Genomic DNA, 121,896 nt, shown 5'->3' on the forward strand with positions numbered 1-121,896 from the left:
ATAGTCCATGATTCAGCTCCTTAGGAAGGTTGACTGCTCCATAGACCAAAAGTTTTATTTGGACCTGTAAGTTGCAGTCTTCAAAGACACTTTGCCTTAACCTTACATCGGCTCCACAAGCTCTATTCAGCTGGTGGTTGCTCTCTGAATTGATGTCTGCTTTTGAGGAAAGAATGCTCCCATATGGGGAAATGGTCTACATTTTCAAGGGCAATATTGTCAACTTTTGCAGAGGGCTAGAAAAATAGGACCTCGAGGGATATCCAGTGACTTACTTCAGTCCCCATAAATGTTCCATACACAGTCATGTCTACTTATGCCTATTGACCAATCAAATTCATTATCTGACTTGCCTGGGTCCTGAATCAATCTGACCACAGAGTTCATTCTCCACCTCTCCACTCCCCCGCCCAACCCAACGACTTTATGCTTTACAATGCAATGCACAGATGGACACCCTCAAGATTGATGTCGTCGTTTGAGATGTCACTGGCCTACACTGACCTCCTGGGTTACCAACCCAATCAAATACGGTTTTGATCAACTCAATTCGATGAGGTTCATATTCATTTACTATTCAGCTTGTATTAACTAATTGGTTTGCCTACAAGCTTTGTATTTAATATATTTTCTCAAATTGTTTAAATGCACTAATATTGTTTAACTGACTGGAGAGAAATTAGGCCTCATGTGCCCAAGTCTGGTCATTCCCTCTCTGAGTTTTTTTAAGCAACTTCTGGCTATTCCCTTCTATCTGCTCCAGGTCTCCCTCAGACAACTATGATCTCCCAGCTGCCTACTTTCTTTTGTTACCTTCTCCAATTCTGAGTCACGTCTCTTATCTCACAGTACATACTCAGCTCTTGGGGTTTCCTGTACCTTCTTTTGGGCCTGTTCCATCCTCTAGCTTTCATCGGTTCATTCTCTCTCTCCCACTCTCTCCTCAGTCCTCCCCACTGTCCTTTTTGGACTACTCTCATTATCTCTCACTGTGTTCTCAGCTCCCTCTATCTCCTCATCTCTTATGGACATCTCCTTTCTCTCAGCTCCATGCCTTTGCCCGTCATTTTCTTCTGTTCTTTTGGCTTCTTTTTTTTAAAAACCAGTCTGAAATCTTCTTTCTTGCTTTCTATAATTTTAAGGAACTGCCATTGTCTCGGTGCCTCATGTTCTCGGTAGGTGAGGCCTGTCTCCCACTCTTGGGTTCCTTTATCTCTGCTTCATCCTCTGAGTAATGACGACTTTCACCATCTCAGTAGACACACTATACAATGGTAATTGACTCCTTGACTAATTGTCAATCCATAACAAAGTGCCTACTAAAATCAAGCCAACAGACCCTCAAAACCCGCATATCCCTCTCAATCCCAACACATTTCAAATCATAGTCAGCGACTTCAAACAGACTTATTTGAAAAAAAATGCCCAATTACCATCAGTATATAACCTGTAGCAGCATAGGTCCCAAAACGCTAGGCCACTGTTATACTAAAATAAGGAATGCCTACCGCTCCATGCCCAGAGCACATTTAGATAAATCAGATCACCTGGCTGTCTTTCTCCTACCTGCATACATGAGAAGCTAAGGAGCAAAACTCCAGAGATTAGGACAACAAAGAGGTGGTCACGTTCATCTGTGGATCTGAATGAATACACCAAGACTGTCATGGATTTGTTTAAAGCAGCTGTTGACGAGTGTGTCCTCATAAAATCATTCAGAGTCGTCCCAAATCAGAAGCGCTGGATGAGCCATGAGATCCAGAATCTGCTGAGAGCCACATCAGAGGCATTCAGGTCTGGTGACCAAAAAAGTTACAAGTAGTTCAGGTACGATCTCTGGAAAGCCATTTCATAGGCAAAGTGGTAATTCTGGACTAAACCCATATTAACGTGGATGCTCAACAGTTACGGCAGGGCTCGAAAACTATCACCTCTTATAAAGTTAAATCAAGTGACATAGGCGACAGCAGGTCTTCGCATCCAGATGAGCTCAATGCCTATGCTCGCTTTGTTCATGAAAATATGGAGACACCATCACAATCTCCCACAGCACCTGATGATCCTTTGATTTCAGCCTCTCAGGCCAATGTGCTAGCAGCTTTCGGATGGGTGAACCCACGAAAAACATCTGGCCCAGACAGGGTACCTGGACAAGTACTAAACACCAGTGCTGATCAACTGACTGGAGAATTCACTGAGATCTTTAACCTCTCACCTGCTTCAAGCAGGCTTTAACTACACCAGTGCCCAAGAAGAATGTGTTGACCTGTCTCAAAGACTATCGTCTAGTGGCACTTCCATCCACAGTGATGAAGTGTTTTGAGGGGATGGTGAAGAAACATGTCAACTCCTGCCTGAGAAGCATCTTAGATCTGGTCCATTTTGTCTACCAGAGCAACAGATCCACAGCAGATGACTCCTCATCTGCTCTTCACTCAACCCTAGAACATCTGGACAGCAAAGATGCATACATCAGGATGCTCTCGACTACAGCTCAGCATTCAATACCATCATGCCCTCAAAACTAATCAATAAGCTCCTAGACATTGGCCTCAATACCTCCTCGTGCAATTAGATCCTTGATTTTCTCAATTGCAGACCTCAGAGAACTTGGATTGGCAGCAACATCTCCTTTTACGATCTCCATCAGCACAGGTGCACCACAAGGCTGTTTGCTTGGCCCCTGCTCTACTAACTTTACACTTATGACTGTGTAGCTAATGTTACGTACCCCGTAACTGGGTTGCCAAACCAGCAGAAATGGATCACTCAGTTGGAGTCTGGAGTACTAGAACTAAGAAAGTTTTATTAAAGAAACAAGCAACACAGTAATCGAAAGGATAATAAATGCAACAATTCAACAATGATAACCACACGTGCACAGAATTAAGATAACAGCATCAATCAAGCTCTATCGTTGTCTAGGGGTAAATGACCAATTTCAAAATGACTCAAAGTTCAGTCCAGTTTGTAGTTCAGTTCGCAGTAATCGTTGCCATGGCGATGGACAAGGTGGGGGAAGAGAGACAGAATAGGAACAACTGATCATTCAGCACAGCTTCACTCACAGACCAGCGAGATTGCTCACAAGCAGCATTTGGGCAGGTCCTTGGTGATGTCACCTGAGGTCACCGACTGTGACCCCTCCTCCAGATGCGGTCGATCCTCTGCAGTGAACCCGGCACCCAGGCAAGGGCGGACACACACCGGGTTCCCACTGATCGTACCTTTCCACCCTTGTCGTTGTCCGGTACTTCTCACCCACTCGTGAGAAGCGCACCGCTTTCAGGGTCTCGTTACCTCGGGTGGCGTGTGTGTCTGTCTTAGCGAACCTGTCCCTTTTTATCCCCCTGCTGGGGTATCGCCTGTCCATCACTTCAAACAGTTCAGGGTTCAAAGGGGGGGAGCCGCTCCAGACAGCTCTTCCTCCCACATCCCTTCATTACACATCTCCAGACGCTGCTCCATTGTTCCTTATCTCTCCTTCCCCTGAGGGCAGGTGGCAGACCAACTGCTGATGCCACTGATGCTAGCCCAGGCCAGCAAACATCTTAATTTTATGTGTATTCTCGTAACACTAAACACAGCTCTAATGCCATATTCAAGTTTGCTGATGACATCGCTGCAGCAGGCTGAATCAAAGGTGGTGATGAATCAACATATCGGAGGGAGAATGAAAATCTGGCTGAGTGTTGCCACAACAACACCTCTTACTCAATGTCAGCAAGACCAAGGAGCTGATTATTGACTTCAGGGGAAGGAAACCAGAGGCCCATGTGCCAGTCCTCATTGGAAGATCAGAGGCAGAGAAGGCCAGCAACTTTAAATTCCTCGGTGTTATTATTTTGCAGGACCTGTCCTGGGCCCAGCACACAAGTACAATTACAAAGAAAGCACGGTAGCACCTCTACTTCCTTAGGAGTTTGCAAAGATTCACCATGACATCTAAACTTTGACAAGCTTCTATAGATGTGCAGTGGAGAGTATATTGACTGCCTGCACCACCATCTAGTATGAAAACAATGATGCCCTTGAATGGAAAATCTACAAAAAATAGCGGATATGGCCCAGCCTGTCACAAGTAAAGTTCTCCCAGCCATTGAGCTTATCTACATGAAACACTGTCACAGGAAAGCAGCATCCATCATCAGGGACCCCCACCACCCAGAACATACTCTCTTCTCTCATTTGCCATCAGGAAGAAGGCACAGGGGCTGTGGGACTCATACCATCAGGTTCAGGAACAGTTATTAACCCTCAACCATCAGGCTCTTGAACCAAAGAGGATAACGTCACACAACTTCACTTGCCCCATCATTGAAATGTTCCCACAACCAATGGACTCACTTTCAGGAACCCTTCATCTCATATTCTTGATATTTGTAACTTAATTATTTATTATTATAATTTCTTTTTATGTTTGCACAGTCTGTTGCCCTTTGCTTTTTACTGGTTGAACACCCAAGTTTGTGCGGTCTTTTATTAATTCTAGTATGGTTATTATTCTATAGGTTTATTGAGTATGCCGCAAGAAAATGAATCTGAGGGTTGTATATGGTGACATATATGTACTTTGATAATAAATTTACCTTGAACTTTTGAACTAGAACCTTACTGAGACCTTCAGCTTTTCACACATGCCCTTTGCTTGATTTGAAGATTGAGAGGATTTAGAAGGAGTGGATTGGGACAATTTATTTTATGGGAAGGATGTAACAGAGTAATGGAGGTCATTTAAAGGTGAAATTTTGAGGGTACAGGATCTTTATGTTCCTGTTAGGTTGAAAGGAAAAGTTAAAAGTTTGAGAGAGCCATGGTTTTCAAGAGATATTGGAAACTTGGTTCAGAAAAAGAGAGGGATCTTCAATAAATATAGAAAGCCTGGAGTTAATGAGGTACTCGAGGAATATAAAGAATGTAAAAAGAATCTTAAGAAAGAAATTAGAAAAGCTAAAAGAAAATACGAGGCTGCTTTGGCAAGTAAGGTGAAAATAAATCCAAAGGGTTTCTACAGTTATGTTAGTGGCAAAAGGATAGTGAGGAATAAAATTAGTCCCTTGGAGAATCAGAGTGGACGGCTATGTGCGGAGCCAAAAGAGATGGGGGAGATTTTGAACAATTTCTTTTCTTCGGTATTCTCTAAGGAGAAGGATATTGAATTGTGTAAGGTAAAGGAAACAAGAAGGGTAGTTATGGAAAGTATGACAATTAAAGAAGAGGAAGTACTGGAGCTTTTAAGGAATATAAAAGTGGATAAGCCTTTGGGTCCAGACAAGATATTCCCTAGGACCTTAAGGGAAGCTAGTGTAGAAATAGTAGGGGCTCTGACAGAAATATTTCAAATGTCATTAGAAACGGGGATGGTGCCGGAGGATTGGCATATTGCTCATGTGGTTCCATTGTTTAAAAAGGGTTCTAAGAGTAAACCTAGCAATTATCGGCCTGTGAGTTTGACGTCAGTGGTGGGTAAACTGATGGAAAATATTCTTAGAGATGGTATATATAATTATCTGGATAGACAGGGTCTGATTAGGAACAGTCAATATGGATTTGTGTGTGGAAGGTCATGTTTGACAAATCTTATTGAATTTTTTGATGAGGTTACTAAGAAAGTTGACGAGGGTAAAGCGATGGATGTTGTCTATATGAACTTCAGTAAGGCCTTTGACAAGGTTCCACACAGAAGGTTAGTTAGGAAGGTTCAATCATTAGGCATTAATAAGGAAGTAGTAAAATGGATTCAGCAGTGGCTAGATGGGAGAGGCCAGAGAGTAGTGGTGGATAACTGTGTGTCAGATTGGAGGACGGTGTGTAGCGGTGTGCCTCAGGGATATGTACTGGGTCCAATGTTGTTTGTCATATATATTAATGATCTGGATGATGGGGTGGTAAATTGGATTAGTAAGTATGCAGATGATACTAAGATAAGTGGAGTTGTGGATAATGAAGTAGGTTTTCAAAACTTGCAGATAGATTTATGCCAGTTAGAAGAGTAGGCTGAAAGATGGCAGATGGAGCTTAATGCTGATAAATGTGAGGTGCTATATTTTGGTAGGACTAATAGGACATACATGGTAAATGGTACGGCATTGAAGAATGCTGTAGAACAGAGGGATCTAGGAATAATGGTGCATAGTTACCTGAAGGTGGAATCTCATGTGGATAGGGTGGTGAAGAAAGCTTTTGTTATGCTGGCCTTTATTAAACAGAGCATTGAGTATAGGAGTTGGAATGTAATGTTGAAATTGTATAAGGCATTGGTAAGGCCAAATTTGGAGTATTGTGTACAGTTCTAGTCACCGAATTATAGGAAAGATGTCAATAAAATTGAGAGAGTACAGAGGAGGTTTACTAAAATGTTGCCTGGGTTTCATCTCCTAAGTTACAGAGAAAGGTTAAACAAGTTAGGTCTTTATTCTTTGGAGCATAGAAGGTTGAGGGGGCACTTGATAGAGGTGTTTAAAGTTATGAGGGGGATTGACAGAGTTGACGTGGATAGGCTTTTTCCATTGACAGTGGGGAAGATTCAAACAAGAGGACATGAGTTGAGAGTTAAAGGACAAAAGTTTAGGGGTAACATGAGGGGGAACCTCTTTACTCAGAGAGTGGTAGCTATGTGGAACGAGCTTCCAGCAGAAGTGGTTGAGGCAGGTTTGATGTTGACATTTAAAGTTAAATTGGGTAGATATACGGACAGGAAAGGAATGGAGGGTTATGGGCTGAGTGCAGGTCAGTGGGACTAGATGAGAGTAAGAGTTCAGCACAGACTAGAAGGGCCAAGGTGGCCTGTTTCCGTGCTGTAATTGTTATATGGTTAAACCAAAATATAATGAATTCAAGCAAAAAGGACAGTAATTATGGCAGAAATCTGTCATCATATGGATTGGAGTTGGGGGGGTGGGGAAGTGGAAGTATGGAACGGGGCAGATTATTGTATCAGATAATCCATCATACAGCAAAGTTAACATACTGAAGAGATATGTTCTTTAAAGAGCAGAGGGAGTAATGTCCCTTAAACATGATTGATGTATAGTTACTTTGTGGTTGTAGTACAGTGTAGTCTGATAAGGTTCAAGTTCAAGCTTAATTATCACTCAACCATAAATGAATATAGCCAACGAAACAGCATTCCGCCAGGGCCCAAGGTGCAAAACACATTACCAACAGCGCACTGCACATATCACAAATAGTACCTATGGTTATTATTTCAGAAAAAAATACAGTCACAAAAAAAATTCGTCGTAGTCCCTGAGTGGCACGACTGTAGAATTGATGGTAAGTTGTCCTGGTCCTGCTTTTTCTTCCACTGAGCGAACACTGGAGGGCAACACAGACGGGCGAGGCCAGCCCCCAACCCAAGTACAGATTCCATCACGCCCCACAGAGGACCTCCCAACCTGCCTCAGCACCAGTGATCTCTGTCTTGGAGGCAGACATCAAGTTGTCTTTCAAGACGGCGAACCCGCTCAAGACGTCTGGCCCCAATATCTTCCCATATTCCCGTAGATGTGCTGACAAGTTAACTTTCTAATGCAACACAAGCCAAGGCCCTTCCTGAAGAAGGGACTTGGCCCAAAATGTCGACTGTTTATTCATTTCCATAGATGTTGCCCGACCTGCTGAGTTCCTCCAGTATTCTGTGTATCTTGTGTTGGATTTCGAGCATCTGCAGACTTGCTAGTTAATTTTCTATTACATATTATCCTATATGTATGTAAGCAGCTGAAATAATCAAAGGTGGAGATGCTGAGCATGCAAGACACAATAACTTGTAGGGCTAGAGGGGAAGTAGAAGGGAAGTGGGACTGATAGGTTCGCTCTGCTTCCACCTGCATTGTAACGAATCAGTAAATTAGTTAGTTGGGGGTTGATATTATTCCGCTGCATGTGGGGCAGTGGGTGCACACTCACAAGCTTGAAGTCTAAGATGAGTCTAATCTACATGGTTAGCCTCCTGCTCAGACAATAAGAACAGTGGTGTACAATTCTTTCATGTGGAAAATCCATATTGACATGCAAAGTAATTTCACTGGCCACTCAAGTGAATTGTGCTTTAGTTCAATCACATCCAGTCAGACACTGGTACTTTTCTAAAAAGGCAAATGCAAGAATTTAGTAATTACTTAGTTGCTGTTCAAACTGCCAAAAATAAACGGCAGCAATCTAATACAGAAACCTTAACTAAAATGTGTGGAATTATGTTGTGTGATTTTATGTATTTGCTTAAAGTTTTTTTCCAGCCTTTACAAGTCCTGGTGACACAACAGTACTTGACATCAACTTCATAATGGCATCCCATCGCCAGTGCAAACATTCACTGCTTTACAATTAAAATTTAGATTATTAAAACAATAAAATGTCAACATCCTCCTCCTCAAAATGCCTGCACATTATTTTCATCTCTTACCCAAAAACGCCTGCAGGCCATTTCCACATTCTTGTCACTATTAGCTCACACGTCATGGTTTTTAGAAATAGTCCATTGATCTTACAACAGGTTAAGAGGGCATTTAGTGCCCATTGAGTATGCACAGGCCAACTACACGCATTGAGACAGCAGAACACCAGTGGACTTACAGGTCCAAAGGACAACACAAAACACAGCACAGTACAGGAACAAGTCCTTCAGCCCATAATGATGTCAAATTATACTAATCCCATTTGCCGCAATGCAATCTATATACTTCCATCCTTGAGAATTCATGTGCCAATCATAAAAAGAGTGTCTTAAAGGCTATTATCCCATCTGCTTCCACCACCGCCATTCATGGAAGTGCACTCCAGGAACTCACCACTCTGTGTAAAAAACATTTGCCTTGAACATCTCCTTTAAACTTTCCCTTTCTCACCTTAAACCGATGTCCTCTTGTGTTTGACCTTTTAACCCTGGGCAAAAGCTTCTGACCTCCTACCCTACCTAACTTCTCATAATTGTGTACACCTCTATCAGGTTACCCCTCAGCCTCCGACACTCCAGGGAAAACAATCCTGATCTGTCCAACTTCTCCAGATAGCTAATACTCTCTAATCCAAGCAGCAGCATCCTGGTAAAACTGTTCTGCACCCTGTCCATAGCCTCCACACCCCTCCTGTAATGGGGCAAGCAGAACAGTACACAATACTCAAAGTGAGGCCTGACCAGTTTTACATGATTTCCTCACTTTCCTGACCAATGAAGCAGACCACACACCTTCTCTACCACTCTATCTACTTTCAGGGAGGTAGAGACTTGGACCCAAGATTCCTCTGTACATCAAATGCTGAAATGGCCCTTCCACTCACTGTCTACTTCCCTTTACATTTGATCTCCCAAAGTACAACACCTCATACTTATCCAGATCTTACTACATCTCTCTCCTTAGAAAACCCTCTTCTGCAAACTTACGAACAACCCAACTCAAATTTAGTCCAACTCAATTATTTATGTTACAAACAACAGAGGCCCGAACAATGATCCCTGCAGAGGACCACTGGTCATAGACCTCCAACCAGAATAACAGCTTTCTACCACTACCACCTGTCTTCTTATGTCACCATACCACATCTTAAATTTCTGCATCAGTCTACCATGAGGGACCAAGTCAAAAACCTTATTAATATCCAGGCAGACAACATCCATTGCCCTACCCTCACCAACCACCTCTGTCACCTCCTCAAAAAACCTAAAATCAAGTTAATAATCATTAAAAAAAGATGGCGCCGGTAACTGGCGACTTCGTGCGTTCTCTCCCGAGCAAACTGCCCTCTCCACTATCCTATATCCAAGAAACCCTTCTAAACTTCCAACTTAGCAAGATAAAGATCAACAACACCCCGGCGAAGCTACTGACCGAGCTGGAGATCACCGCGTCAGAACTGCTTCTTAAACTCCGGACCGCACCTAGACCCGACCAACGAGACGCACAACGTTCCCGGACGCCCGCGGTCTGCTACCGTGCTGGAGCGCTTGGAGACACAGCCCATTCCAACCAGCACCTCTTCGGAGCAGATGACCACACAGAAGTGACAGCGGAGACCTCAAGATGCCCCAGATGCTTCCCCGGAGAGACCACCGTAAAGCCCCGTTGGTGGCCATACACAGCCTCTGGAAGTGAGGCCTCTGCTGCCGACCTCGGAAATCGAGCCTGAGGCTCGGCTGGAGCGGAGGCCTCCGCAACCATGACTTGGTTTACCGACTTGTTTCAGCAAGGGGCCTGGCCATCCGGGATTAGGTGTAGGCTTCGAGGCCCGACCCAATCGACAGCCTGGGCCCCCAGCAGCTGGAAGTGGCAACGGAGCCTCCCCAGTTACTCGGCCCAACCCAGAGCGCACAACGACGCGATCTGGAAAGATGCACTACTTACCGAGGAAGCGTGGGAAAATAGCTGGGCTGCTGGTCAGATTGAAGCTGAGGGGCTTCAGGGTCCCTATGCCCACCATCCTGATAGCTAATGGGCAAGCCATAGAAAACAAGGTGGATGATCTTAAAGGGAGACTCACCTACTGCAGGTAGATGCAAAACTGCTGTGTATTCTGTTTCACCGAGACCTGGCTCTCTCCTGCCACCCCCGACTGTGTCATCTGACCGGAGGGATTTTCGATCCATCGGATGGACAGCACGGCGTCTTCGGGCAAGACGAGGGGAAGTGATATCTGCTTACTGATCAACACTGGGTGGTGCTCGGACACAGTGGCACTGACAAGTTCCTGCAGCCCGGACCTGGAACACCTGTCGGTGGTGTGTCGTCCCTACTATCTGCCACGGGAATTCACGTCGGTCATATTGACAGCGGTCTACATTCCCCCCATGGCGGACGTGGAGTGTGCTCTGAGCATACTGTATGCCAACATCAGTGAACTTGAGACCAGGTATCCGGAGGCTTTGCTCATTACAGGGACTTTAACCAGGCCAACCTCAGAAAGGCGCTGCCAAAGTTATGCCAACATGTCTCCTGCCCCACTAGAGGCCCGAATATACTTGCCCACTGCTACACAGCAGTCAAGGATGCCTACCGTTCCGTCCCACGACTTCACTTCGGAAAATCGGACCATCAGGCCGTACTCCTCCTCCCGGCTTACAAACAGAAACTGAAGCGGGAGGTCACGGTGTCAAAAGTAGTATCGCGTTGGACGGAGGAAACAGATGAGGTCCTCCGTGCCTGCTTTGAATCGGTGGACTGGTTAGTATTCAAGGACTCGGCAGCTAACCTCGATAAGTATGCCTCAGCTGTCACGCACTTTATTTGGAAATGCATGGAGGACTGTGTGTCTCGCAAGACGATCCGGGTATTCCCTAACCAGAAACCTTGGATGAATTATGAGGTCAAGTCCATTTTAAAGGCTAGAGCTGCCTTTTAGGTCCAGGGATACCAGTCGCTACACGGAATCCAGGCGTGAACTCCGGAAAGCCAGTGAGGGCGCCAAGAGGCAATATCGAGCCAAATTGGAAGCCCAGGCTAACCAAAGGGATGCCAGTAGACTATTGCAGAATCTAAATGAGATCACTGGGCGCAAAGAAAAGGCTGGGAATATCAATAACTGTGGCATTTCTCTTCCTGACGAACATAACGTATTCTACGCAAGATTCGAACAGAAGAGGAGCGTCCCGCTCCCTCCGGATGAACCAGACCTGGTGGCATCGAGATTCATCGTCACCAAGGAGGACGTCAGAAGGGCCTTCCTGAAGATAAATCCAAGGAAGGCGACGGGCCCAGATGGCGTCCCGGGACGGGTTCTCCAGGCCTGTGCAAGCGAGCTAGCTGGAGTATTTGCTGACATCTTCAACTGCTCCTAGCTTCAGTCTAAGATCCCCTCGTGTTTTAAGAAGGCAACGATAATCCCAGTGCCGAAGAAGAGCAAGGTGGCATGCCTGAATGACTATCGACCTGTGGCTCTGACATCAATTGCTATGAAGTGCTTCGAGAGATTGGTTATGGCACACATCAACCACAGCCTACCGGTCAACCTCGACGCTTTGCAATTCACCTACCAGAGCAACAGGTCAATGGCAGATACCATCTCTCTGGCCCTACATTCCTCCTTAGAACACCTGGAGAATAAAGACGCATACGTAAGGCTCCTTTTCATTGACTACAGGTCTGCCTTTAATACCATCATTCCAAATAAATTGATTCCTAAGCTCCGGAACCTGGGCCTCAGCACTCAGATCTGCAGCTGGATCTTCAACTTCCTCACAGACAGGACCCAGGCTGTAAAATTAGGGGACAAGCTCTCCTCTACAATCACTCTGAGCACTGGTACCCCACAAGGCTGTGTACTCAGCCCGCTGCTGTACTCACTGTACATCCATGATTGTGTAGCCAAGTTTCCATCAAACTCAATATATAAGTTTGCTGATGACACAACAATTGTAGGCCATATCTCGGGTAATGATGAGTTTGAGTACAGAGAGGAAATTAAGAACCTGGTGGCATGGTGCGAAGACAATAACCTATCCCTCAATGTCAGCAAGACGAAGGAATTGGTTGTTGACTTCAAAAGGAGTAGCAGACCGCACGACCCAACTTACATCGGTGGTGCGCAAGTGGAAGAGGTCAAAAGCTTTAAGTTCCTCGGGGTCAATATCACAAATGAACTGACTTGGTCCAACCAAGCAGAGTTCACTGCCAAGAAGGCCCACCAGCGCCTTTACTTCCCGAGAAAACTAAAGAAATTTGGCCTGTCCCCTAAAACCCTCACTAATTTTTATAGATGCACCGTAGAAAGCATTCTTCTAGGGTGAATCACAACCTGGTATGGAAGTTGTCCTGTCCAAGACCGAAAGAAGCTGCAGAAGATCGTGAACACAGCGCAGCGCATCACACAAACCAATCTTCTGTCCGTGGACTCACTTTACACCGCATGCTGTCGGAGCAGTGCTGCCAGGATAATCAAGGACACGACCCACCCAGCCAACACACTTTTCATCCCTCTTCCCTCCGGGAGAAGGTTCAGGAGCTTGAAGACTTGTACGGCCAGATCTGGGAACAGCTTCTTTCCAACTGTGATAAGACTGCTGAACGGATCCTGACCCGGATCTGGGCCGTACCCTCCAAATATCCAGACCTGCCTCTCGGTTTTTTTGCACTACCTTACTTACCATTTTTCTGTTTTCTATTTATGATTTATAATTTAAATTTTTAATATTTACTAATTTTAACTATTTTTAATATTTTTAATATTTGATATTTGTAATCCAGGGAGTGTGAAGCGCAGAATCAAATATTGATGTCATGATTGTACGTTCTAGTACCAATTGTTTGGTGATAATAAAGTATAAAAGTAAAAGTAAAGTAATATACACAGCCTTCCACTACAAAGACATGCTGAGTGTCCCTAATTAGCAAATACTTTTCCAAGATAGGAATCATACTTTAATAAACACATGGAGCTTCTTTTCAGATCAACGATCCCCTGGACCTCTCCCGGGACACACAATGACCTTGTGGGGAAATCTATAGGTGTGATTAACATTCTGTGCAGCATATCAAGCAAAAATAAATTGGTAAATTCAGCTGACAGCACACAGCCAAAATGAAAGAAACCTTCCACCCATTGCACCCTCTCTCCATGCACCCAACTAATTCCCAATATAACAATAGCACCCAGCATTACTGTCTGAATAGTGTGTGATGGACCCAAGACCAGATGAAACCTTCCCAGTTACAGAATCTGTGAAGAGGGTAAAATGGCATTTTATTAGTCTTAACTTATCTAACTCTCCTCACATTTAAAAACAAACATTCAATGACCAATCTACCTGGTGAGGTGCTAATGAAGGGCAAGGATCCATCAGCAGCATGGTCTGTTGTGTCTTGGAGGATGAGCTAGAGTTATTCAGCAGAGAATCTGACAAGGTACGGACATCATGTGGTCACTGGCTAAATTTTTTGGAGTGGTCTAAGTACTTCAAACCAACAATGATAACGATTGCTACTGGCAGATTGAATTAACTGACTGGTGGACTACAGTGCCTTGAATACGCAACACCATCTTCACATTTTACTGTCTTACCTTCTAAATTTAAAATATATTGAAGTAAGATTTTTGAGCTAATTTAAAATACATTGTGCATCATGTCAACCCAAAACCTGTCAAAAATTAACTAAAAATTAAAAACCAAAATTGTGAAGCTGGAAAAGTATTCACCCCCTTTGTGATTACTACATTATCTTCTCTCAGGCGCAACATCCCACATTACCTTACCAGCTCACCCAATTAGGCGTATAGAATTGAAGGATCACATGTTTACAATGAATTCTTAAGGATAAATACCGCCTCTCGCTGTAACATCCAACATTATGGTAGATTGTCAACAACCAAACCAAAATGAAGACAAAAGAGCATTCAAGACAAGTCAGTGAAATGACGATAGAGAAGCACAAGCTCAAGGCCATCACAAAGGCACTGAACGTACCTCGGAGCTCAGTGCAGTCCATCGTGAAAAAAAATTGGAAAGATATGAAACCACAACCACACTGCCTAGTGCACCCCTCTAAACTTAGTTGCCAGGGAAGAATGGAACTTTTAAGAGAGCTACTGTGACACCAACAGTCACTCTGACTGAGCTGCAGAAGTCAGAGGCTGCGACTGGAGATGAGGTTCATAGCTCCACAATCTCTAAGGCCCTGCACAATAAGGGTATTTATGGAAGAATTTTTGGCCTCAACACTAAGTGATACCTGTGGCATAAATCTAATACCACACATCAGCTAGGTAACACCATCCCTCCTGGAAACTATGGTTGAGGAAGCATCATGCTATGGGGAAGCTTTTCAGCAGCACAGACTGGAAATCTGGTCAGGTCCGATGGGAGATGAATGCTGTTAAATACGGAGAGATTCTGGATAAAAACCTGCCAGCCTCTGCCAGGAAGCTTAAACTGTGGAGGAAGCTCATTGTTCAGCAGGACAACAACTCAAAGCGCACTGCCAGAGCAATAATGGGGGTGGCCTCAAATGAAAAAATTGATGTCCTTGAGCGGCTCAATCAGAATCCTGACCTTAACCTAATCAAACATCTCTGTCAAGACCTCAAGACTGCTGTCCACCACTGCTCCCCAATTAACCTGGTGCAGCTTCAGCAATTTTGCAAGAAGGAATGGGAAAATCTTTCTCTGTCACGGTGTGAAATGCTAATAGAGACTTATCCAAAAAGACTACGGGTTATAATAGCTGCGGGAAGTGGTACAACTAAGTACTGAGCTGGGTGGGGGTGTGTGAAATGAACACTTTTGAACCGGCTGACATTTCAGGTTTTGAATTTTTAGATTTTCATGCTTTATGATTCTCCCTGTGCTCTGGGCTTTACTGTGAAAACAGCAGCATGTGATTCACAAGTAAAACTGTTTCCCATGGGCTCAGCTGCAAGTCATACATCACTGAAGATTAAAAGAAAGTTACTAAACTCTAATTGCCCAGGTCAATTTTGTAAAATTAGTTCATTTTTATTTGTCAAAGCAATTTTGCATAAATATTTAATTTCAATTTCAAGCAATGAGGATTAGTAAAGGATATAAAGCTGGTAATATGGAAATCATTATTTATCTAATTTTATGCAACTGCCCCATTTTTACTTAATATGAATCATTTTGATGAAAACCATTACCTGTTGGGTAAAAATCCAGCAAAAAAAACTCTCTGATACTTTGTGGTTTTCTTGAAATATGAAGAGTTTCAAATAGGAAGTTCAAAATAATGACTGGCAATGAAATGATTAAGAGACAGCAAGTAGCACACAGAATGGGGAAAGTATCTGACAATAATTTCAGAGAATATTAACTGTGATAGTGTGGCACAGTGCCTGTCAGATCTGAAAAGTTTGTGGTGAGATGTTAATTTCCTTTTTTTCCTGAGAATCTGATAAACTTTACAGGGTGAAAAACACAAGTGTTTACTGTATGCCCAGTCATACATTCAGTTTGGTAAGTAGTACCATGAGAATCTTTGCAGGCTAGCAAGTTTATGTTACTTTTTTCTTCATGGACGCCACCAAACTATTCAGTATTTTAACAAATCAATTGCACAACTAACCTGCCAGAATGCATATTGGACAGCAGATCTCGTCTCTGGAGCAAGATCTGCAAGAAGAACATGCAGCCAGCAAGGGAGAGTCGATTCTTCCCCCACCACAGAGGTACAAGGTTAACAGGGCATTTAGTGCCATTGAGTATGCACAGGCCAACCACACACAACATCGAGACAGCAAAACACCAGTGGACTTGCAGGTCTAAAGGACATCACAAAATAGCACAGTACAGGAACAAGTCCTTCAGCCCATAATGATCACGAGATCACAAGACAGAAGAGCAGAAGTAGGCCATTCAGCCCATCGAGTCTGCTCTGCCACTCCACCATGAGCTAAACTATTCTCCCATCTAGTTCCAATTTCCGGATTTTTCTCCATATCGCTTGATAACCTGACTAATTAGATACCTATCAATCTCCTCCTTAAACACCCTCAATGATCGGGCCTCCACAGCTGTATGTGGCAATGAATTCCATAAATCCACGACCCTCTGGCTAAAAAAAATTTCTCCTCATCTCTGTTTTAAATGGGTACCCTCTAATTCTAAGACTGTGGCCTCTTGTCCTGGACTCACCCACCAAGGGAAACAGCCTTTCCACATTTACTCTGTCCAACCCTTTCAACATTCGAAATGTTTCTGTGAGATCCCCTCTCATTCTTCTATACTCTAATGAATACAGTCCAAGAGCCGACAAACGCTCCTCATATGTTAGCCCCTGCATTCCAGGAATCATCCTTGTAAATCTTCTCTGAACTCTCTCCAACCTCAGAACATCCTTTCTGAGATAGGGGGCCCAAAACTGCACACAGTATTCCAAATGAGGTCTCACAAGTGCCCCATAGAGCCTCATCAACACCTCCTTACTCTTTTACACTATTCCTCTTGAAATGAATGCCAACATAGCATTCACTTTCCTTACCGCCGATCCAACCTGGTGGTTAACCTTTAGGGTATCCTGCACGAGGACCCCCAAGTCCCTTTGCACTTCTGATTTTTGAATTTTCTCCCCATCTAAATAATAATCTGCCTGATTATTTCTTCTTCCAAAATATACAACCGTACATTTCTCAACATTGTATCTCATCTGCCATTTCTTTGCCCACTCTCTTAAACTGACCAAGCCTCTCTGCAACTTTTCCACTTCTTCAACACTTCCTGCTCCTCTACCTATCTTGGTGTCATCCGCAAATTTAACCACAAAACCATTTAATCCATAATCTAAATCATCGATATACATGGTAAAAAGAAGCGGCCCCAACACCGACCGCTGTGGAACACCCCTAGACAAATTATACTAATCCAATTTGCTACAATGCAATCTATATACTTCCATTCCTCTGTATTCATGTGCCAATCATAAAAAAGTGTCTTAAAGGCTATTATCCGATCTGCTTCCACCACCACCACTCATGGAAGTGCACTCCAGGAACTCACCACTCTGTGTAAAAAAATATTTGCCTTGCACATCTCCTTTAAACTTTCCCCTTCTCACCTTAAACCGATGTCCTCTTGTGTTTGACCTTTTAACCCTGGGCAAATGCTTCTGACTTCCTACCCTACCTAACTTCTCATAATTGTGTACACCTCAATCAGGTTACACCTCAGCCTCCGACACTCCAGGGAAAACAATCCTAACCTGTCCAACTTCTCCAGATAGCTAATACTCTCTAATCCAAGCAGCAGCATCCTGGTAAAACTGTTCTGCACCCTGCCCATAGCCTCCACACCCCTCCTGTAATGGGGCAAGCAGAACAGTACACAATACTCAAAGTGAGGCCTGACCAGTTTTACATGATTTCCTCACTTTCCTGACCAATGAAGCAGACCACACACTTTCTTTACCACTCTATCTACTTTCAGGGACGTATAGACTTGGACCCAAGATTCCTCTGTACATCAAATGCTGTTAAGAGCCCTTCCAGTAACTCTCTACTTTCCCTTTACATTTGATCTCCCAAAGTACAACACCTCACACTTACCCAGATCCTACTACATCTCTCTCCTTAGAAAACCCTCTTCTGCAAACTTACTAACAACCCAACTCAAATTTAGTCCAACTTAATTACTGTATATATGTTACAAACAGCAGAGGCCCGAGCAATGATCCCTGCAGAGTACCACTGGCCGTAGACCTCCAACCAGAATAACAGCTTTCCATCACTACCCCCTGTCTTCTGGCCAATTCTGAATCTAAACTACTTTGTTACCATACCACATCTTAAATTTCTGCATCAGTCTACCACGAGGGACCAAGTCAAAGACCTTATTAACATCCAGGGAGACAACATCCATTGCCCTACCCTCATCAACCACCTCTGTCACCACCTCAAAAAGCCTCTATCAAGTTAATATACACAGCCTTCCGCTACAAAGACATGCTGAGTGTCCCTAATTAGCAAATACTTTTCCAAGGTAGGACGCATACTTTAATAAACAGATGGAGCTTCTTTTCAGATCAACAATCCCCTGGACCTCTCCCGGGACACACAATGACCTTGTGGGGAAACCTATAGGTGTGATTAATAATGTGTGCAGCATATCAAGCAAAAGTAAATTTGTAAATTCAGCTGACAGCACACAGCCAAAATGAAAGAAACCTTCCACCCATTGCACCCTCTCTCCATGCACCCAACTAATTCCCAATATAACAATAGTACCCAGCATTACTGTCTGAATCGTGTGTGAAGGACCCGAGAGCAGATGAAACCTTCCCAGTTACGGAATCTGTGAAGAGGGTAAAATGGCATTTTGTTAATCTTAATTTATCTAACTCTCCTCACACTTAAAAACAAACATTCAATGACCAATCTACCTGGTGAGGTGCTAATGAAGGGCAAGGATCCATCAGCAGCATGGTCTGTTGTGTCTCGGTGGACGAGCTAGAGTTATTCAGCAGAGAATCTGACAAGGTACGGACCTCATGAGGTCACTGGCTAAATCTTTTTGGAGTGGTCTAAGTACTTCAAAACAACAATGATAACGATTGCTGCTGGCAGATTCAATTAACTACGGTGCTTCGAATACGCAACACCATCTTCACATTTTACTGTCTTACCTTCTAAGTTTAAAATATATTGAAGTAGAATTTTTTGAGCTAATTTAAAATACATTGTGCATCATGTCAACCCAAAACCTGTCAAAAATTAACTAAAAATTAAAAACCAAAATTGTGAAGCTGGAAAAGTATTCACCCCCTTTGTGATTACTACACTATCTTCTCTCAGGTGCAACATCCCACATTACCTTACCAGCTCACCCAATTAGGCATATAGAATTGAAGGATCACATGTTTACAATAAATTCTTAAGGATAAATACCGCCTCTCACTGTAACATCCAACATTATGGTAGATTTTCAACAACCAAACCAAAATGAAGACAAAAGAGCATTCAAGACAAGTCAGTGAAATGACGATAGAGAAGCACAAGCTCAAGGCCATCACAAAGGCACTGAACGTACCTCGGAGCTCAGTGCAGTCCATCGTGAAAAAAAATTGGAAAGATATGAAACCACAGCCACACTGCCTTGTGCACCCCTCTAAACTTAGTTGCCAGGGAAGAATGGAACTTTTAAGAGAGCTACTGTGACACCAACAGTCACTCTGACTGAGCTGCAGAAGTCAGAGGCTGCGACTGGAGATGAGGTTCATAGCTCCACAATCTCTAAGGCCCTGCACAATAAGGGTATTTATGGAAGAATTTTTGGCCTCAACACTAAGTGATACCTGTGGCATAAATCTAATACCACACATCAGCTAGGTAACACCATCCCTCCTGGAAACTATGGTTGAGGAAGCATCATGCTATGGGGAAGCTTTTCAGCAGCACAGACTGGAAATCTGGTCAGGTCTGATGGGAGATGAATGCTGTTAAATACGGAGAGATTCTGGATAAAAACCTGCCAGCCTCTGCCAGGAAGCTTAAACTATGGAGGAAGCTCATTGTTCAGCAGGACAACAACTCAAAGCGCACTGCCAGAGCAATAATGGGGGTGGCCTCAAATGAAAAAATTGATGTCCTTGAGCGGCTCAATCAGAATCCTGACCTTAACCTAATCAAACATCTCTGTCAAGACCTCAAGACTGCTGTCCACCACTGCTCCCCAATTAACCTGGTGCAGCTTCAGCAATTTTGCAAGAAGGAATGGGAAAATCTTTCTCTGTCACGGTGTGAAATGCTAATAGAGACTTATCCAAAAAGACTACGGGTTATAATAGCTGCGGGAAGTGGTACAACTAAGTACTGAGCTGGGTGGGGGTGTGTGAAATGAACACTTTTGAACCGGCTGACATTTCAGGTTTTGAATTTTTAGATTTTCATGCTTTATGATTCTCCCTGTGCTCTGGGCTTTACTGTGAAAACAGCAGCATGTGATTCACAAGTAAAACTGTTTCCCATGGGCTCAGCTGCAAGTCATACATCACTGAAGATTAAAAGAAAGTTACTAAACTCTAATTGCCCAGGTCAATTTTGTAAAATTAGTTCATTTTTATTTGTCAAAGCAATTTTGCATAAATATTTAATTTCAATTTCAAGCAATGAGGATTAGTAAAGGATAAGAGGGAGTTAGATATGGCCCTTGTGGCTACGGGGGTCAGGGGGTATGGAGGGAAGGCTGGGGCGGGGTTCTGAGTTGGATGATCAGCCATGATCATAATAAATGGCGGTGCAGGCTCGAAGGGCCGAATGGCCTACTCCTGCACCTATTTTCTATGTTTCTATATAAAGCTGGTAATATGGAAATCATTATTTATCTAATTTTATGCAACTGCCCCATTTTTACTTATTTTGAATCATTTTAATGAAAACTATTACTTGTTGGGTAAAATTCCAACAAAAAAAACTCTGATACTTTGTGCTTCTCTTGAAATATGAATAATTTTGAATAGGAAGCTCAAAATAATGACTGGAAACGAAATGATTAAGAGACAGAAAATAGCACACAGAATGGGGAAAGAATGTATGTATCTGACAATAATTTCAGAGAATATTAACTGCGATAGTGTGGCATAGCACCAGTCAGATCTGAAATGTTTGTGGTGAAATGTTAATCTCCTTTTTTCCCTGAGAATCTGATGAACTTTACAGGGTTTCCTTTCTTAAAGGGGTGAAAAACACAAATGTTTACTGTATGTCCAGTCATACATTCAGTTTGGTAAGTAGTACCATGAGAATCTTTGCAGGCTAGCAAGTTTATGTTACTTTTTTCTTCATGGACACCACCACACTATTCAGCATTTTAACAAATCGTTTGCACAACTAACCTGCCAGAATGCATATTGGACAGCAGATCTCATCTCTGGAGCAAGATCTGCAAGAAGAACACGCAGCCAGCAAGGGAGAGTCGATTCTTCCGTCACCACAGAGGTACAAGGTGTAGCTTATGATAAGGGCAGTATAGAATTAACAGAAAGGTGGCTCCTTGAAGATAGTGAGTGACTACATCTCTCTGGATTTTCAGGGAAGATCTCAAAATGCACTGTGCAATCAGTTCACAGAAGGAGTAGTCCTCAGTTTAATTTGGACTGATCACATATTAAAAGACTTCCTTAAAATAGAATTTTACTGCCAAAACTGGATCTCTGCCAAATCCATTGAGATGTGGCATTGTGGATTGCAACAAACTAACATGCTAAACCAGGGTGTGGACGACTCCCAAAAACGTTTCTCGCCCGCCCCCCCCCCGATGTTTTACTGGTGATGCACTATCAATTGCTCCAAAAGACTGAAAGTACAGTAAATACTGAAAGGCTTTTATCAGCAGTAAAATCTGACCTTGACTGTGCTGAATATCTGCCCTGGACTGAGAGGAGGAGCAGTGACACAATCGCCTTTATTCAGGGGTCTGTGGGAAGAGCCACAGGAGCAGTCAGCAGAGGAGCGTGTCCAAACAGGTAACCCAGTTACAACATATATATATGGTTTACCACATTTACCCCTCCTTTATTAAAAAGAGTCCCGCGGGGTGAAGTGACTGACAATATTTAAAACAAGTATATTTACAGGTCCAGTCTATCAGGCGGTCGAGTCCGTTGCTGTGATCTACGTAGCACCGGCGGTGATTGCACCGGCGATGGCGGTTGTGCTGGCTCCAGCCTGACTTGAGGTGTCAGCACGTTAGGCGTTGTTAATCCCTCGTGCGTGTGCGTCGCGCCCGGTATGGGAGTGTCGTGTGGTGTCTGTGTAGGGTTTGGAGTGCGCGGTGTCTGGTGGGGACATATATCGATGGGTATGGGGTTAATAGTCACCACGGAGTGTTCAGGGTAGGGGCCCGGTGCTCCTGCGGGCGCCAGGTCACGGATGGAGACCGTGTCCTCCCGCCCATCAGATAAAACCACATAGGCACCCTGAGGGCTCGCATGAAGTAAGTGAAACCTCTCGACCATCAGGGAGTATTTATTGCTCCTCACATGTTTCCAGAGCAGCACTGGCCCCGGGGACGTCAGCCAAGATGGTAGGGTGGTTCCAGTGGTCGACTTTCTGGGAAAAGAAAAGAGCTGCTCATGAGGGGTGGCATTGGTGGCCGTGCATAACAGGGAGCGGATGGAGTGGAGTGCCTCGGGAAGGACCTCCTGCCAGCGAGAGACTGGCAGTCCCTTTGACCTGAGGGCTAAGAGTGTGGCTTTCCACACCGTGCTACTCTCCTTCTCCACCTGTCCATTCCCCCGGGGATTATAGCTTGTGGTCCTACTAGTTGCAATACCCCTAGCCAGCAGGTACTGGCGCAGCTCGTCACTCATAAACGAGGACCCTCTGTCACTGTGGATATAGCATGGGTATCCGAACAGAGTGAAGAGCTTGCACAGGGCTTTTATAACTGACGTGGTAGTGGTATTGGGGCAGGAGATGGTGAAGGGGAACCGTGAATACTCGTCGATAACGTTAAGAAAGTACACATTGAGGTCGGTGGAGGGAAGGGGGCCCTTAAAGTCAACACTCAATGGCTCAAAGTGGCGGGTGGCCTTGATGAGTTGTGCCTTTTCGGGTCGGTAGAAGTGTGGTTTGCACTCTGTGCAGACTTGGCAGTCCCTGGTCATCATCCTGATCTCCTCAAGGAAGTAAGGCAGGTTCCGGGCTTTCACGAAGTGGAAAAACCGGGCGATCCCCGGGTGGCAAAGATCTGCATGTAGGGCGTATAGCCGGTCGATCTGCGCGCTGGTGCACGTTCCCCAGGATAGGGCATCGGAGGGCTCATTGAGCTTCCCAGGCCTGTACATGATGTCATAGTTGTAGGTGGAGAGTTCGATTCTCCACCTCAGAATTTTATCGTTTTTGATTTTGCCCCGCTGCTGGTTACTAAACATGAATGCGACTGAGTGCTGGTCAGTCAGCAGGGTGAACTTTTTGCCGGCGAGATAGTGCCTCCAATGCCTAATAACTTCCACTATGGCCTGGGCCTCTTTCTCCACCGGGGAGTGCCGAATCTCAGGGCCTTGAAGGGTACGGGAGAAGAACGCCACTGGTCTTCCCGCCTGGTTGAGGGTAGCAGCCAGCGCAAAGTCAGAGGCGTCACTCTCTACTTGGAAGGGAATGGCCTCATCCACTGCGTGCATTGCTGCTTTGGCAATGTTCCCTTTAATGCAGCTGAAGGCCGCGCGGGCCTCGGCTGAGAGGGGGAATGTGGTGGACTTGACCAGGGGGCGGGCCTTGTCTGCGTAGTTAGAGACCCATTGGGCGTAATACGAAAAGAAGCCCAGGCACCTTTTGAGGGCTCTGAGGGTGTTGGGAAGAGGGAGTTCCAACAGGGTGCGCATACGGTCGGGGTCAGGGCCAATGAGTCCGTTCTCCACGACACACCCAAGGATAGCAAGTCGGGTGATTCCGAACACACACTTGTCCTTGTTATAGGTGAGATTGAAAGCTTTGGCTGCTTGGAAAAAATTTTGGAGGTTGTTGTCGTGATTCTGCCAGTCGTGACCGCAGATGGCGATGTTATCCAGATATGGGAACATGACCTTCAGTTGGCACTGGTCCACCATCCGGTCCATTGCCCTCTAGAAGACAGATACACCATTCGTGACACCGAAGGGGACGTGCAGGAAGTGATAAAGCCTGCTGTCCGCCTCGAAGGCAGTGTAAGGGCACTCCTCCCGGCAGATGGGGAGCTGATGGTAAGCGGATTTTAGGTCTATGGTCGAGTACACCTTGTACTGTGCTATCTGATTGACCATATCCGCGATGCGGGGTAGAGGGTACGCGTCGAGTTGCGTGAACCTGTTGATGGTCTGGCTATAGTCCACGGCCATCCTATTCTTCTCCCTGTTCCGAACAACGACCACCTACGCCCTCCAAGGACTTGTGCTCGCCTCAAAGACCCCCTCCCTAAGCAGCCACTGCACCTCTGACTTAATGAAGGCTCTCTCCCCCATGCTGTACCTCCTGCTTTTAGTTGCCACAGGTTTACAGTCAGGGGTCAGGTTGGCGAACAGTGGTGGGTGAGGGATCTTGAGGGTGGAGAGGCCGCAAGTGGTGTCGGTAGTGTGGCAGTTGGCATGGTGTTGGGTGGGATGTGCGGGTCGGTGTGTGTGTGTGTGGTCAGTAGCGGGGTATGTGAGGTATTCCTACAAAACTGAGGATTTCCGACAGTGATTGGTGGGAAGGGCCCGTCATACTCCATTGTCACGCTTTTCAGGTGGCTCTGGAAGTCGAGCCCCAATAGCACAGGGGCACACAGTTGAGACAAGACCAGTAACGTAAAGTCCCGATATTCTGTGCCCTGCACCACTAGCGTCACTATACACCACCCCCCCCCCCCCCGGATGTCTGTTGTATGCGACCCGGAAGCCATGGCGACCCTCTGACTTACCGGTCATATCGCGAGTCCGCAACGCTGCACTGTGTCTGGGTGGATAAAACTCTCCGTGCTGCCTGTGTCAAACAGGCAGCTTGTCCTGCACCCCTCCACCAGGATGTCCATCATTAACATTGAGAGCTGGTGGGGAGCACTTTGGTTGAGGGTCACAGAGGCCAGAGTTGAATCGCTGTCTTGGTCCGGCGCAGTGGGGTGCCTCGTGAGCACCTGTGGGTCGTAGGCGGTGCGAGGTGGCGCCGATCAAGATGGCCGCCCCCATGTCTCGCACATGGTGGTGGTGTGCAGGCAAGATGGCAACCCCCCATGCCTCGCAAGCAGCGCTGCTCAATCCCGCTCGCGGTTTGGACTTACAGGCCTTGGCGAAGTGGCCCTTCTTTCCGCAGCTGGAGCAGGTAGCTTCTCGGGCCGGGCAGCATTTCCGGGGGTGCTTCTCAAGTCCGCAGAAGTAGCAATTCGCGGACTTGCGACTGGCAGCAGCCATGGTCGATTCGCCGGTGGGTTTCGGGGTCTGCGGCATCCACGAGGCCGTCGGGAGATCGCGTGCCTGGAGAGTGTCAGAGCTGTGCAGAGCGGCCTCCAGCGTGTTGGCCAGCTCAATCGCCGAACGCAAGGTAAGATCGGCGTGTTCCAGCAGCCGCTGGCGCACATACACTGACCTGGTCCCCGTGACGAAGGCGTCTCTCACTAGGAGCTCCGAATGCTCTTTGGCCATCAGCCCCCGGCAATCACAGGTCCACACGAGTGTCTGTAGGGCCTGGATGAACTCAGCACTCGTCTCTCCGGGCTGCTGCTGCCGCGTTGCTAAGTGATGTCGTGCATAGACGGTGTTTACCAGCCGCAGGTATTGTCATTTGAGTGTGCTTATCACGCCGTTGTAGCTCGGCTGGTCTCTGATCATCGAGTAGACCCGTGGACTGACCCTGGAGAGGAGAACTCTGCGCTTCGCGGTGGGCTCGGTCACTTCAATCTCCTCCAGGTATGATTCGAAGCAGGCCAGCCAGAGTTCGAATGCGTTTCTGGCTTCAGGTGTTTGCGGGTCGAGGTCTAGCTTGTCAGGTCTCAGGATGTGTTCCATGCTTTAAAATTACTGCTAATAAAATTGATGCACTAGCAATTACTCCAAAAGACTGGAAGTAGAGTAAATACTGAAAGGCTTTTATTAGCAGTAAAATGTGACCTCGACCATGCTGAGTATCTGCCCTGAATTGAGAGGAGGAGCAGTGGCACAATTGCCTTTATTCAGGGGTCTGTGGGAGGAGCCACAGGGGCAGTCAGCAGAGGGGTGTGTCCAGACAGGTAACCCAGTTACAACATATATATATATATATGGTTTACCACAACTGGGCAGCAGACAGAAAAGGGAGCTAGCTCTTAACAACAAACTTTTCATGAGAATGTCACGGCAACACCACATATCTAGCATGAAGTCCACAGAGGCTGAAGGGAAAAGAGAAAGAGTTCCCTTCACTCAGAAAGCTACACAAGTCCTGGGCAACAAGTTCCCCACCGGAAAGGAACTCTGTGTGCCAGGTCATAGTCACAGTCATAGTCATACTTTATTGATCCCGAGGGAAATTGGTTTTCATTACAGTTGCACCATAAATAATAAATAGTAATAAAACCATAAATAGTTAAATAGTAATATGTAAATTATGCCAGGAAATAAGTCCAGGACCAGCCTATTGGCTCAGGGACCCTCCAAGGGAGGAGTTGTAAAGTTTGATGGCCACAGGCAGGAATGACTTCCTGTGATGCTCTGTGTTGCATCTCGGTGGAATGAGTCTCTGGCTGAATGTACTCCTGTGCCCAACCAGTACATTATGTAGTGGATGGGAGACATTGACCAAGATGGCATGCAACTTAGACAGTATCCTCTTTTCAGACACCACCGTCAGAGAGTCCAGTTCCATCCCCACAACATCACTGGCCTTACGAATGAGTTTGTTGATTCTGTTGGTGTCTGCTACCCTCAGCCTGCTGCCACAGCAAACCTGATAGCACAATTAAGTCACAGCTTAATTCCCCAGTTCTCTTTGGGAGAAGCTGTGATCAGAACATGTTTTAGTCCGAGGTTTGGTCATTTTACCTGGCCATAATATCAAACATTATCTCCTTGGTACTCACTGTGCCGGATTTAAATCTGAGATCCACCTATCTACACTTACTGAGCTCCATCGTACATTTGCCAAATGACTGAACCGAATGCAATGCTTGGGACTCAGTGTCTCTTCACGCTTCTCCACAAAGCAACACATTCAACTAGCAATGTGAAAGTGGCACATTGTGAGAAGCTGTTATATTAGGCATGCAATGTTTAAATGCAATTTAAATTGTTTATTCTGGGAATGTTCTCAAGGGTGGGGTGTTTTGTTAAGACCAACCCTCACAGTACAAAAATGGGAAGGAGGATTGGAAAGGATGGCAGAAAGATGCGCTGGGACTATTCAGACCTGGTCTTGGTCCGAGCAGCCCACAGAGAGTCTCTGCCCCCTCCTGTGAAAGTGAGCGATTAATAAAAGAAAACGTGAAAACCTTCTGTATCAGTAATTCTTTTTATTCTAAGCAGCTTGCTGCTGCCATACTTTTACCCCCTCCGCAAATCAGTGACCAAAGTCCTGGTCACGTAGTAGAAGCAGAAGAATGTCAGACATTGATTAGCTTCTACCTCAAATATTTCTCCATGGATTGTACTGTGGAAACAATTACACTATTTATGTCTTGCCTTAGATGTTTGGGTGTCACGTTTTAATCTGTGTACAGATGTAAGCACGTGCCCTGTCTGACCAGGCAATGACAATCAATTGTGTGGGCAGAAGGTAAAATACCCACAGAGCCCTACGTCACATTGGTTATGCCTACAAATATCTATTTTCTGTCAATTACATTTAGCAATCAAGTGGTGACAAATCAGTGAGCACGAAACATCTTTTGCTCTGTTTTCCTTTTAACTGTATCTTCTCATGTTAACTGCCGTGAGAGAGAAGCGCACAGAAACTTCATATTTTATAATGGAAATGAGGATCTCAAATGTCAATGACAAACTGAGCTCTTTTTGTGTTGTACAAGTGGCAAAAATAACTCAGACACACCCACAAAACTTTTACATCACTGGGAACCCTTTCCTGTCCTTCAAGAAAAGTAAATTCATCATTTTTAAAGGTAAGACAGAACAAAAGTTTTGGGTTAAAATTGATGCAAACTGCTGGAAGAACTTAATATTTTGTGTGTGTTGCTTGGATTTCCAGCATCTGCAGGTTTTCCCTTGTTTGGGGCTGAAATTTATTGTTTTCTTTTCAGTGAACTGTCACTAAGAAGCTATGTGCTAAAGTCTGAAATAGTTCAGAAGATTCACCTGAAGTCTGTGTCATCCCTCCTTTAATTCGTTGATATGTACCCATCCTGTGCCTCCCAAAATTGCTCTCAGAAACTCTAGACATTGCTGTTCTGCGATCATCCCTGCTGGTGTCACCTTCTGATCAATTTTAGCCAGATGTTCTCTCAAAAATCTCTCATGCACAACAGTCTCTAGGGTTTACAGAGCATCGTGTGAGAAACATGAAAACAACCAGTGAGTGGCAGTTCTTTGGGTGAAGATGCCTGTTAAAAAGAGTGGCCAGACTTGCTCAAGCTGACAGGAAGATGACAGTAACTCAAATAACCACATGTTACAACTGTGGTGTGCAGGAGAGCATCTCTGAATACACAACACACCAGACCATGAAGAGTAGGGGCAATAGCAGCAAAAGACCATGAATATATACTTAGTGGCCACTTTATTAGGTATAGGAGGCCCCAGCATTCAAATGTTCTCACAACCTGTGAACTCACTTTCAAGGGCCCTTCATCTCATGCTTTTGATATTTATTATTTCTTTCCTTTTGTATTTGCAGAGTTTGCCTTTTGCCCACTGGGTGAACACCCACGTTGATGCGGTCTTTCATTGATTCTGTTATGGTTATTATTCTATTATGGATTTACTGAGTATCCCACAAGAAAATGACTCCCAGCATTGTATATGGTAACATAAATGTACTTCGGTAATAAATCTACTTTGAACTTTGATTTTCAGAGACTGAAAATCTTACCGGAGAATGAGATAAATAAAATGAACGACAGGTTTACACATTTTAAATACCTTCATCCATTAAGATAATAGGATGAGATAACAGTATCATTCAACATAAAAACTTAGCATTGATAGTGGATCCATGCAGCAGCTTTATTGATGAAGAGATTCGTTCTTCTCATTGTGAAGAATCCCAGCCTGAAACTGTCATACATGCTCAGTTCTTAGAAATTCTTTCTAACTAAATTCCACCTAAGCCTTCAAGATGCTGGCTTGGGTGGACACTACAAAAGGAGGAGAATATATGGTCCCTTATTTCCAGTTAAGTAAAGATATGACCAATTTGATCTTGGACCTCATATTATTTTTCCTTGATTTCACTGCAATCCATATCACCCCTGAAATGCACCCTCAGCAATACAGCTCTCCAAAGTAGAGAAATCGAAAGAATCACAGCCTTCTGAGAGAAGAATTTCCATTTTACCAATATCTTAAATGTTCCAACCTTTATCTCAAGAGAAAACGCCCCTTGGGTTTAGATTGTCTCCTCGAAAGAAACATCAGTGCATCTACCCTGTCAAGAAACTTCCCCACCCGAACAGAATTCACTGCAATGAGCTCGTCTCATTTTTTTTTACATCAGTGCATATCAGCCCAATTGGCTTCATCTTTCCTCTTAAAACAACAGCCTCATCCCAGGAATTGATCTGGTGAAGCTTCACTGCATTGCTTCTGCAATATCTCTTAACTAAGGGAAACAAAACTATTTGTAGTGTTCCAGCCCTGATTTTGGAAACAAACCCCCTTAAAGCACAGGCTGAACAAAGGAGCATACACTTCATCTGCTTTGCCTTTAGGATCTTGATATGCAACACTTAATTATCAATATGATATAACAATACTGTGCCTTGTAATAGGTGCTTCGATTATAACCTTACTCGCATTAGCTTGTTGGCATCATCTTGGATGAAGATACTAAGAACATAGTAATTGAGAGCAAGTATTTTATTTCGAGATAGAGTGCAGAAAAGGCCTCGCTGCCCAGCAACCCATCTATTTATCCTTAGCTTAATCACAGGACAATTTACAATGACCATTTAACCTCCAAACCGGCACATCTCGTCAAACTGCCATCAGGGAGACACTACAAGTCCATCGCCAGCAGGACTGCACACCATCTCTGAAGCTTCTTTCCTGCAGCTAGCCAGCTTCTCAAAAATATTCACTCAGGCGTAATACCCTATCTGACCCTGCACAACACCTATTAAATGTTCTTTCCTGCTCTCCTTGTTCTGCTGATAGTTATTTAACCCTCTCAGGTTTTCAGACTTACTTAAGTTTGATTATTGACATCGTGCGTGTTACCGTACTGCTGTATGTTGATTGTGCTCATGGCTATTTGCACTATTGTAAGCTGTTGGTTGCCTGCTATGGTATTGTCCTGTGTTTTATGGTTGGTACCAAACCACAAACAATTCTGGTATGTCTCACATACTGGCAGCAAAGCAATTCTGATTCAAATCATGATCCAGAGTTTGCACATCAGTCATTATTCTCTTCACATAGACATGTAATATATAAAGAAATATCCGTTACTCTGTGGCTTCTAATATGTTACTAAGGCCATATTTTTCAATATGATGACTAAAGCTGTGCATCTCTGATCAACATTAGAGGAAACTCATGTGGTCACGGAGAGAAAGTACAGAAAGCGGCTGGGATTGAATTTAGGTAGCCAGCTCTGTAATAGTGTTATGCTAACAGCTACACCACAACTAGTCCCCAGTTTATATAGCACCCATTTGATTTGCCAGGAGGGTTGATTATTGTCAAGTCACTAACTTCCCCATTCTCTTCTATGTAATTTTCTTCAGTATAGGACACGTATCACAAATGATTCAATTTATAGTTATCAAACGATAATTATTTTCGGGCGTGCTCCTTAATGGCAAAGCTCTTAATTGTAAACATCACTTGAGAGGTAATGGTTTGTTTTATCTAAAAGCTTGTTTACTTCAAAATTGAATGAAACCCATTCTTTTACAGGCATTTAACATCTTACTTTCAGTAAAAAAAAAGGATATGCATCATTATTTTATCCTTTAGAAACTGAAAATGCAACGTACTTTCACCAATATTTTTGGGTTAGATTTAACATTCACAGTCAGTTTTTTTTAAATCAAAAAACAAATTTATCAAAGAAGATCAGAAGAGCCACTGATATACAGACATGAGAAAGCCTCCAATAACACATGTGAAACCAAGACTCTAGGGTCCTATAGTTCTTGGAAATATTACCCTTCGTATACCAATGAACTAACATCAGACATCCTCGCCAGTACATCACCTAAACTTATTAGTTTATGCACTCGGTATATGGTGTTGGTGTTACAATCACAACCTACACACAAACTGCAGAAGTACAGCAATGTGTCAAAAATTATGAAAAGAATAACAATGCTGGGGATGTGAAAGATGGACACTAAATGCAATGACACCACTCTTCATCTGCATCTTAGTAAAAGTTGACAGCAAACTTCGAGGAGGAAATTTCACTAATTAATCATGATCTAGAGTCATTATTCTCATCAAATAAAGTCAAACGTGTAGCAGATAAGGAAATATGGGTTACTCCGTGACTTCTTATGTGTTACTAATTTTATTTTTTTGAATATGATGACTAAAGCTGTTTATCCCTGATCAACAACATTTCTCGAAAGGAACCCGACCCCTGCCTTTGAAATGTACTCCATGTCATTTAGCCAACAGTCTATAATAATGCTGGTTTACTGATTTCCGCTCATTATAGGAATATAGGAAGAGTAAGCTGATTAGTCTTTTCAGCCTGTCTGCTCCATGTTTAGATTCCCTAGGCTTAAAACTGTAAATATTTTATTTCTGTCACCCAAGCTAAGAGGTGGAGCTGGTGCAACATTCACAATAGGTGCTTCAAGAGGCAAGTAGATCAATGCTCCTGAAAAATGATTAGTTAGTTTTCCATGACCCGAGGTAGATTCATGTAACTGGTTAATATCTTTTCAGGTGATTACTTGCAAAGGAAAACACATCACAATTTACTTGCTCAAGTTGTTTCCACTAGTTAGGGTCTACTAATAAGCACCTTTCATGGTCTTAAAATGTCCTTAGGGATCCCAAAGTCGATGACACTTTGTTTGTGGTTTCGGTACCGTGGGCAAACTCACCAATCACATTATACTTCGCGAAGCTCATTACCATAGGAGCAGAATTAGGCCATTCATCCCATCACTCTGCTCCACAATTACATGATGGCTGATTTATTTTCCCTCTCAATCCCATTCTCCTGCCTTCTCCCTGTGACCTTTGACGCCCTGACTAATCCAGGACACCTTCAAGGACTGATGCCTCAAAAAGGTGGTGCCCATCATTAAGGACTCTGTCACCCAGGCCATGCCTTGTTCTCACTGTTACCATCAGGAAGCAGGTACAGAAGCCTGAAGGCACACAGTCAGCAATTCTGGAACAGCTTCTTCCCCTCTCCCATCTGATTTCTGAATGAACATTGAACCCATGAACACTACCTCACTACTTTTTTTATTTCTATTTTTGATACATATATAATAAAAGTTCCTCCACACCTCTGTTCCAAAGGGAGACCTACTATCCTGAGGCCCTGCCTTCTGGTCCTAGACTCTCTCACTATTGAAAACATCCCCTGCAGGAGATCGTCACTTGTTCTTCTGCTCATTGTTTGGAAACTGACCTCATTAAGAATGTTGTGAAGATTTAAACAGTATACTACTTTGACAATACATTAATAATAAATATTTTATACAAACCTTGATGGCCCCATTTTACATTCAACCTGACTAATATGGATCATTTCCCAACTCTAAGTGAAGCTGACAACAGTGTAAAAATTCACCACAGGCTCCAGAGATCAGCACAACCTTCAGCATCAATGGGGAAGAGAGTGCAAAGATTTCAAAGCTGGAATGAAACTCATGGCCTACAAAACAGTATTTCCTCCCTGCAGGAGGTACCTCAAAGCACTGAAGTAAGACCACCATTATTGCCCTTGAACCCTCATAAAATATCTTCAACTCCAAAGGACGCTAGAAAACAACATATTTTCATGCTGTGAAATATTATGGGAAGGAATTTATCTGTATCAGACTATTTTTATAATATTTTAAATATAGCACAAAACCAAAAGTTTGCTTCCAACAAGAAAATTTGCAGCCTTTACTGAGTTAGGACATAATTTGGCGCAGATTAGGCAGCTTCTGCATTGAAATCTACTGCTAATGATATTCTTCAAGTTGAAGTACTTTCTGCAGGAACTTGCCTTCTGAGGAACCTAATACTGTCTTATTTCTAAAAACAGCTTATATTTTGCTGAACCCTCCCGACGCAGCTACATATGAACCAAAATGAAATTGGTTCTTCTTACCTTAGAAAGTGAGCATAATATTCGTCATTACTCACCGAGTGGCTGGAGCTTGGGAAGTGTGAAAGTAAATCAAGTCTCTGGAGCTTTTAACAGGATCCACTAGAGGGAGCACTGAGAGAACAGATCACAAACAATGTGGTAAGATCTTGCCTCCTCCACAATTATCAGTACGTCAGAGTAGAATTCGAGCTGTAGAGAAAACGTGAACTGATCACATTACTCCTCCAGTAATACAGAGACATTGATTGGAATTCCTCTTCAACCAGCTTGTTATATAAAAAGTACAGGGAGAGATACCAAACATTGATCAAATTGTGTTCTTCCTATCATTTTTAAACTGTTTTGGTCAAGTAAATCCTGAAGAAGTTACAAAATGTTAAATTTCATTGTCTAGCTGCTCGACTTACTGAACCTCTGTTTCATTTTTAAATCTGCATAATTCTATTCCTCTCATCAATCTGATCAATCGGTGAGCATAGGGATTCTGACAAAAAAATGTTAAAATTTGTCTATGCCCATGATTGTTCACACCACAGTTTCTGAATCTAACTTCCTGTTGGTTCTTGTTTATCTTTCAAATTAAATCAGTTCCTTAGATTTGAGAGTTCAAAGTAAATTTATTTCATTCTCAAGGTAGCATATTTCTTGCAGGCACTTACAGGGAAAAGAGATACATAAGATTTTTGCAAAAAAAAACTGCACAGACTATGACTGACAACAACTAACGTGAAAAGAAAACAAACTCCAAATCAAAATAATACTGAAAACAGGAACACGAGGAATTCTGCAGATGCTGGAAATACAAGCAACACACATCAAATTTGCTGGTGAATGCAGCAGGCCAGGCAGCATCTCTAGGAAGAGGTGCAGTCGACGTTTCAGGCAGAGACCCTTTGTCAGGACTAACTGAAGGAAGAGCTAGTAAGAGATTTGAAAGTGACTAGTAAGAGATACGTTGATGCTGGAAGAAGGGAAGCTCCTTTCTTTAAAGAAGGAGGGCATCTCCTTCATTCTGGATTGAAAAGCCTCATCCTGAGTGCAGATGCAGCGGAGACGGAGCAACTGGGATAAGAGAATGGCATTTTTACAAGTAGCAGGATGGGAAGAGGTACAGTCCAGGTAGCTGTGAGAATCAGTGGGTTTATAAAAAAGCTCAGTAAATCAGCTGTCTCCAGAGATAGAGACAGATAGATGGAGAAAGGGGAGGGAGTGTCAAAATTAGGCCAGGTAAATTTGAGGGCAGGGTGGAAGTTCGAGGCAAAGTTGATGAAGTCGTCGAGCTCTGCATGGGTGCAGGAAGCAGCACCAATGCAGTCGTTGATGTAGCATAGGAAAAGTTGGGGAGTGATATCAGTGTAAGCTTGGGACACAGACTGTTCCACATATTCAACAAAAACACATCTGGGACCCATGTGAGTGTCCATGGCTACATCTTTTGTCTGAAGGAAGTGGGAGGAGCCAAAGGAGAAATTATTGTGAGTGAGGACCAGCTCTGCCAGACAAAGGAGAGAGATGGTGGAGGGGAACCGGTTGGGTCTGGTGTCCAGTAAGAAACAGAGAGCTTTGGGGCCTTCCTGGTGGGGGATAGATACAGGAATCAGACATGCATAGTGATAATCAGATGATCAGGGCCACGGAACTTAAAATTATTGAAAAAATTAAGAGAGTGTGAAGGGTCACGGATGTAGATAGGAAGGGACTGAACCGGTGTGGGGTGGGGGGGGTGGAATAAAATTGAGTCAAAGTATCCAGATAAAAGTTCAGGGGGAAGGAACAAGCAGAAACAATGGGTCTACCTGGACAGGCAGGTTTGTAGACCTTGTTAGGAGGTAGAAATGGGAGGTGCAGGGTTAGGGAGCTATGCGGTTTTACAGGTGACAGAGTGGGAAGAGGTATAGTCCAGGTTGCTGTGATACAGGTAACAGGGTGGGAAGAGGTATAGACCAGGTAGCAGTGATACAGGTAACAGGGTGGGAAGAGGTATAGACCAGGTTGCAGTGATACAGGTAACAGGGTGGGAAGAGGTATAGACCAGGTAGCAGCAATACAGGTAACAGGGTGGGAAGAGGTATAGACCAGGTAGCAGCGATACAGGTAACAGGGTGGGAAGAGGTATAGACCAGGTAGCAGCGATACAGGTAACAGGGTGGGAAGAGGTATAGACCAGGTAGCAGCGATACAGGTAACAGGGTGGGAAGAGGTATAGACCAGGTAGCAGCGATACAGGTAACAGGGTGGGAAGAGTTATAGACCAGGTAGCAGGAATACAGGTAACAGGGTGGGAAGAGGTATAGACCAGGTTGCTGTGAATGGAGCAGAGTCTGTGGTTCTCCTGGATTATGGAGGTTATGAGGGGTACGGGTGGAGATTTAATATCGTGTAGAGTAGGGGCAGAATAGAGGGAAGTTGTTCTCAAAACTGGATCAGTCATCAGCTAAGAAACAAAGAATGAAGGCAAAGAAACCAAAAATGTATCATCAGGGAAAAGTTTTATTTTAAATATACTGCAATGCTTTAGAACGCATTGGGAAGGATTGTACTGGAGGTAGATTGAGCCCTCATCCAAAAGGCAGCTGGATGAGTATTTTAAGAGAGAAAATATGCAGAGCGATGGGAATGTTTACTTGCCAGTACAGAGCTGAGTGCTCGCCTTCAATCCTGCAACCATTCTAAGAACAGATGAGTTCTGCTCGTCATGGAATCAGAGAGCACAACAGCACAGAAACAGGCCGTTCGTCAGCCTGCTCTTCTGCATCGTCCCACCTACCTGCACCTGGACCATAGCCATCTATACCTCTCTCATCCTTGCTCTGATCCAAACGTCCTTAGATGTTGATGTGGACTCTCATTTATCACTGATATCAGCAGCAAGTTTCACATTCACACAGAGTGAACAAGCTCCCCCTTAAACATTTCACCTCTCACCCTAAACCCATGACCCCTAGTTCTCGTCTCACCCAACTTGAGGGGGAAACACCTGCATGCATTCACAGTCTCAATACGCCTTATAAATTTAGTATACCTCTGTAAGATTTCCTCATTCTCCTGCATTCTAAGGAATGAAGTCCTAACCTCTTCAACAGCCTTTTTCAGTAACTCAGCATAAAGTAAAATAGTTTCTCAATGTCGAAGCTATAATCCATTGTTAAATTAGGAGCCATACATCCAGTTTTGTTCTTGTGCCCCTCTCTGACAATGTACCAGCACTCACTGAGTTCTGCTGGAAATTCCATCTGGCTGGACCTCAATATTCCTGTCAGTAGCCAATACCATCTAAATGTTGTTACATAGGAAGAATAGATAACCTCTAGAATAAGCTTCCTTTTCAGTTTGGTGTAGAATATTTTAGTTAGATTGCTTATAATACTGTGTACTCAACAACCTGGGTTTCATAGCTACAAAGACATTCAATATCAGTAGACTATGGAGCCATCAGCATCTGGCCCAGAAGCTGCGACCAGTTATTCTCCACTCCACTCCTCCTCCGCATCGTTCACTGCCTTGTAATATCCTCAGAAGTTACCTTCAGAAATCAGCTTATTAAAAATTCACTGCAAAGACACCTAGAAAATGTTGCTTTTGCCACAAGTGCTTTAGTAAAATAGTAATTAAAGCACGAAGATTTAATTACTGTTTCATCACTTTAAAAAATGTAAACATTCGCTCCTTCCATCACTGACATACTGTGACTACAGAGTGTGCTTTCCACAAAACATGCTGTACTCCTTTGCTCCAGCTATTTCACAAACCTCCAAGCTCACGACTACTACCACCAATGTAAAGACATCAGGCACAAAAAGCAACATCACCACCTACTGGTTCCCCTAAAAATCATATTTCATCTGGCGTTCACACTGGGTCTAAACCAGATTTTCACAAACTTTTGGGGGTTACCGCTGCCTTGGCTCCCAGACCACATCCTCCTGCAATTCCTCTCCCTTTCCAGCCACTACATGAAAACTATAAAAAAATTTAGATTTACGGTACACATTGAAAGAAAATAGGAACTTCAAATTCAAAGCAGTGACAAATAATTGCAAAAAATATTCAAATCTATTCAAAGCTACAAATAAAATTATTTTATTTAATTACATTTAAAAACAATTTTCATCAACAATTTTAGTGCACACATTGGTAGTCCAGCTATTCACTGCTTCATTGCTTTTCACCTTTCACCAGATGGATGGGCTCGGTGCAATGATACCAGTTTCTCAACATCAGGCTGAATGTCACTCGGGAGTGTCAGACTCCCCCCACCCCCATTCAGTAACTTGCAGTCTGTTTTGTTACTTTGAAAGTAGTTGGGCGACTGCACTGAAACCATGCTTCGCTAAGCATGATGTCGGAAAGGCAATATAGAACATCTTGACCTTTTCCAAAGTGCAAGATGGTATTCAGAGATTTCTTTCTGCAACCAAAAGTCTTGATGTGATTCTTTGAAGCTTGGCTTCAGCTCAAAGTAATTTTGCAGCAAGATCAGTTCTTCCTCCAACCTGCCTGTTATTCCTCATTACCAGTGTTCGGGAGTGGGTTTATCACCCAATCTGAAAATCTGGATTGAGAGAATATAGTGAAATCTTTCTGATATGTCTTTATGCAGCTCACCCAGGTGGGCACAGTACACTTGAAGATCATTATCTGTTAGCCTTTCCTTCTCTTCCAACTCAGACAGGCTCGGAAAATGAAAAAGGCCATGGCAGCCAATGTTGCATTTAAATAGGATTAACTTGCACATAAAAGTGGAGATGACAGATTTGACTTTGATAAGATTCACATTACTTCCTTGCAATTGAAAACTGATTTCATTAAAAACTGTAAATAATTCTGACAAATAAGAATGACATGCCTAATATTGTTGAGGTGATTTCTGAATGCAGAATTCAAGTCTTCAAATAATTTTATCACAGTTTTGAAAAGCATGTAACAGCATCTTGAGTAGTTTCCTTTCCGAGAACCATTTGATTTCTGTGTGCATCAGCAAGTGTTCAAGCTGTTCATCATTCTCAATAAAAAGCTCTCAAAATAGTTGAGAATTCATAGCATGGGACTTGATTTTATTTACAGCTGCGATGACAGTATTTAGTAATTTCATGCAGTAGATCACTGGGGTTTTTTTTGCAACAAGATGTTGTCCGTGAATTACACAGTGAATAGTAAATATGTTAGGTTCAGCTTTTCTCAAGAAAGTAGTAACCCCACAGTGTTGTCCTCTCATTTAACGGTGCCTTATCTGTTGCAAAAGCAAGAATATTGGTGAGTGAAATGTCCTTCGTTTTGAAAAATTACTCAACATCATGAAATATTCATCCCCCCTTCATATCTGTTTTTAGTCCCCTTGCAGTTAACAACAGTTGAACTATGCCTTCATCTTTTATGAGTAAACATAACCAAGAAGCAAAGATATATTGCCTGTCAAAGCTGACTCATCCAACTGCAGAGCAAATTCTGTTCTCCCAAGAATGTTGCATAACGTGTATTCCACATTCTCGGGCATTTCATCTATTCGTCTTTCAACAGAGCTGCTACTGAGCAGAATTGCGTTAATTGTTAGATCTGGTGACTTATGCAAAACTTCAAATACTTATGCAAATACTTACAACCTCCCTAACTGGTGGCAGAATCAGTTCCTTGCCAATTGTATGGGACTTTCCAGGTTTAGCAATGAGCAATGAAATGTTGCATGAAGCACCCAGACCATCACTGCTTTGTTCTGAAGTGCTGGCAAACATGTTTTGAAGTGTTTTCATTTCTGACAGTATCCATGAAGTGACTGAGAATAAGACAAGCTCTTACTTGCTTCACCCGAGTGTTTTCTCTTCAAATATTCAAGGAGCCTAGACGATTTCATTGCCTCATTTGAAAAAACTTTTTCATACAACAAGCACATTGGCTGTTGTTGGTTGCTTGGTGCTGGTATAAATCTATATTTCAGATACTCCACACTATACTGTCCACATTCCTTTTTGTTTGGTCTGTTTCTGTCATTTTTGTCATGTGTTAACAACCACGATCAATTGCCTATTGTTGAAGTCCAACTTCAAATGCTGCAATCAATAAAGGGAAAGTTATGACATCATTGTAGCCGGGGCAAAAGCTGATTCTCTACCTGAAGATACATAAAGTGGGACCGTGATACCTCAGTTGAGGTGTGGGCGAGAGAAATGCGGTCAAAATCATTCAAAAGGGCAGATGCTGAACTTTACCGCATTGAACGCTATACCCTAATTCACAGGAATTGTGTCACTATGTGATTAGAGTACAGGAATCGTACTGGCTAACACTGTACCCTGCAGTAATGAACAGCAATAAAGCACAGGTCGGACTCGGGAAATAACACAATTTCTTCAGTCCAGATTGCTCACGATATACCAAACACAGAAGTACGTAACACATAAGTTTTCAACAAATATAACACGATTTGAGCAAAGTCTAAGAGAACGGTGGGAGAGCAAGAGTTGAGTTGATTACGTGATCATTGTAATCAATCATGAGGCACTGAGGATCAATAAATCAATTCTTAAATTAAACCTCAAAAACCCTCAGCTGCTCCCCTTGCTCCATCCCATTTATTTTTATTGTCCCCTTAGGAACTCCTCCTGTCCCCAGAGGGCGATATTGCCCACTTTAGGAACCACTGGTCTATATCCTTGAAGCTCTGACCCAACAATACTATGGGAGCAGAACTATAGTGGTTCAAGGAGTTAAATTATCACACTTGCAGGGGTACTTAGGGGCAAAGAATAAGTGCTAGCCTTACCAGAAACTCCACACATCAAAACATGCTAAGAAAGTTTGATTTCTTCAGATAATTATTAAAACAAAAATAAGCCAAGAATTTGGCAGATTTGAATTTTAATTTCTACTCAATCTCTTGCGTGTGTTCCTTTCCTTCTTTCTCACTTAGTAAAGTGTTAATTAACAATTGTGCTGTTATTCACAGGATTTCTGTTTGGAGAATGTTTAATATGAATTGCTTCTCAGTATTGTGATTATATTACTTTTGTTGAATGGCTTCAACCTGTCACCCAATGGCCAGCAGGAAAAATCCAGACTGCAGAAATCACTATGTCCTGGAGGACAGCAGTTAGTGAAATTAATTTATTGCTGATGGCAACATCCTGATCTCTGGTTTTCGATTTGCAATTGTTTTTGTATACTGATAAAGCACATTCTTTAGGTTCAAAAGGTTCAAAGGTTCATTTTCTTGTCGAAGTATGCATGTACAATACAACTCTGAAATTTGTCTATTCCAGATAGTCATTAAATACAGAAAGACCATGGATATGGATTAAAGAAAAGCCATCAACTCCCCCCACTCCCACTCCCAAAAAAGCAAAGGAACAAAACTTACAGACCCCAAAAAACCCCTCCCACAACATAAAACAGTCGCAATAATAATCACTTGTCCCCTACGCATAATAATCCCCGACCCTCTCATTCATGGAAAAGAACAGCGACAGTAGCACCAAACCCCCACCCCCCACACAAAAAATTAACAGATCACCCACCTGCCAATAGTCCACCAGAAATAAAACACCGAAAACTTCAAAGAAACCAATATAGAGCACAGTCCAATGATCACATAAAATCTCAGAATATGGGAAACGCTTTTTTGATCAGCATACGAGGAGTCCTCAGTCCTTCCGCAAAGAGTGACCGCTAACCCAGCTCCTGGCTGCTGACCGTCTCCGCTGGGAGCCATCGCAGACCCCCTCTGCATTCACCTCAATGCTTCAGTCTTCCTCGCGGCTTCGAGATGGAGTTGTCCATGACCCCGCGCCTCATCCACGAGTCAGCTTGTATTCTCAGTCCTTTTCGGGCCACCCCCGCCCGTGTCTGAACTCCATGGGGCAGCTCTCCAGACTCAGCACAGCTCTGGATCCTTCAATCGAGATTCAATCTGTACATCACGGGCTCCAACAGTTTCCCTAACATAAACAAGACAAAAGGAACAAGCAGAAGGTGTAGAAAGAGTGAAATAATTGGAGAGATTTGCTATCTCAAGGATGTTCCTGAGGAATCATTGTTCACTGGCACCATCTTTTTCTGTGGAAAAGTGTAATGAAAGCAAGTTTCTGAGGATCAAATATATAATATACACACACTATACAAACACACACACACATAGCACTGTGCACATGTAAAAAATCTGTAAAGTGAAGATGCATTCAAAAGTAATTACATATAAAGTTTCTAAGTATCAGAATATTTACTATAAAGAGCAGAAAACAATAAAAAACTAAATCAAACCAATATTTGGTGAGACTACCTTTTGCCTTTAAAATTGCATCAGTTGTCTTGGGTTCACTGCCCAGCTGTCTTATAAGAAAAATGTCTGTTAGGTTGATACAAGCATCTTTGGAGGAGAATAAACTGTTGACCTTTTGGGCTGAGACCCTTCATCAGGACTGGTTTGCTGAGATCCTTCAGCATTTTGTGTGTGTTGCTCAAGATTTTCAGCATCTGAGCAATCTCTTGTGTTTATGATCTTCCTGTCTTCCCTATAGGTTTCAGCCATTTAACAAAGTGAATGACAGATCTTCTTGATTGTATAATTGTGGCGCTGATGGGCAAGGATATTGAATAGACAAAATTGGTAAGCTCAATTAATTATCTGAACCACTGATTGGTGCCACAAGACCCATGGTTTGGATGAGCAGCCACGCACGAGCATGTTGATTGTCGACTGGAACTCCTCAGAAAATGAAGCAGAGCGAGCTGCATGCAGCAAAATCAAACACTTAATAAGTGGTGGGTAACATTTATATTGTAACACTGGCAGATAATGGCCTTCGCCAACCGGAGAGTCTGATCACCCATCCTCAATATTCAATGGCAGTACGTGTCACACGGAGCAGTTTGGGATTTTCTCTCATTGTATCGGAGAAGAATGAGGGGTAATCTTATAGGAAGTGTATAAAATTGTGAGAAGCATAGATTTAAGGTGAGAGGGGAGAGATTAGATAGGAACTGGGGGTGAAATATTTTCACCAGGGAGTAGTCAGTATGTTGTATTGTGGGAGTTCATAGTCATAGTCATAGTCATACCTTATTGATCCCGGGGGAAATCGGTTTTCGTTACAGTTGCACCATAAATAATTAAGTTTCAGCAAGGCAAGGGTTAAATTGGTGTTGACCCAGACAATCTGCAGACATTGTACAGGTACCCTAGCTGAACCCTAACCTGGAAAACTTAGCTCCAGTTAATCAGCAATGGCAGTATGAGTTGCCAGAGGAGGGTACATTAACATCGTTTATACTTCAGTCCCCATGTTGCACGGATAGAAAAGGTTTTGAGGGATATGGGCCAAACGTGGACAAATGGGTCACTCAGTTGGACCTAAGGAAGGGTTTGCATGCACAATGACTCTTTGACAGAATCTTTGTCCAGACCCCACCATAAACATCGTGGGAAAGATCACAATCGACTAAGATATTTAACTGAGGCAGTCACATGAAACCATGGCTAGAAAAGAAGTTTAGTGACTGAGTATCTTGCAGTGAGTGACTTACCTCTTGCGTCTTAAAACTTTTTCACCCTCCACAAGGCATATTAAAAACAACAATGGGATCCTCACCAATTTCCAGAGGAAATGACCTCCAACAACTCATGCATCTCCAGACAGCCTGGGACAACCAATGCATCAGGCACCTAGTGTTTACTCCCTCCACCAAAGCTGCCCTGGGGCTGCAGTAAATACATTTACAAATCTTCCCAATGCACTGAAGTTAATGACTAAATCTGCCATGCAGATTTCTATCTTCTGCTACCCTACCCAGAAAAAGGGTAGTAAATACCACCATTCCATGAGCCTCTGCATCCAACTTCCACCATCCTGAATGGGATCCTACCACCAAACACATCTTTATCTGCCCCACTCTCTGCCTTCCACAGGGTTTGCTCCCTCCACGATCCCCTTGTTCAGTCGTCCCTCCCCCACTACTCTCCCTGCTGGCACATTTCACTGCAAGTGAAGAAACGCTACACCTGCCCATTCCCCTCCTCACTTACCTCCATTCAGGGCCTGAATCAGTCCTTCCAGATGAGGTAACACTTCACCTGTGAATATGTTGCGGTCATCTACCATATCCAGTGCTCCCAATGCAGCCTCCTCTACACTGTTGAGACCTAAAGTAAATTGAGGGATTGATTTGTTGAGCACTCCATTTGCAAAAATCAGAATTTCCCAGTGGCCAAACATTTCAATTTCTATTCTAATTCCCGTTCCAACATGTAATCTACAGTATGTCCTCCTCATCAGTCACAATGAGGCCACTCTCAGGGTGGAGGAGCAACACCTCATACTTTGTCTCGGTAGCCTCCAACCAGACAATATGAACATTGATTTCTCCTTCCAGTATTTATTTTCCTCGCTCTTCCCTTTTCTTCTATTTCTCACAGAAGTCCATGAGCCAGTCCTCATTGGAGAGCCAGAGGTGGAGAGGGACAGCAACTTTAAATTTCTTGGCGTTATCATTTCACAAGACCTGTCCTGGACCCAATATGTATTGCAATTATGAAGAAAGCTCGGCAGCACCTCTACTTTCTTAGATTCAACATGGAATCTAAAACTTTGACAAACTCCTATATACGTGTAATGGAAAGTATATTGACTAGCTGCATCACAGTCTGGTATGGAAACAAGGCCCTTGACTGGAAATTCCTACAAAGAGTAGTGGATATAGCTCAGTCTCTCGTGGGTAAGGCCCTCCCCACTACTGAGCACATCTACATGGATTGTTGTTGCAGTAAAGCAGCATCCATCAGGGACCCCCACCATCCACGCCATACTCTAGTCTCATTCCTCCCATCAGGAAGAAGGTACAGATGCCTCAGGATTCACACCAGCAGATTCAGGACCAGTTATTACCCCTTCATTGAAATCTTCCCACAACCATGGACTTATTTTCAACAACTTTTCATCTCATGTTCTTGATATTTATTATATAATTAGAGTTCAAAGTACATTTATTATCACTGTATGCATTAAACAACCTTGAGATTCATCTCCGTATAGGCAGCCACAAAACAAAGGAACCCAAACCCCAAAAAATAGAAGAGCAACAGACACCCAATGTGCAGAGAGAAAAAAAAAACAAATCATGCAGACAATAAAAGCATTCAGAACAAAAGTAAGTGCTTAAACATGAAGCCCAAAGCGGGCTACAGGCTCAGCCTCAGTTCAACGCAGAACCAAATGAACGTCACAGAGCAGCGAGCAGAACCGACTCGACCCGATCCTTGCCTCTTGTCCCGACACCCTGTCCTTTGAATTCACCTGGCCCGGCATTTAAATCGTCCAAACATCGGGTCATTCCTCGCAGTAGGACCTGGGCCCTGCTGCATCAATGCACTCTGGGCATGGACACCACCGCCATGTTTTAGCCTGTACCTGACCTTTCCAAATTAGCCTGGTGTTTAGATTGATCAAACCTCACACTCGGTTTGGGTGGATGGGCCTCAGATCTGCCTCTCCTCCATTCCAACTTTGCCCCGTTCCTCTCACCCCAATTTTGCCTCGAACATGCCTCGACCTTGCTTCACACCCTCACCCAGACACTTCAAGCCTCGACTCAGCCTCACCTTCGGTCACCTCTCCATTGTTTGCGGGGTTCGTTTACCATAGATTTTACAAGGGAAGCTGTTATTAATAAAGTATTCGCAGGGCTTCACCGGCATTATCTTAAACCAGAAGGTTATTATTATTATTTCTTTATTTTTGCATTTGCGCAGTTTGTTGTTTTTTCACACTGGCTGTATGCCCAGTTGGTGAGGTCTTTCACTGATTCTATTACGGATTTATTGAGTATGCCCGTTGGAAAATTAATCCAAGGTTGTATATGATGACATATATGCACTTCGATAATAAATTTACTTTTCACTTTTAATTCTTCCATCTTCTCCTCACCTGTCTATCACCTCCCTCTTGTGACCCTCCTCCTTCCTTTTCTCCTATGGTCCACTCTCCTCTCCTATCAGATTCCTTCTTTTCCAGCCCTTTGCCTTTTCATCATATCTTCTTACTTCATCGCCCACCCAGCTGGCTTTGCCTTATCACCTTCAAGCTTGTTCTCCTTCCCCTCTCTCCACCTTTATATTCTGGCACCTTCTCCAGTCTTTCCAGTCCTGATGAAAGGTCTCGGCCTGAAACATGGTGATATCGTATGAAGAGCATTTGATAGCTCTGGGCCTATACTCACTGGAACTTACAAGAATGAGGAGGGATCTCATTGAAAGCTATCGAATGTTGAAAGGCTTAGATAGAGTGGATGTGGAGAGGATGTTTCTTATAGTGGGGATTCTAAGGCCAGAGGGCACAGCCTCAGAATAGAGCAATGACCATTTAGAAGGCATATGAGGAGGAACTTGTTTAGCCAGAGGAAGGTGAATTTGAGGAATTTGTTGCCACAGGCAGCTGGAGGCCAGGTCATTGGGTGTATTTAAGGCAGAGTTTGATAGGTTCTGATTAGTCAGGGCATGAAAGGCTATGTGGAAAAGTCGGGAGAATGGTGTTGAGAAGGAAAATAGATCAGCCATGATGAAATGGCAGAGCAGACTTGATGGGCCAAATTACTTAATTCTGCTCCTCAGTCTTTTCACCTGGCACCTACCAGCCTTCTCCTTCCCACCCTCCCCCCACCTTCTTTATAGGGCCTCTGCCCCTTCCCTCTATAGTCCTGATGAAGGGTTCCGGCCCAAAACGTCGACTGATCGTTTCCACGGATGCTGCCCGACCTGCTGAGTTCCTCCAGCGTGTTGTGAGTCTTATGGTTGACTGTTCATTCCTCTCCATGGATGCTGCCTGACTTTTTGAGTTCCTCCAGCATCTTGTGTGTGTTGCAGGGAACGTCGGCACTTCCCAATTCTCCTTGCATACTTTTCCAAACTGGGAACCTAGTGCAAGTTTTTAACTCTCTGTGGATCTTCATCCCAGAAATGCTCTTCAGCAACAGTGTGGACCTTGCTTCACCAGAAGGATTGCTGCAGTAAAACAGGTGGTTTATCCAATTCACAAGCAGCTGGAAATGGACAGTCACATGGTACTTAAATTAATCGTCTGGGAACCAACGGCCTGGCCTATTGACCATGTGCCATGCACAGCATCTCCTCCTCCACTCAAACTGAGAATTTATAAACACTGGTGCTTTTAATAAAATTGATTCTAATAATTGAAATGATAACCTTGAAAAAAAGAATTATGAAAACATTCAATTTTTCATACCCTTCCGAGAAGAAAATCTGCCATCCCAAGCTAACTATTAGGTTACCACAGTTACCACATTGATGGCGGAGGAGGAGAAGGTGGCGGCACGACGCAGCGCACAGCGGCCACTCCAGTGGTGATATCTGTTATCTGTCAGGTAGGGTGCCGTGCACAATTCTGATTTGATGGAGACAGACATGAGAGCACAGAGGAACATCTGGTGAAACTTCTGAAATGCCTGCTTCGCTGCTGCTGCTACTGTGTGATCCAGAATCTCCGGAGGAGAAGGCCCTGAGTCCTCGACTTTGCCTGTTGCTCCGCGGCCAGGGCAGGGTCAAAGCGCTCGGCAGAGATGGTGCTCGGTGCTCGGTGTCGGAGGGCTGGTCGAAGGCTCGAAGTTTTCGGACAGACTCAGAGTTGGCTGTGGTTGGGTGCTTCCAACACATCGGCAATTGTTGGCGCCTGGAGGTTTATGGCAGGGAGAATTTCTCCCTTTTACCACCTGCTATCTGGACTATTGGGAGTTGATCGGAACTCTGAGAATTTTTTTTACCATGCCCATGGTCTGCTCTTTATCAAATTATGGTATTGCTTTGCACTGCTGTAACTATATGTTATAATTATGTGGTCTTGTCAGTGTTAGTCTTTGGTTTGTCCTGCAACACACATAAAAGTTGCTGTTGAACACAGCAGGCCAGGCAGCATCTCTAGGAAGAGGTACAGTCGACGTTTCGTGCCGAGACGCTTCGTCAGGACTAACTGAAAGAAGAGACAGTATGAGATTTGAAAGTGGGAGGGGGAGGGGGAGATCCGAAATGATAGGAGAAGACAGGAGGGGGAGGGATGGAGCTAACAGCTGGAAAGTTGATTGGCGAAAGGGCTATGAGAGGATCATGGGATGGAAGGCCTAGGGAGAAAGAAAGGAGGAGGGGGGAATCCCAGAGGATGGGCAAGGAGTGTAGTGAGAGGGACAGAGGGAGAAAAAGAGAGAGAGAAAAAAATATATATATAATAATAACAAATAAATAACGGATGGGGTACGATGGGGAGGTGGGGCATTAACAGAAGTTAGAGAAGTCAATGTTCATGCCATCAGGTTGGAGGCTACCCAGACGGTATATAAGGTGTTGTTCCTCCAACCTGAGTGTGGCTTCATCTTGACAGTAGAGGAGGCTGTGGATAGACATATCAGAATGGGAATGGGATGTGGAATTAAAATGTGTGGCCACTGGGAGATCCTGCTTTCTCTAGTGGACAGAGCGTAGGTGTTCAGCGAAACGGTCTCCCAGTCTGCGTCGGGTCTCGCCAATATATAGAAGGCCACATCGGGAGCACCGGACACAGTATATCACCCCAGCCGACTCACAGGTGAAGTGTCGTCTCACCCGGAAGGACTGTCTGGGCCCTGAATGGTGGTGAGGGAGGAAGTGTAAGGGCATTCGTAGCACTTGTTCCGCTTACAAGGAGTCCCATGATCCTCTCATATCCCCTTTGCCAATCACCTGTCCAGCTCTTAACTTCATCCCTCTCCCTCCTGTCTTCTCCTATTATTTTGGATCTCCCCCTCCCCCTCCCACTTTCAAATCTCTTACTAACTCTTCCTTCAGTGAGTCCTGACGAAAGGTCTCGGCTCGAAATGTCGACAGTACCTCTTCCTATAGATGCTGCCTGGCCTGCTGTGTTCACCAGCAATTTTTATGTGTGTTGTTTGAAATTCCAGCATCTGCAGATTTCGTCGTGTTTGGTTTGTCCAGTATTTTTTTTGTGATATCACTCTGGAGGAACATTGCATCATTTCTTAATGCATGCATTTCTAAATGACAATAAATGAGGACTGAGTGTCCTCATAATCTAATCTAATCTAATCCACAGAAATCTGATTTTTTAAAACGATCCTCTAAATAGGGTTGAAAACAACCCAGACTGGGGAAAACTAGGGAAGGCAACAAACGACAACTTTGCCAGCCACATGCTCATCAATAAATTATGATTAGTTTTAACCTCAGTCAATACACCTGCACTCTCCACCAAAAGTGCCTGTCAGATTATTTTACTTGTAACCTGAAGGAATCTGGTTTGGCATCCATGCTGTAAATCTGATTTATTCGGCACTAATAATGCTCACAGCAGAGTGACGCCTCGTTGCTGAATGCAACTGGATGCATTACAAAGTATCAATAGAGACATCTTTCCTACCAAAAAAGATTCTGAGCCATCTTGGGAAACAGTGTAACTCTGGTCGCATAACTAAAACCCCAGTAAGTTTATTAACCTGTAGAGATTATACAATATTAAACTGTTTTCCCTACATAAAAACTGTTTTCCTTGTCTCTATCCATACAGTGCTTTGTTTTTTATATATTATGAAAATAGTCAAGCTCTCTAACCAGTATTGGATATCAATATCTTTTCACTGCATCACCATGATATTCATGATTTCACAGCAAATTGCACCAAAGCAAAAGTCCTCAAATGACTTCCAAGGTTAAATGTCTCTAATCTGTCCTTCAAGATTCAAGATTCAAGATTGTTTAATGTCATTTCCAGTACCCAGGTTAAAGATGAACAAAATAATTGTTACTCCGGATCTGATGCAGCCCAAAAAAAATCATAATAAGGTAAAGAACACAGTAATTATAAGTACATAAGATAGCTTACGTACATAGATTGATTGTATGCACTGTACATAAAGAGATACTAGGTACAGGACTCTGACAGGAAATGATAAAGTAGTGGTGGTTGGAGGTACAGAGGAGTTGGTTAGTGGCTGGAGGTGTTGATCAGACTTACTGCTTGGGGAAGTAACTGCCTGTGACTCCGGTGAACTTAGCGTGGATACTACGTAGCCTCCTCCCTGTTGGGAGTGGGGCAGATAGTCCATGAGCAGGGTGGGTGGAATCCTTCATGATACTGCTGGCTTTTTCAGGCACCTGTCTGTATATATGTGCTTCATGGCGGATAGGCTTGTGCTAATAATGTGTAGAGCAGTTTCCGTCCCATGCGACGATGCAGCTGGTTAGGATGCTCTCTACTGCACATCTGGAGAAGGTCGTGGCATCGATGTGCAGAGCACAGCTGTCTTCAGCCGCCTCAGAAAGCAGAGGCAGTGGTGATTCTTCTTGATTGTGTAGGATGTGTTCTGGCACCGTGAGGAGTTGTGCAAGGTACACACTCCCAGCAGTACGAAATTACAGTTTCCACTGCTGTGCCTCCGATGCAAAGAGGGGTATGAGTGGAGTGAATTCTTCAGAAACCAATAACCAGTTCCTTTGCCTTGTTGACACTGAGGAAGAGGTTATTTGCTTGGCACCAGGCTTTGAGCTCTTCCATCTCCTCCTGTAGGCTGTCTCATTGTTGTTGGTGATGAGTGTCACCACTGTCATATCATCTGTGAATTTAACAATGTGATTACTTGGGTGTTTGGCCATGCAGTCATATGTGAGCAGAGTGTACAGCAGCGGGCGCAGCACACGACCTGGCGGGGGGGGGGGTATGTACCTTTGTTGAGGATGATGGGGAGAGAGGAGCAGTTGTGCACCCTAAGTATCTGAGGTCTGTAGGTTAGGAAGTCCAATACCTAGCTGTACAGTGATGTACTTAGACTGAGGAGTAGGAGTTTGTTCACCAAGTTCACCATTGTTCTCTGTGAGACAATAGCGCTGAATGCCAAACTGAAATCCAGAAACCCATTTTTGCCATAAGTGTCTGTATTTTCTAGGTGTGTCAGGGCCAGATGCATGAAAGATGCTGTGGTATCTGTTATAGAGTGGTTCTGGTTAGAAAGCATATTGGTGAGTGTGCAGAGCGGCAGGAGTGAAGTTTTTGATGTGTGTCATTACCTGCTGGTCAAAGAACTTCATGGTGCTACCAGGCGGTTGTCACTGAGTTCTGAGGGTGTAAACTTCTTTGGTACAGCGTCATTGGTGGCCGATTTGAAGCATGTGGGGATAGCAACCTGGATGAGTGAAGTGTTGAAGATGTCCGTCAGCTGGTGTACAACCTCCCTGAGTACTTACGTCCCTCGTTGTCTTTAAGTGGGACTCAAGCTTGGACAAGGATGGTCAAGGAAAACTTCCTGCATTGTAGATTTCAAGATAATTTAGAATAGGACCATCTAATCCAATTTTATTCCTCCAGTCAAAAAATCCCTAATTTCTACATACTTCAATGATTTCAGGGTTTACTTAAATCTGCTCTGCTAGATCTGGATAGGCATTCTATATATCAGTTGTGTGAATTGCCTTATTTCCTCTGATAGATTGTAAGCTGTGTTACCTTATTCTATTCATAGATTAACATAAAGACTTGTACAATTTTACATTTTGTCCCATACAGTCTCCGATAACATAGTCCATTGGCTCCAGAGATCACAATGTGTGCTCATCTACACGTCCTCTGATGTCTAAATGGTGTCTCTGTGTCTCAGTCATCGGCAGCTGATACACTATTCTGGTTCAGTCACAGTACATTCTTAACATCTTTTGTCTGCCATAAGCAGCCACCTTCAGCAAGAAATAAACAAGGACAGCAAGACCTGGTGTACTGCACACTGAATGATTTGCTCTACGTTTAGTGAAATTTCAAAGTTGCTTAAAATATATTACTCCACTCCTTCTGGATCTGCTTCTCTTTTGTTTCACTGAGATTTTAATGTTTAACGCTAATATCTTAAAGACTCCATTCTTATAGAAAAAATGGCTATTCCCTGCAGAGATCATCTGAAACAAATGTAACATTATGTGCAGCTCAAATACAGCCGAATTACCTCCCCCCACACTATCCAATGAAGGAAGCACGCACTTGCTGAGAAGTTGTGATCATAACTCTGCAATACGAATCTTGTAAACACCCCCATGCAGTTTTTTTTTGTACTTTAATAAAATCTAAAGTACAAAATAACTGCGCTTCGGTGTTCAAAACGAAATGTATTAAGATCTTTTTGCCTCACTGGTGTTTGATAGATGCTGATCATCTTTGTGCTTCAAAAGCCTGAAAATCTCACAGCACCAGGTTCAGGAGCGTTTACCACCCCTCAACCATCAGACTCATGAACCAGAGAGGATAACCACTCTACTTCACTTGCCCATTGCTGAAGTGTTCCGTCAACCTTCATCTCATGATCTTGATATTTCTTCTTCTTATTATTATTTATTTATTTTTGTATCTGTGCAGTTTGTTGCATTTTTGTTATTCTATTATGATATTGAGTATGCCCACAAGAAAATGAATCTCAGAGTAGTACATGGTGACATATATGTACCTTGATAGTAAATTTACTTTGAACTTTTAATGTTGAATCAGTAAAGTGGTAAACCTCTTACTCAATGTCAACAAGACCAAGGAGCTGATTATTGATATCAAGGGAAGAAAACCAGTGATCCATGAGCCAGTCTTCATTGGAGGATCAGAAGTGGAGAGGGTCAGCAACTTTAAGTTCCTCAGTGTGATTATTTTGGAGGACATGTCCTGGACCCAGCACGTGAGTGCAATTACAAAAAAGGCACAGTAACGCCTCTACTTCCTTACGAGTTTGAGAAGATTTGGCAGGACATCCAAAACTTTGACAAACTCCTTTAGATTTGTAGTGGAGAGTGTAATGCCTGGCTGCATCACAGCCTGGTATGGAAACACCAATGCCCTTGAATGAAAAATCCTATAAGAAGTATTGGATATGGCCCCGTCCATCATGGGTAAAGCCCTCCCCACCATTGAGCATATCTACATAAAACACTGACGCAGGAAAGCAGAGTCCGTCACCAGGGATCCTCACCAGCCAGGATATGCTGCCGCCTTCAGGATGAAAGGACTCATACCACGAGGCTCAGGAACACCTACTACCCCTCAAGCATCAGGTTCCTGAACCAACGGGGATAACTTCACTCAACTTCACTTGCCCCATCATTGAAATGTTCCCACAACCAATGGACACAATTTTATGGACTCTTCATCTCATGTTCTTGATATTCATTCATAATTATTTTTTTTCTTTTTGCAGTTGCAGAATTTGTTGTCTTCTGTTGAAGCAGTCTTTCTGTTACGTTTATTATTCTATAGATTTATTGAGTATGCTCGCAAGAAAATGAACCTCAGAGTTGTATATGGTGACATATATGTACTTTGTTAATATATTTACTTTGAACTTTGACACGAGCAGTGAAACGAGAAAACCCAAGCCTAATCAGCAAGCTGTTGTTGCACCAATGCACCTTTAAGAGCATAAATTCTGCACAATTTGTTAAAGTCAAACTACAGCAGTATTTTGGCTGAATAAAGCAGTCCTGCCATGACTAACACTGGAAATGTAAACCACAAACTTAGTTTTAATCTGTACAACCAAATAACAGAAGTTCGTTCGTTAAAAACTCATATTTTGAGTTGCTGGTCATTTTGCAGATGAATAGAAAATACTAGGGTTCTGCTTGTTGTTATTTCAAGTTAAAATATCATTATTTTGCCAGGTCATGGTTACAAAATAATGTATCCATCTGCATTAGACTCCCTAACAGGCAAAGTGTTCTTTGATAACACATTGTCCGTCTGGTATGTTGTGCTCAGAAGCAGGCTCCAAGTTAAAAGTAATAAAATATCCTAAATTTACAACCTGAGTTTGCAAATGTTCTCCAAATTAAGAATTCAAAATCTTATGTACTGAACTAACAACTCACATTTTGTGCTATTGTGCCATTTATTTTTATGCCATTTCTGCAGATATATCCTGAAAAAAAGTGATTATGAATTGCATTCACATTTTGAATATTTGTAAAGAGCAAATTTAGTGGGTATTTTTGCATTAATTGGTCTCTGAACACAGAATGAGCTAACATGTCTAAATGCAATAGATAAGTGTGTACAAAACCTTAAAGTCATTTATATAATATTAAATCGTCCTATCAAAAAGCTCACAAGGAATATTTGTACAAAGAACTAAAGCATTGGGAAATTATCTGGCCAGGTCCAATATCACACTAACTAACAAGATTCAACACACATCAAAGTTGCTGGTGAATGCAGCAGCCAGGCAGCATCTCTAGGAAGAGGTACAGTATTTCCAGCATCTGCAGAATTCCTCGTGTTAACAAGATTCAAGGTGTTTTCCAATAGACTTAAAGAAGCAGACAAATGTAAAATCATTGTGATCACAATCATTTGGAACAATCCATCTGGTTTAATTTTCATAATCCTATTAATCATATGATTAAGCACAATAATCAATATCCAACTCAGGAGGTAGGTTAAGTCTAGTGAAGAAAAGTTTTGGAAACCATAAGATGCTGTGTCAACAATGCACCTCCCAAGCCTGCTTACTCTTACCATATCCAACTGATCATAATGTTTTGCAGATTTGGTACTCCTTGTTAAAAGCTGAGGACATCAATTTCACAAACAACTTTACTGTTTCCCACAGCTTCACCCAATCCCACTTTTATTGGCCCCAACCTAGCTGTTTATAACTCTTCTTTTTAATGCAACAAAAGTACAATCGCCAACAACTGGTTTCAAGTTAATAGTCCTCTGTCATTTTGATACATCTTCAGCTTCATGCGAACCTATTTTATTGAATCCACCATTATTCACAGCTTTTCCTGTTTACAATTTAAAATTCACATTTTCCTTTTTTCTATAAATTGTTTGGTAATCTTGTGTATGCAGGGCATAATGGCTTAAAGCTCGGTGAACTTGCATTATACAAATACACTTTAGTTTGTGTCATTGAGAATCATTGCCTTAAGGGAATTTGACAGTTCCTCTGCACTCCTAGGCTTCTTCAAATCTTTGTGACCCCATTCAAACTGATATAAAAGTTTAAAGTAAATTTATTATCAAAGTACATATATGTCATTGTATACAACCCTCAGATTCATTTTCTTGTGGGCACACAACAAACCATACTATAGAGTAATCATTGAAAGACTGCCCAACTAGGGTGTTCAACCAGAGTGCAGAAGATAACAAACTGTGAGAATACAAAAAGAAGAAATAATAATAAACAAACAAACAATAAGTATCAAGAGCAGGAGATGAAGAGTCCATGAAAGTGAGTCCACTGGTTGTAGTAACATTCCAATGGTAGGACAAGAGAAGTTGAGTGAATTTATCCCCTTTGGTTCAGCAGCCTGATGGTTGAGGGATAATAACTGTTCCTGAACCTGGTGGTGTGAATCCTGAGGCTCCTGTAACTTTTTCCTGATGGCAGCAATGAGAAAAGAGCATGGCCTGGATGTTTGGGGGAGAGGGGTTTCTCTGATTATGGTGCTGTTTTCCTGTGACAACATCTCACATAGATGTACTCAATAGTTGGGACGGCTTTACTCGTGATGGACTGATTTTGACAATTTTATACTTTGATGACCTCTCACATTCTTATATTGTCTGCTATATCTTGTCCATGTGGCCTTAAAGATTTGTATCTAAGACTCCAGAATTTTATTTTTTGTTTTTTCCACTTGCTATTTTATGGGCAAGAACTTTGAGCCTACTTCAATTCTCTAAATAATATGTTTTTTTAATTGACCTTTATATGGAGAACAGTGAATGAGACTCTGTGTTCAACTGTTGCAGCTGTGTTCATATCTGATATGTAATTATTGCTCACTATGTATTTTTAGTTCACATCTGTAGGGGTATGTTCACACCACACAAATCTGTGCAACTTGGTAATGCTTTGTGCTGTGCTTCTCCTAGAGTATACTCACAGGATACGGTTTTAATTCATCGTCTTGTTTAGAATTAATACCAGAACACAGCCCAACATAGGTGTTGTTTCAGAATCAGCTTGGGGTTTCAGTATTCAATTTACACAAGCCTACCATCAGTTTAAGTTTGCAGCTTTGGAGCAACACCAAATGCATTTAATTGCACGTGCTCCTCTGTCACACCAGTCACAAAAATCACTAGATAATTACCTTTGTTCAATGTCAATGAGTTCATTATTGCTCAATGATGCTGCATGTTTTCTATGTACCCTCTTCAATATCAAATAATTTGGTTGGGTTGAGTTGTCCTCCGACCTTGGCAATCCATTTGCAGACATTTTGTCACCAAACAAGGAGACATCATCAGTGCGCTGTTCATTTGAGGTGTCATCCGAATGCTCAGCCTTTACATACATATCAATCAGCTGATTGGCCGTCATTACGGAAGCTCCATTGTGACATAGGGAGAGGTTCTCGTCGCTGATTGATGGTGTGGGGAACTCTGTGCAACGTGGTCTGGCATTTTGCTGCATTGGCTCGTAAATAGGATCGAGGTCTATGCCTATTGACAGAATTGTTTGTGGAAAATCATGCTTCCAAGAATTCTCTTGCATGCCGTGTGTTTGCTTGTGCTATGACTGTCGTGTCACAGCCAGATCACGGATCCTTGTGGATGGTTTGCCCAATGTAGTATTTGTTGCAGTCCCTGCATTGGATTTGTAGATCGCATTTGTGTTGTCCAATAGCTTGGTTTGTTCTTTTGGTCTGCAGAGTACTCTCCTCGTCGTGTGACCGAAATTCTGTGCTCTTAGAGTAGTGAGTCAGCATGACCAACTCTCCCATGGAGATCGAGAGGGGCACAAATTCGACTGGGCATCAGTGAAAGTCATGGCACAAACAAACACGCAACGTGCAAGGAGTTCCTGGAAGCATGGTTTTCTGCAAACAATTCTGTAAACAGACACGTAGACCTCAATCCTATATATAAGCCAATGTGGGCAAAATTCCAGACCACAACCCAGAGTTTGCCACAAGTCGCCCTCCAGACATCATCACAATTGAGTCTCCGTAATGATAAGCAATCGGCTGATTGATAAGTATATAAAAGCCAAGCATTTGGAAGACACACCACAAATGAACAGTACACTGATGATGTCTCCTTGTTTGGTGATGCAAAGTTTGCAAATGGATTGCCAAGATCAGAGAACAACTCAATCCAACCATCAACCATCCAGGCTACACTTTTTCCGAGTTATTTCATCAAATAATTTCTTCAATAGTTCCGGCAGCTTGGTCTGTCTGGCTCCAAATGTGATCCATCATGTATTGATCTCTCCATCCAAGAAACTTGCCAATATCAAACCCATCTTTGCTATTTTTTGCTTTGAATCCTGACCTGTTGTTATAATTTAAAACAGTTTTGGAGATGTTTCTACCTTTTCCCCTTTTTACTGCTTTCTCATCATCATCTCTCTGTGACCCTGTTCAAAGCTGGAATACATCTATGCTTTTTTTAAACAAAATATAAGAGACGTGACACTGGGAGCAAACTTGAGTTTCTCCTTGTTGTCTCTCTTTGTCCCAGTAGTTTGAAAAGAACTCACTTTTTAAAATTAGTATAGTGTACAGTATTCCGATTAATTGGGACACGATGGGACCAGTACATTTTGGCCCAATTAGATTAGATTCTGAGGACACGCAGTCCTCTTTTATTGTCATTTAGTAATACATGCATTAAGAAATGATACAATATTCCTCCAGAATGATATCACAGAAACACAAGACAAACCAAGACTGAAAAACTGACAAAACCACATAATTATAACATATAGTTACAACAGTGCAAAGCAATACCGTAATTTGATAAAGAACAGACCATGGGCACGGTAAAAAAATGTCTCAAAGTCTCTCGAAAGTCCCATCATCTCACGCAGACGGTAGAAGGAAGAAAAACTCTCCTTGCCATGAGCTTCCAGTGCCGCAAACTTGCGGATGCAGCACCCTGGAAGCATTCGAAGTAGCTGCCGAAGTTTCATGGAAATAGTTTTAAAAAGTCAGTAACAAATTTTGAAGAAAGCTGTAACAAGTCCTGCTGCCTTATGATATTCTTCCTAAATCTTTCCAATCTTCCTAAATTCTTCCAGAGGACACAGCCTCAGAATAGAGGGCATCCTTTTAGAATGGAGATGAGGAATTTCTTTCACCAGAGTGTGGTGAATTTGTGGAATTTGTTGCCTCAGGCAGCTGTGGAGGCCACGTCTTTATGTACATTTAAGGCGTAGGTTGATAGATTCTTGATTAGTCGGGGCATGAAGGGATATGGGGAGAGGGCAGGAGATTGGGACTGAGAGGAAGAATGGATCAGCCACGATGAAATGGCGGAGCAGAATCGATGGAAATAATGGCCCAATTCTCCTCCATATCTTTAGGTCTTATGGTCTAAATACAGAACAAATTATACCACGACCAATATTAGTGCACTACGATGAAACTGTGTTCTAATTGCTAATACTCATCGACAGAGGAATTCGTCCAGGATATGCTGCCATGTTCTTTTAATTCATTGTAAATGAACAAAATCAGTGCAGACACCTAGTGCAGATAACATACTGACTTCATTGCCTTCCTGCATGAAAGAGCGTCAAAAATCACTGCTTTTTAATTCGGCATCGGTCAGCCCAAATGGATAGCATAGCAATAACAAGGCAATCGACTTTCTATTCGCTTTAAGCACGGTGTGATGTCAAACTGCCACACAAATGCACACGACTGACGCTTTTCATAAACTATTCAGCAACTCTCCCGCCTCAATTAAGCAGCATGGTGTCCCAAATAAACAAAGAAAATCCCGGCTATTTTCTCATTAGTTTTTTTTTGTTAAGAGTTGTCCCAAATAATCGGCTGTCCCAATTAACCGGAATCCACGGTATTACTATCATTTGGAATTACCGCAAAGGCTGGATTGTGTCCGCACAGACCATTTTGAACAACGCCCAGGCACCCCTTTCGATAATGCATGCACTATTGAAAGCTTTTTTTTGGTTTTTCAATGTTGCAGACTTATTCATTAACTCATTGGGATACATAACCTTAGATTTGTGGACATTCATGTACATATGTCAAAGACTATATTAACACATAATGCTAAATTCTTTGGTTTCACTTCCATGCACGTCATGGATTACATTAAATAAAAACTCTCGTTTTATTCCCTAATGCAAAAGACGGGATATCAAGTGCAGTACGTCACTAGCCACAGTCGTTTAATGGACAAGGAACCCAAATATTTATCCTGTTTCTTTTTCTACAGGTGCTCGGGGAAAGTACTTGGAGAAAGATGTTTTTAATAGCGTTAGCAGGCGCAAGCCTCGTTTACCCGCAACGGTAAGTTTCACCGTTTACATGTTCTTATTAGTGATGATTTTGCAAATCTATGGTCACGAACAACACGCGTCAATGCGTGATCTTTGGGTGAGTAACCCCCTTAGTGTTCGTGACCTATGAGTTCACTTGCACCAAACGGCTATTCTGGGCCATCGAATGCATGGAAAGTACAAGTGCGAAGGATGCTTTGTAAAATGCAAAGCAGAAAACGCAGCTACCAACTTCACATTCCGAAAGACTGTAACGGTTAATCACTCTATTTGCAAACTTTCCATTAAGACCTAGTCAATAGAAGCACAGGGCCGGGTCGCACTTCCTCGAGTGGGCTCCAGCCAGGACCCTGACTGTGGGCGGTGACGCGCCTGGATTCCGGCTCAGGAGGCGCCGCACCTTCACACACGTGTCACCGAGCCGCGCACGTTGTCCGGACGGCGACCCGCGTTCGTGCACTTGCTCCGTCAGCCCGTTCAGTAAATCGGATGGGTTCAACGGTTTAAAAGCCGCAGAACGAAGGCTGGGAAGAAATCCGAGGGAATTAGAGGGCCAAGGAAGTTAGCCGAGAGGGGAAGAGCAGATGATCGGTGGGAAGTCGTGGTAGGTTGGAGTGCTACAAACTGGGAGTTAGGATAATCCGAGAAACAGGAGGATTAGAGCTCAGGTGATGAACTAGGGCTCAGGTGAAATAGAGAGTCCAGATTTGTGGACGTGGGTTGGGAGACGAGGGGTTGGTAACAAACGTGAAGAGGAAGGGGGAACTGGGACGAGATGTTGCATTGGAGGCATTTAGCATTGAGCTGTGTGTTCCTAGCTCTGTGGGTTCCTGTTGGTCGGGCAAAACCCAACAGTCCGGGGCGCAAAGGTACAAGGTGGAACAGAAGGGCGTTCGACTCGCTGAACGGCAAAGTCGTTTGCCAGAGGCAGGCGGAACAGGGACTGGTCCGCGATCTTCTCAGGAAAGGTGATCTATCTATTGACACCTACTGCAGGTACTCAGGCTCACTTGGAAAAAAAGATGACAGCAAAGGTAGAGTGTTTGCAAAGAAGCTTGAAGATGGGTTAGATCTATTGACTCAAGTGAGATCTCCGGATTGTCTGGGTCCCTGGGAGTGGGAAATGCTTGGAACAGTTTTGCAGGCAAGAATGCCCCTTTCCACTTACAGCCGGTGTCAAGCCGAGAAAGGAGCGCCTTTGCAGATTCTCAAACAGCGTTTAAATCTTAATCTGCTACATAAAATAATAACACTGCCATTAATACAAGGTAGGCTGAAAATCCACTTTCTGCTTTGTTGCCATTGTAAATTGAGAGTGTGTGAAATAGAACTGATACTGTGCGAGGAACAGCAAGGCCAACAAAAACCGATCCAGCGAGAACGAAATAGTTCTCTTAGCCAATAAAATTGGTTTCAGCAGAACCTCTTCCCGCATACATAATCTTAAGAAGAAATAAGAGGGGAAATCTATCCAAAATAATTTCAGACATCAATTTAAACTTTAACATTGCTATTCCTGGAAAGAGACACCAAAGACGAGTTCATTTTATACTAGGTGGATCAAAAAGGCGTGCTCTTAAATGCAAGTGCATGTTTGGATATTTACCACGTGCTTGACTTCGGCCCTCTAGCACTGGCCTTGTTCATAATTCAAAATAGATTGATAGTGGTACCTCACTTAATGAAATATCAGTTCACCCCACACTCTGGCATTAACTGGTAATCCTTTGAAAGTTACTACTGAATCTGTTCCTGCTGTCATTCAGGCAAATTAACTACATATGAACATTCACTTATCTGTAAGGAAAATAAATAACATTTATTTATTGAGATACAGCGTGGAATAGGCCCTTGGGGCCTTTCGAGCAGCAGTGGCCAGCAACCTCCTTTTTAACCCTAGTCTGATCACTGGACACTTTACAATGACCAATTAACCTTCCGACTGTGGGGGAAACCTGGAGGAAACACAGAAGGTCATGGGGAGAACGTATAAACTCCTTACATATAGAGGCGTGATATCAATTTGAGCAACACTTTATTTATCCCGGACTGAATGTGCCAGAGCAGTACTTTGTGATTTAGAATTAACATGGACTGACAATCCATCTAGAGCTGTGGATGTCACGCAGAGAGGCACTTAACAAGGTTCCTCATGGGAGGCTCATCCAGAAGATTAATTGCATGGTGGATTGGCTGTTCAGGTTCAGAATTGACTTGCCCATAGAAGATAGGGGATGGTGATCTATGGGACTTACTGTGGCTGGACATCTGTGACAAGTGGTGTTCTGCAGAGATCTGATACTGGGACCACCACTGTTTTTTAAATATATATGTATAAATGACCTGCATGAAAACATTTGTGGATGGGTTAGTAAGGTGGAATATGATATGAAGATTGGTGGTGTTGTGGATAGCACAGAAGACTGGCAAAGGATACAGTGAGAGGTAGTGCAGTTACAGGTGTGAGCGGAGAAAAGCCAAATGGAGTTCAACCTGGACAAATGTGAAGTGTGGCACTTTGGAAGATCGAATGTAAAGAAACAGTATGTTTTGTGGCAAGGCCCTTAACAGTGTTGATGTGCAGAGGGATTAAGGGGTCCAAGTCCACAGCTCCGAAAAGTGGCTGCTAAAGTTGTTAGGGCAATAGGACATAGGAGCAGGATTAGGCACTTGGCCCATCGAGTCTGCTGCGCCATTCAAACATGGCTTATCCTTATTTTTTTCCTTCCTCAGCCCCACTCTCCGGACTTCTCCCCGTAACCTTTGATGCCGTGTCCAATCAAGAACCTATCAAGCTATTCCTTAAATACAGCCAACAACCTGGCCCCCTTAGCTGTCTTTAGTAATAAATTCCACAAATTCACCACCCTCTGGCTAAAGAAATTTCTCTGCATCTCTGTTTCAAATGGATGCCCCTCTATCCTGAGGCTGTGCCCTCTTGTCCTAGATTCCCCCACCATGGGAACATCCTTTCCACATCTACTCTGTCTAGGCCTTTCAACATCCATAAGGTTTCAATGAAATCCCCCCCCGCCCATCCATCTAAATTCCAGAGAATACAGATCCAGAGCCACCAAACGTTCCTCGTATGATAACCCTTTCATTCCCAGAATCATCCTTGTGAACCTCTGAACCCTTTCCAATGCCAGCACATCTTTAATGGAGGCATATGGCATATTTACCTTCATTAGTTAAGGCACTGAGTCCAGTGTCAGGAAGTTATGAACAGCTTTATAAAACTAGATGGGCTGCATCTGGGGTATTGTGTTCAATTTTAGAAGAAGGATATGGAGGCTTTGGAGATGGCACTAAAGAAGTTTACCAGGTAAAAGAGGGTTAGAAGGCATGGACTATAAGGAGTGGTTAGACAAACTCGAATGGTTTTCTCTGGAGTGGCAGAGGCTGAGTGAAGATCTTGTAGAGGTTTATAAGATCATGGGAGGCATAGATAGACAGCCAGTATCTTTTCCTCAAGGTTGAAATACCAGACAGTATGCATTCAAGGTGAGAGGAGGTAAGATCAAAGGAGATGTGTGAGGTTTTACAGAGTGATGTGTGTCAGAGGTGGTGGTGAAGGCAAATTTGATAGGGCTGCTTAAGGTGCTCTTAGTTAAGCATGTGAATTGTGTAGGCAGAAAGGATTAGTTTAATTACTAAGTTAATTAGTTCAGCATAGGGCTATTCATGTGCTGTATTGTTTTGTGATCTATGCTGCTGCTCGCGACTTCTTTTAGCTACCACCCCTGTCGTTCAAATCATCGTGCAAAGAGGTCTGCTGTTCCCTGAAGAGGAATTCTTGAGCAATGGTACTGCCTTCTGTACAGACCTTCCACAAAGAAAAATGCAAAGCTCTAAACATAGTTGCAAAACTTCAACTAAAGGGCATCTTGCAGCGCGCGTGCACACACACACACACACACACACACACACACACACACACACACACACATACACACACAGAGGCCAGCAGAAAGTAGCAGAAAGCACTGAAGAACTTCAACAGTTAGAATCAGAATCACATTTATTATCTTCGGCATGTGTTGTGAAATTTGCTAACAGCAGCAGCAGTGCAATGCAATACATTGTAATATAGAAAGAGGAAAAAATATATAGATTACAGTAAATATGGAGGAATCTAAGGTGGGGGCTTATATGGGAGGCAGGGTTTGAGGGTCGGCACAACATTGTGGGCAGAAGGGCCTGTACTGTACTGTACTATTCTATGTTCTAAATATGTATATTAAATAAGTTTAAAATAGTGCAAAAACAGAAATAATATATATTTAAAAAGTGAGGTAGTGTTCCTGGGTTCAATGTCCATTTAGGAATCAATGGCAGAGGGGAGGAAGCTGTTCCTGAATCACTGAGTGTGTGCCTTCTTCCTGATGGTAACAATGAGAAGAGGGCATGTCCTGGGTGATGGGGGTCCTTAATGGAGGTTGTAATTGTACTTGTATAAAATTACAATGTAAACAATAATAAACAGTTGAATCTTTTTTGATAGATTAAACCCTAGATCACATAGAAATGAATGATGTTCCACATTAACTACCAAGTGATTTCATTTTTATTCTTCATTTGTAATTTACACTGTCCTTGTGGCTGTATGATTAAACAGTGAACTGGAAAGAAATTATTGAACTGGAGTTTCGAAATTCATTGGGGAAAGAAGCTCTGAAGGAAGTCAAACTCTACAGTGTTTTCCTGGTCTTCTTTCTGGACGATGAAAAGGACTGGCTTCCTTCCAAACAGAGGAACTTCAGCATCGTCATCAGAAAAGGCAAATGGTCTAAAGACAAGGTTAGTGAATGTTATTCGGTGCTGGGTGGATTGTAAGAGGTAACAAAATGTTTTTGCCTCATGCAGGGATTCTGGTATTCTTCCTGCAGAACAAGAGTGTTCGGAAGATTCTGGATACCTGCATCTTGCAAGTCCCTGTGATCTTGAAATGTTGCTGCTTTAAAATTGCATGTAGAGTGCTAGTCGAATGCCTGTTTTGGAGCCTGTAACATGTTAATAACTGACCATGTAGTGTGTGTCAGGTTTAAATGTTATGTTTATAATATTTTCAAAGCTCTGGTAAATCATAATAAACATTACAAAGGGTGGTTTATGAACATTGTGGAAGAACTGTGGATATTTTTGTGTGCTGCCTAAAGCAAGTAAATGAGGTATAATCGTCCATTGACAATAGCCTAAATAAGACGTTCCAGTGTATACCCCACTGACAGATATTTGACTGTAAATGGACTGTAATTCTGGTATTGGGTACTGTTTGTTGGTGGGCGGGAGGCGGGGTGGTGGTGAGTTGCAGTTCAGTTCAATATCTTGACGAATTTGTTATCACAAACACTGTTCTCTCTAAGCTGCTAAACTGCTGTTCTCTCTAAGGTGCACAGCCACGCAGTAACTGAAATGCTCCCACGCACATAGCCTTTGTTGCCGTGCAGCTGAAATTTTCTTTTATATAATGTTAATGCTATCATTTAAAGTGCTGCTGGTTTTCAGGTCGTGTAAAAATTTCCTGCTCAGAGGAGTGGTTGTTCCACACGGCTGTAAAAAAAATTAGGGGGAAACATTGATCACAAGGGAGCTTCTGGTTCTCATCACTGTTCCAGGAGTTTTGTCAGAAATCATGTGGGAACATTGAATATTAGCCATGAAGTTGAAAGATCAAATCTTTATGTGTACCTTTTTCCCTTAACATTAGAATGAAACTTAAAGGATATTTTATATTTTATCCATCTTTGGGAGAAAGCCAAAGAGAATGATACTTATGAAATGTTTACAAGATAACTAAGGCTTTGCATACGGTCAGCCATGGATCCACTGCTGTATACTGCATGCTCTTGCGTTTCTTTCAGCTGCCTTTTGTGATACTTTGATCCTCATTCTTTCAGCCAGTGTGTGTTGCTGATGACTCGAAGTATATTGTACTAGAGCTGCCAGCCAAAGCCTGCAAGTGGTTTTGTTCCCGAACCCTTCATCTTTCACTGCAGATCAGCCCTGTAGCTGGTGACAGTAAGTGTTGCATCCTTGTTGTCCTCCAAACTGATGCCACTCTAATCCCTTAATTGTTAACATTTTGAATTAAAGTTCATTGGACTTCTGCTGAACAGTCACTTTCAGTTTGGAGTGCATGGCTCCCATCACAAAGCCATCAGGGTTATAAATGGATCACTGCTGTTCTGAGCTGAGCTTGGATAATTTTCAAGTGCCCAGCGTGCTGGCTAGACCATGGGTGGAATTTTGGAAAAAAAATTGCATTAATGCAGATCTTAACATTTGTTCCATGTCCAGTCATTGTAAATGACATTTCTGTTCTTAGTGAACATCACACCTAATACGCCACGATATTCTTAACATGGATGTAGTAAGCAGGCAACTTTCCGTAAATGAGTTTTTTTTTGCTAAGGTAAAGCCAGGGAGTGTACAATGTTCTTGTCTACGCAACACTCATAAACTGGAGAATAACAACCATGATTGGAGGGTTCAACTCTGGATCAGAGATCTTGAATTATGAAGAGACACTGGATAGGCTGTGTCTGTTATAAAAGGTCGTTAATTATCTATTTCCCATAATAGGGGTATCAAAAACTAGAGGACAAAGGTCAAGGTGAGAGGGAGGAGTATTAAAAGGGATCATAGGGCTTTCACACGAAGAGTAATGGGCATTTGGAATGAGGAGGTGTGGGGACAGGAAGAATAACTACATTTTAGAGGAATCCAGGCCAGTACTTGAATGAGCAAAGCATTGAGGAATATGGAATGAATGCAGGCAGGAAGGATAGACATGATTTTCAGCATTGACATTGTGGGCCAAAGGGCATGTTCTATACTGTACATCTTTATGACCGTCAGCAGGCTGCCATGCCTTCCCCATCTCTCTCTGGTACTTAGTGACACAATTCTTGAGACAAACAACCTGAACTCCAAACCAGCACATGCACGATGAACAGGGGAAGGGGCTACTAAGCCTTTTAATCTTGCTCTGGTATTTAACAAAACAACTCCCGTTTCCTTCTCTATCTGTAGGAATGCTCCATATCCAGCTCAACAATCACCTGTACATTGAAAAATATTGACACACAAAAGTTCCAAAGATAGATGACACTCAAAAAATGCTTCATATTTGTTTTAGATTGGAATCCTGTAGTTTTGAACAAACAACTCCTAGTTCTTCATTCTCCCACAAGAGGAAGCATGCTCTTCTTATCCACCCTGCGGAGATTACAAGTTTCATTCAAGGCCCCTCTTAGTATTCCAAATTGCATCAATTAGAAGACAGTTTATCCAATCTTTCTTTACAAGGAACCTGCGTAGCCCATACGTTAGTCTTGTGTGAACAGTTTTTCACATACTTATTTCCTTCCTTTCTTAAAGAAGGAGGCCTACACAGTATTCCATGTAACAAGAGCATATTGTCTCTACCTTTTGTATTGAACAATAACACTCAGTTTACTTTCTCAATTACTTGTACCCTTGCAGAGAGATCTGAATGTCCTGGTACATCCACACAAAAGTCTTACTGCATTAAAGAACTCAATAATTCAACTTGACAAATCCATCAAACTTTCACATAACCATGTTGACTTTTTCTGATTATCATGAATTTTCGTAATTTCCCCGCTATAACAAGTTTAATAATGGCTTTTGAAATTTTAAAGTTCAAAGTAAATTAATTATTAGCAGACCTAAGGTCACTTCTCATGCAGGAGCTGAAGTGTTTCATCACCGACCTCTCAAAGCACTTCCTCACAGTGGATATAAGGGCTACTGGATGATCGTCTTTGAAGCACGTTACCACATTATTCTTAAGCATTCTTAGGCCACATTCTTGTTAATTTTCCCTCTGACAGATGTTAAGCTAACCTAACTTGGGCAGGACTATCCAACTTTCTGTCTTCCTATTTTGAGTAATGGAGTTTATTATCATTTTAGAATTATATAATTGGTATCTTCCAATCGTATTAATCTTTCTTCAGTACTGGGAATTTGAAAAATTAAGATCCATGTATCTGCTATCTCACCTGCACTTCTCTTATGTACGGACATAATCTATTAAAAGCCTTTGTAATTTCCCGCAAGTTTCTCCCTCCTCTTAAATTCAAAATTTATGATGATTTCCAAGGTGCTTATTCTTTCCTCTGAAATGAATTAAATGGGTATTATGCATCATTCTCCAAATGCCATTTCTTTGTTTATCCATGTTAATTCTCTGCGCATTTTCTATGGTACCAATGCTAATTTCATTTTAATTACCCTTGTTGTCTATGTTTATATGTCTGGTTAGTCTTATCATGTACACCGAATTTCCCTTTCAGAAATTATTTGCTTTTTTAAAATGATCCTCTGTCAAGCCACCTATTTTTGTGCAGTTATTTTACTTCAATTAATCTTGAGTGACATATCCTTCACTTGAAATTTTTCGTTCTCATATCTATTTCCTGTAATCTGAAAAATTCCTTTAACTACCTGCCAATGCTTCTCAGGTGGCCAATCTGTTAATTTGCCAATTCACTTTAGTTCGCTTTGCTTACATGCCTTTACATTTAATTTTAGTTTAAAATATTAGTCTTGGACCCATGGTTCTTTCCCTCAAACTGAATGTACAATTCAATCAATTATGATCACTGCTAACTGTAGACGCTTTCACTATAAGGTCATTAATTATTCCTATTTCATGGCACAGTACCAGATACTGTATCCATCTGCTTAAGATATCTGCACTGTCTGGAGAGTCCTACATGCTCTAATATATACTAAAGAAAATACTTAGTCATTGGATGTTTTCTGAGACACATTTATACCACAGGGCATTGTCTGGAATTTAATTTCAATCAAATAAATCCGAAATGAAAACCTAGGATCAGGAATGGTGAATAAGCGACCATTCCCACAACACATCCAGTCCATCAATATTTAGTAAAGAATGAAATCTGCCATTCCTATCTGATCTGCCACATAAGCAACTCAAGACTCGTGGTTTCCCATTACTAACCCTCTGAAATGGGGCACAAATGAACAAAGATCAATAGCCATAATAGATAATAAATATTGGTGTTGACAGTGAAACCCATACCTATGAATATGGATTTCCAGATGACATTTAAAAAAACATAAATGCAAGAAAGTCTGCAAATGCTGGAAATCCAAAGTAACACACACAAAATGATGGAGGAACTCAGCAGGTCAGGCGGCATCCGTGGAAATGAATAAACAGTGGACGTTTTGAACCGAGATCCTTCGTCAGGACTGAGAAGGAAGAGGGAAGGTGCCAGAATAAAAGATGGGGGAGCGGAAGAAGGCTAAGTAGAAGGCAATAGGTGAAGCCAGGTGGGCTGGAAAGATAAAGGACTGGAGAAAAATGAATCCGATTCAGAGGAGAGTGAATCATGGGAGAAAGGGAAGGGGGAGGGGAGGTGATAGACAGGTGAGGTGTAAAAGGCCAGAGTCGGGAAGAGAAGAAGTTGGGGGTGGGGGTAATTTTTTTACTGGAAGGAGAAATCAATATTCATTCCTTCAGGTTGGAGGCTACCCAAAATGGAATATAAGGTGGTGCTGCTCCATCTAAGGGTGGCCTCATCTTGCCACAAGAGGAGGCCATGGACTGATATGTTGGAATGGGAATTAGCATGTTTGGTCACCGGGAAGTTCTGTTTTTGGCAGATGGAGCGGAGGTGCTTGACAAAGCAGTACCCCAATTTACAATGAGTCTTGCCAATGCAGAGGAGTCTGCATCAGGAGCACCAAATACAAGAGAGGTGAGGGAGGAGGTGAATGGGCAAGTGGAGCACTTAGGCTAAGTGCTGGCAGGGAGACGAGTGGGAGGGTCAAATGGGCAAGGGAATCACCAAGGGAACGATACCTGTGGAAACGGAAAAGGGGTGTGTAAAATATGTTTTAAAAAGAACATATGCCCCATTCTGTAGCTGCATGATATTGATCCAGAAAACATGTCAGGTTAACACACTCCCGTTTGGAAAGCTTCTGAGCACAGTTAAGAATTAACCACAGGACTGTGGTTTCGGGCATGACAACACTGTGCAAATTTGAGCTCTTAGAGGACCAGTTTGATCAGGTACTGCAGAATCAGTGGTAGGAGAACCTGGGAAATAGATGGAGTGGACAATTTGCTGCACCATTTTATAAGGTCGTGGCTGATCTGATCTTGGCCTCAGCTCCACTTTCCTACCTGCTTCCTAAAACCCTTGACTCTCACAAACTCCCACAAATCTATTTATCTCAGCATTGACTTTGTTTAAAATTAGCCCCTGCAGATCTCTGGGGTGAAGAATACAGGCTCCTGAAATAATAAATCTAGGTCTGCATCCCAGGGTACTTAAGGAGGTGGCTTTAGAAATTGTGGACGCATTGGTAATCATTTTCCAATGTTCTATAGATTCAGGATCAGTTCCTGTGGATTGGAGGGTGGCTACTGTTGTCCCTCTCTTCAAGAAGGGAGGGAGAGAGAAAACAGGGAATTACAGACCAGTTAGCCTGACGTCAGTGGTGGGAAAGATGCTGGAGTCAATTATAAAAGATGAAATTACGACACATCTGGATAGCAGTAACAGGATTGGTCCGAGTCAGCATGGATTTACAAAGGGGACTAATCTTCTGGAATTTTTTGAGGATGTAACTATGAAAATGGACAAAGGAGAGCCAGTGGATGTAGTGTACCTGGACTTCCAGAAAGCCTTTGATAATGTCCCACATAGGAGATTAGCGGGGAAAATTAGGGCACATGGTATTGGGGGCAGAGTACTGACATGAATTGAAAATTGGCTGGCTGACAGAAAACTAAGAGTAGCGATTAACGGGTCCCTTTCGGAATGGCAGGCGGTGACCAGTGGGGTACCTCAGGGTTCAGTGCTGGGACCGCAGCTGTTTACAATATATATTAATGATTTAGATGAGGGAATTAAAAGTAACATTAGCAAATTTGCCGATGACACAAAGCTGGGTGGCAGTGTGAAATGTGAGGAGGATGTTATGAGAATGCAGGGTGACTTGGACAGGCTGGGTGAGTGGGCAGATGCATGGCAGATGCAGTTTAATGTCGGTAAATGTGAGGTTATCCACTTTGGTGGTAAGAACGGGAAGGAAGATTATTATCTAAATGGAGTCAAGTTAGGAAAAGGGGAAGCACAATGAGATCTAGGTGTTCTTGTACATCAGTCACTGAAAGCAAGCATGCAAGTACAGCAGGCAGTGAAGAAAGCTAATGGCATGCTGATCTTCATAACAAGGGGGATTGAGTATAAGAGCAAGGAGGTCCTTCTGCAGCTGTACAGGGCCCTGGTGAGACCACACCTGGAGTACTGTGTGCAGTTTTGTTCTCCAAATTTGAGGAAGGACATTCTTGCTATTGAGAGAGTGCAGCGTAAGTTCACAAGGTTAATTCCCAGGATGGCGGGACTGTCATATGTCGAAAGGTTGGAGCGACTGGGCTTGTATACTCTGGAATGTAGAAGGCTGAGAGGGGATCTTATTGAAACATATAAGATTATTAAGGGATTGGGCACGCTGGAGGCAGGATGCAAGTTCTCGCTGATGGGTGAGTCTAGAACCAGAGGCCACAGTTTAAGAATTAGGGGTAGGCCATTTAGAACGGAGTTGAGGAAAAACTTTTTCACCCAGAGAGTGGTGGATATATGAAATGTTCTGCCCCAGAAGGCTGTGGAGGCCAAGTCTTTGGATGCTTTCAAAAAAGAGATGGCTAGAGCTCTTAAAGATAGCGGAATCAAAGGTTATGGGGATAAGGCAGGAACTGGATACTGATTGTGGATGATCAGCCATGATCACAGTGAATGGCGGTGCTGGCTCGAAGGGCCGAATGGCCTACTCCTGCACCTGTTGTCTATTGTCTATTATTCAAAAATAGTGACTCCTGGTTCTGAATTCTTCCATAGGGGAATGTCTGTTCAGAAACTATCCATTCAAGACTCCACAGAATTTCAGCCTCTCATTCCTTGTAATGTCTAATAAGTAAATGCTTAACCTTCTCTCAGAAGGCAACCACATCGTCCCCAAAATCAATCCTTCATGAACCATCCCCAGTGCAAGTACAATACTCTTTAAATAAAGACAGCCAAACGGCTGAGCGATACTCCAGGTGTGATCCCATCTTTAGAAAGGAAATGGAGCATGTCCCATGGTTGTCCATGCACGGTAGTGTGGCACGATATTTTAGCAGTTAGTGCACTGTCTCTCCAGCGCCAGCGAGCTGGGTTCAATTCCGCTGCCGTCTATAAGGAGTCTGTAAGTTCTCCCTGTGACTGTGTGGGCTTTGTGTGTCACACTCTTGAGGAGACACCCGATTGCATAGAGGGCAAGAGAGAGATGAAAAGAAGTGAGCAAGGTAATCGGTACATGTCACGGGCCACTGTCCTAAGGAGTCATTGGATTGCTTAGAGGGAGAGAGAGTTTAAAGGAAGTAAGCGGGGGCACATTTTGCACGCCACAGTACCCAAGGAGACATTGAATTGCGCATAATTGGGCACTTGGCAAGCACCAAAAAAATGTTAGTTTTAATTGAAGTGGCCATTGGTTGAGTGGGGAGTTGAGGATTTGGTTCATCAAACTTTGACGAGGAAAAGCAAAGGACATAGGTAGATTATTTTCGATATTTATTCCTTATTTCTTTCTTATTGCACATTTAGAGCAGTGGAGATGCCAGATAGGATACTGGAATACTCGCCTGGTAGGATTTGGGAAGGCAGGGAGATGTCCAGTATCCCTGACCACTACACTTACAAGAATTGCATCCAGCTGCAGCTTCTAACAGACCATGTGAAGTAGCTGGAGCTGGAACTGGATAAACGCTACGTCATTCAGGGGGATGAGGGGGATGAGGGGGAGGTGGTTACACCCAAGGTGCTGGACACAGGTAACTGGGTGACCATCAGGAGGGGGAATGGGGATAGGCAGCCAGTGAAGACCGTAAGATATAGGAGCAAAATTAGGCCATTTGGCCCATCGAGTCTCCTCTGCCATTTCATCATGGCTGATCCAATTTTCCTCTCAGCCCCAATCTCCTGCCTTCTCCCTGTATCCCTTCATGCCCTGACCAGTCAAGAATCTATCAATTTCTGCCTTAAATATACATAAAGACTTGACCTCTACAGATTCATCACTCTCCAGCTAAAGAAATTCCTCCTTATCTCCATTCTAAAAGGACGCCCCTCTATTCTGAGGCTGTGTCCTCTGGTCTTAAACTTCCCCACCACAGGAGACACCCTCACCATATCCACTTTATTAAGGGCCTTCACCATTTGATTGGTTTCAATGAGGTCGCCCCTCATTCTTCTGAATTCCAGTGAATACAGGCCTAGAGCTATCAAATGCTCTTCATATGACAAGCCGTTCAAATCTGGGATCATTTTCGTGAATCTCCTTTGAACCCTCTCCAGTTTCAACATATCCATTCTACCATTCTAAGAAAAGGGGCCCAAACCTGCTCACAATACTCCAGGTGAGACCCCCCCACCACCACCACCCCGGGTTGTGATCTCAGGATTGCTACCCGTGCCATGTGCTTGTGTAGCCAGAAATAGGAAGGCCATACAGATTAAAATGTGGCTAAGGAGTTGGTGCAAGAGTGAGAGCTTCAGATTTTTGGAATATTGGGCTCTCTTGCAGGGAAGGTGGGACCTGAACAGAGGGGACTAAAATCCTAGCGGGAAGATTTGCTCGTGCTGCACTCGAATGAGAACCAGAATGCTACAACAGATAGGTTGTGGAGAAAGATATTGTTAAGCCTACATAGGAGGTCAGGAATCAAGGCGATGAGCATGGCGGGACAAATGTTCTGAGCAGCATATACTTCAATGCACGGAGTACTGTAGGAAAGGTGGATGAGCTTAGGACATGGATCAGCATGTGGAATTATGACATTGTAGCCATTAGTGAGACTTGGTTGCAGGAGGGGCGGGATTGGCAGCTCAGTCTCCTGTAGTTGTGTTGTTTTAGACGTGATAGAGCAGGAGGGGGTTAAAGGGAGGCTTGGCATTACTAATGAGGGAAAATATTACGGCAGTGCTCAGTTAGAACAGACTGGAGAGCTCACTAATGAGGCTTTATGGGTAGGACTGAGGAATAAGAAAGATATAACCACATTAATGGGATTATATTATAGACTACCCAACAGTCTGCCCGAATTAGAGGAGCAAGTTTATAGAGAGAGACACAGACTGCTGCAGGAAACATAAGGTTGTGATAACAAGTGAGTTTATCTCGCCACATAAAGACTGGGACTACCACGCTGTAAAAGGGCTGGATGGGAAAGAGTTTGTTCAGGAAAGTTTCCGTAATCAATACATCAAAGTCCCAACTGGAGAGAGTACGATTCTAGATCTCCTATTTGGGAATAAGAATCATAATCAGAATCAGGTTTAATATCACTGGCATATATCATGAAATGTGTTGTCTTTGAGGCAGCAATATAATGCAATCCAAAATAATAGAAAAAAACTTTAAAGTAGTGGAGTAGTGTTGATGAATTCAATGTCCATTCAGAAATTGGATGGCAGAGGGGCAGGAGCTGTTCGTGGCTCATTGAGTGTGTGACTTCAAGCTCAAGTACCTCCTTCCTGATGGGAGCCGTGAGAACAAGGCATGACCTGGGTGATAGGTAGACAGAGTAGAGCAGTGGGCTAAGCACACATCCCTGAGATGTGCCGGTGTTGATTGTCAGCAAGGAGCAGATGTTATTTCTGATCCGCACAGATTGTAGTCTTCTGGTTTGTAATTTGAGGATCCAGTTGCAGCCGGAGGTACAGAGGCCCAGGGTTTGGAGCTTTTCAACCAGAACTGTAGGAATGTGTGTGTTAACCACTGAGCTGTAGTCAATAAACAGCATCTTGACATAGGTATTTGTGCTGTCCAGGTAACCTGAGGCCGTGTGGAGAGCCATTGAGATTGCATCTGCTGTAGACCTATTGTGGAGACAGGCAAATTGCGGTGGGTCCAGGTCCTTGCTGAGACAGGAGTTAAATCTAGCCATAATCAACATCTCAAAGCATTTCATCACTGTAGATGTGAGTGCTACTGACAGGGCAAGTGACAGAAGTTTATGTCGGGGAACATTTTGCATCTAGTGATCATAATGCCATTACTTTCAGGGTAGTCATGGAAAATTAGGTCTGGTCCACATTTGAGATTCTAAATTGGAGAAAGGCCAATCTGATGGTATCAGAAAGGATCTGGCAAGTGTTTATTGAGATAGGTTGTTTTCTGGCAAAGATGTACTTCGAAAGTGAAATTTTGAGAGTACAGAATTTGTATATTTCTATCAGGATAACAGGTTTAGATTAGATTAGATTTTGAGAGATATTGAGGCCCTGGTTAAGAAGACGACGGATATCAGCAGTAAGGAACAAAGGAGATATTTGAAGTGTATAAGAAATGCAAGAGAACTCTTGAGGAAATCAGGACAGCTAAAGGAAGGCATGAGGTTGCTCTAGCAGACAAGGCTTCTACAGATATATTAAGACCAAAAGGAAAGCAAGGGACAAAATTGGTCTACATAGTGGTAGTCTGTGTGGAGCCGAATGAACTGGAGGAGATCTTAAATGGACTTTTTGCATCAGTTTTAACTTGAGTGACGAACTCAGAGTGTGTACGTGTGAGGCAGTGGAGCAGTGAGGCCAGGGATCCTATGTAGATTGAGGGAAATTAGGCTGGATAAATCCTCAGGGTGTGAAAATGTGTTTCCTTGGACCCTGTGGGAGGCTAGTGCAGAAATTGCAGAGGCCCCAGTAGAGATATTTCAAATATCCGTAGCCGCGGGTGAGGTGCCAGAGTTTGGAGAATGGCTAATGTTGGTCTTTTGTTTACGAAAGGCTCTAAGAATAAGCCAGGAAATTATAGGCCGGTGAGTCTGACATTAGTAGTGGGAAAGGTATTAGAAGGTATTCTAAGGGATCAAGTATACAGTACAAGTATTTGGATAGACGGGGACTGATTAGGGATAGTCAACATGGCTTTGTGTGCAGTAAGTTGTGCTTAACTAATCTTACCGAGTTTTTTGAGGAAGTTACCCGGGAAGTTGATGAAGACAAGGCAGTGGATGTCTAATGGACTTTAGCAAGGCCTATGACAAGGTCCTGCATAGGAGGTTGGTCAGGAAGGTTCATTCCCTTGGCAATCAAGATGAGGTAGTAAATTGGTTTAGAAAAGGCTTCAAGGAAGAAGCCAGAGAGTGGTTGTAGATTGTTGCTCCTGTAACTAGTGGTGTGCCACAGCGATTGGTAGTGGGTTTATTGTTTGTCATCTATGTCAACGATCTGGATGATAGTAGAGTAAACTGGATCAGTACATTTGCGGATAACACCAGCATTGGGAGTGTAGTGCACAGCAAGGAAGACTGTCAAAGCTTGCAGTGAGATCTGGACCTGCTAGAAAATTGGGCTGAAAAATGGCAGATGGAAGTTAATGCAGACAAGTGTGAGGTGTTGCAGTTTGGGTGGACAAACCAGGGTTCGTCTTATATGGTGAGTGATAGGACATGGAGGAGTGTGCTTGAACAGAGGGATCTGGGAATACAGATCCAAGTTTCCTTGGAAGTGTCATCACAGGTAGGTAGGGTAATAATGAAAGCTTCTGGCTCATTGGCCTTCATAAATCAAATTGAGTACAGGAGCTGGGATGTTATATTGAAGTTGTATAAGACAATAGTGGGGCCTAATTTGGAGTATTGTGGGAAGTTTTGGTCACCTACCTACAGGAAAGATGTAAATAAGGTTGAAAGCGCAGAAAAAATTTATAAGGACATTGCCAAGACTTGAGGCCCTGAGTTGTAGGGAATGTTTGAATAGGTTAGAACTTTTATTTTGGTTGGGGTAAATACAAGCAGGCTTTTCCCACTGAGGGTGGGTGAGACTACAATGAGAGGTCATGGGTTAAGGGTGAAACATGAAATGTTTAAGGGGAACATGAGGGGGAACTTCACTCGGATGGTGAGTATATGGAACGAGCTGCCAGCACAAGTTGTGGATTTGGGGTCAATTTCCACATTTAAGAGAAATTCGGATAAGTACATGGATGAGAGGGGTATGGAGGACTATGGTCTAGGTGCAGGTTGAGGGGACTAGGCAGATTGATGGTTCAGCAGAAAGCAGATGGGCCGAAGGGCTTGTTTCTGTGATGTAGTGTTCTGTGACTCTGACTCTTCTATGTGGATACAGCACATTTTGTCCCTTTGTGCAAGTCTGATGTAGACTGTCGGTAGTGGAGGCCCCAGTATTAATTTAGAAAATGCCTCAATTATCACCACTCTTAGTTTTCTGTTTGCTGGCTCTCCATCTAAGCCATACTACTAAAAGTTCTAATTTTGGCAGTAACCTTTTATACAGGACCATATCAAATGCCTTTTTAGAAATCTCAATCTGCATCCTCTGGTTCTCCTTGATTTCTTCTACTTACACATTTTCAAATAACTCATAAATTTGTTAACTTAATTTGCGTAGTTGATACTCCAGTTGTACTATGACTATCTAAATGGTTTGCTACCACTTCCTTAATTATAGATTCCAGCATTTTCTGATTGAGAGATACCATGCTAGCTCTCTTATGGTTTCCTGTGTCTGTCACCCTTCTGTTCAGATTTGGAAGTGTTACATTATGGTTTTTCATTCTGCTGGGATCTTCCTGAACTTGAAAACTTTGGAAGAACATGATCAGTTGATCCACTATCACTACAGATACTTCTTTTAGAGTTCAATTTGTATGCAGTCAGTTCCAGGAGACTAGTTTCAAGTCTCATTACTTTTCCAAATTATCGTTCCTCTTGTCTTTACACAAGTATACCAGACACTGTTTAACTGGATATCGTTCACATTGATCAGACTTATTCCATATCCTAGGTCACTCAACAACCTTGTTTTTAAACTAGCAGGGAAGAATTGGACAGCAGCTTCACAGCAGGATTGTGCCAGAGTGCCTGGAGCCACTGAGTGCCGGGAGTCTCTACCACAGAAACTATTGTTTGGCTGGGATAAAAAGCGATACACACGCATTCCGCCCACCATTCTTGCAGTACTAAAACGCAGAAGATCAACCAAAAATAAAGATCATTAACGTTTTTTACTATGGACTCACCCAAAGAAGTGCGGGAGAAAGACACTGGAAGAAAAGCTAACAGGAGAAACGTCATATCAGCTATCTAAATGTGGTGCTACTCAAGTGAACCAGGTTTCATGCCAGTATTTTCTTTGTTTCTGAAAGATGCTTGTATATCTCTCTTTATTTACATGTGCACATCCTCACATTAGTAAATGCATTCAGTACTTTCGCTGATGAGCTGTAATTGTGGCATGAAAGCACTGGAGGATTAGGAATATTTTAAGTTGAATATTATACAGTTTGTAGATTTATTTTAGCTGTTTACGGATGCTTTTTACACATTCTCAGTTACATTGAACTTGTCAGTAATGATGCGTCTAAAATACAGAAAATAGTTATTCGTTAGAATCAGGTTTGAAAAATGCAAGAGGTCATTTGGATCAATAAGGAACAAGGCCTTTGAGGTGTTCCATAATTATTTGTAGGTGTCCCATCAAGAAGTCGATGGATTGTTTACAGACTGCAATAGCATCTGCTTTTTCCATCTGAGTAATTATAAGATCTTTCTCTATTGTGGAAGTATTGTACCAAGTATTGGCATTACTTCTGAAAAATATATATTCCTTTATTAGTTCATACCTACTTAAATATGTATTTGGAATTTGGTGTAAGAATTCGGGGAAGGATTGTACTCAGTTGGTCCCGGACATGGCTTAACCATTTTTCTACCGTGTCTGAAGAGCCATCCTGTTCCACAACTGCAATAAACATTGAACTGGTAACAAGATTGCTGTGGTGATTTAATTTAGTAGCATACATCAAAATTCTGTTTTGGGATAATATGACAGATTTTATAATTTTTTTCCTATAATCACTATACATAACTTACTATCAGGTCACTTTCCTCATTCTTCACTAGGGGGTGGGTTGTAAAGTGAGTCACAGTTACTAGTTACAAGGTCACTAAATTCACATTGAACCCATAAGCACAGAAGCTGACCATTCGGCCATATTGGCCCCTGTCATCATTTGTGCTCCACATGAGCTTCCTCCACTTTTCCCATTTGGATCATTCGAAATTTTTAACTTTGTTAATAACTGTGCACAGTATTTTACCAAATTTAACAAACTGTTCAGATTTAGCTGATGAACGATGCACTATTTCTTAAAAAAAATGACAGGCATTAAGTTTAGTACAGAATTGTAATTTCTCTGCTTGTGCATGGTACATTCTGGAGAAAACATGAGCACTTCCTTAGCTTGTCTGTACACTGATCATACTCGTGCCCAGTTACATTTAACAGCTTAATAGAATTCCAATAATTTTTTTGAAGAACTAGTGAATCCAGTTGGGTAGTGTTTATATTACCGGAGGAATACTTTACCTCAGAGATCTATGTAAATAATCCAGAGAATGTGACTTTAAGTTCCAATAAATGAAAGTTTAACTCAGTACAAATACTACGAAGATAAAAATAAAGCTGGTGCAAATCAACATGGGCTTTTTTGGCTCATGGAAAAGTAATCACTAGTTTATCACAGTACTTTTGGGGGAAAAACCCTACTTTTTCTTGCTTCCTCCAGACTTAGTATTTAACAAAGTGTTCTGCATATAACAATCTACATTTAGACGTTTCAAATTGTCTGTGATCTGCTTTAGATATTTGAGGGCATGAATTGTCTACGTAGACAATCCCTTGAGAATGAGCACGACTTTTTTCCACTCTGTTTCCATGGTATCTGATAAGACCAATGTTGGATGCCGTGGATGGTTCCACAGGTGAGCAGGAGGTGCCCAAGTGGCTGACAGTGTGTGGTTTAGGAGATAGTGCTCCTTTTATTTCCAACAAGTAGATTAGAGATTTTCAGTACCATTTGCAGATTCTCCTGCAAATCGTCAACTTTAAACCCTGAACTGTGGAATTGACAAATACTTCTAAGGTAGCAGTCACAATAGACTTATCATGTCAGAGGTGGGAGACAGTTTGAGTCAAGTTCTTATTTGAGAGGTTGAAGATTCTACCTGCCTTCTCCAAGGAGGGCAATCAGTGCAAGGAACAGAGATTAGCCTCACTCCAGAAAAAGGAGGCAGTTTTACATAGGACAAAAACTGACTCCATCACTGAAGGATTTCTGGTTTGCTTCATGGGTGAGCAGCATCTGACACGGACACCATCAAGTAAAGGTAGAGTACATTAACGTCACACTGGAGCAGGCCTACTCCTGCACTCGAAGCTCCCAAGCAGTTGCAGAAACAAATACGAGTGCTTTAATATTGCATCATTGAAAGGGCATTGCACACATACTTACATAATTTCTCAACACCCAATGGACTGTGCAGAAGAGCAACACATGCTGATGATTGCACTAGAATTTATCATAACACACTAAGTACGCATGCAAGTAAAAGCCATTCATACTGCTTCTAAATGGTTGCGAAGCTAGTTGAAAAACTTAATTTGCATGACGAACTGCGAGCCATCTTCGCCTTTTAACTTTTGCAAAAGAGGTAACTTTGACAATATTCTGCACTGAGTGGTAAATATGTAGCCACAAATTCCTTCCTTTGCCGACAGTGAATGGAAAAAAAACAGTTGTCTATCTTTATCACAAACAGGAAGCTGTCTCTGGAATCCACAGAACCCACATTTATTACACCCCAGGTGTTACAACGCAACATTGCATTAAATACCATGTCACTGCACAAAATACATTAGAGTTGAATCACTTAGTATGCACAAAAATTTAATTCAGAATTTAGGTTACTACAGCAACAGGAATATACACAGATAGTGCAGTAATTTAGAACATAATCATGAAATCATTCTGGGCTACCACAACACTGTGTGCTTATGCCAACATAATTACATATGGAGGATGATGCAGTCAATTCATGTGTGCCAGTCAGCATGACAATGCCATCAGGTATCTTCAACATTCAGAGTGTTCATGTCCAAGGTTCCCACTCGGTAGGTACCTTCACCCTCCTGACTTCTCTATCACATAAAATCCACCTCCACTTAACTCCTTTTTATTCTCTGTTTAATTTATTCCACAGCCGCTAAATTGTTGCACTGCCTGCATCTTTGAAAGTATTTTTAAGCATCTTGTTTATTGAAATATCACTTTTTGCATTTTAACGTCGTCGTGATTGTTGCTGTTTCAGATGGGACGTTGAAGGAGTAGGGATACCCTATGGATCCTGCCAGTGTCTCTAATATTAACACCATCAAACATACCAAATCTTTGCAACACACATCAAAGTTGCTGCCTGGCCTGCTGCGTTCACCAACAACTTTGATGTGTGTTGCTTGAATTTCCAGCATCTGCAGAATTCCTGTTGTTTGCATACCAAATCTTCATTGCTTTAGGATCCCTCGTTGCTGAATCTAACCTAGGAAGAAACATCAGCTCTTCATCCCTGTGTGGAGACCCCTCTCGATCTTGTGAATGGCAATCTAGTCCCTTCTTGCTCTTCTGAATCTTAGAGGAGAAAGAGCATACCTTTGTCTCATCACGTATTTAGCAAACATACCTTCAGTGCTATCATCCGTGTGATTTACATAAATGATAGAAAGTTGAGTGGTCCTGTTCTCTGATCTGAATGAAGCCTGCATCGATCCCGAGCAGCGCCGTCTCTGCAGACAGCCCTGGCAGTGTAGTGTTTAATCACGGTAACATCCTCAGTGCATTTTCTTATGTAGCCAGTCACTGATCTCACATATTTATCAATGCCGACGTGACGATCATAGGTAGCCACCTCTCCTTTCCAAGAAGTCCTGCAGCACCAAGGTGGCACCTTCTGACCGAGTCCTGATCTCCCTGTAGAGTGGCTTGACTCGTTTAACCAGCAGCCTGTATGAAGGGATTAGCAAAATGGATATGTGGTCCGAGTATTCAAGGTGAGGGTAGGGGGCACAAACGTTGGTAGAGACCAGGCTTAATATATCATCTGGTTGCAAAGTTGACATGCTGGTAGAACTTTGGCAGGACTGTATTTAAGTTGGCATGATTGAAATCACCAGCAACAATCGAGAAACCATTGGGGTAAGTGGCTTCAAGGTCACAAATGATGCCGTAGAGCTCCTCCTGTGCCTCCTCTACACCAGCTCAAGGGGCGATGTAAACAGCAACAATCACAACGGCAGTGAACCTGCTTGGTAAGTAGAAGGGCCTACACTTCGCCGATAAAAACTCCATCTGTGGTGAGCTGTGGGCTGTCACTATCAAGGCATTCACACACCAGTTCTTACTGTCACAGACCTCCTCTGCAGGTCTTGCCAGAGGTCGCAGCATTTCTGTCAGCCCGAAAGGAGATTAGGCCTTTCAGCTGACGGGCCAAGTCTGGAATGATGTCCTGGAGCCACTTTCCTGTCAGGACGACTATACAGCAGCCTTTCATCTCCCACTGGTTCAAATGCAGATGCAGGTAATCCATCTTATTTTCTAGCGTTTGGACGTTAGCGAGGAGAATTGTTTGGAGCGTGTGCCTGCAGGGATCTGCTTTATTCTCGCTGAATACCAGCTTCAGAGCGCTTGCTCACTGCTTCCAACATCCGCTTCCCCGAGTAGTGGTAGTGGGCTGCGGCACAGACTGAAGGCTGCTCCACGCGTTAGGCCGTGACTGTCCAGTACTTCCGTTATCTCACTTGCTAACAAGGTAGATTTGCAGATTTTAATGTTCTTTATGATCAGCAGTGTTTTTCAATCATAGAGAAGACCAACAGGACAAAATGTTTCACCATTGACTGGAGCCAGGGAGGCTGCTGCAACCGTGCGTGCTGCCATCAATTAAGGGTCAGCCAGCCAATTCATCTACTAGAGCATGACAGACGAAGCCAGGTGGTTGGGGGAGGGAGGGACAATATGAGAAGCTGGGAGGTGATAGGTGGGAAAGGTAAAGACCTGACACAGAAGAGAGTGGACCATGGGAGATAGGGAAGGAGGAGGGTCACTAAGGAGAGACGAAGAGAAGAGCTAAAAGATTTAAAGCACATTTATTATCAAAGAATGTATACACCTTGAGCTTTGTCCACTTACAGGCAGCCTCAAAGCAAGAAACCCAAATAACCCAATTAAAAGAAAAGAAAGACCAAAAACCACTTGCAGAGAGAGAGAGAAGAAAAACACAAATCATGCAAACAATAGAAGCAAGCCAAGGGCAATCTGAGCCAGACTGATTCCCAGATCCACAGCCGGAGTAGGCCCAAGCCCTGGTCCCCGGTTCATTACACCAGCAGGGCAGATACACAGAGCAGCCGGATAAGTTCAGCACTGTGGGGAAAGGAATGAACATTCGAAGGAGAGTGAGTGAAATCGGCGCAAACCTAGCCTCCGTTCCCACAACTCGGGCTTCCAGACTATTCTGCCGGCATCCAGATTGTCCAAGCTGTGACCTCTGGCAAAATCTGCAGAGGACGTCTGTGACAGTAAGAACTGGTGTGTGAATGCCTTGGTAGTGACAGCCCACAGCTCACCACAGATGGAGTTTTTATCGGCGAAGTGTAGGCCCTTCTACTTACCAAGCAGGTTCACTGCCGTTGTGATTGTTGCTGTTTACATCGCCCCTTGAGCTGGTGTAGAGGAGGCACAGGAGGAGCTCTACGGCATCATTTGTGACCTTGAAGCCACTCACCCCAATGGTTTCTCGATTGTTGCCGGTGATTTCAATCATGCCAACTTAAAAACAGTCCTGCCGAACTTCTACCAGCATGTCAACTTTGCAACCTGATGATATATTAAGCCTGGTCTGTACCATCATTTGTGCCCTCTACCCTCACCTTGAAGACTAGTAGTGCCTTGCCCTAGGACCTGGACCCTGGTGCCATGATGGGGTTGGGCCACCCAGCCCAAAGCTGTTCTCGAGCTCACCGAGCCAGCTTGGCAGTCCAACCTCACACCCTGGTTAGGTGGACGGGCCTTGAAACTCTTCCATGTCGACTCCTCTCCAAATTGCTCACTAAATTTCCGGCAGTGATACCACCCACTCCGTCTGCAGCCCCAGCTTGAACAGGTTGCACCTCGCAATGCCCCAGCACAGCTCATCCCCCAAACCAGCCTTGCCTCCGCCAGCCTCCTCACTGTCTGTGCTGATGGTTCACCACAATTTGCTTCAGAAAAGGTTTATAAGTAATGCTTTTCATCAAAAGGGAGCCAGAATGGGGAATGCAAGAAGAGGGGAAAGAAGAAGGGGAAATATTACTGGAAGTTAGAGAAATCAATATTCATGCCATCAGTCGGAGGCTACCCAGAAAGAGTAAGAGATGTTGCTACTCTAACCTGAGAGTGGACTCATCATGGCAGTTATAGAAACATAGAAAATAGGTGCAGGAGTAGGCCATTCGGCCCTTCAAGCCTGCACCGCCATTTATTATGATCATGGCTGATCATCCAACTCAGAACCCTGCACCAGCCTTCCCTCCATACCCCCTGACCCCCGTAGCCACAAGGGCCATATCTAACTCCCTCTTAAATATAGCCAATGAACTGGCCTCAACTGTTTCCTGTGCCAGAGAATTCCACAGATTCACCACTCTCTGTGTGAAGAAGTTTTTTCTAATCTCAGTCCTAAAAGGCTTCCCCTTTATCCTCAAACTGTGACCCCTCGTTCTGGACTTCCCCAACATCGGGAACAATCTTCCTGCATCTAGCCTGTCCAATCCCTTTAGGATTTTATACGTTTCAATGAGATCCCCCCTCAATCTTCTAAATTCCAACGAGTACAAGCCCAGTTCATCCAGTCTTTCTTCATATGAAAGTCCTGCCATCCCAGGAGTCAATCTGGTGAACCTTCTTTGTACTCCCTCTATGGCAAGGATGTCTTTCCTCAGATTAGGGGACCAAAACTGCACACAATACTCCAGGTGTGGTCTCACCAAGGCCTTGTACAACTGCAGTAGTACCTCCCTGCTCCTGTACTCGAATCCTCTTGCTATAAATGCCAGCATACCATTCGCCTTTTTCACTGCCTGCTGTACCTGCATGCCCACTTTCAATGACTGGTGTATAATGACACCCAGGTCTCGTTGCACCTCCCCTTTTCCTAATGGGCCACCATTCAGATAATAATCTGTTTTCCTATTTTTGCCACCAAAGTGGATAACTACACATTTATCCACATTAAATTGCATCTGCCATGAATTTGCCCACTCACCTAACCTATCCAAGTCACCCTGCATCCTCTTAGCATCTTCCTCACAGCTAACACTGCCGCCCAGCTTCGTGTCATCCGCAATTATGGAGGTCATAGACTGACATGTTGGAAGGGAATGGGGACTGGAATTAAAATTGATGTCCACCAGGAAATCCTTCTTGTTGTGGATGGAGTGAAGGTGTTCAGCAAAGTGGTCCCCTAAGCTACATCGGGTTTCACCAGTGTAGAGGAGGTCACATCGGGAGTACCAGATACAGTAGACAACCCCAGCAGACTTGCAGCCGAAGTGCCACCTCAGCTGGAAGGACTGTTCAGGACCCTTAGTGATGGAGGGGGAGGAAGCGAATGGGCAGGTGTAGCACTTTTTCCTCTTGCAGGGATGAGTGTCAGGAGCGAGATTAGTAGGGAAGGACAAATGGGCAAGGGAATCGTGGAGAGAGCAATCGCTGTGAAAAGCTGAGAGTGGCGGGGAGGTATGGATATATTGGTGGTAGGATCCCATTGGAGATGGCGGGTGTTGTGAAGAATGACATGTGGATATGGAGCCTGGTGCATGGTAGGTAAGGACATGAGGATCTCTATCACTGTCAATGTGGCAGGGAGTTGGGGTGATCATGGATGTCCGGGAAATGGAGGAGATGCAGGTGAGGACAGCATCAATGGTGGAGGAAGGAAAACCCTGTTATTTTAAGAAGCAGGACATCGCTGATGTTATGGAAAGGAAGCAATAATCTCCACCAGCACATGTGCACCACAGGGCTGTGTGCTCAGCCCCTGTTCTAATCACTTTACACCTACAGCTCCAATGCCCCATTCAAGTCTGCTGGCGACACCACTGTTGTGAGTCGAGCCAAGGGTGATGATGAATTGGCAGACAAGAGGGAGATTGGAAATCTGGCTGAGTGGTGTCCTAACAATAATTTCTTACTCAATGTTAGCAAGGCCAAGAAACTGATGATAGACTTCAGGAGAGGGAAACCGGAGGTCTATGAGCCAGTTCTCATTGGAGGATGAGAGGTGGACAGGGTCAGCAACTTTACATTCCTGGCTGTTACTACTTCAGAGGACCTTCCCCGGACACAGCACATAAGAGCAATCGCAAGGAAAGCATGGCAGTGCCTCTACTTCCCTAGACGTCTCCAGAGATTCAGCATGACATCTAAAGCTTTGACAAACTTCTATTGATGTGCAGTGGAGGTATATTGACTGGCAGCATCACGGCCTGGTATGGAAACACTAATGCCTTTGAATGGAAAATCCTACAAAAAGTAGAGAATACAACTCAGTACTTCACGAGTAAAGCCCGTCTGACCATTGAGCACATCGACATGAAATGCTGTCATAGGAAAGCAGCATCCATCATTAGAGATTTTCACCACCCAGGCCATGCTCATTTCTCACTTCTGCCATCAGGTAGAAGGTCCCAGAGCCTCAGGACTCACACCACCAGGTTCAGAAACAGTTACTACTCCTCAATCATCAGGCCCTTGAACAAAAGGGAATAGCTACACTCACTTGCCCATCAATTGAGATGTTCCCACAACTAATGATCTCACTTTAAGGACTTTTTATCTGATGTTCTTGTTATTGATTACTTTTTTTATTTATATTTGCGTATGCACAGTTTGTTGTCTTCTGCACTCAAGTTGATCTTTCATTGATCTTGTTATAGTTACTATTCCACAGATTTGCTAAGCATGCCCACAGGAAAATGAATCTCAGGGTTGTGTATTGTGAATACTGTATATGTACTTTGAAAATAAAACTTACTTTGACTTTGAAAGCCTCGTCATAGGAAGAGATGTGGCAGGGATGAAGGAACTGATAAAAGGGAATAGTATTTTTACAGGTAACAGAGTGGAAAGATGTGCAATATAATCAAGAGAGTATAGTCAAAATGAATTACTGGCTTTTTTATCCCATCTCCACACAAACCACTCCTGAACTTGGAACAATGCTCTGTATTAACACCATCATTAATTGACACAGTCCTCCACTATTTTCTTACTTCCAGTCCTTCCGAGATGTGGTAAGATTTTATTAATCACAATCAAGAGAAAATCTGCAGAAGCTGGAAATCCAAGCAACATACACAAAATGCTGGAGCAACTCTGCAGGCCAGGCAGCAATTTTATTACTATTAACCATTGTAAAATGAGATGGGCAATGAATTCTGAATTCATTTAATATTGTTAATGAAGTTAAAATAGATCTATACATTTATGGACCATATACCAAATATTTATTTGTTAAAACATTGTATATTCCAGTGCAAGGCTGTATTTTAAAATGAAGCATTTTAAGCCTGGAGCAAAGCATGGATTTGGGTGCAGCCTAGAGAAGGTATAGTAATGAAAAGAATATCTTAATCCAGAAATTGACCAATAATAACACCAAGGAGGTGTTGATGACGAAGGTTATTGCGATTACAGGGAAGATTTTAATCTGTTAGGTAAGTGGGCGAAGGAGTCACAGATGGATTTCAATATAGATAGGTGTGAGATGATGCATTTTGGAAAGTCAAACTTGCACAGGGTTTTACTACGAATGGTAGGGCACTGGGGAGTGTAATGGAGCAGAGGGCCCGAGGAGTACAAGTGCCTAGTTTGTGACAGTGGCATTGCAGTGGTGAGAAGAACATTTAGCACGTTGGCCTTTATCAGCCAGAGCAGTGAGTAGGTCATAGTCACAGTCATAGCCATACTTTATTGATCCCGAGGGAAATTGGTTTTCATTACAGTTGCACCTTAAATAATTAAATAATGATAAAACCATAAATAATTAAATAGTAATATGTAAATTATGCCAGGAAATAAGTCCAGGACCAGCCTATTGGCTCAGGGTGTCTGACCCTCCAAGGGAGGAGTTGTAAAGTTTGATGGCCACAGGCAGGAATGTTTTCCTATGACGCTCTGTGTTGCATCTTGGAGGAATGAGTCTCTGGCTGAATGTACTCCTGTGCCCAACCAGTACATTATGTAGTGGATGGGAGACATTGTCCAAGATGGCATGCAACTTGGACAGCATCCTCTTTTCAGACACCACTGTCAGAGAGTCCAGTTCCATCCCCACAACATCACTGGCCTTACTAATGAGTTTGTTGATTCTGTTGGTGTCTGCTACCCTCAGCCTGCTGCCCCAGCACACAACAGCAAACATGATCGCACTGGCCACCACAGACTCGTAGAACATCCTCAGCATTGTCTGGCAGATGTTAAAGGACCTCAGTCTCCTCAGGAAATAGAGACGGCTCTGACCCTTCTTGTAGACAGCCTCAGTGTTCTTTGACCAGTCCAGTTTATTGTCAATTCGTATCCCCAGGTATTTGTAATCCTCCACCATGTCCACACTGACCCCCTGGATGGAAACAGGGGTCACCGGTGCCTTAGCCCTCCTCAGGTCTACCACCAGCTCCTTAGTGTAATGGTTGGATGTTACATTGAGGTTGAACAAGTTGTTGGTGACGCTGTACTTGGTGAAGCTGCGTACAGCATTGGTTGCACTATCATAGAACAGACGTGGTTAACCTGGAAAGAGTGCAGAGAAGATTTAAAAGGACATTGTCAGGACCGGAAAGCCTGAGTTATAAGGAGAGGTTGACCAGGCTATTTATTCATTCCTTGGAAAGTAAGAGAATGTGAGGTGACTCTATAAAATTTAAAAAATATGAGAGGCTCAGATAAGATGGATAGTAACAGTCTTTCTCCCAGGGTAGGGGGAGCCCAAAAGCTAGGTTTAGGCGGTAGAGCAGAAAGATTTAATAGGGATCTGAGGGGCAACTTTACATGCAGAGTGTGTTGAGTATGTGGAATGAGGTGGCAGAGGAAGTGCCCAATGAGCTGCAGCAGGTTTATCTGGTGGTTTAAATGGTCACCTTACCAGGAGATAAAAAGTTTGGTGTTCAAAACGAGCAGATGACATCTACAAACAGCAAAAAAAAAACACCACAACAAACAGCAGAAGATAGGTAAGTGATGGGCTAGTAAGATTCAAAAGAGGTGCCTGGCCACACCTGGAGATCTTTCATTCTCACCAGCCAGGGTCATAATAACAATGGTAATGTGCTGCACATGGTACTTTGTTGGGAGTTTTGAATGAGCAGTTGGGCAGGGTATGGACATTCACCTCTGACCTCCGGGAGGTGGAGGAGGAAACTGGGCAACCCCAGTGCAACACCGCTTTGCTGCCTCTTTGTCATGGCTTTCTTCACCAGTGAGGGGTCATTATTTAACACCGCCAGGTCAATGTGACATGACCAAATCCAATGAACACTCATCACCACCAGCCATTTCATTCCACTCCCCTCCCTCCACCAATCTGCTTCCTCTTCTTCTTCTTCTTCTTTGGTTGTCCATTGAAATATGATGACGACGTCCACTCCTTTAACGGTGAGATCTTTGATGACTATACAGTCCTATCCTGGACCCACAAGCTCTATTGCAGGATGGATATGTATATGTGGTAGTGGTGGCAACCGTGGCTGCATTTCTCCTGGCTCTCTTCTGCTGTTTTCTGGTTGTTCTGTCCATCTCCAGAATATGAACCCCGTCCCTACACAGCTGTCGCCAAGTGGTACGGTCAGCAGCAACCTCTTCCTAAGGTGATGCTGCAGAGACTCATTAGCAACATCACCGAGTCAATGCTGCCTGGATCGCAGTGTGAATTTAGGAAGAACAGGAGCACGATCGACATAATCTTTACAGCCCGACAGCTTCAGGAAAAGTGCCGGGAGCAACATCAGGACCTACTTATGGCCTTTGTCGACCTCTCCAAAGCATTCGACACTGTGCAAAGAGAGCTCTTATGGGATGTCCTCCTTAGGTTTGGCTGTCCCAATAAATTTGTTAACATCCTCCGCCAGTTCCACGATGGGATGACTGCTCGGATGACCATAGGAGGACAAGAGTCTGAGCCCTTCCTCGTACGCACAGGGGTGAGGCAGGATTGTGTACTAGCGCCAGTGCTCACACCCCTAACCATAACCCTAATGTGCCAGAACATCTTGCTCCACCAATAACACAGGTAGAAAAAACAACCTTGTAAGTAACTCCCGGTCATCACACTTGGGGTGATCAGCAACCCAATTCATTATGAAGTAAGTTATAGGAATCGCACCTCCTATTTCTACCTCCTACCCAAGATCTACAAACCTGCCTGCCCAGGTAGACCCAGTGTTTTAGCTTGTTCCTGCCCCACTGAACTCATATCTGCATACCTTGACTCAGTTTTATCCCCTCTGCTCAGTCCCTTCCCACCTACATCCGTGACACTTCACACCCTCTTGATCTTTACAATGATTTCAAGTTCACTGGCCCTGAGCATCTTATGTTTACTATCAACACACATCAAAGTTGCTGGTGAACGCAGCAGGCCAAGCAGCATCTATAGGAAGAGGCGCAGTCGACGTTTCAGGCCGAGACCCTTCGTCAGGACGGACTCCTTCAGTTAGTCCTGACGAAGGGTCTCGGCCTGAAACGTCGACTGCGCCTCTTCCTATAGATGCTGCTTGGCCTGCTGCGTTCACCAGCAACTTTGATGTGTGTTGCTTGAATTTCCAGCATCTGCAGAATTCCTGTTGTTTATGTTCACTATGGATGTCCAGTCTCTATACACCTCCATCCCCCACCAAGAAGGCTTTAAAGCTCTCCATTTCAATCTGGACACCAGGCCCCACCGGTTCCCCTCCACAACCACTCTCCTCCATCTGGCAGAACTGGTCCTCACTCTCAATAATTTCTCCTTTGGCTTTCAAACAAAACGTTTGAAACAGGGTATAGAGGTATGGGCACTCGCATGGGTCCCAGCTATGCCTGGCTGTTTGTCAGCCATGTGGAACAGTCTATGCCTAAGCCTATTCTGGTGTCACTCCCCCACTGTATGTAACACCGACAACTGCATTGGTGCGCCTTCCTGCTCCCATGTGAAGCTTGTAGACTTTATCAACTTTGCCTCTGACCTCCACTTTGCCCTCAAATTTACCTGGTTTGTTAGTGACACTTCCCTCCCCTTTTTTGGTTTTACTGTCTCTGTCTCTGGAGACAGATTATCTACTGATGTCTATTATAAACCCACGGACTCTCACAGCTACCTGGACTATACCTCTCCCCACCCTGTTACTTGCAAAAACGCCATCCCCTTCTCTCAATTCCTCTGTCTCTGCCACATCTGCTCTCAGGGTACGGCTTTTCATTCCAGAACAAAGGAGATGTTCTCCTTCAAAGAAAGGGGCTTCCCTTTCTCCACCATCAACACTGCTGTCAACTATATCTCTTCCATTTTGCTACCCTGAACCCATCCTCCCTCCATTCCACCAGGGATAGGGTTCCTCTTGTCCTCACCTACCACCCCACCAGCCTCTGCACCAGCACATAATTCTCCGTAACTTCCTCCATCTCCAAAGGGATCGTACCACCAAGCACATCTTTCACATCTCCAATGGCATCACCATCAAGCACATCTTTCTCTCCACTGTCCACTTTCTGCTTTCTGTAGGGATCACTCCTCACACGACTCCCTTGTCCGTTCATCCCTCCCCACTCATCTCCCTCCTGGCATTTATCTCTGCAAGCGGAACAAGTGCTACACCTGCCCCTACACCTCCTCCCTCACAACCATTTAGGGCCCCAAACAGTCCTTCCAGGTGAGGCGACACTTCACCTGCGAGTAGGTTAGGGTCATGTACTGTGTCCAGTGCTCCTGGTGTGGCCTCCTGTATACTGGTGAGACCCGATGCAGATTGGGAGACCGTCTCGCTGAGCACCTACACTCCATCCACCAGAACAAGGAGGATTTCCCAGTGGCCACCCACTTTAATTCCACTTCCCATTCCCATTCCGATATGTCAGTCCATGACCTCCTCCACTGTTGTAATGAGGCCACACTCAGGGTTTGAGGAGCAACACCTTATATTCTGTCTGGGTAGCCTCCAAAGTGATGGCATGAACATCAATTTCTCAAACTTCCGGTAATGCCTCCCCTTTACCATTCCCCAATCCCTTTTCCCCCTCTCACCTTATCTCCTTACCCACCTATCACCTCCCTCTGGTGCCTCCCCACCTTTCTTCCATGGCCTTCTGTCCTCTCCAATCAGATTCCCCCTTCTCCAGCCCCGTATATCTCTTTCACCAAACAACTCCCAGGCTCGTTACTTCACCCCCTCCCCCTCCCGGTTTCACCCATCACCTTTGTGTTTCTTCCTCCCCTCCCCCCACCTTCTAACTCTGACTCCAGATCTTTTCTTCTCCTGTCCTGAGGAAGGGTCTCGGCCTGAAACGTTGACTGTTCTTTTTTTTTCCATAGATGCTGCCTGGCCTGCTGAGTTCCTCCAGCATTTTGTGTGTGTTGCTTGGATGTCCAGCATCTGCAGATTTTCTCCTGTTTGTAAGAAGATATACTTCCAGCTGACAACCAAGAACACCAGGAGGAAACAAGATGCTAAATTTTACACAATTCTATTATAGAATAGAAATAATTTCTCCTTCACTTGTATGCATACCCATGACCTGTACAAAGCTTTATTTCCCCTTGTTCTTACTACTCTTCCTGCAACTCCTTGTGGCCTAGAGGAGGTACAGGAAAGTTGTTCAGACATCAGGTGTTCCTCTGACTGTTCAGTCTAGATGTTGGATTCAGTGAGGACCTGACCAAGCTGGTTCAACTGCAACCGCTCAGATCAAACGGGGTGACCGGACTTCACAACGAGTGCTAAATGCACTTCTCTATATGTCTGTGTATTCTGACAAAAGGGCTTCAATCCCAAGGACTATGCTGCCTGACTGGTTGAGCACAAGAACAGGATTTCAGGACTTTCGGCCCACAATGCCTGTGCTGGCCCCAAAGCCAACTTAAACGGCACATCTGCATTTCATTTCCAGGATCAGCGATTGTTTCTTAATCAGTTTATTAGCTGAATTTCAGAACTGCACCCCAATACTAAAGATCGCCATTATATGACCTACATTGTACCGGATTTGCTTTGATCGTTCTATCTCATAACCATTGGAAAGCAATCATTATCAATTTTTGAAACAGTAAAATCCACTTCAGTTATTATAAAGTAGTTGTTCTGCTTTTCACCTGACAGGGGCTTTAAGCTGACAAATCTTGCAGATCACCAGAAAGATAACAAAAGTAAACATAACCTATCTTGTCTCTGCCATCTGGCACTTCTATCTTTAGACTATGTTACAGTACTTCTTTCTGCAGTGCAGATGCAAATTTCTTTAGCCAGAGGGTGGTAAATTTGTGGAATTTATCACCACAGGCAGCTGTGGAGGCCAGGTCATTGAGTGAATTTAAGGCAGAGCTTGGTAGGTTATTGATTGGGTCCGGCATCAAAGGTTATGGGAGGGTTTATTTTTACTTGTTTTGCTTCTATATTATGCATTCCATTGAACTACTGCAGCTATGTTAATGAATTTCACAACACATGCCAGCGATAATAAGGCTGATTCTGATTCTGAGAGGCCGGGGAATGGGGCTGTGAGGGGAAGGAAAAAGGATCAGCCATGATTGAATGGCAGAGCAGGCCCGATGGGCCAAGTGGCCTAATTCTAGTCCTGTGTCTTATGGCCTTAAATTGTGAAACAGCTTTTCCTTCACTGAACGTCCACTAGCACTATTCCCAAGCTGGCGACTTTAACTGAACCCAGACTTGTCTTCCATCAGTGCACTCATTTCCAGCACATCGGTAAGAAAGGCAACTCACTCGGGGACATCGATCACTGTCCCACACAATATTATTTTAACTCAGCACCTAACAGGGATTGAACATTTATTCCTTAGTCTATAAAGTTCAGTGCCAGAGTTGCCCTAAGAAAGAATGCTTTATTTCAGATGCATCCCTAAGAGCCAATCTGCCTGAAACTTATGGTCAAGTGCACTTGGTTAATTGTATGCTGAACGCCCTTCTCAGTCATCTATCCAGCCCCCACTTTGGTAAGTACTCACAGCCTTGCAAATCCCCATTGCAGCATTTCACCTGAGTACTCCCTCTGAGGAGTGTTGTATATCACAGTTTGTTTTGTACCACATACACCATTTCACTTCCTCACATGGACACCAGCTCTGCCCTGAGCTTGCTGGCCTGACTCAGTTCCTTCATTGATTCCTGTCCTGGGTAGGCCATGTCCTCCTGCTTGGTCTGAATCAAAGTGGCCTACTTACTGCAAATAATCCTCAGAATCACAGTTAAATAGTCCCAACCTTGGTAAAAGGAAGTCCCTATTCAGCTTGGATGAAATCCCCAGCTGTGTCCTTAGATCCCGTGTGGATCAGCTGGTGGGGGTACTTGCAGATATCTTTTACCTTCCACTGCTTCATTCTGAGGTTCCCACCAGATCTGAGAAGATCACTATCATCCTGGTACCTAAGAAAACAAGGTAATGTTCCTTAATGACTATCACCTAGTGGCTCTGACATCCACCATCATGAAGTGCTTTGAAGAGGCTGGTTCTGTCACACATTCAGTCTCCCAGACAACCTCGACACACTGTAATTCACCTACTGCCGAAACGCTTAGACCATAAGACATAGGAGCAGAATTAGGCCATCTGGCCCATCGAGTCTGCGCCGCCATTTAATCATGGCCGATCCTTTCTTTCTGTCTCCTCCTCAACCCCAGTTCCAGGCCTTCTACCCGTAACCTTTGATGCCTGTCCAGTTAAGAACCTGTCAATCTCTGCCTCAAATATACCCAATGACCTGGCCTCCACAACTGCATGTGGCTACAAATTCCGCAAATTCACCACCCTTTGGCTAAAGAAATTTCTCCACTTCTCTGTTTTGAAAGGGTGCCCCTCTATCCTGAGGCTGTGCCCTCTTGTCCGAGACTCTCCCACCATGGGAAACATCCTTTCCATAGCTACTCCGTCTCCAGCCTCCTAGACCTCCCTTTGCAAATGGCTTCTCAGTTTCCTGACCAACAAACTGCAACCAGTAAGCAGTAATACCCACACCACGATTATCCTCAATGCCACATCCTGCTTTACTCCCTACACACTCACAACTGTGGACAGATTCTGTTCTGTCCATCTACTAGTCCACAGGTAACACCGCCATGGTAGGCAGGATCTCAAATAAAGATGCATCAGAGTAGAAGAAGATAGGGAGGCTAGCAGCGTGCAATGCGGTCAAGACTACAAACTTTCTATCAATGTCAGTAAAGCCAAAGAGCTTGTCACTTATTTCAGAATGAGGTGTGAAGCACAGAGCTTCATTGTAAATATCACCATAAAACCTTGTGTAAATAGCAGCCCTAGGTGTAAATTTCACCAAAAGTTTGTCCAACTAGGTAGACACCATGGCATTAAAAGATATATCAGTCCTTCTTCTTCTTCAGAAGGCTAAGGAAATTTGGCAGATCCACGTTGACACTCACCAATTTTTATAGATGCACTGTCGAAAGTATGCTATGTTGACACACCATAGCTTGGAATAGCAACTGTTGTGCCCAGGTCTGCAAGAAATTACAGAGTTGTGGACACTTGCTTAATCCACAAAAAACAGCCTCTCTTCCTTGAACCCTGCCTATACTTAACAATACCTCAGGAAAGCAGCCAACGTAATCAAAAACCCCGACCCACTCTGATAATTCTCACTTGTTCCCCTTTCTATTAGGCAAAAGATACAAAAGCTTGAAAACAAGCCTGCAGGCTCATAGTCAGCTTTTATCCTGCTGTTATAAGACCGTTGAATGGACTTGTACAATAAAGATGATCTGTTGATCTAACAATCTATTTGTATACCTGCACCGCGCTTTCCCTCCAGGTTCATTGCCAAATTCTGCATTTTGCTCTTGCTTTCCCCTTTGCACCACCTTGGTACGCTAATGCTTTGAAGGTATCGGTGCGGATGGCCTGCAAAACAAAGTTTTTCACTGTCTTTAAAAACGTAAACACGAGGAATTCTGCACATGCTGGAAATCCAAGCAACACACATCAAAGTTGCTGGTGAACGCAGCAGGCCAGGCAGCATCTATAGGAAGAGGCGCAGTCGACGTTTCAGGCCGAGACCCTTCGTCAGGACTAACTGAAAGAAGAGCTAGTAAGAGATTTGAAAGTGGGAGGGGGAGGGGGAGATCCAAAATGATAGGAGAAGACAGGAGGGGGAGGGATGGAGCCAAGAGCTGGACAGGTGATTGGCAAAAGGGATATGAGAAGATCATGGGACAGGAGGCCCGGGGGAAGGAAAAGGGGGAGGGGGGAAAAACCCAGAGGATGGGCAAAGGGTATAATACACAAACAACTACTTGGAGCCATAGGTGAGAGCTGCCCCGGTATGGACACCAAAAGTCCCCTCACCGGAGGTGCTACCCTTCCCTGGGGACCCCACGGACCTCATGTCTCATTTTATGATGATAATAAAACAATTATCAACTTTTCGATCCATTTATATTGAATCATTGATGTTAGGTATAAACTATAGCATGCAAAAAAACTATAGCAATCGCAAATGTTGTCAAAGATGAAACAAACCTCAAGTCCATTTGGTCACCAGCTGGCCAGATTGTGGTTTTCTTCACAACCAAACAGTTTTACAAAACGAAAGGTGTTAGAAATAGCAATTGTTTCTGCGGCCTCTATAACAATTGTAGTGGTTTGAACTGAAAGTGGGAATTCTAATCAATTCCAGTGAGAGATCGTTGATCTTAAACATTAACTTGGTGCCCTTGCAATTCTGCCTGATCCACAGCTTTTTTCTCTCTAACATTTTTTTGCTTTAATTTCCACAATTTCAGGCGTCCACTTTGCAGGAAGTAGGAATTAGTTTAAATGATTCATTATCTTTATTTAATTTTGTCAAATATTTGCCACAAAATGATAACAATACAGATATCAAGACAAGGGCTTGCACCTATGAAGTCAAAAGCAATAATGAGTATCTCAGCATCTTTAGCCCTTTCAGGCATGGTTTTCCCATGCATGGCTAAATCATCTTTATAGCTGCTGTTCAATTCCATTAACTGAAAATAACCATAAAACCATATAAAGTTTATTTTTAAAAAACAGGAATCTTTTTGGCCTACAGTGTCTATGCCAGTAGAAAAACTACCCAGCCAAATGTCACTTGCCAGCAGCTGGCTCATTGCATATATATGAGGGGTGACTGATAAATTCATAGCCTAAGATAGAAGGAGTCAATTTTAGAAAACCTAGCGCATTTATTTTTCAACACAGTCCCCTCCTACATTTACACACTTAGTCCAGCGGTCGTGGAGCATATGGATCCCTTCTTTGTAGAATTCGATGTCTTGGACCTCCAGAAAGTGGTCCACAGCAGGGGTGATTGATAAGTTTGTGGCTTAAGGTAGAAAGCGATGAGTTATACAACTATCTAACATGCACCTGAAGTTCAACTCTTTCCGTGATAATGCAGAAAGTTTGAAGGTAATAGCTCATCTCCTTCTACCGTAGGCCACGAACTTATCAATCACCCCTCATACTTCCTAGTCTTGTTTAAACTTGAAGATTTTCTGCCTCTCCACCCTTCACACAGTGAAGCTAGATTCCTGGTACTCTCTGAGTGATTTTCATAATCCTTCTCTCGATTCTCTAAAGCATAGTCACGTGATTTTTGATATCCATGCTAAGGGAAATAGGTACTTCCTATTTCAACAAAAAAAGGTAACTGTTAATTTAAGGTAGATACAAAGCCCATGATGACTTTATACATCTCCAGTAGGTCTTCTCTCTACCTTTTCTGTTCCCAAGAAAACAACTCTTATTTATTTTCTGTTTCCGAACAGCTACACATTTCCAGTCCTCAGAAAATCTCTGTAAATATCCCATGAACCAAATCCAGCACTATCACAGATTTTCTATGAAGTGGTAACTAGAACCATACATAGTATTCCCACTATGAAGTCTAACTTGCCTTGTATATAGTTCTAGTATAATTTCCCTGTTTATACATACAGTATGTATCCATATAACCAAAGACAGTATTTTTTTTAAATCATTTCAGGATTTCAGGTGTTGGCATCCGTCATGAAGAAGCATCACCATCCAGGACATGTCCCCTATAGGAGTCTAAAGACTTGCACTCAACAACTCAGATTTTACATGAAAACTCTAAATAATTATGAGCAACACCTACTCAGATGTCTACAAATTAATCAGGCAACAATAAAGTGACCTATATCAAACACTAAATCTTAAAATCATTCATTGAAATTAATTATTCACCCTTGCGTTTTGTTATTAGTGAATTAGTTTAACTCTTGCAGAGAGTGAACGCTGTAGCACTGGATGTAACTCGTGAAAGTTGACTGCTGAGCTTTCCAAATGCAGACCGTTCTCCTGACCAACCACAAACTGCCTATTCCTCTTTTAACAGTGTTTCATAGAGGTTCACCTAAGCTTAGTCCAAGCAGGCTGCTGTTTTACATGTTTTAGTTAGTATTTTACAGAATCATTTGTAGAGGCATTTTTTAAAGTTTGATCATAGACATACTTAGCACACTGCTCTCCTCTCTACACTCATGACTGTGTACCTAAGGTTCGTCCATCATCATCGATCAACACCTCGACACCATTAGTACTTTTTTCTACGAGGTCGAGTTGCTAGCTTGACACTCAACCCGCCACGGATGGAAAACGTGCCCGGGAGCGGCTCGACTGGATTCGAACTCAGGAACCTTCGCTCTGGAGTCCGGCGCTGATGTCACTGCGCCACCAGCTGGCTTGACGGTGTCGAGACTAGCGCTTGATTTGGATTTAAGTGAGGGAGAGTTGCGCAGCGTCAGCCTCACTCTCTCTTCCCAATTCCCATCTGGATCCAGTGGCAAGGCAGAGTCGAGACAGCTGGAGATGGGACTAGGCGCAGTGGATGACCAGGAAATCTTCTGTGTCTTGTCGTGCTCTACATGTTCCACGACGCTTGCAGAGACTGCCTTCTTGACCGTTGGACCTTCCCTTGGTCTCGTCTGCTCAATCCGCCGGAGTTTGTCTTCACATGCTGGGATAGACAACTCCCTATCCCACCGAGGGTTTCAGACCCGTTGGCTACGCTCACCTGGTTTAGCCGGCTTGTCGAAGCCGTTGCCCGGGGTGTGGCCGCTGTCGCATGCAAACAGCTACGGGGAGCCACAGGTGAGAGCTGAGTGCCAGGTGGGGACCAAAGGTGGACCAACCACCTTGAAAAGGACACGACATGTTCCCCCACCAGAGGTGCTACCCCTCCCTGACGCCCCATACACCCCTGTGACTGTGTACCTAAGCACAGTTCAAACACCATCTATAGGTTTACAGATGCCACCACTATTGTTGGTAAAATCTCAGATGATGATGAGGAGATGTACAGGAGTGAAATGGACTGACTAGTTAAGTGGTGTCACAACAGCATCCTGACCCTGACACAAGACCAAAGAGTTAATTGTGAACCTCAGGAAGGGGAACTTGGGAGACCACATTCCTGTCCTCAATGAGGGGTCAGCACTGGAAAGGGTGAGCAGCTTTAAGTTCCCAGGTATCAACATCCCTGTGCCCAAAGCAGCAACGCAATCACAAAGAAAGAGCCCCAGTGGCTCTGCTTCATTGGAGCTTGAGGAGATTCGGTACGTCATCAAAGACTTGCAAATCTCTGTAGATGTATGGTGGACAGCATTCCAACAGGTTCCATCACCACCTCCAAAACACAGGCTCGCAAGAGCCTGCCCAGGATTGGAGACTCAGCCAGCTCCATCACAGACACAACCCTCCCCACCATCAAGGACATCCTGAAGAGGCAGTGCCCCAACACGTCAGCATTCATCGCTGAGAAAGCTCACCATCCAGGGCATGTCCTCTTCTTGCTAAAGGGGTCTAAAGACTTGCACTCAACAACACAGAAGCAGGTTCTCTCCCTTCGCTATCGGATTCCAGAATTGTCCATGAATTCATGAACACAGTCTATTTGAGCCATTTATCTACCCATACAAAAGAACACTTGGTTCTAATTCTGATATCCTGAACATGTGGCGTCAGGGCATGTGATGAGTGATCGCATCGTGTCCTCTAACTTTACCATATTTATCTGAAAACATTTGGTCTATTTTACTTCTTTTTATTTCCCCTCTTGATAGTTTTACACCAATAACTGACTTGTGAGAAATTCAGACAATACTGAAGAAAACTGGAGTATAGGGAACAGGAGTGCCTTTTATTCAATGTCTCTGGTGCATTGTTGCAGTATCATGTAACCCACTTAAACCAGGAGAGTGAAATGTCTGCTTACGGAGGCAGTCAACAAGCACAGTCCACTGGTTAACCCATGTGACATAGCCCTTACGGTGAAAGCACTTAAGTTAAAAAAACTACAAAAAGGTGAAGAATCCATACCCATACAATGCTGTCGTTCTGAAGGAGCCTCTGTGATCGTCTGTTTTATGCACCTAATAGTGTACATGGAATCTTCTTCCTCTGAAAATCCCCGAAAGATGGCTGCAGTTGTAAAGTCAGCGTCCAAATCAGAATACGTCAATAAAAAGAATGATTGATAAATGCAGACCGGAACGACGTTATGCAGATACGTGTTTGGGAGTTGGTGTTTCGTGAGCTATTTTTGCTTTGAGAGGGATTAAGTCAGCAGCAGAGGCCCCATCTGTTGCTAGTCTGTAGGTAAGTTTTAACAGCTGAATATATGTTCATTCCACCCCGCAGATCAGTCTAGCTGTATTGCTTAGATACTGTGTGGCCTTTCCTCTGAGAAAAGCAGCATGAAAACACTATTACCTTTTAAGTACAATGGAAAGAAATAACACTTTTGTGTTATTGAAGATGTCGCAAGAGACCACAAATGCAAAAAAACAACGTTCTTGATTTGCAAGATCTAATCTCCGTCAGGTCATGGTGGTGTATATTTAGTTTAGTTAAGGACTTTATCCCAAACTGCTCAGCTTCGGTTTCTCAAAGTGCTGGAAACACTGCTTGAAATAGAAGATATATTGACACAAATGATGGAAAATATGTTATCTTAACTTTTCTGAGGTTCTCTTCCAGTGAAAAAGGACTGTAACAAGGATCTTCAAGAAAATACAGGCATTCCCAATGTTTGGTGTCTTACCCAAGTGAATGTTTATCATGAAGCTATTTTGAATATGGGTAATCACCTCATTACAGCCATTGGGTAACAGAAATTAGTTCTTACAGAATTCACAAATCATTGTGCAAAAAAAAATGAGAAACTTGCACTTATTGACACTTGCACAGATGATGCAGATTTGCACTATGGAAAACACAATACAGTATGGAGTATTTTCTCAGAATGGTATCCTACCACACACCACCAACAAACCACCCAGCCCCCACCTGCCCCAGCAGTGCTTCAGTGATGGTTGATAGACTTCAATTGTTGGTTTAAATATTAATTCCAGGTTTGAAAGTATTATCCAAGAAAAGGAAATGGAGAAGAATGAGCCTCTCCTGCAGAACTCAGAAGAATGAAAAATGATCTCATTGATGCATACGTTTTTGAGAGGAACTGATAATTCAGATTTGATGAGACTATTCACTTTGGTGGAGGGTGCAGAGCTAAGGATGATAGAGTTAAATGGTGTCATCTATATAGAGTTGAAGAGAAAAGACTTTTTCCTACTCCATGTTGTGAGTCTTTGGAATTCCTTAATGAAAAAGGCCGTGGATGCCTGCACTCAGGGCTGTGATTGATGGAGTTTTGGACATGAAGCGGATTTTTGTATAAACAGACAGTGAAGTCAATGCTGAATGTCAGCCATGATACTGAGTGTTGGAGAAGGTTTCATGAACCGAAAGGCCTTCTTTTCATATTTCTATTGACAATAGTGTTTTATTTTTATCCAAGTGAGCTTGTATTATAAGGCCATAAGACAAAGGAGCAGAATTAGGCCATTCAGCCCATCGAGTCTGATCCACCATTCCATCATGACTAATTTATTATCTCTCTCAATCCCGTTCTCCTGCATTCTCCCCATAACATAGAACATAGGACATAGAAATTTACAGCACATTACAGGCCCTTCAGCATTTCCAAAACTATGCCCCCTCATGTTAGCCATTTCAGCCCTGGGAAAAAGCCTCTGGCTATCCACACGATCAATGCCCCTCATCATTTTATACACCTCCATCAGGTCACCACTCATCTTCCATCGCTCCAAGGAGAAAAGGCCAAGCACACTCAACCTATGCTCATAAGGTACACCCTCCAATCCAGGCAACATCCTTGTAAATCTCCTCTGCACTCTCTCTGTAGTATCCACATCCTTCCTGTTGTGAGGTGACCAGAACTGAATACAGTACTCCAAGTGGGATCTGGCCAAGGTCTTATAAAGCTGTAACATTACCTCACGGGTCTTGAACTCAATCCCAAGGTTGATGAATGCCAACACACCATACGCCTTCTTAACAACACTGTCAACCTGTGCAGCAGCTTTGACTATCCTAACGACATGCACCCCAAAATCTCTCAGATCCTCCACACTGCCAAGAGTCTTACCATTTATATAATATACTGTCTTCAAATTGGACCTACCAAAATGAACCATTTTACACTTAGTTGAGTTGCAGTCCATCTGCCACTTCTCAGGCCAGTTCTGCATCCTGCTGTAGCCTTTGACAACCCTCCATGCTATCCACAACACCCCCAACCTTTGATACTCTTATTAATCACAAATCTATCACCCTCCACTCTAAATATACCTAATGGCTTGGCCTCCACAGCTGTCTGTGGCAATGAATTCCAAAGATTCACCAATCTCAGGCTGAGGAAATTCCTCCTCATCATGGCTCTAAAGGAACGTCCTTGATTTGTGAGTCTGTACCCTCTGTCCTAGACACCCCCACTATAGGAAACATCCTCTCCACATCCACTCTATCTAGGCTTTTCAATAATCAATAGGGTACAGTGAGATCCCCCCCTCCCGCGAGCACAGGCCCAGAGTCATCTATGCTCTTTATACACTAGCCCTGTCATACCTGCGATCATTCTTGTGAACCTCCACTCGACCCTCTCCAATGTCAGCACTTCCTTTCTTAGATAAGGGGCCCAAAATTGCCCACAATGTTCCAAGTGCAGTCTGACCAATGCCTTATAAAGCCTCAGCATTACATCCTTGCTTTTATACTGTAAACTAGTCCACTCAAAATTAATACTAATATTTCATTTGTCTTCCTTATCACTGACACAACCTGCAAGTTAACCTTTAGGGAATCTTGCATGAGAACTCACAAGTCCTTACACTCTATTCCATCTGGCACTTCTTTGCCTATTGTCCTAATTTGTCTAAGTCCTTCTGCAGACTCACTGCTTCCTCTACATTACCTACCTCTCACCTATCGTTGTATCTTTTGCAAACTTGGCCACAAAGCAATCAATTCCATCAACCGAATCATTGACATATAACATGAAACAAAGCAGTTTCAATATCAACCCCTGCAGAACACCACGAGTCACTGACAGTCAATGAAGAGGTCTCCTTTATTCCCACTCTTTGCCTGCTGCCAGTCAGCCAATCTTCTATCATGCTATAAGAGAAAACTTGCAGATGCTGGAAGTCTAAGACAACACATACAAAATGCTGGAGGAACTCAGCAGCCCAGGCAGCATCTATGGAAAGGAATAAACAGTTAATGTTTTGGGCTGAGACCCTTCATCAGCTCCTGATAAAGGGTCTTGGCCCTAAAAGTCAACTGTTTATTCCTTTCCACAGATGCTACCCGGCTTGCTGAGTTTCTCCAGCACTTTGTTGCTGTTGTCTTCTATCCATGCTAGTATCTTTCCTGTAATACCATTGGCTTTTATCTTATTAGGAAGCCTCAGGTACTGCACATTGTCAGAGGCCTTCTGAAAATCCAAGTAATCAACCTCCACTGACTCTCCTTATCTATTCTTCCTGTTATTTCCTCTAAAATTCCAACAGATTTGTCAGGCAAGATTTCCCCTTAAGGAAACCATGCCAACTTCGGCCTATTTTATTATGTTCCTCCAAGTACCCCAAAACCTCATCCTTAATAATGGACTGCAACATCTTCCCAACCATTGAAGTCAGGCTAACAGGTCAATAATCTCCTGCCTTTTGCTTCCCCCACCCCTGCTTTCTTAAAGCATGAAGAGACATTTGCAATTTTCTAGTCCTCCAGAACGATTCCAAAATCTGGTGATTCTTGAAAGATCATTACTAATGCCTCTTTCAGAATCCAGTAGTGTAATCCATCTTTTCCAGGTGACTTGTCTACCTCCTGATGTATCAGCTTCCCATTCACTTTTTCCTCTGTAATAACAACTACACTCACTTCTGCCCCCTGACACTCGAATTTCTCACTTACTGCTAGTGTCTTCCACAGTGAAGACTACTGCAAAATATTCACTATTTTCATTGTCACCCATTACTACCTCTCCAGTGTCATTTTCCAGTGGTCCGATATGCATTCTGTACTTCACTGTAATACTGATACATCTGATTTTAGCTTCTCCCTCTCAAATTACAGGGTGAATTCTACCACATTATGATTGCTTCCTCCAAAGGGTTCCTTTATCTTAAGCTCCCTAATCAAATCTGGTTCATTACATAATACCCAATCTATTACTGTCTTTTCTCTAGCAGTCTCAACCACAAGCTATTCTAAAAAGAACATTCCATTGGCATTCTACAAAATCCTTCTTTTTGGATCCAACATCAACGTGATTTTCCCAATCTACCTGCATACTGAAATCCCCCAAGACTAACCTAACATTATCCTTTTGACAAGCCTCTTCTATCTCTCATTGTAATTTGCACACCATATCCTGGCTACTGTTCAGAGGCCTGTATATGACTCCCATCGGGGTCTTTTTACCCTTGCACATTCTGCTATCTGATAACTACATGATATCTAGTTATACATATTTTCCAGCAGATATCACTGGAGTAAATTCAAGACACTCCTTCAGATCACTCAAGGATCTCTGCTGTTCTGCTGACTCACTCCTGTACTGAAGCAGGAGATACAGAAGCCCGAAGCCCCTCACCACCAGGTTCATGTGCAGCTACATGCCATCAACCATTCTGTTGTTGATCAACGAGCAAAACCCTGATCATTGCAGTACTATGACCAGCTTGATCATTTTGCAGTAAGAGGGACTTTGTGGGTTTTTTTTTTTGTTTTTATTGTGTCCTTTCTTGCAAATAGTATTTGTAGGATTTATGTGTGTTTATGTTTTCTTGTGAATGCTGCTCCTATGATGCTAAGTGCCTGTGATGCTGCTGCTGCTCCACTGCATCTGTGCATACATTTACTTGCCGTGTGACAACAACCCCATCCACGTGTATGATGTCCCTGAAATCAATCAATCCTGTTGTCAGCAATCACCTTTAGCTGACTTTATTCTGATTCCTGCCAACTTTTCATAGAGTTCCCTTGAAGGACCCTGAGCTAAGATACCTGTATCATCTTTGGATGTGTTTCGGGACTCCCTTTCGTTGCCATAGCAGTATTCCCAGAAGCCCACCATGTAGACTGAGCAAACATGAATTGAGGAAAGTGGGTTGTGGATGTGCATAACCCAGTGGGGGTGCATATAAATATAAATTCTAGCACAGCTAAACTCTGTCCCGAGAGAAGGACCTGTCCATGTGGTTAGGAAAGAGGTGCAACAAGCAGTGTTGTTGCCTCACTACTCAAATAGCCCAGGTTCACTCCTGATTCCCAGACCCGTTTGTGCAGGGTTTATTCGTTCTCCCTGTAACAGCGCTGGGTTCCCCTAGCAAGACAGGTTTCCTCCCACCCCTCAAAGACGTGCTTCTTGGTAGATGAGTCAAGCACACTAAATTTCCCTTAGGATCCGTTGTGGAAAGAGAAGCAGGTTACAGAGGATTCATGGAAAGAATGGGGTTACTCTGAGAGCTGGCAGAGAGACGAAGAGTGAAAGGGAATGTCATCAGAAATATGAAATAACATGACATAAAAAGTGAAATAATATATTGACAGAATGTCAAATATATGCATTACTGATGTTGCTGAAATCTTCTGCTGATTCATTTTTAGTGTCTAGCAATGTCTTAATTATTTCCACTTTCCTTACAATGCAGAAAACTATTTCTGTCCATCAAGTCTATCACAAAACAAACCCATTCCCTACTAATTTTCCCTGTAATTTATATGCCCCATGTTATATTAATTCACCAGCCTCCACTGGGGGCAACTTACAATGGCCAAGTAACCGACCAAGCCGCGTATCATTGGGATGATGAGAGGAAACCAGAGCTGCAGAAGATCCCACTGCGAGCATACAAATACCACACAGACAGAATCAGAGGTCAGGATTTAACCTGCGACACGGGGGATGTGATTTATCAGAAACAGCCGCACTACTCACTGCATGAGTGCGCTAACCTTGTTTCCTGATTCCCTTGTTTTCGAGGACAAACTTGAAATTATTTGGCCATCAAAGAGAAAGTGGAACATGTTGGCTTCTGAGAGATAAGTTCTGAATCTGGCTCTCAGGTACTCTGTTGGAGTTAAGTTTTATTCTGAACTCATCCTAATCTGGCACTGTTTGTTGCTGACTGGTTGAAAAATAGGCTGAATATTCTGTTCTGTTATACTAACATGCCCCATCTTGATGAACACACAAAAAAAAAAGTATCAGCACTGAAATAGGTATGGAATGTACAGTTCTGAGGCACAAAGGATTTTAATGAAAATTTGGATAAGCAGGAACGGGGGAAGTCCAATAGAGGATTAATCCGATCGTGTCAGATAAAGAGGAATGGAAGGAGGCTGATGGGGAGAAAAAAATGAACATGATGATTATTTCTGCACTATAGTCTCTGATATTTTAGGTTCAAATTTTGTTCAGTGTTGCAGACAATCTACATGAGCCAACAATTCACCACAGCTAATTCAAAAATACTTCTCAAATTCATCGAACTCTACAATCAAAAAGGAAGTAGGAACACAAGCAAGTTCACCACAAGTCACATACTGTACCAATTTGAAATCTGTCACCATTACCTCATCGTTGCTGGGTCAAAATTGTAGAGGTCCCTATAATATTGTAAGAGTACACAGATGATGGTAAATTTGGACAGAAGGTAATCATTTTTTTGCAGATGTTTGGGCAATAAATGCTGATTTGCCCTCCATGCACACATCCAGTTAGTAAATAAATATATTTATCTTCACTGGTAAATCGGCAGACATGTCACTCCATCAGTCAGTTGGACACATATTCTCAATGGCTCAACAATAATAATATGCATTCTAATCAGTTGGAATCAATGGAAAATAGTATGAAGTGATAAAGAAACTTAATAGTCCCATTCTATCTGTTTGGTGTACACCTATCATATATCATAGTGTTTGTATAACTATTTCTTGTTTACTCTGAGGTTATTCAAACCTCATTTGTTCATATCCCAACTCATAACATCTGCTCATCAACCATCACTCTGCTTGCTGACCTACATTAGCTCCTGGTTATCTGATGTCAAGTTTTTAAGACACTCAGTTTTGCTTTTAATCCTTTCATAGTCTCAGTCCCTTATTATCCCTGTGACTTCCTCCATCCTTACAACCTTCTGGGCACTTGTTCATCAACAGATTCAAGTACTCCACTACTGAGGCCTATATGTTCAGCTATCAATACCCTAAATTCTGGAATTCTCTATAAAGCTTCTATTTCTATGCCTCCCTTTCCTCCTTAAAGTACTTCTTAAAACTTAACTCCTCAACCAAGCCTTGGGTCATCTAGCCTAATACCTTGGTAACCAATTTTATTTGATAATACCCTTGAGATAGGTTACTGCAAATAGCAGTGTTGAATAAATAAGAGTTGTCTTATTTTTGCATTATTGAACTCCTATTGTGAGTATGACCATGGTAGATCATTGATTTCTTTTCTTCTTCCTTAGGATAACATTACCAGAAAGTTAGAAGAAAATGTCCCCCTTCTGCAAGGATCCTTTGTGAAATGTAATGGGTAGTCTCAGTCTTACAGAGGTTACTTGGAATGACATGAAAGCAGTTCTTCAGGAAATGTTCCAGACCTGCTTGCAGTAAACCAAGACGAAATTTAAAAAGTCAGTGAATAAGTGGTGAGTAATGCTCAAGTCATGAAGGTGCCAGACCATGAACATCTCCAACAAGAGCTTAATAACCATCAATAACATTCAAATGGAGTTCAGTGATATTCCCGTTGCCGATCCCTCATCATCAGCAAAATCTAAACTGGGCCAACCATAGAAACACCAGGGCTACAAAATCAGGTCAGATGTTGGGTACTCTGAGAAAAGTGATTCACCTTTTGACTCTTCAAAACTTTTCCACAAGGTACAAGGCACAAGTCTGGAATGTAGTAGAATACTCTCAGCTTGCTTGGATGAACTCCAGATAGAGGTCAGCCCAGGTAACGAACGGGTTATGTTTATGCGGACACTCATTTGTCGATTTTGTCCATATGTCTGAAAATACACAGAAATCTGACAGTATGGTAATCGTACTCCACAGCATTGTACTAAAGGTGGAGAGAGGGAGGAACCTAGATCTGCCATTCATGGGAATGAATATATGCATGTATGCTGGAATTTTGAATTTAGTAATGGTATGGGTGCCCTGTATTATATTCAGGGGTCAATATGTCAGGTATTTGTAACCCATTGACTACCGAAACCAAACAAACACTATCCAGAATTTGATTAGCACACTGTCAACCACGCTAAACATTTGTTCACACCACACCGACTCACCATGAATGTAATGTGCACAATCTGCCGATACATTGCATAAACTGACTAGGATTTGTTCAACAGGACCACTTCCCTCATCGGCCATGGCAGAGTTTTATCACCATCATCTGCAACTTCAAACAATATCATATCGTAACCGTTCTTTAGCATTGCTAGGTCAAAATCAATGAACTCCCAACCTAAGAGTACGGTAGGATACTTTAATTACAAATACTGCTTTGGTCAGAAAGGCAACTTCACTTTCTCACAATCAAGTAGAATTGTCAAGGGCACTACACGCAAGCCTTAAAAGCTGAGTCCCACACCCTTCAACTCTTTCAAGACCAAAATTGTTTCTCCCACTGGCTGAGATAACAGAAGTCAACAGTGACTAAAATAACAAATCTTCACACTCAAACCCACAACCATAGTGAAGAGGTTAACAATTGCTATATCAGGAACTACATACATATATATTTACTCTTCCTTCCTTTCCTTACCACATTTCAAAAAGTTCTGTCTTTTGTTTTATTACTGACAGCACAGCAAATGCACAGCATTTGGCTAGAAAATTCCTGAAAATCAGTTTGCATTTGCAGCACAAGGCTTGTGAAATTCAAGAAAGCATTTATTCATAACTATGCAACACTGAAATAAGGTCAATGAAACCTTGCACATATAGATGCTATGTCTCTGCCAGGTGTATCAACAAAATGCATACAATCATAACCGAGCAGAGTAGCTGCTGATGTTTCTCAGACAGTGCAAGTGATGCTAAATTGAACTGCAGAATTCTATGGTTTTGGGTCATGTTACTAAAAGTCATGCCATTGACTGTACTCATTTTGTAAGCTGCTGAAGATTTCTGTCAATTATGAAAATTTCTGGGTAATCGTCATTCCTATCCATTTTTCTGTCTTGTTTGTGGGATGTGGGTGTTGCTGGCAAGGCCATGCTAACTACTGCCTTTCCTGATTGCCACTGAACCAAGTACCTTCTGACACATTTCAGACAGCAGTTAGAAGTGAAACACGCTAGTGTGCTACTTACAAAGTGTGCAAGTCGTACCAGCAGCTTTTCCTCTCTATTACACGTGTTCAATAGGCACATCCATTTGTAAAGGGAAAGCAACCTCTGAGTCAGAATTCCATCCCAGTTTCAGACAGAGAGTTCACAGGATCTGAATCTATGTGATGTAAGAGACCAGTCAACAGTATTGTACATTTCTCACCTAAATCCACTTTCTCTTCAACCTCACAGGTACATCTACATGTAACTTTGAACTTTGGTGTATCTGCTAATATTCATGCACAGGTTGCCTAGGGCTTCCTTGCCACCGGATCAAGGACGTGGATATGGTGAGGACCTACAAGTACCTGGTGGTGCACCTGAAAAGGCAGACTTGAGTGGAGCACCAACACAGAGGCTGTGTACAAGAAGGGCCAGAGTCACCTCTATTTACTGAGGAGACTAAGGTCCTTTGGAGTATGCAGGCCTCTCCTTCTCTCCTTCATGTGCTCTACCAATCTGCTGTTGCCATTATCTTCTATGCGGTGGTAAGCTAGGGCAATGGTGTCAACACGGGTCATGCCAACAGGCTCAATAAACTGATTAGAAAGGCTGACTCTGTTATAGGAGTCAAACTGGACACACTGGAGGCTGTGGTAGAACAAAGGACCCTACAGAAAATCCTGGCAATTCTGGACGATGTTTCTCACCCTCTGGATGCCACCTTGGCTGAACAGAGAAGCACTTCTACTAATAGACTAAGACAACTGTGCTGCTCCAAAGAGCGTTATATCAGGTCATTCTTACCCTCAGCCATTAGGCTCTATAATGAGTCAACTTATAGATGGAGAAGTGATAACGCCCTCCTGTTAGACTGTTTGTGGTAAGTTATTTTTTTCTACTTCTTTTCTAATATTTATATTTGTGCACTTGTAACGCTACTACGACGCTGTAATTTCCTTTGGGATCAATGATGTATCTATCTGTCTATCTATTTACATAGCTGGAGTTTTTCCACATTATAAGCAACCATGGATAGATGACTTGCTTTACCAGAATGGGATTGGGAATGTCAGGACTCTAACGGACAGTGCGTAGGCATTCAGATACTTCAGCATTAACCAAGCTGCCCTGAGAGAGATGAGCGGGAGGAGTCTATTTCAAAGAACAACATGCCATCTAAAAAGGCAATTTTGGAAGAGGAAGAGGAATGCTGTTACCATGAGATGAGTTTTGTCATCAAGAAATGAGCTAGTTTAATGTCTCAGTGTCTGCCACAAGATAATGAAAATCTTGTGACCCTCTGTCCTTCTATGGATAGAACAGAACCCCCTCAAAGACCAAAATGGACATCACTGTTTGGAGCTGTGGAAGGTAGGCAAGGTCCTTAATGAATAAACCCCCTCTGTTTTTACCAAAGAGAAACTTAAGAACTAGCAAAAGTAAATTGGTAGGTTTAGGGACAGGCTATATTACAGCAGAGTAGGTGCTGGATCTTTTAAAAGGTATAATATTAAGATAGACAAATGTCTAAGGCCTAAGAATGTGTATCCAGGAACACTGTGGGAGGCTAGAGAACAAAACGCAGGATCTCTGGCTGAGATATTTGAGACCGTGGTGAGGTGCTGATAGACTGGAGGGTGGCAAATGGAGTGCTTTACCTGAGAAGGGCAGCAAAGAAAAATTTGAGAACTATTGAGCAGTAGGTCTAACTTTTGTGGTAGGTAAGTTACTGGAGAGTATCCTGAGGGATAATATGTACTACAAAGCTTTAGAAAAGTTTCTACAAAATCCTCCAAATCTACTAACGTCAGCACCCACTCCCAGATCAACATTTTCTGCACTGAAGTGCTGATATTCAATTGATACTGATGCACAGGCATCGTTCATGTTCCAACACAAAAACACTCTACATATTTGCTTAAGGCAAGTACTAACTTGGCAACAGAGGAAATGATTTAAGGATGTTATCAAGGCTTCTATGGAAGAATGTAATTTCACCACTTACTCCTGGGAATCCCTTTCCTGGATGAACATGTGGGATGGCATTGAGAGCCTTGAGTTGATGCATCAGTAGCACACAAAAGCTAGACATAAAAGGTGGAACTAGCTCCAAGTACCCACCTGACAAACACCATATATGGCAGAGTTTGTAGTCCCCACATCAACCACCAGGGAAGCTACTGAAATGGAATGGAAACAAATTATCCTCAGTGCTGAGGAAATACCCAGGAAGAGTAAAAGAAACACGCTTATTGTGTGCACCCAGGTGAATGTACACCGAGAAAACTGAGCAGTATTTTGAAACAAATGGAATAGCCAATGAGAAGTCCATCCTAATTTTGCTGAGTGCATTGGATCTGAAGGCGTACACATTTGCTTCAAACTTTAACTGCTCCAACCAAACCAGTCAAAATGAACTTTGCTGATATCATAAAAGTAAAGCAGGAACATTTAGAACTGAAACTATATTGATTGCATGATCCATAAGCAGAATCAAAAGAAAGGGGAGTCTATTTCAGTGTATGTTGTTGGATTGGAAAAGTTGTCTTGAGCCTTGTCAGTTCAATGCTGGGCTTAATAATGCACTGATTGATAGTTTAATTTGTGGAATGTTAGAAAAAAGCAGTGAAAACTGGCTCCTAATTGAAGCATATTTAAAAGAGCAGTTGAAATAGCTATATCAATGGAAACAGCAGACAGACATACAATTGAGTTGCAGTCAGAAATTAAGTGAGCATGAACAAAATTGCAACAGTTAGACAGAGGCCTGCCTGGCTGAACAATTGGGTTACCATTGCAACAGGGACTCACATACACCAGATTAACACAGATTGAAAGGTGAAACTTGCAGAAAATGCAACAAAGACACATACAAAGAACGTGTCAGGCAGACAAATATAAGTGGACTGCCGGGGAAGAGAAAAATATAAAAAGTCAATTTGCAGTTTCAAAAAGAGCAATGATCGGTGTGCTGTTGATGAAAAGTCTGATAATGATGAGAGTGATGCAGGACTGGGTACTCCTGAGATTTGAAGTGTGAAAACTAGCAATACACAAGCAATATAGCTTACACCAAAAGTGAATGGCAAATTAATTTAAATGGAATTGGACACTGGTTCAGCAATGACATTCACAACAGTGAAATGCAGCAACCAACAACCCACATTGAGCTTGTATGTGGTGAAAACAGGAGGACCAGCATTGTGGGGTTGTGATTGGCTGAGACAATTACAACTTGATTGGAGATCCATCCAACATTTGCACGCTACATCTCCTGCAAAGAAGCCAACTGAAACCGAATTACTGGATGATGCCACAACTGTCTCCATACTGTACAGTACATCATGAACTGTTGCCCAACAGAGGGTAAACAGCTACTGGTACCAAGCTCTGTGCCTCTGGTTGGAAAGCATATTGGACTAAGGAAGAACCATGCTGTTCAGAGGGATTGTGAAAGTGATGAAAGCAGCAGTCTGACTACCACAGTTTTTGCCAGCAACATATCTAACTTCCAATTCCCTGGCCTGACCATTTCATTTTCACCATGGATGTGCAGATATTTCTACCTCCCATCAAGAAAGCCTTGAAGCTTTCCACTTCTTCCTCAATAAAAGAACCAACCAGTTCCCCTCCACCACCCTCCTCCATCTGGCAGAACTGGTCCTCACCCTCAGCAATGTTTCCTTTGGCTCCCCTCACTTTCTCCGGACTTGAGGGGTAGTCACAGGCACCTGCATATGCCCCAAGCTATGCCAGCCTCTTTGTTGCTACATAGAACAGTCCACGTTCCAAGCCTTCCCCGGTAATGCCCCCCAACTCTTCTTCCACTACATTGATGGCTGCTTTGGTGGTGCTTCATGCACCCATGTTGAGCTTGTCAATTTTATCAACTTTGCCTCCAACTTCCATCCGGCCCCTAAATTCACTTGGTCCATTTCAGACACCTTCCTGAACTTTCTGAATCTCACTATATCCATCTCTGGAAGGAAACTGTCAACTGGCATCTTTTATAAACCTACTGATTCCCACGATTATCTTGACTATACCCCTTCCCACCCTGTCTCCTGTAAAAATGCTATGCCCTTTTATCTCCACCATATCTGTTCCCAGGATGCAGCTTTCCTTTCCAGGACATCAGAGATTTCTTCTTCTCTGAGAATGAGGTTTCCATTCCCCACAATTGATGCTGCCCTCACCTGCATCTCCTTCATTCTGCCTATGTCCATGCTCACCCAATCTTTCCACCACTTAACAGTGATAGCGTTCCTCTTATCCTTACCTACCATCTCATGAGGCTCTGCATCCAACACATCTTCCTCCGCAACTTCCACCATCTCCAAAGGGATCCTACCACCAAAGATATTTTTACCTTCTCCCCCTCCATCACGCTTTCCATAGAGGCCACTCCTTCCATGATTCCCTTTTCTATTCGTCCCTCCCCAATAATCTCCCTCTCTCTCAGCACATATCCCTGCAAGCAGCCAAAGTATCACACCTGCCTTTTCACCCCTTCCCTCACCTCCACTCAGGGCCCCAGACAGTCCTTCCAGGTTAAGCAACACTTCACCTGCGAATCTGCTGAGGTTCTGTGTTGCGTCTGGTGCTTCCAATGCAGCCTCCTCTGCAGTGGTGAGATCTGTCGTAATTTGTGGGAACACTTCATCAAACACCTCCACTCCATCTGCCATAAGCGGAACTTCCCAATGGCCAAACATTTTAATTCCAATCCCCATTCCTGTTCTGACATGTTGGTCCATGGTCTCCTCTTGTGCCAAGATGAGGTTACTCTCAAGGTCTGGGTAGCCTTCAAAGGGATGGCATGAATATTGACTTCTACTTCTGGTAAAAAAAAATTCCTCCCCCTTCCCTCTTCTTGTATTCCCCACTCTGCCCTCTTACCTGCCTATCACCTCCCCCAGGTCCCACCTCCTTCTTCCCTTTCTCCTGTGGTCCACTCTACTCTCCTTCCTTTCCAGCCCTTTATCTTTCCAACCCACCTGGCTTCACCTATCACCTTCAAACTATCCTCTTCGCCTCCCCCCACCTTTTATTCTGGTGTATTCCTGTTTCCTTTTCAGCACTGAAGAAGGGTTTCGGCCTGAAACAAGTGACTGCTTACTCATTTCCGTAGATGCTGTCTGACCTGCTGTGTTCCTCCGCTACTTTGGTTTTCCAGCATCAGCAGGCTTTCTTCTGTTTATGATATCTGAAAAAGCTTCTGATATGTTAATCAGACAATTACTTACAAAATGTGGCTTGGTTTTAAGTGGAAGAGAGTTCAAGGAGCTTCAGGAAAGTTGCTGAAAGTTTCAGCTTTTGTGAATATGAAGAACCAGAGTCTACTCTGCATGAACTTCAATTTCGGGAGAAAAAAAGCTGCCTTTAAAAGTAGATGCAAAGAGCAAAGTCCAACTGGATGAATGGAAGGCCATAAAGAAAGGAGTCAATGGAGGTACAAAAATGGAGGATTTATCAGATGATGTTGTGAATGAGGAAAACAACAGGAGAGATCAGATTGTAAAGGGAGCAATAGGAGGATTAATAAGAGAATACTCTTATTACTGTCACCGACGTGGCAGTTTTGTCAAACTCATGTACCTGCAAGCTTGAACACCTATCGATCAAATCAATCAAACTCAAAAGTTTTCCTTCATAATCCTGACTGCAGTTTACCTACTACCAGTGGCCAACTATAATCAAGTGTTTGAGATACTGCATGATGCCATCTCCAAACAGGAAAAAGTCCATTCTGACACATTTCAGATCATAGTTGGGGACTTCAACCAGGGTTGTTTGAAGAAAACCCTACCCAATTGCCATCAGCATATAATCTGTAGCACCAGAGGTCCCAACACACCACAGTACTGTTACACTAAGATAAGGAATGCCTACCGCTCCAGGCCCAGACCGTATTTCGGTAAATCAGAGCACTTGGCTGTCCTTCTCCCTGCATACAGGCAGAGGCTAAAGAGCAAAGCTCCAGAGATTAGCACAGTAAAGAGGTGGTCACAGGAGGCAGAGGAGAGGCTACAGGACTGAGTTCTGTTCAAGGACTCATCTGTGGATCTGAATGAATACACCATGGTTGTCATGGACTTTATAAAGCAATTGTATATGAGTGTGTCCCCACAAAATCATTCAGAGACTTCACCAGTCAGGAGCCCAGTATGAATCATGAGATCTCCAATCTGCTGAGGGCCAGAACAAATCAAGTCTGGTGACCAAGAAAATTACAAGAGGTCCAGTTATGATCTCCAGAAAGCCATCTCATGGACGAAGCAAAGAGAAGCAAAGAGTGGGAATAAACGGGACCTTTTCAGAATGGCAGGCGGTGACTAGTGGGGTACCGCAAGGCTCAGTGCTGGGACCCCAGTTGTTTACAATATATATTAATGACTTGGATGAGGGAATTAAATGCAGCATCTCCAAGTTTGCGGATGACACAAAGCTGGGTGGCAGTGTTAGCAGTGAGGAGGATGCTAAGAGGATGCAGGGTGACTTGGATAGGTTGGGTGAGTGGGCAAACTCATGGCAGATGCAATTTAATGTGGATAAATGTGAAGTTATCCACTTTGGTGGCAAAAATAGGAAAACAGATTATTATCTGAATGGTGGCCGATTAGGAAAAGGGGAGGTGCAACGAGACCTGGGTGTCATTATACACCAGTCATTGAAAGTGGGCATGCAGGTACAGCAGGCGGTGAAAAAGGCGAACGGTATGCTGGCATTTATAGCGAGAGGATTCGAGTACAGGAGCAGGGAGGTACTACTGCAGTTGTACAAGGTCTTGGTGAGACCACACCTGGAGTATTGTGTGCAGTTTTGGTCCCCTAATCTGAGGAAAGACATCCTTGCCATAGAGGGAGTACAAAGAAGGTTCACCAGATTGATTCCTGGGATGGCAGGTCTTTCATATGAAGAAAGACTGGATGAACTGGGCTTGTACTCGTTGGAATTTAGAAGATTAAGGGGGGATCTGATTGAAACGTATAAGATCCTAAAGGGATTGGACAGGCTAGATGCGGGAAGATTGTTCCCGATGTTGGGGAGGTCCAGAACGAGGGGTCACAGTTTGAGGATAGAGGGGAAGCCTTTTAGGACCGAGATTAGGAAAAACTTCTTCACACAGAGAGTGGTGAATCTGTGGAATTCTCTGCCACAGCAAACTGTTGAGGCCAGTTCATTAGCTATGTTTAAAAGGAAGTTAGATATGGCCCTTGTGGCTACAGGGGTCAGGGGGTATGGAGGGAAGGCTGGGTTCTGAGTTGGATGATCAGCCATGATCATAATAAATGGCGGTGCAGGCTCGAAGGGCCGAATGGCCTACTCCTGCACCTATTTTCTATGTTTCTATGTTTCTATGAAGTGACAATTTTGGACTAAGCAAATCAACAAAGGATGCTCGACATTTCTGGCAGAGCTTGAATGCTATCACCTCTGATAAGGTTAAATCAAGCAACATGCTGTAGCTTCCAGATGAGTTCAATGCCTTCTATGCTTGCTTTGACCGTAAAAACAAGGAGTAAGTATCACAAACTCCCAGGGGCCCTGATGATCCTATGGTTTTGGTCTCTGAGGCTGGCATGCAAGCAGCCCTCAGGAGAGTGAACACACGAAAAGCATCCAGCCCAAATGAGGTACCTGGCTCAGTACTAAAGACCTGTGCTGATCAACTGGCTGGGGTGTTCACTGATATCTTTAACCTCTCAATTTGGCAGTCTGAGGTACCCACCTGCTTCAAGCAGGCTTTAATTATACCGGTGCCCAAGAAGAATGTGATAACCTACCTTAATGACCATCATTCAGCAGCATTTTCATTCACTGTGATGAAGTGTTTTGAGAGGATTTTGATGAAACATATCAACTCCTGCCTGAGAAACAACTTGGATCCACTCCAATTTGCCTACCAGAGAAACAGGTCCACTGCAGGTGCCATCTCATTGGCTCTTCACTCAACCCTGGAACATCTGAACGGCTATGATGCACACATCAGGGTGGTCTTTACTGACAACAACTCTGTATTCAAAACCCTCATTATCCCCTCAAAACTAACCAATAAGCTCCAAGACCTTGGCCTCAGTACATCCTTGTGAAATGAAATCTTTGATTTCCTCACCTGCAGACCCCAGTATGTTTGGATTGGCAACAACATCTCTTCCACAATTTCCATCAGCACAGGGGTATCACAGGGCTGTGTGCTTAGTCCCCTGCTCCAGTCATTTTACACTTATGACTGTGTGGCTAAGCACAGCCCCAATGCCAGATTCAAGTTTGCAGATGTCGTATGCCAAAGATCAAAGATGGTGATGAATCAAAATATAGGAGAGAGCTTGATGAGTGGCATTAGTATAATTGAAGCCTGCTTGAAGCAACAAACTCTTACTCAATGTCAGCAAGACCAAGGAGCTGATTATTGACTTCAGGAGAAGAAAAGAAGAGGTCAATGAGCCAGTCGTCATCAGAGGACCAGAGGTAGAGAGGGTCAGTGACTATACATTCCTTGGTGTTATTATTTTGCAGGACCTGCCCTGGGCCCAGCACACAAGTGCAATTATGAAGTAAGCAAGTCAGTGCCTCTAATTCTTTAGCAGCTTGCGAAGATTTGGCATGAAATTTAAAACTTTGACAAACTTCCATAGATGCCTGGTATGGAAACACTGATGCCCTTGAATGGAAAATCCTACAAAAAGTAGTGGATATGGCCCAGTCCATCATGGGTAAAGCCCTCCCCTCCACTGAAATGCTGTTGCAGGAAAGCAGCATCCATCATCAGAGACCCCCACTACCCAGGCCATGCTCTCTTCTCACTGTTGCCATCAAGAAGAAGGTTCAGGAGCCTCACATCTCACACCACCCAGATTCAGGAACAGTTATTGCTCCTCAACCATCAGGCCCTTCAACCAAAGGGGACATCCACTCAACTTCACTTGCCCCATCATTGACATGTTCCCACAACCTAAGAACTCACTTTCAAGGACTCTTGATCTCATGTCTCTATATTTATTGCTTATTTATTTATTTTTATTATTTCTTTCTTCTTGTATTTGCTCAGCTTATTGTTTTTTGCACAGTGGTTGAATGCCCAGGTTGGTGCGATCTTTCATAGTTTCTATGATGATTATTCTTCTGTGGGTTTATTGAGTTTTCCCACAAGACCATGAACCTCAGGGTTTTATATGGTGACAAATATGTACTTTGAACTCCAGTGAACGAGAGAGAGAGAGAGATGGAAAGAGAGAGAGAGGGGAGAGAGAGGGAGGGGAGAGAGAGGGAGGGGAGGGAGAGAGGGAGAGGGAGGGGAGGGAGAGAGGGAGAGGGAGGGGAGGGAGAGAGGGAGAGGGAGGGGAGGGAGAGAGGGAGAGAGAGGGGGAGAGGTAGAAAAAGAGAGGGGGAGAGGAAGATGGAGAGAGAAAGTGGGCGAGAGAGAAGGTGGAGAGAGAGAGAGAGAGAGAGAGGGAGAGAGACCTGCTTAAAGTAAAAACAAAACTGGACTTGCATTCCGGGCTCTTTTGTTTTCCTTTCAACTGGTTTAATATATTGAAGTTACTAAACATAACACTATAGATAGATGGGACCAAGGAAGATGACCAGCAGGCTTCGACAAGATGGGCCAAAGGGCCTGTTTCTGCACTGTGGTGCTCTATGATTCTAAAATGCATTAAATCCCCCTCCTTCTTCTTCTGCAAAGAGAAATACATTAGTATTTCAACTGTATTAGAGTTACAGTCCAGAGGAAAATCATGCAAACTCAGAGTTTCCTTGATCGAAATCAGTTGCAGAAACTTGTAAAATTAGTCGACTCCATTATGCATACCAGTCTCCGTAGTATCCAAGACATTTTCAAGGAGCGATGCCTTAGGAAGGCAACGTCCATCATTAAGGATCCCCACCACCCAGGACATGCCCTCTTCTCATTGTTACTGTTGGGAAGGAGGTACAGAAGCCTGAAGGCACACACTCAGCGATTCACGAACAATTTCTTCCTCTCTGCCCTCTGATTTCTAAATGGACATTGAACCCATGAACACTACTTCACTACTCTTTAATTTCTGTTTTTTTACACTACTTAATTTGACTTAACTATTTAAATAGACACACACACACACATATATAAACTCAGTTTTTTCCTCTATATCTATTTATGCATTTCATTGTACTGCTGCTGTACATTAACAAATTTCATGACATATGCCAGTGACATAAAATCTGAATCTGATGGCATTTTTTCACAAAATCCAGTCTAACAAACTTATGAGATTAAATGTCTCTTTCCTATAAACTCTGTTCTGATATTTCATGATAAGTGTTCTTAATTGTTGATCACTTTATTAAGGCCAGATGCCTATCTGTGAAACACACCACTTCCGTTGGGTTGACCACATGGCTTCTTCTATAACTTAAAAAAAATCGTATTTAATAGGTATTGATTGAATAGTATTGCTTCTCCCTCTTCCATTACTGCCATGAGAATCTGCAAAAATAGACATACTTTTCATTGCTTCTCTGTTGCATTACAACACCATGGCAGGAGTCACAGGCCATGTATCATTCACAGCACTAATAGAGTTATTGGGTCACTTGAGACTTAAGCCAGTCAGCAAGTTTATTGCTTTCTATTTGGTTCATTCATTGTCTGTTCATCGACTATTGCTCAATATTCAACACCGTCATTCCCACAATCCTGATTGAAAAGTTGCAGAACCTGGGCCTCTATACCTCCCTCTGCAATTGTATCCTTGACTTCCTAACCAGAAGACCACAGTCTGTGTGGATTGGTGATAACATCTCCTCCTCGCTGACAATCAACACTGGGGCACCTCAGGGGTGTGGGCTTAGCCCACTGCTCTGCTCTCTCTATACACATGACTGTGTGGCTAGGCATAGCTCAAATACCCTCTATAATTTGCTGATGATACAACCATTGTTGGTAGAATCTCAGATGGAGACGAGAGGGCGTACTGGAGCAAGATATGCCAACTAGTGGAGTGGTGCCACAGCAACAGCCTCGCACTCCATGTCAGTAAGATGAAAGAGCTGATTGTGGACTTCAGGAAGGGTAAGATGAAGGAACACATACCAATCCTCATAGAGGGATCAGAAGTGGAGAGACTGAGCAGTTTCAAGTTCCTGGGTGTCAAGATCTCTGAGGATCAAACCTGATCCTAACATATTGATGTAGTTATAAAGAAAGCAAGACAGTGGCTATACTTCATTAGGAGTTTGAAGAGATTTGGTATGTCAACAAATACACTCAAAAACTTGAATAGATGTACCTTGGAGAGCATTCTGACAGGCTGCATCACTGTCTGGTATGGAGGGGCCACTGCACAGGACTGAAAGAAGCTGCAGAGGTTTGTAAATCTAGTCAGCTCCATCTTGGATACTAGCCTACAAAATACCCAGGACATCTTTAGGGAGCGGTGTCTCAGAAAGGCAGCGTCCATTATTAAGGACCTCCAGCACCCAGGGCATGCCCTTTACTCACTGTTATCATCAGGTAGGAGGTACAGAAGCCTGAAGGCACACACTCAGTGATTCAGGAACAGCTTCTTCCCTCTGCCCTCCGATTCCTGAATGGACATTGAACCTTTAAACACTATCTCACTTTTTTAATATATATTATTTCTGTTTTTGCACAATTTTTAATCTATTTAATATATGTATACTGTAATTGACTGATTGATTTCTTATTCTTCTGTTTGTATTGCATTGAACTGCTGCTGCTAAGTTAACAAATTTCATGACACATGCCGGTGATCATAAACCTGATTCTGATACGATCAAAAGGCTCAACTTTTTAAACCTCCATCTTCCCCTTTCTCTTTTACATCCATGCAAAACATCGTTTATCTCTAATGTTGCCATTTAATTCTTGATGGTTTCTGACCTGCTGTGTATTTCCAACATTTTTTCTTGTTACTTAAGAGCTCTAAGAGTTGATTTCAGAAATGAAATCTTTTGAACTGTAAACTGTCAAGTTTACCAAGATATAAACAAGCTTCACAGAGCAGCAATCTCAAGTTGGCAGTTACAAACCATGATATTTGTAAAAGATTATGCTAGCTGCAACTATTTCAGTTATATTTGAAAATTGATACTTTATGTAAAAATATGTGCAAATAGAGTTGTCACTAAATTTAAGCCCCTTTGAATTGTGTCTCTCTGAATTTGGAATACCTCAACAAAAAACTACAAGTAGTTAATCCCTGATAAAACATCAATTGCCAATTAAATTGTAAACCCCACAAAATTTCCACTCATGCTAGTCATAGAGACAGCGGCTAATTATAACATGCTTGAGTTAAGACCACAAGGTAGTGTGGTGTTAATCCATTTGACGATATCAGCCCTCAGTCTGGAAATCATGCTGAAAGGACAGATGCTTCCGGTCTTCAAATGATCATAGATATCACATCACTTCAACAATACTCTTTAATTATGGTGTTTTTTAAATTTCTTTGCTCTTTATATATAACGTTTCAAACCAGAAATGAACACTGCCTAGTGAGAAGATCTTTACAATCAGTTGGATTCCATTTCTTTGGGGAAAGACAACCCAATAGTTTGATAGATTTTATAAGTGTTACTGTCTAGGCCCCACTACAGTCACTAATGAACAAACTGTACACACATAGTTCTGAATGTTGAAACTTTCTTAGAACCTGTAATATATACGAACCTAAATTAGGTAACAAAATATAGATGTCCTTTTCTACATTGCCTTGACACATTACTTTCCTGAGTTATATTTTTAAACACAGGATGCAAAGAGAAACATTAGTTATTTTAGCAAGGCAGTTGATAGTAATCATTTATTTCATTTTTTTGATTTATAAACATCCCAGAGGCTGATAACTACACAGGAAAATTCCACAAGGAGAAGGAAGAAAGTATTGAATCCGCATTCATTACATTATTGAATAAATCAAATAATGTCATGCAATTAACTCTGCCATTATCCACAGACGGATTTAGCAATCCCAGTCACAAAATCAAAATATTATAAATGATGCAAAGCTGAAATGAAAACAGAAAATGCTGAAAAACTTAAAACAGAAGATATCTATTGTGGAGAAGGAAAAAGAGTTAACATTTCAGGGAGATGAATTTCTGATGAAATATCACCAACCTGCAACATTAGGTTGCGTGTTTTGTCACTGGCAGTTACTGGTAGTTCTGTGCCAATCCAAAGTTTCCTTGGCATTCAAACCTGTGGAAAGTCCCAGCTCCTAACTGCAGAATTTGTCCAAGGTGGTGGATTTGGCCCAGTACATCACGAGTGAAGCTCTCCCAATCATTGAGCACATCTACAGGGAATGTTTCCTTGGAGAAGCAGCATCCATCATCGGAGATCCTCACCACCCAGGGCATGCTCTTTCCTTGCTGCTGCCGTCAGGTAGAAGATGCAAGAGCTTCCAAGACT

General features: G+C 43.1%; 1 long non-coding RNA gene across 1 annotated transcript; it reads right to left on the minus strand.

Annotated features, from left to right (window-relative positions):
- Positions 1–37,978: 37,978 nt before the first annotated feature.
- Positions 37,979–99,242, minus strand: LOC134347507 (uncharacterized). Its single transcript, XR_010018174.1, has 3 exons — positions 99,124–99,242; positions 40,824–41,243; positions 37,979–38,545 (listed from the first exon to the last, which is right to left on the minus strand). It is a non-coding gene; the product is annotated as an uncharacterized LOC134347507 (long non-coding RNA).
- Between the last annotated feature and the right edge of the window lie 22,654 nt (positions 99,243–121,896).

The sequence above is a fragment of the Mobula hypostoma genome, chromosome 6 (genome assembly GCF_963921235.1).
Source record: "Mobula hypostoma chromosome 6, sMobHyp1.1, whole genome shotgun sequence".
Lineage (NCBI taxonomy): Eukaryota > Metazoa > Chordata > Chondrichthyes > Myliobatiformes > Myliobatidae > Mobula > Mobula hypostoma.